Consider the following 122,244-nt stretch of genomic DNA (forward strand, 5'->3'; position numbering starts at 1 on the left):
CCTAGGCTATTTTTTTGGTCCAACAATTTTTTTTTTAGGTTTTTTTGCAAGGCAAACAGGGTTAAGTGGCTAGCCCAAGGCCACACAGCTAGGTAATTATTAAGTGTCTCTCAGACATTTGAACTGGATTTGAACTCAGGTCCTCCTGACTCCAGGGCCGGTGCTCTATCCACTACACCCAACAATTCTTAAATTAAATTTCCTTGTTCTATTTAACTATACAATTTTTGGGGGGAGGGAGGGGAGGTTCTCAGGACACTACTCCTTTGTTGAATTCTTCTCCAGATGACTTCCTTGACTCCCTCTTATCACAAGTATCCCTTTGGACCTGGATCCTCTTTTCTCTCTTCATTTGGTGACCCTATCAGCTCCCATAGATTTAATTACTACTTTTGTCAATTCTTAAATACAAGTTTTGTCCCCAACACTTTGCTAGCTTCCAGTCTTGAATCTCCAGCTGCTTTTCAGACATTTCAAACTGGCTGTCCGATAGACATCTTAAACTCAATATGTCCAAAATAGAATTCTTCCCCCCCCCCCCTTAAACATTTCCCTATCCCTACTTTCCCTATTCCCTCTGGGACAAAACCATCCTCTCAGTCCCTTAGATTTACAACCTAGAAGTCATCTTGGATTCTTCACAATCTCTCATTCCCCAGTTCCAATTTGGGCCCAAGGACCATTGATTTCATCTTTGCAACATCTCTTGAATATATATGCCTCCTTCTGTCCTCTGACACCAACACCTTCCTGGAGATGACCCTCATCACTTCACATTTTAATTATTGCAACATCTTCTGGGGTTTCCATTTGCTCAAGCATCTCCCCACTCCAATCTATCCTCCATTCAGTCACTAAAATGATTTTCCTAAAACATAGATCTGGATCGTGCAATTTCTTCTCCTCCCCCTTCCCACTTCCCATATTCACTTCCAGTGGTTTCTTATTACCTCCAGAACAAATACGAAAATGCTGTGTTAGATACTCAAAACATTTCATAACCTTCCAAATTTCCAGTCACCCTACACTTTATTCTCCAATACATTATGATCCAGTGACACTAGCCTCCTGGCTGTCCTTCATGCCTGAAACGTTCTCTCTCCTCTGCTCCAATTGACCTCCTTAGTTTCCTTTTGATCCAAATTAAAATCACATCTCCCAAGGACCCCAACCACTTTTGTTTCTAGAGACTTCCCTCTGTTAATTATCCTGCTTGCCCTGTATTTAGCTATTTTGTACTTATTCTTTGCCATTTGTTCTGGGGGGGGGGGGCAAGGTGGTGGCATGAAGATAGACTTTCCCAGGAGCTCTCTTCCAAAATATTCCAAAAACCTTAAAATTATGCAATTTGTTCTCTGATTGTAGGCTCCTTAATGACAGGGTCTATCTATCTTTGGCTTTTTGTTTGTTTTTTTTGTGTGTGTGTGTGTTCTAAACACTTAGCATGGGCATGACCCAGAGCAAGAACCTAGCAAATGTTTAATTATTAAATGATTTTGCATTTGTTCTCTTTTCCTATGAGATACCTTAAATTTTCTCTTCTCAGCATTTTGTCTTTATTTTAGCATTTTTGTCTCATGAAATAATTAAATTCTCTTTTGGTTTGTTTTAATTTGGGAGGGAAGGGGTCAAGTTTTATATATTTTGTGCTAGATTGTGAATTCTCCTTCCAATTCTTTTTTCTTTAACTCTTTTTTTTTCCAATTTTTCCCTCTAATATCATTTCATTTATAAAAACATTTTAAACTTAAAACTCTCTTGCTTTATCTCTTTCAAGGAATCTAGTTGAACCTGTGCCTAATCGGCACTTGCCTTTGAGTTTTTGCTGGTATATGTTTTTGGAGTCATTCTTTTAATGTGAATTTGTGTCTTGATCATCTCTGTCACCATAATATCTCTTTTTTTTGGTAGGATTTTTTGAAACTTGCTCATTCTTACTACTTTCTGACTTCAGATTTCATCTGATCAGGGCTCTGCCTATTTCAGGAGAGAAAATTTTGCCTGAGCTTTTGTCTTCTTGGTTTCTGCTATTGTTTTCTTGGGGTCTTGACTATTGTATTATTCCAGGATGCTGAGGACCTGCAGGCTTTCAGGGTTTCCCCAAATGGTCTGGGGCAAAGTCTGCTCATTGCCCTCCAATCTGAGCTCTGAACATTATTGATCTAAGCTAGGATGTGAGCTGCTTGCCTCTAGAGTTCCAATAACTACAGGTGGACTCAGTCACTGTCAGCTGGGAAGTTCAGTTGGTTCAAAATAGCAAAACTGAAGAACCTCCTTTGGTCTTTTGCCCTGGTTATTCTATATCACAAGCTTCAGGGTGAACTGAAGGTGGGAACTGAGACCCCACCCCACTTTGCTCCCAAGTGTACAGTTCCTTATCTGTAGCTTGTTTCTTGATCCTGTGTTTTTCAACAATTTTTTTTTTGCAATGACAATGCCATTGACTGGTATGCTTATTACATCTTCAAATGGCATAAATCAGAGAAGGGTAGTGTTGAATTATAGACCCCCAAAAGGTCTCTGTGGATTGGAATGTAGGATTCAATATAATAAAATGAAATTTAATAGGAATAAGTAAGAATTCTTATGTTTGAATTAACAAAATCAACTCCAAAAGTACTGGTTTGGAGACGTCATAGACAATTTGGGGAAAGAGGTAAGCGTTTTAGTGGACTAGATAATGTTTGTCCTTTGTTTTTGAAGAAGCCCATGATATCAGGGCAGTGACACCATGACAAGTACATGAATGGGATTTGAGTGAGGCAGGCTGTGCTAAGTCACCAGACTCACTTTCTCCTCCTGAGCCATCTGGGTCCGGTGGCCAGATAGGAAACAGAATGACTGGAGATGGCCCTGGATGTGAGGCAGTCAGGGTTAAGTGGCTTGACCAAGGTCACACAGCTAGTAAATGTCTGAGGCTGGATTCAAAAGTCCTGTCCTCCTGACTCCAAGGTCAGTGCTCTATCTACTGTGCCATCTAGCTGCCCAGTGGACTGGATATACAATTTGTGAAGTATGTTTTCAAAGTTTTTTTTTTAAAAGTCAATCCACATTTAGGCTGTATTAAATGAAACATAATGGAAAGTTCTCCATGTTGGAGGATTGTGGGTGGACTGGGATGACGATCTAAGAAATGGAAGAATCCAGATCCTCTGCCAACATTCCACTAAAGTTAAAAATGCAGTGGTCTGAAAGGAATCCCCTATAGACTTTTCTATGGAGCTTAGGGATTCACTAAACAATCCTTGAATTCCTGTGATAAGCTAGAGTGGGTGGGTAAGACAGTCTTGGGGAACTCTTGGTGGGATCTACCATTGTGTTCTGGTCAAATGGCAAGATAAAGGTCTTAGGCAAAAACCATCCAAGGGCATCCCCAGAGTTGCTTTTGTCTGTCTTTGTATCTCCAGCACTTGGCACTGAACTTAGTAGATACTTTATAATGTTTGCTGACAGACAGCCTGTGGAGGTATCCAGCCCTTGTTCACATCTTGCAAACAATCCAGATGGGTTCTCCCTTGGACAAATGTAACAAGGCCAAGTCGGGTGGGTGATTTCGATCTGGAAGAATCTTGGAATTGAAGATCTGAGGGTCCAAGGTGACCTCAACAGCCTTCTAGTGCAGTCTGAACTATACACAAGAGGAATCTCCCGGCTCGTTTCCCTTTAGGTCATATGGAGAAACTCCTCTGTTTGGCATCTGAAGCTTGTCCCACCTCCATGGGCTCTTCTGTTTTCCTTACCTATACAATCCTTTCATGAGTGGAAACTCCATCTTGGCGCCTGCTGTGGAAATTGTGGGCAGCGCTCTGTAGAAGCGTCAACCTCGGAGGCCGGGCATCACCCCATGGCTCTGCCACTCCTGGCAGCCTCTACTCCAGGCTTTGGCAACCAAGAAGTAGAACTAGGAAACCGCCACACGCTTCTTTTTAAATTCTCTCCCTGGGTTCGCCGCTAACCGGTGCTTCCCCGGGGAAAGGGGCACTGGTCTTGCCCAGTGCCTGGCCTAAGTCCTGGGCACTAAATTCGAGGCTGGTCCATGGGGGGGGGGGGGGCCTGAAGGTGAACGTAGTGACACGTCTGCAGCCGCCGGCCACGCTCGTCCATGCGGACTCTGCACACAGTCATGAGGACTGGGGGGGCTGGGGGGCCGGTCACCCCCAGGTGCACTGTTACACCTGGGCCACCCCCGGCCCTGCCCCACTACCACTACAGGGCATAGCCATGGCATATTCCATGGACCCCCGGGGAGGGCAGCGGGCCTGGGGGGCGCGGGGAGACGTGGCCGTGACGAGGGAGAGGGCGGGGAGGGATGGGGCCACGTCCTGGGGCGCCGGAAGGTGTCAGAGGGGTCCCCCCTCCCGTCCCCGCAGGCCCCCGCCGGCGTCTCCTGCTCACGCCTCGGATGGCGGGTCCTCGGGGAAGAAGCATGGAGTTTGGGCCCCGCAGGCCCCGGTCCGCGCGGCGGCACATGGCGGGGCCCGGAGAAGGCCCCGGGGAGCCCCCCGGCTCGGACCCCGCCTCGCGCCCCCCGGCCCGGGGAGGGCTTGGACAGGAGCGGCCCCGCCCCTCCTGCCGCGGGCACCCGCCCGTGCGCCGTGCGCATGCGCCAGGCCCTCCTGGACTACAATTCCCAGAGGCGCCCCGGAGCGCCGCGTGGAGCCGCGCAGGCGCAGTGGCCCGCTCCCTGGGCCGGGTGTCCGAGCCGGAGCCCGGGCCTGGGCGGCCTCGGGAGGTGAGCCCCGTGACGTCACGGGCGGGGGGGGCGACGTGTCCCGGACCTGGGGGTGGCAGAGGGGCCGTGGCCCACCCTCCCCCGCCCAACCTGGGGTCCCTGCCCCCTGCCCCCAACCCCCTTGTCCCGCTACTTGTCATCCCCCCCGTGGTGGTCGGGGGGACAAGGGCCGGCCTCCCCCCCGGGGTCCCCACAGGCTGTCACCCCCCCCCCCGGGCCTGGGAACCAGAGGGGGGCCCTTGTGGCCCCCCGGGCCCCCGGCCCTTTGCTTCGGGGCTCGTCGTGCCCCTTCCCCTCCCGGGCCTGGTGCTCCCCCAAGCCAGATCCCAGGAAGTTGGGGTCACCCGAAGCCTGAACCCCATTTCTGCCTCCTCCATTTCCCAGCCCTTCGCCTCAGCTCAGCCCTCCTTGCTTCCCTGGCCCCTGGGGGGGCGGGGTCCTGGGGGGACCGGGCCCTGGGGGGGCGGGGTCCTGGGGGGGCCGGGGCCCTGGGGGGCGGGGTCCTGGGGGGACCGGGGCCCTGGGGGGCGGGGTCCTGGGGGGACCGGGCCCTGGGGGGACCGGGCCCTGGGGGGGCGGGGTCCTAGGGGGACCGGGGCCCTGGGGGGGCCGGGGCCCTGGGGGGGCCGGGGCCCTGGGGGCGGGGCCCTGGGGGGACCGGGCCCTGGGGGGGCGGGGTCCTAGGGGGACCGGGGTCCTGGGGGGGCCGGGGCCCTGGGGGGCGGGGTCCTGGGGGGCAGGGTCCTGGGGGGCGGGGTCCTGGGAGCCCCTGCACCCTGCTGGGCTCTGACTCCGTAGAGGCTAAGCTCCTGGGGCCCGGGCAGAAGGAGCTGCTGGGGGTCGCCCCTCGTGCGCCCCCCGCGCTGCTGGCTCCACTTCCCACCCGTTGGCCCCCCGCTCTCCATTCTCCCTCCTCCTGGCTCCCAGGGCCCAGGACTTGCCTGTGACTTTCATCCGGCCTCCCCTGGGGCCTTGCCTCTGGGGCCCTGACCCTCCTTGAACCCCCCTGGAGCAGCCGGAGCCTGCTTCTGGCCCGGCACCCCCAGCTCGGCCCGGCACCCCCTGGCTCTGGGATCGAGAACCAGCGCTTTGGAAACCCCTCGGTTCTGCGTGGGGCCTTCAGGCCAGTCCGGCTCCTCCTGTGGGTGACGGATCAGGAATCCTGGGCTCGACTCTTCCAGCTCTTGCCAGGCCCCGGCATCTCCTGCCATCGCCATGGCCCGGCCCTTGGACTGGGGACCCTCTGTCTGATAGCTCGGGGCAGCTCCCGCAGACCTGGGGGGGCTCCCCCCCTTCTTGCTAACATGGAGCCCAGTGGGCTCTGAGCGAAGGCTCCTTCAGTCAGGCCTGCGAGGCCCTTGGCCTCCTCCAAACACGGGCCCAGGGTGTCCTCCTCCCAGCCCGACAAATGGACCCAGCTCTGCTGTCCCTGGGCAGGCAGGACCCTGGGAGCCCTGGGCTTAATCATGGGTGCCGCTCTCTCCCATCAGTCTTAGGAGCCTGGCAATGGGTGGTGCCAGGGCTGCCTGTAGGACGTGTATGTGTAGAGTTAACATGTGTTCACACATGTGTTTACATGTGTGTGGGTATGTAGAGGACTTGGGGGTCGGGGTCCCCAGCCCAATAGAGAGTGCTTCAGACCCTGCCTCCACTTTCCTTGACTGATGATCCTCTCTCGTCCTCAGGTCTCATGTCTCTCAATCTCCTTCCTCCCCATATGGGAAACCTGGAGGATGATGATGGGTCCCCCAGGGTCCCCTTGGTCCCAAACCAGGTGAGTCAGGGTCTTCTCCTCCTCCAAGACTGGCCTCTGGGCTCCCAGTCCACTCCTCGTTTCCAGAATCCCTCCAGATCTACTTCCTCCCACACACCCCCCCCCCGGGGCCCTCGCCATGGACCCCAGGTCTGTGTCAGGGCTGAGAGGGAACCAGAAGGCATCTGGATGAGGAAACCGAGGCAGCAGCCTGGCCCCAGAGGGGGTTGGAGCGGGCCCTCCCGACACCCCATCCCACTGCCCTCCCCCTGGGTTCCCCCAGTCCAGCCTGTGTGTTCTCACTACCATTGCAGGAACTCCTGTCGTTCAGGGACGTGGCCGTGGACTTCAGCGAGGAGGAATGGGGGTGCCTGAGCCCTGCCCAATGGCAGCTCTACAAGGAGGTGATGCTGGAGAACTACAGGAACCTGGCGTCCCTGGGTAAGGCGGGGGCTCACACCCGGGGGGAGCATCCTCCCTAGGAAGGAGCAGAATCCCAGGTGTTATGCTGAGGGGGCCTCTGGGGAGACCCTGCCTCCCAGTGGACCATCAGTCAGGATGCATTTATGGGGCACTTTCTGTATATCAGGCCCTGCACCAAGACCTAGAGCTGCCAAATAGCCTGGAGCCTGTCCTTTGAGGGACTCCCAGTCAAGCTGGTTCCTTGGCAGTGGGCATTCTCAGGGGGGCCCCTCCAGGTCCTGGATCTTTCAGAGTGTGGCTCAATGACTGCACAATCCAGTTGGAGCACCAAGGATGGATTCATGGAGTCCTGAAGACTTGCCTCCTTCCTGCCAGTCATTTTGGCTCTTCCCCTTCCTGGTGGACCACTCTCCTTGGCCCCCCACCCCCACCCCAGGACTGACTGGGGTGGGGAAATAATTTCCCTATTAAATATCTTTGATAATGGCTCCTTTTGAAGCTCTACTTCAGGTCTATAGGGGTTGTCCCCCTTCCTACCTGGTCCCTGGGTCCTTCCACCTCTGCCTCATTTCTACTTCTTTAGAAGGCCCACTCCCCCAAGTACTGTGTGTGTGTGTGTGTGTGTGTGTGTGATATAGGGGACATATTTATGAAGCTTATAATCCAATGTCCACTTTTGCAAGCAGGAATGTTGTCTGTGGCTCTGGACCTGACCACACCAGGGTGACTGCAGGGGGGGGGGTAAAGTTTTTTGCCCCAGACCTCCCGTGATTGGACGGCTATCCCTGCACCAACAGCACCTGTTCTGCTGGTAGTCTTGGGGAGTGGTCTGGGTCATACACCTTGGAAGGGTCAGAGGTGGCCACTGACTCCAAAAGTGGAGAAGGACGAGTCCCCCCAGGTCCCCTTGATCCCAGACCAAGTGATTCTGGGTCTTTCACCCCAACTTTTCACTCGGCAGCACACCCTCTCACCTGGCAAGGAGGCGCTTCTAACTTGTGGATTAATCCACTCTCTCCTACGTGCAATAGAGCAGCTAGGCGGTGTGGTGGCACACCCAGATCTGGAATCAGGAAGGCCCAAGTACAAATTTGACCTCAGACACTTAGTTGCGTGACCCTGGGCAAGTCACTCCACTCTGCCGCCATTTCCTCATCTGAAAAATGGCTTGAGAAGCAAATGACAAACCAGCCCAGTGTCTGCCCAGAAAACTCCAAATGGGTCACTCACCAATAACAACGAGGCCAAACCCGTCTCTCCCCCCGATGTGCATTGGCATCTCTTACCTCTCCCGTGGGCAGGGCTCATGGAGGACAGACCAGACCTGATCTCCTGGCTGGAACAAGGGGAACCACCACCAGCCTTTGCTCTGCAGGGAGAGATCCCAAGGAGCCCCCATCCCTGGGAAGGAGACACTTCCACAAGGTGCCTGGAAGCCCATGGATGCTGCAGCCCAACTGAGCCTTCAGGTAGGGCCTGCTCTGAAGGGTGGGATGGTGGTGCTGAGGGGGGGATGGGGGTCTGGCGGGTCCCCAGGGGCATGAACTGCTGGTGATTTATGAGAGCAGAAGCAGAGAAATCCAAAGCCTGACACTCACATAGACATCCATGTGTCTTCTCAATGCACACCCAGCATAACTTGGGGCATGCCCTTGAGCAGAACACATATCGCTTGTCCTCAGTTTTCTTACTGTTACAGTGATCTCCAGATGCTGTCCAACCTTCTAGCAGTCCCTCACATCATCGCCCAATCGATATTCCTAAAACCCAGATCTGACTCCTGTTCAGCAAGCTGCTGTGGCTTTCTGGGGTCTGGAGGATGCTATGACCTTTTCTGTGTGACATGAAAGCCCTCTACAGCCTAGCTGCAACCTTTCCCCAAGTTTTACACATCCCTCCTTGTCATGCCTTCTGCAGTCTAGCCAGTACTTCCCCCACCTCCCCAGTGACTAGGTATATTTGTCCTTGCTTGAGTGTTGTCTTCCCAATGAGACATAAGCTTTCTGAGGGCTGAGACTGCTTTTCTTGTGGTTTTGTGACCCTGATCCTAGCTTATTGTGTGCCCTTCAAATTTGTTAATTCATTGTTTGAGTAAGGGGGTGATCAGTAGTAGCTGAGGATCACGATGGGTTGGCCTAGTTTTCCTTTCTCGCTTAGGTGGGTGTTCTTCTGCCCACTGAGTCAGCCTCCCTCTGACCAGCCTTCATGCCACCTCACTCCATCACCTTCTATATGAAAAGGACCCTGTAGGGCTCTCAGTACTTGCAAGCATTTTCTATTCCTTCATCCCCATTCCTTTGGCAAATCCCTCCTTCTCCTTGTAGTAAGGCATGTGATCCAGTGGGAAAAGTTCAGAGGTAGGAATCAGCAGACCCGAGGTCTGGTCACAGCCCTTCCTAGTCACACTGGTCACCTCTTTTAGCCTCAGATTCTTCATCCTTAGGAAAGAGAGGCTGACCCTTTGTCAGGGAGGACAGAAAAAGATAGCCTCAAAGACTCTCAGGGGATCTCAGAGATCCTCAAGTCCAACCTGGTGGGATACCAGACAGTGAGGTACACAGTGGGTGGAAGGCCTAGACCTGGAGGCAGGAGAGAGCAAATCTGGCCTCACCTCATTGTGACCCTGGACAAGTCACTGAACCTTGTTTGCCTCAGTTTCCTTAGTGCAAAATAAGCTGGAGAAGGAAATGGCAAACTATTCTAGGATCTTTGCCAAAAAAATTCCAAAGGGGGTCATGAAGAGTCAGATATGATTGAAACAACTGAACAGCAAAATGGGAATACTCCCACCTACCAATGGTTTTTTGAGAATAAATTGAAATTTTATATAGTCATATATATATATATATATATATTTATATATGTTTCTCTTTATATATTTACATCCATATACTGTGTGTTTATGTGTAATCTATCTAACTTTGTAAACCTCAGAGAGCTCTATGAATTCTAGCTACTCGTTATTGTTTACAGCAGCAAACATTTACATTTACGATGTGTCAGACATGTTATAATTACTGTCTCATTTGTTCGTAGCCCCCCCCACATATTATTTCTGCCATTGTTCTCTGCTCCCTAGATACTCTTCCTCTGATAGTGTAGCCTGTATTACTTCCCGAGGCTGCCAGTTTTCCATGGGCTGGCTTAGATTCATAATACTGGTAATAATGGCACTGGTTCTCTGTGGTCAGCTACAGCTTAGATTCAAATGGTTTCCATTCTGAATTTCTTTCAGCCCAGGATTCTAGACTGGAGCATCAGAAGGAGTCTCTTGGAAGACAAGGAGGATCATTAGCAACATTTGTGGGAAGCCGCAGAAAGCATGTCACTGCCCAGGTCCCCACACTTTGGGAAAGTCCTATCCAGGAGGTCATGTTATGGAAACCAATGGGAACCCCTGCAAGGGAGACTCCAAGGAAAGTCCTTTCCCAGGAAAAAGATCTCAACCAAACAGCTGGGCTCATTCCCACTGAGCAGGGAGACCTTGAAGGCACCAACCTGGGGAGAAGCTTTAGTCTGAGCGTACCCAAGCACCCAAGATTGAGGGATCATATAAAACATGGGAATCTCCTCCAGATTCAACATAACAGAAATGAACTCTATAATTTGAAAGAAGGTAAACAGAATTTCGGCAAGAGCCCATCTTTTATTCAAAATCAGAGATCTCATAGTGAAGAGAAACCTTATAAATGCAAGAATGACAGAAAGACTTTTGGCAACCAGTCAGACAATCATGAGAGAACTCAAAAGGAAGAAAAGCATTATAAGTGTAGTCATTGTGGAAAGACCTTTAAATGGAACTCAGGACTTCTGAAACACCAGAAAATTCACACTTGTGAGAAAACCTGTGACTATGCAGTGTTTGGGGAGGCTATTGACCAGAGCTCAGATGTTACTAAAAATGACCAAATTCATAGTGGAAAGAAGCCCTATAAGTGTAAGGAATGTGGGACATCCTTCACTTGGCGCTCATACCTTATGGAACATCAAAGAACTCACACTGGGGAGAAACCCTATGAATGTAAGGAATGTGGGAAGGCTTTTAGTCAGAGCTCCAGTCTTACTAAACACCAGAGAATTCACACTGGAGAGAAACCATATAAATGTAAGGAATGTGGAAATGCTTTCCGACAGAATTCACATCTTATTCGACACCAGAGAATTCACACTGGAGAGAAACCTTATGAATGTAAGGAATGTGGAAAGGCTTTCAGCCAGAGATCAGATATTATTAAACATGAAAGAATTCATAGTGGAAATAAACCATATGAGTGTAAAGAATGTGGGGCAGCCTTTAGTTGGCGCTCATACCTCATTGAGCATCAAAGAACTCACACTATTGAGAAACCTTATGAATGTAAGGACTGTGGGAAGGCATTTAGCCAGAATTCATCCCTTATTCAACATCAGAGAATTCATACTGGAGAAAAACCTTATGAATGTAATGAATGTGGGAAAGCCTTCAAACAGAGATCATCCCTTATTCAACATTATAGAGTTCATACTGGAGAGAAACCTTTTGAATGTAAAGAATGTGGAGCAGTCTTCAGTGGGCACTCAGGTCTTATTCACCACCAGAGAATTCACACTGGTGAGAAACCTTATGAATGTAAGGAATGTGGTAAAGCCTTTAGGCAGAGCTCAGCCCTTATTCATCATCAGATAACTCACACTGGAGAGAAACCTTTCAAATGTAAAGACTGTGGGAAGGCATTCCGAAGAAATACTGTTCTTACTGAACATCAGAGAATTCATACTGGAGAGATCCCTTATGAATGCAAGGAATGTGGCAAAGCCTTCATCCAGAGAGCAGCTCTTAATCAACATCAGAGAATTCATACTGGAAACAAGCCTTATCTTTGTAAGCAATGGGAAGGCCTTTGTCCAGAGATCAGCTGTTAGAAATACTATATAAATTATACAGTAGAAGAGCTTCTAGGAAGAACTCAATCCTTACTCATCATCATCATCAGATAACTCATATTGGAGAGAAACCCTATGAATGTAAGTAATGTGAGGAAGCATTCAGTCAGACATCAACCCTTATCAACATGAAAGAGAAAATCTGAGTGTTTAGTAATTAGTGAAAGCCTGATTCATTAGATCTGAATTCAGTTACTGAATATGAATTCATTGATGTGCATAGAAACCATGAATGTGAAAATTGTAGACAGTCCTTCATTTGGAGGTCAAATCTTACTCAGAATCAGAGAACTTACCTTGGAGAGAAACTATGAATGACATGGAGTGGTAAAACCCTTCAGTCTTTGTATCAGAGAATTCCATCTGATAGGAAACCTATCAATGAATATGGAAAGCTTTCATTAGTAACATTACAAATATCCTGGATGGAATCCCTGTGAAGGTGGTGAATATGGAAAAGCTCCCAGTCAGAGGGCTAGCCTGCTTCACCAACAGTGGTGGTTTCCTTCCTGTCGAAGTGACACAGGACAGAAGGAAAGGGTTCTGCTAAAGCCCAACTTCTCTTCACTTCAGAATTTCAGAAAAATATCAAGTAAAGAAAAAGAATGGCAAAAGAGAAAGAAAAGTTCTTACAAGGAAAACTACAGAAAAATCACAGAGACTGTTACTAATGTCTAAAAATGACCAAGGGAGCAAAGAGAGAACAATAGCTAATCCCATGAGGTGTAAGCAGGCAGAGTTATTTTCAAGAAAGGAAGTGCCAGTTATTTGTTGGAAGTAGGGTACTGCAGATTAGGGACATCCAAACAAAGAAATTAGGGGTTGAAGGAGCAGGGGAGCCAGAGCTCAGGAACCATCCTGTCATCTGGGCTGGGCAAGGGGAAGCATCCCAGTAAAAGTGGTCTGTCAGACCAGACAAGTTTGGGAGGAGGATGTATCTATCTGAGGGCTAGCATGAGTGGGTTCATCAATGGAAAGAAATGATAGATGCCTAGAACTTCATTTAAGAAGACAAAAGCTTGTATCTGGGTGTGGGCTGGGAAGAGAGGTGGAGGATTATGCAGTTGAATTGCTTCAAGCATGAGCTGTAGGCACTTTCTACTTATTCTCCCCAGCCCTCTCCAAAAGACAGAATTTAATGGCCGGAGAAGACAATTTACCAATAACTGGAATGGTAATGGATTTCAACATCCAAATTCTCTAAGGAATTGACAGCCAATCTCTTGAGATTGAGCCATGCTCTCAGTAAAGCAGTAGTCAAAGAATGTGAACATATAGAGTGTGTGTGTGTATATATATATATATATATATATATATATATATATATACACCAGCCACTTGAAAAATCCAAACTCCTTAAAAATCAGAACTGTAAATTAGCATAGTCCTAAGGTATCACCTCACAACCCTCAGGTTAGATAGGAGGTCAAAGACTGATAAAATACAAGCAGGTGGTGAGAAGACATGTATTAGTCCATTTCTAGGGGTGCTGAAAATTGATCCATCTGCCAGAAAGTATGTGAGAACAATTCTAAAACTGCTTATACCTTTGATCCAGAGATGGTTTATATCCTTAGGAGGTCAGTAACAGTAAGAAAAGACCCATATTTAATTCAACAGCAAATATGCACATAGAAAACAGCTATGTACAGAAATGCCCATCACAGCATTATGGGTAATAAAAAACTGGGAACCCGATATATGCCGAGGAGTGTTCTGGATGACTATAAACTGGCATATGACTACAATGGGAATAATAGGTGATAAAAACAGCACTTACCTCCCAGGGTTGTTTTTGAAGATCCAAAGAAGGGAGACAGAGCTTTGCACAATGACAAACCACTCTAGAAATACCAGCTTCTGTGTATATATGAAAACATAGGCAGCTAGTGGCATGGTGGGTCAGAGTACCATACCTTAAGTCAAATACAGCCCCAGATACTTCCTAGCTGTGTGACCCTAGCAAGTCACTTTACCTCTGCCTGCATCTGTTTTCTCCTCTGTAACAGGATAATCACCCCCACCACCATGATTGTGAATGTTTACATTCAAACAATGCAATTGCTAGTCATCATTCCATAGGAAGTGACATATGAAGATATCAGAATACCATAGAAAGAAGTATTAATTATAAACTATGATGTGGAATGAAGATATCCATACACATACCCTAGAAGAGAAGGAAAAAAAACAATCTGGTTAACCAAATTTGTCTTGAATGGGACAAATTATACTGTAGATTTTAAAACCCTTCTTCAGTATCTGGATAATCACCAAGTTGTATATTAAGGAATATCTAACATTCCTTCATGATTGAATGACAGTCAGCCTTGTCCTTGAAGCTTAGGGATTCTCAGTTATGGCACAAGACATACCTGGGATGCCCTTTCTTTACTCTCACTGTCATGAGCAACCCACCCACAGAATGGAGATACTATGTTCCAAGGTTTTGTGAAGTCGTGTGGCCAGGTGAGCGGTCCCACTGAGCTTCCTCAAGTGTACACACCCTTTATCCTTTGCAGACACTGTGTGACTCCTATTTCCCCACAGTCTTAATAACTGGTGCCAGTTACTAGCAACGTAGTATATAAAACAAAAACCATATAAATCGTTGGCTTTTGGCATAGCACCCACAAAAACCCAGAAGGCAGAGATAGAGGAAATGCATTCAAAATAATTACAGAATGTATAAAATATTTGAGAGCACACCTACCAAGATACATGCAGGACCTATATATGTCCAAGACAGACCTAAATATTTAGAGGGCTATGACTTGTTCATGGTTGGGATGTGCTAATATAACAAAAATGGCAATTCTACCTAAATTGTTTTACTTATTTGGAGTTGTGCCACCTAACTACCAAAATCTTACTTTATGGAATTAGGAAAAAATAACCAACCATCTGGAAAAATAAGAGCTCAAGAATCTCAAGTGAAGGGCGGCTAGGTGGCATAGTGGATAAAGTACCGGCCCGGGAGTTAGGAGTACTTGGGTTCAAATCCGGTCTCAGACACTTAATAACTACCTAGCTGTGTGGCCTTGGGCAAACCACTTAACCCCATTTGCCTTGCAAAAAAAAAAAAAACCCTAAAAAAAAGAATCTCAAGTGAAATAATTTAACGAAGTGGAAAGAAAGGGGATCTCAATATTCTACTTTTCTCATATTGTCCTGCAAAGCAGTAATCTAAACTAGAGTTGACTAGTTGAACAGATTATGTACACGTGATCCAGAAACAAATGCGGTAGCTTAGTATTGGATAAATCCATAGACCCCAACTACTACAAGTTACACTTTTATACCACATACCATAATAACTTACAGATACATGACCTAGATCCTAAAGGCAATCTCAAAGCAATTTAAGAAACTGGGGAAGGAAATAGCTTTCAGAGTTACAGAGGACGAGTTCTTGATCAAACTAGGGAATAGAGAAGATCACAGGAAATAAAATGGACAATTTGGATTAAATAACATGGAAAATATTTACACAAATCAGTGCAATTATAATTAGGAGAACCATCTATGCATATAATAGAATACTGTCACAATTTAGGAAATGAGATAATCTGTTAAATATTCTCTCAGGGCTTTCTTGCTACACTCATGCCATCACTAGCCTACTGGGTCCCCAACGAGGTGGATGCTACTATTCCAGAGGTTCTTGGGGTAGACCTGGAAGTGACCATCTTCCCATATCCTAGCTCATGAGCTCTGACGGGTGTGCTTCCTCTTAAGTATAAACCATGACTATAATATTTGCAAAAATGTCTTTGCTTAAGATTTGTATGCATAAATTGTGCAATTTGCACAAATCTTTAGCCAATCTTTTTAAAAAATTTTAATAAAAGATTTTATTTTGAATTTTACAATTTTCCCCTAATCTTGCTTCCCTCTCCCCACCCCCCACAGAAGGCAGTTTGTTAGTCTTTACATCTTCTCCATGGTATACACTGATTTCAGTTGAATGAGATGAGAGAGATAATATCCTTAAGGAAGAAAAATAAAGTATAAGAGACAGAAAAATTACACAATAAGATAAGTGTTTTTTCTTTTTTAAAGGTAATCATCTTTGGTTCTTGTTCAAATGCCACAATTCTTTCTCTGGATACAGATGGGATTCTCCATCTCAGACAGCCCCAAATTGTCCCTGATGGTTGTACTGATGGAATGAGCAGGTCCATCAAGGTTGAACATCACTCCCATGTTGCTGTTAGAGTGTACAGTGTTTTTCTGGTTCTGCTTCTCTCACTCAGCATCACTTCATGCAAATCCCTCCAGGCTTCCCTGAATTCCCATTCCTCCTGGTTTCTAATTGAACATCAATGTTCCATGACATACATAGACCACAGTTTGTTCATCCATTCCCTAATTGAAGGACATTCACTTGGTTTCCAATTCTTTGCCACCACAAACAGGGCTGTTATGAATATTTTTGTATGTGATGTTTTTACCCTTTTTCATCATCTCTTCAGGGTACAGACTGAGGAGTGGTATTGCTGGATCAAAGGGTATGCACATTCTTGTTGCCCTTTGGGCATAATCCCAAATTTCTCTCCAGAAAGGTTGGATGAGTTCACAGCTCCACCAACAATGTATCAGTGTCGCAGATTTCCCACATCCCTTCCAAACTGATCATTGTCCTTTATGGTTATATTGGCCAGTTAAGCCAATCTTAAGCAAAGACATTTTTGCAAATATTATAGCCTTGACTAATTTCAAATTTTTCCCAATGCTAGGGACATACTTTGCCATGAATATATCCAGAGTTAAACAGGGATTCAGAAGTCCAAAGTACAATGGTAATAAGTCATGCAAATGGAGGCACACTTAGCTTAGCAATTAGCACCTTCAAAACTGTAGGGCTTGATGGTCTTTCTCTTTCCTTAAGTTCCTCATGAGGTTTTCTATGAATGGCTTTATCAGGTCTTCACAGGACACAGCGGCCCAGCTGGAAGGGCTGGACCAAGGTGGTCCCTTAAGTAGACTGACTCCTCGTTGGGCTGTGACCTTGGGGGACTGAGCGGTCAATTGCTGTGTCTGGGCCCCAGCTGCCAGGGTGGGCTCTCTCTGTTGCCGGATAACTAGTTCCAGACAGTTTTGAGGATTGCTGCTTTGTGACATAGAACGAGTTCCGATAATGGTGCCAGACCCCTTCATTCCTTGAGATTCTTTTATTTATCCCGCAAAGGGCCCTGGATGCTAGGTAATCAGGTTCAATGACTTGCCCAAGGTCACACAGCCCCTAAGTGGCGAGTGTGTGAGGCCGGATTGGACTTCCCATCCCCCTGACTCAGCTCAGCACCCCCCACTCAAACCCAATTCGTGGGCTTGTCATGGCATCACCTCCCCGATGTCGTGGTCCTGGAAGATGAAGGCCAAGGGGCGGCTAGGTGGCCGGAGCCGGCCCTGGAGGCAGGAGGACCCGGGTTCGAATCCGGCCTTGGCCTTGGCCAAGCCGCCCACTGGGGACAGGGCGGCTCGGGCAGCCTGAGGAAAGCCCTCCTGATGGCGCCCAGCCCCCGGCTCCCTCCTCTCCAGTCCGTCTCCCCAGTACCCGGAGCCCCCTGGGGTGCCCGGCGTCAGGCCTGCCCTCCTTCCTTCCCTCCTCTCCTGGCCCACGCGCGCACCCGCCGCCTCCCGCCCGTGGGCACCTCGCCGGGTCTGCCACGGGGCCGTGGGGGCGCCGGGCAGGGGCGGAGGGGGTCCCCGGGGAGCCCCCCACCGCTTCATTTTAGGGGTCTGACCAGGTAGAGAACAGGGGGTGGGGGCCTCCCACCGCCACGCCCGTGCTCCCCACTTCGCTCTCCTGGGGCGGCCGGATTCACACCCAGGGCTTCCGGCGCGGGCCGCGGCCCAGATCCGGGTAATCCGAGAGGAAGCGGGGCGGGCGGGGCCGGGAGGGAGGCGAGGAGGCCGCCCCGCCCCCCCCGCCCCGGCCGCAGCCCACGGGGATTGGACCACTCACTCACGCGGCCCCTCTCGGCGCCGCCCCGCCCCCCCGCGCCTGCGTCCGCCTCCGGAGGCTCAGGACTCCGTTTCCCAGAAGTCTCCACGCGGCGCTTCCGCGGCTGGGCGGGGTTAAGGACGAGCTTCCGCGCAGGCGCGATGTTCAGCCGGCGCCGGGAGCGAGCCTCGGGCTGCCGGGGGAGCGGAGGGAGAGGCGCGCGCCGAGGTGAGCCCCCTCCGGGGTGACGTCACGGGGCGGGGAGGGGCGGGGAGGCTCCGGAGGGGGGGATCTGCGAGTGTCCGCGTGCGGAGGGGGGGAGGCGTTCACGTCAGCGCGCCTGCGCGCCCCGGGGTGCTGGGGGGGCCCCTCGCGACGGTCCGCGTGTGGCGGGCACACGCGTGTGGCAGTGGGTGTGGGGGGGGCCCTCCTGCCCAGGTTCTGCCCCTGCCCCCGGGCGCGGACTGCCCGACTATAAATCGTGCTGTTTTGTTTCATTAATCGTGTTCTCTTCATCTTCCCGCGAGGCCCCTTTAGCTGCGCCCCCAAACTGGGAACGTTTTTCCGGCCGTTGTTTCTGGGCCCTTGGGCCCTTTCTTTCTCTTGCAGGTTAGTCTGGAAAAGGTGGCTTTAAATACCTCCATGTCTCTAATTTACTTACAATCTCTCCCTATTTTTTATAAAGCTGTCGCATGATGTCGAGAAATTTGTATTATCGCCTTTTGCTTCCCATTTAGAGAGACAAAAAGGTTTTCCCCCCCAATTTCTCCAGCCACTTCAATTTTCTATTATTTTGTGTGTGTGTTTTTTGGGGGTAGATTGATTGTTCCCTGGAAGAGAAACACGCGTGTGTCTGACTGTGGCCCCGTGCAGCGTGAAGCCGGAGGCTGGGTGCTGTTCCACTGGGGTCTGCCTCCTTACCAACGGTGTTTCACATGACCTTGGCCTCTTGGCTCCCCGGGCCTTGTGAGTTTTATATTTTCGTCCCTTGTGCTATTAAGATGATATCGGCGAGTCTTTGGAATCTCTCCATGCAGAGTTGAATTCTGCCTCATTTCCATTCTGTGTTACGGGTCTTTAAAGCTGTTTCTTCTAGGTGACAAAATTTCTGCCCGTTTTCTTCTCTTTTCCTGGATAGGAAGACACACACGAAAGCGCCCCACCTCCGGGAGGTTCCATTCTATCTGGGGTTGGCCCAGTCCACCTCCAGAGCTTCATCTTGTTAAGCACAGCCCCTCTGCTTGGGGTCACGCGTGCACGGGGACAAGGTTAGAAACCTTTCCCAAGGGGCATTTGGAGAAACATATTTTTAGAATGAGACAAAGGGCTGTGATCTTAGCAGGATCCATCAGAATTGAGGCCCTGACACCTGTCGCAGCTCCATCAGGCACCCCTCCATTCTGGGTGTCTGCCTCAGTCACAGCGTCGTTGGGGAGGACAGACGCTGTCAAGAGTGACATTGGAGGAGGAGGAGAAAGCCCCCAGAGCCCCCCGAGAAGAAGTGTGCCCTAGCAGCAATGTGTCAGACTTGCATAAAGCCTGGGAAACTTTCTCCCCTTCCAGGATGTCTGTGCCATCCTGTGACTGTTGATGCAAGGGGGAGATACATACTTGTTTCTTTAGAAAAATTATGATGATTTTAGGTTAGGATTTTGATCAGGAGAGACCTGGCATAGGGGTGGAATTCTGCAGGAGGAAAATGGAGGTGACAAGGAGTGCACCAGGTTGTGGGGGGGCAGGGAAAAACTGATTCTCCTGGGTGAGGAAGAGCTGGCAGATCTGGGGTATCTCCTAAACCTGGAAGGGCAGTCAGGCTCAGGAAAGACCCTAACAGCCCTTGTGTTTAACCAGAGGAAGCTCTGGGTGAACACGTGTTGCCTTCATTAGGGCCAGGCTCTGGAGGTGGACAGTGCTGACCCCAGATGGAATGGAACCTGCAGGAGAGGGGGACACTTTCATGTTTGTCACAAGAGCAGAAAGAAAAGGCCCTGGAGGCCTTGGGGGGGGGGCGGGGCAGAGAATGTGCTCAGGCCTTGGCTCTGGATTTGAACCCTGGGCCTCCTACTCCTAGGCCAATGATCTCTCTTTTTTTTTAAGTAGCTTTTGAGTATGTTCATCTTTAAAGTTTCTTTTAAATTGATATCTTTTTGCTTTTATATCCTTAGTTTCTGGAAATATCCTTCTTCTTTTCCACACCCACCCAGCTGTTCCTTGTGAAAAAGAATAAAAAAAGAAAACACAAGAGCAGCTGAGCAAGGGGCCATTCACAGTCAACCACATTTATGTCGACGTAGGCCACTCTCCTAACCCTGCCAATAAGCACAGGAGAGGCGTGTTCTCAGCTCTTCTCCAGCCAGTCACTCAATATAGTTATAAACTTCAGTATGGCCACTGTGGCCTTTGGATGGGAGGAGGAGGGAGCCCTGGCTCCTACTGGCCTCTAGGCAGAGCCAGGGTGCTTGGGTGGGGAGGGGGGGATTGGGTTTTTAATCTTGATCACTTGGAAGCCTAGAAGAGTAGAAGAGTTTAGTATTTGGGGGGAAAAGAGAGGGAATTCTGCCTTGAGTGAGCTGAGGGGAGAGCACTCAACTGTGTGAGATGATGCAGCAAGGTCAGGGAAGATGAGGACTGAGAAAGGGCCGTTGGACTTGCACAGAGATGTGTCAGTGAACATCCGGATGAAGGATTGTTCCAAATGAATCAGAAAAAGCAAATCAAAATCAAGTGTCATGGGATGCTCAGCAAATAACAAAAGGTAGGAATGGCTAAAGTTGGGGGGGCACCTGGGGGGTGGGAAGGGCTGCAGTCAGTGACCCCTGAGTCACAGCTGCCTTCAGACCCTTCCTGGGTGTGTGGCCCAAGCCAAGTCACTCAATCTGTTTGCCTCCATTTGCTAATGACTCCAACCTGCTCAGGGTGCTCTGTGGAGCAACAGAGAAAATATTTATAAAGCGCATAGCACTGAACAAATGTGAGGTGTGATCTTCAATTCAGATGTTGGTGGTGGAGCAGTGAGTTGGTCCAGCCAGTCAGGAAAAGCAGTTTGCAGTGAGTGTCCCAGAGTGACTCAGCATCTGTCTCATTGCTTGATACACCATAGGGAGGCCCAAGAAAGAAAGACCCAGTAAGCACCAAGACATTCCTAGTAGCCTCTATGTGTAGGGGCAAAGAAGCAGAAACAAAGTGAATGTTCATCAAGTTGAAAATGGCCAATAAAATGGATATATGAATGTTATGGAAGATTACTGTGGAAATGAGGAATGGGAAGAATTCAGAGAAGCACAGAAAGATTTCTATGAACTGATGTGAGATGAGGTAAGTAGGACTAGGGGTAATACACACAGTGACTATAATGTATTTGGAAAGTGGAAAAAAACCAGAAAGAAACCATAATTAAAATGACCAAGAAGCTTTTCTCTAGAGCAGAGAGAGCATGCAACTAGACTTCTGACTGAGATGGCTCCTGAATGGGAAGTGGAGTGCAGAGCTCCAGGTGCTTCCTCCCAGCAGGTGGACTTCAGATCAAGACAACCCTTGAAAACTTCAAGTGACTTCTTTCAATCCAGTGCTCAACAGATCTCTGTGAGAGTTGCTTCTGAGGCAAGGCCATCTCCCAGGGTGATCAGAGACTGACCAAAGATACAGGAAGCCTGCAGGGGTCTGTCTGGGGGCAGCAAGAGCAGAAGGCTCCCATGGGAAAGCCCTTGTGTGGGAGTGCCAGGGAACAGGAGTGGGCAGCAATCCTTCTAAGGGTCCCTAATATTCTGTCTCAAGATTCCAGAAAGGACCCTGAAGATCCATGCAGTCAGAGGCCTGCTCAGGAGCCAGGGGACCCAGCAAGACCAGGCAGCTTAAACCTTCCCCAAAGTGCTGCAGTGGGGGAGAGCTGGACTGGAACAGAGAACAGTTGGACTGCCTGAAGATCATGACATTAAAAAAAAAAGCTTAGCACTATTTCAAGAAATCATAAATGGAGGATAATTTATAGGAAAGTAAAGCTGCAAGCAAAGCAAACACTTGGATCCTGAAGGGGGAGTCAGAGGGAAAGGCAAAGAGTTGGGTTCAAAGGGGATGCCTGAGATTGTCTCAGGATCTCAGAGACTGGTTGAGCATTGAAGAGTGAGACTGTGCATAAAAATGACGAGAGAATTTGGAGCAGCCTGAGGTGGCAGGAGGCAAAATGAGCAGAACCAGAAGAAGGACAGTGGTGTTGGAAAGAAGAGTGGGTTTTGATTTTTTGGCAAGGCAATAAGGTTTAGTGACTTGCCCAAGGTCACACAGCTAGGTAATGTTCTTCTCACTTCTTTCTCTCGCTCTCTCTCTCTTTCTCTCTCTCTTTTCTTTCTTTTCTTTCTTTCATTTTAGGTTTTTTTGTTTTGTTTTGTTTTGTTTTTGCAAAGCAAATGGGGTTAAGTGGCTTGCCCAAGACCACACAGCTAGGTAATTAATTATTAAGTATCTGAGGCCACTTTTGAACTCAGGAATTTCTGACTCCAGGGCCAGTGCTCTATCCACTGTGCCATGTAGCCACCCCCTTCTCACTTCTTCAACATCTCACTACGTTTTTTCCTGAAAGCCTCCTGTAGTCATTTCTTCTAACACAATAGTATTCCATCACAATCATATTCCAGGACTTGTTTAGCCATTCCCCAATTGATAGGGATGTCAACTTTTTCCTCCTATATCATCCCCTTGATTTCCAATTCTTTATGACCACAAAAAGAACTTATATATATATCTGTATCTATAGGTCCTTTACCTATTTCTTTGGAATGTAGACTTCACAGTTATATTTCTGGGTCCAAAAGTATGCACATTTTTATAGTCTTTTGGGAATAGTTCCAGATTGCTCTCCAGAATGGTTGCATCAGTTCACTATTCCTTCTACAATTCATTAATATACTTATTTCCTCACAATCTCTCTAGCATTTGTTATTTCAAGTAGGACATTTTGGAAAATAATGTGCATGGTCTTATCTACATATACAGACATGTATGTATATGCACACAGGGGCATGCATGCATTTATACACATGCATATTTGTATTTTTTAAAACAATGTTATGAAATGAAGATTTTTGGTTTTATGTTTGGAAGTGTCTTTTAGTGGTAAAGTTCAGAAAAATAATTTAGAAAAATGTAATAACCTGGCTGCCTTCTTCCTTTGGGGCAGACTTGGCTCATAGGATTAGAATTAGAAGGCACCTCAGAAGTCATCTTCTCTGACTGCCTCATTTTACAGATGAGAAAACTGATGCCTGGAGAGGTGTGGTGACATTCTCAGGGTGACACACATATATAACGGTGATGTGTTGGTTGGTTTTCCTAGGTGACTTTTCTTTCTCCTTTCTTTATTTTTTTCAATTACCTGCAAAGACAGTTTTCAAGAATCATGCGTTGGTAGTTTTGAGGTTCACATTTCTCCCCCTCCCTCACCTCTCCTCTTCCTCTGACAGAAAGCATTCTGATACAGGTTATATGTGTATAACTATGTTAAACATATGTCTTCTCCCTTCTAGGAATGGGGAAGGATCTATTTGTATAAATAAAGATTTGTGTTTTTAAAATTTGGCATTTGAGACATCCATAAAGAGATCATTGGTCACTTTGGAGAGAGCAGTTTTAGTGGAAGAATGTAGTTAAAAAACAAACCCACATTTCTGAGGATTGAGAAATGAGAAGTCCTGCCCTCCCTGCAGGCAGGGTATATGTCACCTGCCAGGTGGCAGACCCATGTGCTGGTACCTAGGACTTCATTACAATGTGCTGGCTGAGTGTCACTGGCTTCTTGGAGGGGAGGAGGGATAGGAGGGATGTGTGGTCAAGAGAGGTTTGGTAGGGATTGAGGAGAAGCTATCAAAGAAGGGCAAGATCTAGGGCCTCTTGGTGGAGGAGATGGGAAGAAATGGGATCAAAGATGGAGTAGAGAGATTGCCTTTGATGCACAAAGTAAAGATGCAACTAGGGATAGTAAAAGGATTTCTGTTTTGAGAGTAACCAGCACTGATCTGTATAGAGCTAGAGAGCAGGGGTTATGTGACTTCCTTTATTAAAATACGCCCTTAAACAGTCTGAACAGAAGCAAATGGTGGGAGCCATTCAGGGGTAGGGCTTAGAAAAAGGAAGACAAGGAGTCAGAGAATTCAAGGGGAAAGACCCTTGAGTGAAACTGCCCCAACTATTCCATCCAATTGGATGGAAACTGAACCACAACAGGGAAGGCAGCCTGGTGGGAGGTGCTGAGGCTGCACCAGGACTGAGGCTGTGTCAGAGTAGAGGAAGGGGTGCACTGGAGACCCTAAACAAGGGAAGAAATGATAGGACTTGGAACCTGATTGGTGGGGGGGCATAAGAAAGGGGAAGACACTGGTCGGGAGCCCCAAGGATTGGGAGCATGGTGGTGCCCTCAACAGTTGGAGGGATGCTCAGAAGAGGGCCAGAGTTTTGGGGTAAAGATGATGATTTCAGTTTGGGATGTGTTGCCTCTAAGCTGCCCATGGGATTCCCAGTTCAGGGTGTCTTAAGAGGCAGTTAAAGGTGTGACATCTGCATCATGGAAGCCATGGGAATCAACCTGATCAGAAGTGAATGGAAAGGAAGAAGAGAAATGACTTAGGGTTCCCTGTCCTGGCCCAGAGCCTTGGGCAGCCCTCAATGGTTATGGGAAGCTCCACCCAGGAGCCTGTGCAGAGTCAGGCAGGTAGGAGCAGGACCAGGAGCTCAGCCATAAGAGGCAAGAAGTCCCTAGTGTCAGAGCTGTAGAGGCTGGGGAAGAGGGAAGGCCTTGAGCCTGGGAGCTTGGGTGAGCAAGGAGGCCAGAGGCCAGATGCAAAGATTGAAGAGAGTCAAGGGGGAGAAGAGGAGGCGCCTGAGGGGGAAGGATCCTCCAGGATGGGTGAGAGCAGGAAGAGAGGCGGGGGAGCCAGAAGATGGGGAGATCATGCCACAAAAACAACCATCCGTGAAAGCCTGAAGAACATGTTCACTGTGATCAGGGGTCATTCCAGAGGACCCAGATGAAGTCTCACCTCCAAGCCCACCCTGGTCATCTTCACCTTATTCCTGTCACCCCAGGCTGCCAGCTCCATACCATCCTGGACTGCTCCACTCACAGCTGGGGGTCGCCTGCCTCTGGTCTCCCCATTCCAGCCCAGTACTGGGGCCTTCTCCCTGGCTGTCTTCCCCTTCCAGCTACTTTCCTTCAAGTCTGCCCAACCCCTAGCCCCTTCCCCAGTTGTCTACACCTCAGTCCCTTCCTGTGTATCCAGTCTCTCTTGTTTGTGCATAGCTGGTGTTTTGTTGTCTCTGTGGCAGTGAAGGCTTGATCTTTTCTTTCTAATATAAATTTAGGGTGCAGGGAGGATTGGAAAAGGCCTCTTAGTTGGTCAGGCAGGTGTTTGGGGGTCCAGGCCTTCCTGGATCACATAAATGTGGTGGTGTTCAGAGCCAGGTAGCTAGCAAGGGAAGGGGAGGGCCTTGAGCACTGACAAGTGAGGCTTCTGTTGGAGGAGAGGTGGCTGGGGGCTGGGGGGGGGGGCAGATAGCAGAGTGGGGCTCCCCAGGAAGAAGCCAGACATTCACTTAGGCTGGACATCAGGGAAGTGACCACAGCTTCTCTCCTTGCCCCCTGGGCTGGGCAGCCTGAGGAGTCGTGGGCTTGGTCTCCTTGGAGGTCCCTGAGCCACAGCCGACCAGCTGGCTCCGTGTGGATGAGCACACCTCCTGTGGCTCATTGTGCCAGATGTCGGCTGGTAGCGCCTGGACCCCGATACCTCCCCTCCCAAATTGTGGGACCAGGGATGAATCCACACCTTTGGGGCTGCATCCTGTGATGTGAATGATGTGTGAGCCTCTGCAGAGCTTAGTCCGCCTAGTATCCTGCCTCTGAGCACAGTGAGGGGACACATGGTGAGCTCTTGGTGACCCCCTGTACCCTCAAACACTCACAACCCATGCAGGTGGAGCCTAAAGACCAGGTTTTGGTGAAGAGCCCAGATGCAGTGCTTAGGCAGCTGTGTTAGCTGGACCTCTCTCTGCTTGAGGAGCATCCTTTGGGGGAGGCTGGAGGTGAGAGGTCAAGAGGAGGCCGCAGCATACAGTATACTGGAGGATGTCATGGTCCTGGACAGGGAGCCTGCCTGCCTCCCCCCTTCCCTTCCCCCTCCCTTCTTCCTTCCTTCCTCCTCCTTCCCTCCCTCCTTCCTTCCTTCCTTCCTTCCTTCCTTCCTTCCTTCCTTCCTTCCTCCTTCCCTCCCCTCTTCCTCCCTTCTTCTCTCCCTCCCTCCATTCCTTCCTTCTTGACTCCCTTCCTCCACCAAGCTTCCAAAGGGGTCCTGACATGCCAAAGTTTATGAAGCCCTGCCCTTGACCTCTGTTATTTAGGATACATGACCTACCTGTGTTTGATGAAGTCACATCCCACTCCTAGGCCCCCGCTTCCTTCTCTAGGATTTTCATGAACTATTCCTTCCCTAATACATTGTGGAGTCTTGCAGGATTAACTAGTTGTCTATTGAATTCATTCCCTTCCCTGATTCCAGAAATGTGGCAGCACTTCCCTTTTCCAGCCCCAGGTCACTAGGAGGGACTGAGCAGGACCCCAGCCTCAGCTCATCTGGACCTGGCCTGGTGGCTTGAGCTACTGCAGGACCACCTCTTCTTGGTTGCTAATGCCCAATGAGCCTCTTGGATTGCATCCCTTCCAGACTAAGCGTCCTCCTCTATGGACCTAGAAAAGGAAGGGAGGAGGGGCTGAATGGTTCTGTCATTGTTCTATCCATCTGAGCCAGGACCTTGGCCATCTCTTAATGTCCTCAGCGTAATGACAAAATCCCCTTCTGAGCTTCCAGGCTCCAAAGCTGGGCTGGGGCCAGGCCGTGTGTGCTCTGACTTCACTTGCCTTTCTTGTCTTTGTCTCCATCAGACCAAAGTTGGGTGGTGAGCTCCCTCTCATTACTCTTTGGATGAGACACCTCCACTCCCCCTATCCCCCACCCGGGCTCCTCTGTGATTCTGCCTGGGTCACTGCCAACTTCTTGGCTTTCTCCCAGCACATTCTCCTGACTCTTTTTTCCTGGCAGGGATCTCATCCTCTCCCAAAGCTTCAGTTAACACATTTCTGTTTACAAGTCTGAAATTCTGTGATTTCCTGATCCTAGGAGACAACAGGGTTGTCTCTGGGAAGAGAGAGAGAGAGAAAGAGAGAAAGGGAGAGGGAGAGGGAGGGGATGGGGGGGGGGGAGAGCATGCGCGCACCACACCAGCCTGGGCTCCCTTGCAGTGATTTTTCTTTGTCCCACAGATTTGCTGTCTTTCAGTTTTGCCCTTTCTCAAGAGGACAATCTAGAGGAAGAGGGAATGGCTTCTGGAGTTCTCCTGGCCAGAGTTCAGGTGAGTTGGGAGGCTCTTTCCTCTGTAGGATTGATTCCCCAGGTTCCAGACCCTAGATAGACAGTCATTCTGAGCTATGTGCTAGGGGCTGGCAAAGGAAAAATGGTTTATTCCAGCCCCAGGACCAGCCCAAACCCCCAAACCTCTTGTCCATCTTCTCCATATAATCTGCTTATCCTCATTCCTGAGGATGTATCAGGGGTCACCACCAGGCCAGCATGCATATATTTGGTGTTGCAGGAGGCAGTGACATTCAAGGACGTGGCTGTGGACTTTACCCAGGAGGAGTGGGGGTTCCTGAGCCCTGTTCAGAGGGAGCTCTACAGGGAGGTGATGCTGGAGAACTACAGGAACCTGGTCTCCCTGGGTAAGGCTGCCTCCCAATGAGGCTTTACCTCTAGGACGCTGGGGCCCCTGCATGCTCAACTCACTTGGTCCCAAGAGAGACTGTTCCTCTCCTGGACCCTCACACAGGTGGAGGGCCACCCCTTCCAGATAGGAATGGAATGTTTAGTTTTGCCCTAACAAATGATGACTCTAGAATGTCAGTGTTGGGAGAACAGTTGGAGGTTGTCCATCTGAACTTTATTGCAGTTGAAAATGAGGTTCAGGAAGGGCAAGCAATTCCTCTGAGGGACCATTGCCAAGAGGGGCAGAAACGTGCCTTGAAACAGTTTCTAGGGTCCTACCCCAGTCCTTATCTGGCTTCACCTACCACCTCTCTTCATTCTTCTTTTGAACAAAATCCTGAACCCCCTGCTACCTTCAGGGAATCAGTAAGCATTTATTTAGCTCCTACTGCATACTAGGATACTACTGCATACAAAAATTGGGGGTAGCTAGATGATGGTTAGAGTGCTTACCCTGAAGTCAGAAGGACCTGAATTCAAATATGGCTTCAGACACTTGACACTTACTAGTGGTGTGACTCTGGATAAGTCACTTAACCCTGATTGCCTCCAGATCCATCTCCAGTCATCCTGATCTATATCTGGCCACTGGACCCAGATGGTTCCGGAGGAGAAACTGAGGTTGGTGACTTAACATAACCCCCTTCCCCCAAACGCAAATTGAATTCACTTGCTTGTCATGGCATCACTTCCCCAATGTCATGGTCTTTGAGAAAAAAAAGATGAACATCATCACCACTGGTATTCAAAGACCAAATCAAAGTTATCTTCACTGTCAAAGATCTTGGAGTCTCTTGTACACAGATAAGCACAGATCAGTTAGCACAGGGTAATTGGAGTAGACCCTGGCGGGGCGGGGGGAACCCAGAAAGACTTCATGGGAGAGACAGCTTTGACAACACCTAGGGATTCCTAGAGGGAGGCATGAAGAGGGAGGATGTTCCAGGCATAGAAGATAGAGGAACGACAAGGAGACCAGTCTGGATGAGCAGTAACATGGAATCATTCCAGAACATTAGATTGGAGCCTTGTCCTAGCAGCCAGGGTAGCTCCCAGAGCCTAGGAAAGACCTGGTCAGACATGGGTTGGGGAGACTCTATGGGCAGCTATCTGGAACAGGCCCTGAAGATGAGAGAGTCAGGAAGCCAGAAGACCAGTGATATGGCTATGGCAGTCATTGAGGCAAGCAATGATAAGGGCCTGACCTGAAGTGGTGATGATGAAAGTGGATACTGGGTGGGTGAGAGATACAGAGAATCAACTGTCCACTGAGGGAGGAGTCACAGGTGACCCTGAAGTTGTGAGCCTAGGGGAATAGAAGGAAAATGTCACCACAGCTTCCAGAGAGCCTTCTCATTTTCTCCCCCACATTCAGGCCTTCTGGATTCCCAAACAGACTTGACCTCCTGGTTGGAACGAGGGGAAGAGCCTTTGGCATGGGGTCTGCTGGCAGGGATCCCAAGAAGTACCCATCCCCCTGAAGGAAGCCGTTTCCACAGGCAGCTAGGAGCCAGTGCATGGAGCAGCAGCCCATCTGGTCAGTTAGGTATGACCATGATAAAGTGATGGCTGGTGCAGCAGGGTAAGATGAGACTTGGAACTGGGGCCCTGTAGGGTGGTCTTTGCTGTGACCCCTGAGTGTTTGATCTGTGCTCCCAGAGACCCTGAAGCAGTGACAGTAACAGCAGTAACTTCCATGGAGTGCTTGGAGAAAAGGGTCCTTCAAGCTCTGACATTCAAGAGCCTTGATCAAAGGGGATTTTGACCAAGTCATTCTGTTGCCTCCTCTGTGAAGTATAGATGTGGGGTTAGTCAACCTCTTTTAACATTTTATGTGTCTTCCAGTTATATACAATAGTAATATCTACCTATCATTTTTTGTAAGGTTTTGAATTTTACAATTTTTTCCTCATTCTCCCCCCCCCAGGTTGTCTGATAGTATCTACATTGTTTCCATGATATACACTGATGTAAATTGAATGTGTTATAAGTGTAAACATAAGAGTAAACATAGCCCCCTCCCAAAGAAGATGAGAAACCTCAAGAATAGAGAGAGGGAAAAAAAAATTGTACTTGTCTGTGTTCAGACTCCAATGGCTCTGTCTCTGGGTGAGTTGCTTTCTCTATCATAAGTCCACCAGAGAAGTTGCTTCAATATTTTTCCCACAGTTGCTATTACTAGCTGTATTTTCCTCCACTCTATTCCTCCTCATTCTCATTTATTCTATTCTCTTCTCTCTCTCTCTCTCTCTCTCTCTCTCTCTCTCTCTCTCTCTCTCTCTCTCTCTCTCTCTCTCTCTCTCTCCTTTCATCCTGGCCCTGTCCAAAAGTGTGTTGTATCTGAGTACCCTCTTCCTTGATCTTCCTTCTCTTCTATCACCTACTCCCCCCCTTCCCTCTCCCAATCCCCCCTTATCCTATCCCTTTCTTCTCATTTTTCTCTGGGGTAAGATAGATTTCCTCACCCTATTAAGTGTGCATGTTATTTCCTCTCTGAGCCATGTCTGATGAGAATGGAGGCTCACTCATTTCCCCTCGCCTTCCCCCATTCCACTCCATTGAAAAAGCTTTTTCTTGACTCTTATGTGAAATTTTCTTAGCTTCTTCTTCATCTACTTTCCCATCCTCCCAGTACTTTCCTTTATCACCCATTAACTCCACCTTTTTACTATATTATACCATTGCATTCTGCTCCTTCCTGTGCCCTGTCTATGTATGCTCCTTCTAACAGCTCTTATCAATGAGAAAGTTCATATGAGTTATCAGTATCTTCTTCCCATGCAGGAATACAAACAGTTCAATATAATTAGGTTCCTCATAGTTAGTCCTTCTTGTCTACCCTCTGTGGTTCACCAGAGTCCTGTACTTGAAGATCAAACTTTCTCTTTAGCTCTAGTTGTTTCAATAGGAAAGTTTGAAAGTCCCCTGTTTCATTAAAAGTCCATCTTTTCCCCTGAAAGAGGATGTTCAGTTTTGCTGGGTAGTTGATTCTCAGTTGTAAACCAAGGTCTTTTGCCTTCCAGAATATCATATATATTCCAATCCCTACAAGCCCTTAATGTAGATGCTGCCAGATCCTATGTGATCCTGACTATGGAGCCTCAGTAGTTGAATTGTTTGTTTCTGGCAGCTTTTAGAATTTTCTCTTTGATTTGGGAGTTTTGGAATGTGGCTATAATATTCCTGGAAGTTTTTCTTTTGGGATCTCTTTCAGGAAGTGACCAGTGAATTCTCTTGATTTCTATTTTACCCTCTGCTTCCAGGATCTCAGGGCAATTTTGCTGTTTTATTTCTTGAAAAATGAAGTCTAGGCTTTTCTCCTGGTCGTGGCTTTCAGATAGCCCAATAATTTTAAAAGTATTTCTTCTGGATCTGTTTTCAAGGTTGGTTGTTTTTCCAATGAGATATTTCACATTTTCTTCTAATTTTTGGCTTTTTTGGCAGAGTTTTATTTCTTCCTGCTTTCTTGCAAAGTCATCAGTTTCCTTTAGTTCCATTTTGCATTTGAAGGAGTTATTTTCTTCAGAGATCTTTTTTATCTCCTTTTCCAGCTGGCCAATTCTGCTTTTTAAGGCATTCTTCTCCTCATTTGCCTTTTGTTTTGCTTTTTCCATTAGGCCTAAACTGGCTTTTTTACATAATACTTTCTTAAGTATTTTTTGGTATATCTTTCACCAAGCTTTTGATTTGGTTTTCATGACTTTTTCTGCATCGCTCTCATTTCTCCTCCCAACTTTTCCTCCACCTCCCTGAATTGCTTTGCAGAGTATTTTTTGAGCTCATCCATAGTCTGAGTCCATTTTCCATTTCTCTTGGAGGTTTTGGATATGGAAGTTTTGATTTTATTGTATCTGAGTACATGTTTTGATCTTCCATGGGACGAAAGTAATTCTCTGTGGTCAGATTCTTCTTTTTCTATTGTTTACTCATTTCCTCAGTCTAAGAGTAATTTACAGCACTTCCAAGGTTTGGGTTGGTTTTTTTGGGGGGGACACCCCACTGGGACCTTTATTCCTCCAAGGCCTTATGCTCTCTTGCCTGTGCTTTGATATGTAGATGCCCCCCCCCCACTTCCCTCTGTCCTGGGGCTATAAGGAGGGATCCAGCTATCTTAGTATGGAAGCCCAAACTGCAACCTGCATCTGAGTGTAGGTTTGCAGCAGAATCCTACCACAAGGGAGAGCAGAGAAATCTCTGCAGATTTCCCTTACCATCTCTGGGGATTCAGGCTGCTTTCTCCTGATTCTCGCTGCAGATTCTGTGGCCAGTGCTTCCTCACTCCACACTCATTCTGGTATAGCAGAATTCTCTCACCACCCCTTCAAACTATTGCTGGTGATCTTGGGGTTAATCAGTCTCCAAAGCCCCTTATAGTTGTCCAGCTCTAGAAATTAAGGATGAACATGTCATTCTATGGCAGGATCCCCTGCTTTGGATGAACTCTCCTCTGCCTTATAAGTAGGTTCTTTTCTTCCACATGCTTCCCTTTCCTGTGCTTCCCCCACCTCACTACTCCCATTTTTAGGATCTGTCAAGGTCATAGTCTCCTTATCAACCCTTCGTAGAGCTCATCATGGAGCAATTTCTTTCTTCTCCTTCCCAATACCAGGAGAACTTTAGGTGTGTGGTAAATTAGGAAGAGCATGGAGCATGAGTCGAGAGAATTAAGATTTTGTCTTAGACTGTTCCTCAGTTCCTGCCATCTCTGGCAGTTCATGAAGTGAACTTTGGAGCATCAGAATCTGCCACTTTTAGGAGAGCACTCTGGGTGGATCAACTGAAGAAGTGGGGGGCGGGGAGAAAGTTTGGAAGCTCTCATGTGAAAGAGGGAGGAGGCGTGTTTTTCTTAGCCCCTGAGAGTAGAATTGGGAGCCACAAAGAAACTTTAGGCCAATGTTAAGAATGATTTCCTAATCAGCCAAGGGAGCCCCCCTTGGCATGTGCTGCCTGGGCAAGCAGCAGCTTCTCCTTCATTGGAAGATTCTGAGGGCATCTGTATCACCACATCATGGCATAGATGTTCTAGCTCAGGCAGTCTTTTGCTCTGGTGTGGGCTGGACTTGATCATCCCTAAAGTCCCTTCCAGCTCTAAAATTATCTTATTCTGTCGTCATTCTTCTATATGCCCTCAAGTAGTAAAAGAGAACTCTCTTATCCCTGTTGGTCTTTCCTTCTTTAGGCTCAAATCTTCAGGTTCTTCAGCTGGTTCTCATATAGCCTTGGGCCTTTGGCCATCCTCCTTTTTCTCTCATTCATAGAACGTAACAATGTACCACCTAATTTATGACTTAAATAGAGTCTTACCAGGATAGAGTGCTTCACTTTGTAGCCTAAGATTACATGACCTTTTGTAGGCTAAGAAGACTCATAACTGTGGTGAAGTTTGGATTAGCTCTCTGAAGTCCATTAACATGAAATTAAAATTTTTTTCATTCTTAATTTCTTTCAGCCTGGCACACCAGATTTGAAAACTGGGAATCACCCCTAAATCAAGAAGAAAGAGAATCATCTGGGATGTTAGTAGAAAGTTTCAATAGGGATTTTTCTCAAAGCTACACCTTTGAGGAGGGTCCTATCAAGGAGATCAGGTTATGGGAAAAGTTCCCACATCACCACACATATCTTAACCAACGTAAGAGTCTGTACAAAAAAGGTAAACTCTATGATTGTGAGGACTGTGGAAAGGTCTTTACAAGACATACGAACCTTATTCTACACCAGAGACTTCATACTGGAGAGAAACTTTATAAATGTAAAGAATGTGGAAAGGCTTTCAGCTGCAATTCTTCCCTTACTCAACACCAGAGAGTTCACACTAAAGAGAAACCTTATCAATGTAAGGAATGTGGAAAGGCCTTCAACTGGAGCTCATCCCTTACTCAGCATAATAGAATTCACACTGGAGAAAAACCTTATCAATGTCAAGAATGTGGGAAGGCCTTCACCAACAGGGCCTCCCTTATTAAACATGAAAGAACTCATAGTGGAGAGAAACCCTATGAATGTGAGGAATGTGGAACAGCCTTCATTCAGAGATCAAATCTTACTAAACACCAGAGAATTCACACTGGGGAAAAACCTTATCAATGTAAAGAATGTGGGAAGGCTTTCACTAACCAGTCCTCCCTTGTTAAACATGAAAGAATTCATAGTGGAGAGAAACCTTATCAATGTAAGGAATGTGGAAAGGCCTTCAATTGGAGCTCATCTCTTACTGAACACATTAGAATTCACACTGGAGAGGAACCTTATAAATGTCTAGAATGTGGCAAAGCCTTCAGAAAAAGTTCATTATTTACTCAACATCATAGAATTCACACTGGAGAAAAGCCTTACACTTGTAAAGACTGTGGCAAAGCCTTCAGACAGATGTCTTCCCTGACTCGACATCAGAGAATTCACACCGAAGAGAAGCCTTATGAATGTAAAGAATGTGGGAAGGCCTTCAGCAACAGCTCAAATCTTACCAAACATCAGAGAATGCACAGTGGAGAGAAGCCTTATAAATGCAAAGAATGTGGAAAGGCATTCACCAACTGTTCTTCCCTTAATAATCACAAAAGAATTCATAGTGGAGAAAGAACCCATGAATTTAAGGAATGTGAATCAACTTTCAGTTGGAATTAAGCCCTTACTCAACATAAAAAATGTAACCTGGAGGAGTATTCATTAATGTAATGAATATGGGAAAGCCCTATGTTTGAAGGATGACATCTTATTGAATTTCAATAAATCCATCCCAGATAGAAACCCTAATAATGGGATGAGTGTTGAAAACCATTCTGGCTTTGTCACAACTGAAATCACTCTGTAAGGAATCCCTACAGATGTAAGGAGTATAGGAAAGAAATGAATGGTTTTAAGTCATTCTTATTCCCTTTCATCACTTCAGAAGAGTAATGTATTTGCCAAAAATGAAAGAAAACCCTGAAATATAGAGACCAAAGAAATCCTTACAAGGAAAACCTTACAGGAAAAAAATAGCAGTCAGCATGTGGTACTGAGCAGACTAAAAAGAGCCTCCAAATATAATGAAGTAACATTATTAGGTAAAAAAAAATTATGAGATCTCCAAAAGAGAATAATACTGTAATTCCAACCAGACTCCCAAGCATGAAAATGAAACTACAAAAAGATTCCCAAAGTGACAGAAAAGCTTTTGAAAAGAATTGAAAATTTTAGAACTGATACTGGAACTCATCAAATAGAATTAGAAAGAGATGAACAAGAAAGAATTCTGAATAGAAAGTAGAAATTCTTAATTTCAGTGGATACAACAAAAAAGAATAGCAGAGATTTAATACAAACATTTCAGTGAGCAAAAAGGAATATTAGAACATGATTGAAAATTGGCAAATTGGAAGAACAACTGACGTTTCTATAGACGAAAGCATAGTGGTTGCCCTTGAGGATGATGGTTGATGAGACAATCTGAGAGCTATTAGCATCTTAGAAAAAAAAAAAAGTGGTGAAATATAGGACTTGAATTCCATATTTTAATAAATCCTGCACAAAAAGAACAGAAAGATCTGAATGAATTAGCTTAAAATTCATTAAATCCAAGAACACAGATTTCTATGGTAAGAATTCCTTATTTGATAAGAATGGAGAAAATTGGAAATATTTGGCAGAAATGAACTTTAGATCTGCCACTTATTCCAAAATAGATTACAAATGGATATGTGTGAAGATAAATGGTCACATTTTTAAAAATAATGGAGGAAAAAAGAAATTATCTTTTTTTATAGCTATAAGTGAAGAATTCTTGACCAAACAACAGATTGCAGTGATCACTTAAGACAAGAGACTATTAAGTTACATAAAATTAAAAAGGTTTTGCATAAAAGTGATGTCCCCCCCACCCCCATTAAGGGGAAAAAAATAACACTGATAAACATGATATCTAGGGAATTAACAGAACTGCATAACACTAAAACAAAGTAGTCAGAGGGTTAGAGTTAGTTTTCAAAAAAAGGAGTTGAAACCATAATGGCTAGATGAAAACATATTCCTAATTTGTTTCATCACAAGACAAATTCAAATTCAAAAAACATTTACAAAATTGATAATTGTGACCAAAAAACAAAAATAGTCACTGTTTTTGGAGCTGAGGGAACATAGACATATGAATGAGTTGCGATCACTGCATCAATTATATTTGCTTCACTCCTTTTCTTTGATACAAGAAAAGGTTGAGTTTAGAGGCAGAGTGGAGATGGTAGAATTGGAAACATCTTTGTTGCAAAAAGCAAATGCATAAATGAAACTATAAAAGATGAGAATGATTTGAACAAATTTTATATAGCAGTTATCTCTTATAAAGGCCCAATGACCAGGGAATGTAGGAAATTGACAAAACTATAAAATACCAAGAACTATTCCCTAATCATGAAGATTTGTGGTCAAATGATATAAACAGGCTGATTTTTTAAATCAAACTATTAATCATGTTCTAAATCACTAAGAATTAGAAACATGCAAAAATGACTGGGATTTTACCTGAAATCAAGATGAAAATAACCAATGTTAGAAGGCACACTAAAGCATAGTTGGTAGCCCTGTGAACCGACCCAACCATTTTGAAAAGGAATTTCAAATTATACTAAAAAAATTACTAGACTATACATAGCCTTTGGGAACAGCTAATGGGCACTGTGGACAGACACTGGGTCTGGAGTCAGAAAGGCTCTTCCTGAGTTGAAATTTGACCTCTTCCACTTAATTAGCTATGTGACACTGGATAAGTCACTTCACCCAGTTTGCTTTAGTTGCTTATCTGTAAAATGATCTGGAGAGGGAGGAGGCAAACCACTCCAGGCTATCTTTGCCAAGAAAACTGCAAAAAGGGTCTTGTAGAGTTGGATGTAATTAAAATGACAGAACAACAAATAAAATAATCCCTTGATGATTTAATTGGCATAACACTAAATCTGTAAATAAATTTATAATAGGTATTGTATTGGCATAACAATCATGAACAATGAATATCGGATTGTCTTCCTTTATTTCTGTACAGTGTTTTGTATTTATATGTCTTGGCTGTGTCTTAGCTAGAATCCTAGATATTTTGTAGTTGTTTTTAGGGAAGATATACCTTTCATTTCTTCTGGTTTTTGTTTATGCTATATAGAATAGTTACCCATTTTTGTAGCTCTTTACATTCATCTACTTTAATGAAGTTTTACTCCTAGTCCTTTAATGATTCTCTAGGGTTTTCTAAGAAAATCATCATCATCATAATTCTCTCTCTCCCTCCCCCCACCTTTCTTTCCCCCTCTCCCTCTCCTCTAACCCTCTCTTTGTTTTGGCTCTGTCTTTCCCATTTGTGCCCTTAATTTATTTCTCTGGTCTAATTTCTTTATCTATGGGTATCCCTTTCATATCATGTGAGTGTGGGTGGGGTTAAGGGTATGGCACTCTGAGATCTGGAAAATCATAATTTTTTTTGCCTTCCCTGAATTATTATGGTATTAAAAGATAAGATATGTTGATATCATATAATCTTATACAGATATTTTATGCATTTCTGAGTTTCTAAACTTTTTCTCTTGTCATCTGCTAGCCTTTGCTTGGGAGAAAATTGTAATGTAGAAGAGATAACTAGTATTTTCAGGATAATGTTAAATAGTGGGGAGCAGGGTGTACATGATAATCATAATAGCAGTGAACAGTTACAAAATATGCCAACCTCCTGGGCTAAGTACTTTACAATCATTATATTCTTTGATCCTAGTGACAACTTGTAAATAGATGGTGTACGACCTTCATTTTACAGATGAGGAAACTGAGGCAAACAGGCATTAGGCAAGTCTTCCAGGTCACACAGCCAAGAAAGTCTGAGGCCAGATTTGAACTAAAGCTTCCTGACTCTAGATCCAATATTTTATCCACAGTGCCTCCTAGCTGCCACAGCACCATCTTTTTTAAGTCATTTTCACTCATGTCTACTCTAAATGACTCCATCTGGGGTTTTTTTGGCAGAGATATTGGAGTAGTTTGCCACTTCCTTCTCCAACTCAATGTACAGATGAGGACATGGAGGCAAACAGAGTCAAGTGACATGCCGAGAGCCACCCAGCTAGTAAGTATCTCTGGGGCCAGATTCGAACTGAAGTTTTCCTGACTCCAGGACCACTACTCTAACCACTGTGCCACCTAACTTTCAGTATTTCACCATATATGTTAATAGCTTTGGTTTGGGGATTTATGTTGATCATTTTAAGAAATGGGCTATCAATGATTCTGATATTTTTTATCGTGTTAAACAAATGACCACTATAGTTTGATGACTTTTTCTATCTTTTGATAGAATCCTGTGGTTTTGGTTGTTTTTTGCTAATGTAATTGACGGCACTAATTGTTTTTCTAATATTGAAGCCTCCTTGCATTCCATGGTATAAACCCAAACTTATAGGGAATATTTTTTTGAGTCTATTATTATCTCTTTGTTTTGTTTAAATTTTTGTAAGTTTAAAAATTTGTTAAAAAGTTTAGTGACAATTATGTTTAATCCTCTGCTTCATCTCTCCTCAATTTTTGAAATTAAGACCATATTCATCTCATAAAAGCAGTCTGGAAGAATGCTTTTTTCTCCTCAGATATTTAGAATAAATAATATGGCATTTGTATTAATTACTCTTTAAACTTGATTATAAAAAATTGAAATTGTAATTATCTTGTCAGATAAAGCAAGAAAAAAATTTACAATATAAAGGAGTTAAATAGGGAAACTAGCCTTAAAGGTACCATAGACAATAAAATTATCATTAGTAAACATACATGCACCAAGTCATTAACATATCTAAATTATAAAGAGTTAGCTGAATTACAAAATAATGCACTAACTGTAGGAGACATTAATATTTCTCTCCCAAAGCTGTATCCATCCTCATAGAAACATAAAAAAGAAAATATAGAACTGAACAGAATGTTTGGAGAAATTTGATTTGAAAGACTGATGATATTTTCTGAAAAGGAACCTTAGCTAATGTGGAGATGTATGGTATTGTCCCTTCCTCATTATTCCTTCATCTTTACATGATTTAGCAAAGTAGACCATCACTTAGGAGAGCAAAATTATAAATCAATGTGAAAAAACAAATATCGCAGAGATCCTTTACAGTACATTACATAAAAATTGTAAATAATATGGGGAATATAAACAGAAGAGGAAGATCTTCCTCAGCGGTTGGTCAGTTCTTGTCCTTTGTTAAAGAAGACCAAAAACGATGTTACTATGTTTGAGACGAATTACAACATGACTGTGACTGATCAGACCAATAAGCATTCTACCACACAGGCACAAATTGGCCATGTGAACACCTGGGGTATTTAAACTTAGGTATCTCACGTTTCCTTTGAGCTGCTTCTATTCTACCTTGCTCACAGACTGAAGCACCCTGGCTGATGAGGGCATGCCATGCTGAGTGGTCCTGAGCCAGTGTCTCATGCTGCACAATCAATTCTAAGTTCTTGAGACCTTCAGGGTGTCCTAGATCACTTCTGACCCCTTTGTGAGCAATTTCCCTGTGTGAGTTCTCCATAAAATGGTCTTTTTTGGCAAGCATATGTTTGGCATTCTAACAATGTGCTCAAACTGTCATAAGTTGCATTCCCTGTAGTAATGTTGGAATGCTCAGCAATTTAGCTCAAAAAGGACCTCAGTATCTGGTATCTTCTCCTTCCAGGTGACCTTCAGAATCTTCCTAAGACAATTTAAATGGAAGTGATTCAAGTTTTCTGGCATGGTGCTGCTACACTGTCCAGGTTTCACAGGGATAGCAGTGAGGTCAGCACAATGGCTCTTGTAGACGACCAGTTTAGTAGTCTCATACCTCTTCTCTCCCTACTTTCTTTTGGAGCTCCCAGATACTAACCAGGTCTGGCAGTGTGTGTGTGTGTGTCAACCTCATTATCAATTATCAAGTGTCTGGAAAGGACACTATCAAGGTAAGTGAACTTATCTACAATATTCAAAAATCTCCATTTGCTATAACTAATGGTTCCACATATAAATGGTGTGGTGCTGGCTGATGGAGCACCTGGTGTTACCTGTTAGACCAAAATGAGCACAAACAGAGAATTGGTCCATAACTTACTGCATCTCAGCTTCAGAAGCTGCAGTGAGTGCACAGTCATCGGCAAACAAAAGATCATGCACCAACATGCTCTCCACTTTGGTCTTGGCTTGTAGCCTTCTCAAGTTGAAGAAATTACTGTCAGTGCCGTGTTCATCTTCAGTGATGGTGTCTGATAATATGACTGAAAACATGCTAAAAAGCATGGGAAAAAGAACACATCCTTGTTTTACTCCATTGATGACCATGGAATCTCGAGAGCAATGTCCATTATCCAGAACCCAGGCAAGCATGCCGTCGTGAAATTGATGTACAATGCTGAAGAACTTCTTTCAGCAGCATCATTTTTCACAAACTTTCACAACTGATGGTACAAAAGGCTTTGGTCAGTTCTACCTCTGTTCTGTTCCTGGCATTTCTCCTGGAGTTGTCAGGCAGCGAATACCATATCAACTGTTTTTTGACCAGTTCTGAAGCCACACTGGCTCTCAGGGAGGTGACCATCTTCCAGGTGAAGGATCAGCTTATCGAGATGCATCCTGGTAAGAATCTTACCAGTAATGAATAAAAGAGAAACACCCCTGTGATTGTCACAGGACAATCTATTCCCTTTACCTTTATAGATATGGACAGAAGCATCCTTGAATTCTTGGGGAATAACTTCTTCATGCCATATATAGCCTGGAAAATTTCATTCAACTTTTGGATGAGCAATGGCCCCCCCACCTTGTTGATCTCAGTTGGAATAGAATCAACACCAGATGCTTTGCCACATGAAAGAAGTCTAATGACATTCAAAACCTCTTCTTCAGCTGGAACTTCAACTTGGGACAGATTGAATTCAACTTGAGTTAAAGAGATAATGGCTTCTGCATTGATTGATGTTGGTTGGTTAAGAATATTGTGGGGACCTGAGTTCAAATCCAGCTTCAGTCACTTAATTGCCTAGCTGTGTGACCTTGGGCAAGTCAACTAACCCATTGCCTTAAATAAATGAAATTTGAAAAAAAAGAATATTATGGAAGTGTTCAGCCCATCTCTCTGGGATCATGTCCCTGGACACATTTTAATCAATGTTCCATCAGAATTGAGTAGTTGAGATGCACCATAGGCATAAATAGCCATAAATATCCTTCCATAAATAGCCTTCAAGGCATAATTAAAGCACTTTGGATTGTTACTAGCTGCATAAAACTGATTTCCATCTGTCTTCTTATTGAGCCAAGAGTCTCTAAGTTTCACTTGTACTTTACTTTTCATATGATTACATGTTGCCTTCTCAGAAAAAGAGGAACTATACTGCTGGTAAAACCTATGGAGTTCTCATTTTTAATTTAGTAGCTTCTGTATTTCCCCCATCATTTTCATTAAAACATCTTGGTGTTTGCAAGTGTTCTGACCCAGATGAGTCAATGCAGTGTTGTAACCAATCATCTGCAAACTGCCCACTCTTTTTTTGTTTCACTATTGCAACTGTTGGCTCAGCTTTCCTTCCAAGTTAGGAACAAATTGTTCCCACTCAGAGAGGCACTCTAATCTCTTGGTATTAATTCTTCCGCTAGTCACTTTGCCTTGGGACTGTTGCTTCAGTTGAATGTGAATACTTAGCTTGGAAAGAACCAGTCTGGCACTCTGTGCCATACATTGCCTTTGTCACTCTCACATCCTATTTGTCTCTTATTTGTACAATCAAATAGTCTATTAGATGCCAATGTTTGCTACATCCAGGAAGTTTTATTGCACTTAGGTTAATGGAAGACAATGTTTATGATCAGGTCATGAGATGCACAAGTCTTTAGTAGTAGGTAACCATTGTTGTTGCTGTTCCAACTCCATTCCTCCCAAGGATTCCCTGCCATGTCTGGTAATCTGAGCCTACTCTAGCATTAAAGTCACCCAGAATTATAAATTTGTCTTCTTTTAGTACGTTGATGATAAGGGTCTCCAGTTCTTCATAAAATTTTTCCTTGATTTCATCAGGGTTTATCATGGTGAAAGCCTGGGCACTAATGAGGTTAGCATGTAAACTGGTCTTCATTTGCCAGCCTTGTTTCAGGGCTTCTATTTGGATATGATACCTGCCGAGTTCTCTTGCAAGAAGATCTGCTGAATCCCAATACTTCCAGTGATAAGACCCTATGACCTGGGCTGCCTGAATGTAGATTGTGACTATAGTTCCTTGTATATTCACACCTGCTGCTTCATTACTTGCCTTTGACACAGGATTTTGAGATAAGAATAGTAAAATGGTGCGGGTCTTTTGATTCATATAAATTGGGTAAATGAGGCAGATAATATGGCACAAAATCATCGGCCTCACTCTCCCTTCCAAAGTTATCATGATCCAGTAGCAAGACAGAGTCAAGACAACTGGTGATGGCTCTATATGTAGTGGATATCTTTGATGTCCTTAATGTCTAACCAAGCTCCAAGAACTCCACAGCATCCACTTCAGCTGCCTTCACTGACACTAGAATGAAGTGTTCTCATCTTATTCCACCAGTAGAAGACTTCACATGCTGAGGTGGACACCCCCCCACCAAATCACCCATGAGTTTGAGACTCCCTGTTATCCTCCACCTGATTCAGCCAGCCTACCAAAGCAATTGATTGGGGTGTGGCTGTTGTGCATGTTACAGCTTCTTGGACCACAGGTGAGAATTAAGTGGCTCAGGTGATTATCAAAGGTGGAAAGTAACCCGAGAAGAGCTCAGGAACCCTTACACCCCTGGGGAAGGCAGGGAGATCCCAGCTGCAGCTCAGTTCCAGGGAAGTTAGAGAGATGGCAGCTCAAGAGAAGGCAGAATAAAATGCTCTCAGCTCCAAAAGCTCCCCTTTCCAAGGCAGCCCACTTGGGGAGGTGCCTCCTTCCCCCCAGAAGACTCTCCCTGCTCAGCCCCTAAGGTGTGACTGGAGATTTAGCCTTCAGGATGAGCTGTTTCTTCCAGTCACACCCAGGGCCAAGATCTATCTTTTCTCCCCAAGTTCCACCCTTTATCACCTGGACACCTTCTCCCCTTCTGGCCTAGACCCAGAAGACCTCTAAAATCTAGGACATTTATTCCACCAGGACCACCACCCATCAGGTGAATCACATCTAAGAACTTCCCCCACCTTGTCCCTCCTTCCTATTGCTCTGGAACTCATTCCCTCTAACCACTGAGCAGAAAGACTTACCAGGAAAAACTTCGGCAGCACCTCAGTAGAAAGAAGGAGTTCTGAGGTGCTTGCAACAAAAAACTTTTGGGAAAATTGGTACTCTATGTATCATCTGCAATTGTAAATATAGCCTTGAATTTCTCCTAGTCTAATAACACTGTAATGTGGTTCAAAGAATTTCAGCTTCATTCTGCCAGAATGGTGATTGGGATGTTTGACACTGAATAGTGAGCCCTTTAATGTAGAATACACTTCAAATTTGGCATCAAGGAGACAGGTTTTGGAGCTATAAGAATTAGAACTAAATATAACTGGGTCAGGATTACGCATTACTACTCTCTGAGTTTGATCAGTGTCAAATGGATAGAAAGATGAAGTGATATTTCTATTGAAGTTAATTCAGAAAAGCATTCAATTGAATTGGTGTCATTTCAATGGCAACTTTTATCTCAAGGTGATAGGCAGTTGGATACAGCACTGACCTAGGAGTCAGGAGGACCTGAGTTCAAATCTAGCTTCACATTTGACACTAGCCCTGGGCAAATTATTTAACCCTAATTGCCTCACATCCAGGACCATCTCTAGTCATCCTGATTCATACCTGGTTGATGGAGCCAGATGACTCTGGAGAAGAAGGTGTGACTGGAGATTTAGCACAGCCCCTCACTTAAATCTGATTCATGGGCCTGTCATGGCATCACCTCCCTGATGTCAAAGTCTTCTTTGAAAATGAAGGACCAACATCATCATCGAGGTACTCAAAAATTTAACATACTTTCAAATCTGTCCTGGCCTTCATATTGACCTATTGCACAATTATTAAAAATATCTAGCAACTTCTGACTTGCTCACGCAAGTGTGTGTGTGTGTGTGTGTGTGCATGCGTGTGGGTGGGGGGGTGTAAGTAGGAGGCCAGGGAGCATCACAGCTAGATGAAGAAGCAGAGGCCCAGGGAGAAAGCCCAGTGATGTCCAGTGCAGTTGGCAGTGGTGGGTACTGGGGAATGCCTATTTCTTTCAGAATTTCATATGTAAACTCCAGTTTGCTCAGTGCGAAGTTACATAAAGCAAGAACTAGCTAATTCTCATTTTCCTTTGTATATCACACTGGTAATCTGTCTTGAATCTATTTTTAAGCAGAACCAGATAGTTCCATGACTACTATTTCTGCTAAAGTTTCAGATTTGATCCTGCCATGCTGTCTTCTTGGAATACTGGGTGAGGCTTTAAAAAGTGACAAAGGAACAATTTTAAAAATTATTTTTATTTGTTTCATTAAATACATCCCAAGTACATTAAAACAATTTAATGAGCATTTTCAAAACTTTTGAATTCCAGTAAATTTTCAAAGAACTCTGTCCCCTATAGTCCTATGAAAAAATGCTCAAAATCATCTTTGATTAGAAAAATGCAAATCAAAACAAAGTCCTACCACACCCCTATTTTTTATGGACATTTTCCAGAGTGAGAGTTTGCTGTTAGGAAATCTCTGCTTGTGGACTGACTCTCCCTGTGGATGCTCACGAGAGTCAGATCTTCGGTGCAAGAAGGTAAATGCCCCAAAGGGAGTGAGCTTGTGGTTTTGTGTTTGTTGTATATTTATTTGTACTGAAAAGTTTCAACTTGTATATTTGGTAGTTATTAATAAGACATAAAGACATAAAGGTGGGCACATTTCATGGCTCATCTGGGTAGGAAATTCATCCCCCAAAGATCTCCCCAAATAGAATTAGCAGATGACCCCCTAAAAGATATTTTCATCATTGGATTCAGCCTCTGAGGAAGACCCACAAAAGTCAGGAATAATTGGAGAAGGCACTATTTTGGCATTCCTCTAACTTGAAAATTTTACTTTTACTTCCAAACAAAAAAGCGAACACAAAAGTAAACACTTTCACTGGCTCTCTTGAATCTTTTTTTTTTTTTGAGTTAAGGAATTATTATTTATAGCAGGGAAGTCTCAGTGTTTTTACTATCAATGTTTTTCTTCCTTGGTAGAATTAAGGGGCCTAGTGAAATAACATTACACGGTTCTTTAGTCACAGTACTAGGGAGCATATGGTACAAGTTTTCTGAATGAATATTTTTTCATTCAAGGTTTGATCATCCTGAATAAAGTTGTACAGTTATCTCTAGAGATGACTTGTGACCAAACTGAGAACAGCAACACCCCTGTGGGGTTTTATTTTTTAATTTGTTTTTATTTTACTTTTTGTTTATTTAAGATCAATTACTCTCTATTGATTTATAAACTGAGCTTCCAGAATCCACAGATTCAGATCAGAATCCACTGACGGCCTCACCTATCTTATATGAGGACAGCACTGTGAATCCAGTCACAAAAAACATGGGTTGGTGGGGGAATTGCATCCTCCCAAGTTTACTTGTAGCCCAAACATCATTTTAAGCAACTCATAGGCTTCTCTTCAGCCACTAACTGGCCACCAGGTCTGGAGATGTGAGTTGGAACAGAAGGAAAAGACTCCTGACTTCTTAGTTGAATTCATCTCATGGTCTCTCAAGGGGTCTCCTGAAACAACTAAAAACCTGAGGGATTCCTGTTGGTCATCTCCCACTCTCAACAACCTAAAGGTGAACCAGGAAATATTTCTTAGCTTCTCTAGACAGTGGAGGTATTTCATAAAATTTAGAGGCTTGGCGAGATCTTGTATTGATGCCATTCACTATCTCACAGTTGTGTTTGCTTCATCTTTTTGGGAGTCTTAAGAATCTCATTTTTTTTAATGCTAGGAAGAACAGTACATCAAAGGAAGTTTCCTTGTGGAAACACTATGAAGCTTTGGATAAGCTGGGAGAGCTCCCAACTCTGCCAGGAGTGATCATAAAGCTGGTGATCAGGTTCTGTGACATTTAGATTAAGACAATTCAGGGGGCCGCTAGGTGGTCCAGTGGATAAAGTACCAGCCCTGGAGTCAGGAGTACCTAGGTTCAAATCTGGTCTCAGACACTTGATAATTACCTAATTACCTAGCTGTGTGGCCTTGGGCAAGCCACTTAACCCCATTTGCCTTGCAAAATCCTAAAGAAAAAAAAAGACAATTCAGTTGGGGAATCATTTCAACCTCAATATAGCACTTTTTATCTGCTTAGATAAATACCCTCAAACATCTGAATTACTGGTACTTGTGGAGAAAACTAAGCATGCACCTAAAATTAAATCATCTGATGGCCTCTGGTCAACACTCCCTTTTGTCCACTGCACATGAAATTAAAGAGCTTTTGCACAATAAAACTGATGCAGTCCAAATTGGAAGGAAAATAGGAAACTATGGGAAAATAAGTACTGCAACAGGTTGCTCTCATTAAAAAACTAATTTCTTAAAACAAATTATAAAAATATGATTGGACTTTTGATTAATAACTCAGATTTAGGGCTGGAAGGAACCAAAGAGACTGAGTCCTACCTCCTAATTTTGCATATAAACTGAGACAGAGATCCACCCAGACTTATACAGCAAAGGAGTATCTGAGTTTATGCCTGAATCCAAAACTCCTAACTTTAAATGGATGAAACTATCCATGCGTGTTAATGCTCTGACTTAAGTTTATGATCCTAGGAAAAATAATACTACCTAGTAGTTACATAGGATTTTTTAGGTGGTTTTTTTTGCAAGGCAATGGGGTTAAGTGACTTGCCCAAGGCCACATAGCTAGGTAATTATTAAGTGTCTGAGGCCAGATTTGAACTCAGATGGTACTGACTCTAGGACCAGTGCTCTATCCACTTTGCCACCTAGCTGCACCTAAATAGTGTTTTAATATTTTGAAAGCACTTAAAATATTGTCTCACCTGAACCTCTCATGTACTCTTGAAAGTAAGGCTATAGGGGTGGCTAGGTGGCGTAGTGGATAAAGCACTGGCCTTGGAGTCAGGAGTACCTGGGTTCCAATCCAGTCTCAAGACACTTAATAATTACCTAGCCGTGTGGCCTTGGGCAAGCCACTTAACCCCATTTGCCTTGCAAAAACCTAAAAAAAAAAAAAAAAAGTAAGGCTATTATTAACCCCATTCTACAGATAGAAACTGAGGCACAAATAGGTTAAATGATTTGCCTAGAGTGACTCACCTATTAAGTAACAGAAGGAATTTGAACTCAGGTCTTCTCAATTCAGGGATAGCCCTCTATCCACTGCCACCAGGCAGCCTAAAGAAATTCCTACAAAAAGACATGTTCAAAAGACAAAAAAATATTTCTACCAGGGCTTTGTGTCAGTTAACAACAAGAGACAAAGTAACTAAACAACTACTGAGGAATGGCTGAAGATGTTTTGACCTAAGAATGCCATGGAATATTTTATGGGAGTGATGAGAAACCTTAGGATTTTGGAGAATAATCTAGTCCATTTTCAGGGCTTTATACAGAGGATGAAGTTTGCAATATCTAATGAAACCCATCCTGCATGGACTTCCCTCTACAAGTAAATCCAGAAGTTTTATCTACAGCAAGATATTTCAATCTAGGGGCGTGTGGAGCCAAGATGGCGACAAGAAGAGATTGAGTCTTAGGCGCTCTCTGATAAAACTTGAAACTAAGGACTCTAACTAAACTTTTGAGAGACAGAACCCACAAAGGGACCCAGTGAGGCAGTTCTCCTACTCAAGGTAACCTGGAAAAGAGCAGAAAGGCTCTGCTCCCCAGGGTCGCAGGGGCGGCCCAACGGAGGGGTGGCCCGCCAGAGCCAAAGAACATCAGCCTCCCGGAGGCAGCCCCAGGGTGCTGGGAGCCACAGCTCACAGCAGCGGGGGAGTCTCCTGAGCTGCACCCCGGGGGGCACCAGGCACAAAGTGGGGGGAACTCTGCCAGAGTGAGCACGTGGAGCCCAGCCCTCAGGACACACAGCCAGCAGCTTGGTCTTTCAGCATCCTAGACCCAGAAACAGAAGCAGGCAGAGCTGGTAAGCAGGAGCCCCCAGGGCATGAACCCATTGAGCTGAGGGAGGGGAGTGAAGAGAGACTGCAGAGCTCTGTCCTCTGCCCCTGGAACAGGACTCTGGGGCTCTGACCACATTCAGATCCTGATCGCAGTCTAGGCCCCCCCATAGAACAGCAGGCCCCCCCCACCTCAGCCCTGTGGCAGAGGGCTGTGCTTATGGTCATTCACAGACCAGGAGGGAGGACAGAGCCTCACACACTGAGAACCTTGTGGGAGTGTCCCAAAAGCTCAGGAAGCACCCCAAACCAGGCCTAGGCTGGGAAAATGAGCAAGCAGAGAAACAAGGTGAACACCATTGAGAAATATTTTGCATATGAGCCCAAGAAGGATCAAAATACTCAGTCTGAAGATGAGGAAGCACAAGCTCCTGCATCTAAAGACTCCAAGGAAAACAGAAATTGGGCTCAGGCTATGATAGAGCTCAAAAAAGACTTTGAAAATCAAATGAGGGAGTTGGAAGAAAAACTGGGAAAAGACAGGAAAGACATGCAGGAAAAACATGAAAATGAAGTCAGCAGCTTAGTCAAGGAAATCCAAAAAAATGCTGAAGAAAATAGCATGCTAAAAAACAGCTTAGGTCAAATGGATAAAACAGTTCAAAAAGTTATTGAGAGAAGAATACTTTAAAAAGCAAAATTGGCCAGATAGAAAAAGAGATAAGAAAACTCCCTGAGGAGAACAAATCCTTCAGACAAAGAAAAAAATTCAGGGAGATTGATGAATTTACCAGAAATCAGGAATAAATACTTCAAAACCAAAAAAATGAAAAATTAGAAGAAAATGTGAAATATCTCATTGAAAAAACAACTGATATGGAAAACAGACTTAGGAAAGATAATTTAGAAATTATTGGAATACCTGAAAGTCATGACCAGGAAAAGAGCCTTGACATCATTTTCAAAGAATTACTACAGGAAAATTGCCCTGATATTCTAGAAGCAGAGGGCAAAATAGAAATGAAGAGAATCCACCGATCCCCCCAAGAAAGAGATCCCAAAAAACCAACCCCTAGGAATATTATATCCAAGTTCCAGAACTCCCAAGTCAAAGAGAAAATATTACAAGCAGCCAGAAGGACACAGTTCAAATATCGTGGAGCTGCAGTCAGGATCATACAGGATTTAGCAGCAACTATATTGGAAGCTCGTAGGGCTTGGAATATAATATACCGGAAGGCAAAAGAGCTTAGAATGCAGCCAAGAATGAACTACCCAGCAAGGCTGAATGTCCTCTTCCAGGGAAAAAGATGGACTTTCAATGAACCAGGGGAATTTCAAATGTTCCTTTTGGAATGGCCAGAGCTGAACAGAAGGTTTGATCTTCAGATACAGGACTCAGATGAAGCATGGAGATTGGAGGAGAGGGGGAAATATGGGGGACTTAATGAGGATGAACTGCATGTATAGAAAAATGATACTGATAATACTCATATGAACCTTCTCAGTTAATAGAGCAGGTAGAGAGAGCTTTTATAGTTGAAGCACAGGAGAAAGCTGAATTCGAATATAAAATATGGTGTAAAAATGGAGTCAATAGAAAAAAAGGGAAATGGAATGGGAGAAAGAAAAAGGAGAGGAGGAATAGGTCAAGATATTTCATATAATAAGTTTTTTTCTTTATTACAATGAGCTATTGCAATGATATGGAAGGGGGGAGGCAAGGGGCAATGAGGGAACCTTTGCTCTCATCAGAGATGGCTAGGAGAGGAAACAGCAAATATACTCAATGGGGTATAGACATCTGGAGTAAGAAGGAGGGGGGAGCAGGGGGAAGGGGTGGGGATGTGAATAAAGGAGGAGAGGATGGACCATGGTGGGAGAGTGGTCAGATATAACAGATTTTCTTTTTTACTTCTTGCAAGGGGCTGGGATTAGAAGGCCTGTTGGGGACCATAGGGCCAGGTGGATGCTGGACCTAAGGGGTGGTATGGGGGCTCAGGGCTTCTTGGCCCCAGGACCAGGGATCTGTCTGCTGTGCCACTCAGCGACCCTACAGCAGAGTCAGTGTGAAAGGAGAGAGAAAATAGAGTACATGGTAGTGGAGAAATAAGAAAGGAGGGAGTTGCGATCAGCAATGGCAACGGTGGAAAAATATGGAAGTAACTTTTGTGATGGACTTAATCATAAAGAATGCGATCCACCCATGACAGAGTTGTTGGTGTTGGAACAAAGACTCAAGCACATTTTTTGTTATTATTATTTTGGGGAGGGTTCAGGGCAAGGGGGGGCTGGATGGCCTGCCTGGGGCCACATAGCAGGGTGATCTTTGGGTGTCTGGGGCCAGATTTGGACCCAGGTGCTCCTGGCTCAAGGGCCAATGCTCTGTCTGCCACCCAGCCACCCCTACTATTATTACTATTTTATTTTATTTTGGGTCTTTTTTCCCCTTTTTTTGGTTTTTGCAGGGCAGTGGGGATCAGGTGGCTTGCATGTCACACGGCTGGGTGATTGTTGGGTCTGTGGGGCTAGATGTGGGCTTGGGTGCTCGTGGCTCCAGGGCTGGTGATTCGTCCATTGCGCCACCTAGCCATACCTACAATTATTACTATTATTTTTTTTAAATTTTTTCCCCCTTTATTGCCCAAGCAAGTCTATATTCATGGGGGGGAGGGGTATTTTGTTTACTCTTAAACAAGAATATTTTATTAATGTAAAAAAAATTTGTACAAAATGAGAATTAAAAAAATAAAATTAAAAAAAGATATTTCAATCTATACACATGTATGAGATCCATGTAAAGGTTTTTCCACAATTATTGCTTTTATAAAACTTCTCCCCAATGTAAATATAATAGTCAAGTGGTCTCCATCCTCCAGGGAAATACAAGCTCCTTGTGGACATTCATACAGCTTCTCTCCACTATGTATCTTCTGATGTACTGGAAGAGATGATCTTGGGCTGAGGATCCCACCACATTAAATCTGCATAGGGCTTGTTCCCAAGATGAATTTTCTCATGCCAAACAAGAGCTATACTCCATTTGAATGCCTGTGCACACTCATTACAGGGATGGGATTTCTATTTCCTGTGAATTCTCCAATGAGAAATAAGGGATGTCTTTAAGTCTGAAGGATTTTCCACACTGAGGAGATTGAATGAGGCTTTTCCACAGTATGGATTTTCTGGTGTTTCATAAGAGAATATACACTAGAAGCTTTACTACATTCATGATAACAATAAGTCTTTTATCCAGTGTGGATATTCTGATATTGAGAAAGACTTGCTTGGTTTCCATATAAGTCTTTCCACAATGATCACATTCAGAAATTTTCTTCCCACTGTGGATCCTCTGCTGATTAATCAGAGAAGAATTTGCCACATTCGTGACATTTGCAAGGTTGTGCTCTAGTGTGGCTTCTCTGATGCTTATCTAGATTGTACTCCTCTGAAAAAACCTTTCCACATTGATCACATACACAGGGTTTCTCTCCACTGTGCATTCTCTGATGATGAACAAGACTGGGAGTTGAATGTGAAAGTCTTTTCACATTGCTTACATTCATAAGGTTTCTCTCTAATATGGATTCTCTGATGTTTATCAAGACTAGAGTTCTGTGTGAAAGCCTTTCCACACTGATCACAAACATAAGGTTTTTCTCCACGGTGGATTCTCTGATGTACAAGAAGACTGGAGCTGAATCTGAAAGTCTTTCCACAATGATGACATTCATAAGGTTTCTCTCCACTGTGAATTCTCTGATGTTTATTCAGATAAGACTGTACACTAAAAGCTTTTCCACATTCATGACATTCAAAAGGTTTCTCTCCAGTGTGAATTCTCTGATGTTTAATCAAAGTGGAGTTCTCTGTGAAAGCCTTTCCACATTGATTACATTCATAAGGTTTCTCCCCAGTGTGGATTCTCTGATGTCTAATAAGGGAAGAGTATACACGAAAAGCCTTACCACATTCATTACATTCAAAAGGTTTCTCTCCAGTGTGGATTCTCTGATGCACACTGAGGGAAGAATTGTCCCAAAAAGCTTTACCACATTCCTCACACTCGTAAGATTTCTCTCCAGTGCGGATTCTCTTATGTTTAGTAACACTAGGCCAATTTCTGTAAGTTTCTCCATGTTGAGTGCATTCATATCCTTTCTGAACAATGTGGGTTCTCTGATGTTCCACTAAATGGGAGCTCTGTCTGAAACCCTTTCCACACTGATTACATTCATAAGGTTTCTCCCCAGTGTGGATTTTCTGATGTTGTGCTAGACTGGAGCTCCATGAAAAAGCCTTTCCACATTGCCTACATTCATAAGGCTTCTTTCCAGTGTGGATTCTTTGATGTTTAGCTAGACTGGATCTTTCTTTGAAAGTCTTTCCACACTTATTACATTCATAAGGTTTCTCCCCAGTGTGGATTTTCTGATGTGTAATAAGGTAAGAATTTGCCCTAAAAGCTTTACCACATTCATGACACATGTAAGGCATCTCTCCAGTGTGGATTCTCTGATGTACAACAAGGTTAGCATTTGCCCTAAAAGTTTTACCACATTCCTCACACCTGTAAGGTTTATTTTCGGTGTGGCTTCTTTTATGCTGAGTAACACCAGAACACTTTCTGAAAGTTTTTCCATGTCGAGTGCATTCATATTCTTTCTCAACAATGTGGGTTCTCTGATGTTTACCAAGATGAGTCCTCTCTTCCCCATAATGAGAAAAGTCATTCCAAGAGGTTATTTTCAGATTTGTACTCATATCCTCATCGAATTTGGTCTCTGCACCTGATGAAAATAAACAAATATACACATTACATATAAATATATCCTCTTTCTGTTGGCAGAAAATAAAGTAGCTGACTGACATTCATTTTCCCCAGTCAAAAAAGAAAGTCTTCAAACTTAGAATCATCATTTAAAAATACTATTGGCTTACACCTATGGAACAAATGAATGTATAAAATGTTCTATACATGCACAGGATCCTTATAACAAACCTGAGACAAATAAAGAGCAAGCATTGTCATTATACTTCACAACTCTGGCCATGAGCTCTGACTGGTTGAGTGACCTGACCCAAATCCCAACAGAAGAGATTTGAACTCAAAGCTGGTAATTGAGGGTGCTCTGTCCACTGCACTGGACAGATGATTTCCGTTGTACTTTTAATCCTTTCTTCAAATGCATTTTGGCCAGGACAATTTTATTCTGTTCTAATCAAGTGATCATCCTACTCTTCTGAGTGGACCAATTTTGATGCTCTATCATGGTCATTCTATATAAATTTCAAACCAATCTGAGATAAAGATTTATTTTAAAAAAATAAAATAAAAAACAAAAAGATTTACTTTTTTCATTATCCTACAGTAATAATATACACAGTCATATCCATCTTATAATCTATTCAGATCTCTAGGCATTATTATGTATGTCATTTGTGGCAGATATACTCAATATTCCCCTTATTTCACTATCTATTATATTTTTTTATTTTTCCTATCTTTAAGCATATTGTAATTTCCTTGATGATCCCATTTAACATGATTGTTTTGGTTGCTGAAGAGGAGACGTGATCATGAGTACCAATGCTAGGTTTCTTTTGGCCTCATTTCAAGCATGTTAGATTCTTTCCTAGCCCATCTCATGCTCATGGTCTCAGACATGCCCAGACCCTCATGTGCTTTCCCTCACTGTACCAGAGTATTTTCCCGTTTCACAGTTACCTCATCACCAGTCACAACTTATCAGCAATATAATCACTAGTTCAAGATTTTACAAATGAATGCAGGACAGCTAACAGGCTCCCTAATCAGGATGCATGATCACTAGTCAAATACATTCTAAGTATCTGCAACAGTCATGGATTATTGCAGACATATATAGATAATAGGAATCCTCTTTTTCTCATTACTTATCTTCTAGTTAGAAGACCTGGTTGACTGCCCAAGTCAATCCTTAAATAGTTTCTGGGAGAGTGTTCCAGCACCAATCAATACATGATTTGGAAGTAGTCAATTATTAAAAAACACATTAAACCACTACACATATTTTATCATTCTAGAGATTCATTTTGTGGACAAGTAAGGAAACAATTAATGTAAAATATATTTCAACCCTCCTCAGGACAGCCTGTAAAATTCTCCTTCCCTTTGCCCCTCATACTTAGGTAAGAGACCATATTATTGTAGTCTGGTTAGAAAGTCAAATATATCTCAGATTTGCACAGACCTAAAAATAGAGGAATGTCATTCTCTAAGAGTTACTTCACCAGTGGGCATCCCAACACACTTTTCATGGTGGTTGTGTAAAGGAATTCTAAGAACAAGAGATTTTGGAAGAGCATGCTCTGATGTCATGGTTGTTCTCTGCATTGATCGGGTTTCTTCAGAACTGAGCTAGCTGCTCATCATTTCTTCTGAAACAATAAGGTCCTGATATCTTCTCGGGTCATCATTTCCTTAGTCATTTGCCAATATAAGAACATCATTCTTATTTCTATTTTTCCTTTCCTAACAACACAAACAACATCCCTAACCATTTCTTATACTGAGATGCCTATTTTTTGTTTGTTTTTTTGCAAGGCAATGGGGTTAAATGACTTGCCTAAGGTCACACAGCCAGATAAATTATTAAGTATTTGAAGTTGAATTTAAACTCAGGTCTCCTGACTGCAGGGCCAGTGTTCTGTCTACTGAGGCAGGTAGCCACACCACCCAACCCGCCCCATGCCACTTTGCTCTTTCTTTGATGTCTGTAGATTAGAAATCTCCTTGTAGTTATCACATAAACAAAGGACAAAGAATGGAATGACTTGGGGGTATAATTGCAACATGTATTTCAGACTACGATATCCTTTTTTTTTCAATGCTGGGGAAGCCTTGTTCTAAAGATGTTTCTTATACACAAGGAGTTGTTGGTTCTCCATTCTAACACTTTGTGCCATCATCCTTATTTCTATGGGGGAATTTGTCCCATTCCCCCTTGTTGATGACATTCATTTCCATTTTTCCACCGTATTTTACTATCTTTTCTCTCTGTCCCTGTCTTCATCTTTAGAAGGAAAAAGCAGGTAGGTGGGGAGAAAGCAATGGGATCAACACTAATCATCTAAAAATGAAATATGATGATATGATGCCCACCACTCATCAGACCTTATCTTCCTTAAATCCCAGTCAACCTGTTGTAAAACACTACTTGATGAGTCTCTTATCTTTCTAATCTCTCCTTGAAGAATTCTCTAGGATAGAAATTTATTTTTCACTGTGAGATATCTGGGTGGCCCAGTGAATAGAGCAATAGTCCAGGAAATCAGGTAACTTGAGTTCAAATTCAATCTCAAACACTTAACTAACTCTGACACTAAGACAGTCACACAACTTCTTGGTCTCAGTTCATCTGTAAAATAAGGGTAATAACAGCTTCTGCTTCCCTGGATTGTCTTGAACTTCAGATGACATCACATTTGTCAAGCTCTGGGTCCACAGTCAGTACATATAAGTATTAGATAAGTCTCAGTCTCATGTTCTGCTCATCCTCACACCATCCCCATGATATATAGTTATCTTCCAACCTTTTCCTGTCTAAATAGCCAGAGATGGCCATCCACCATTGGTCTTGCCACTTCCATCCTTCTTCATGTCTTCAAAACTCCCTACAGTATGGTTCCCAGCTTCATTATTCAACGGATTATCACTCTTTCCAGACAATAATATCCTCATCATCAGAACCAAAGACCTTCTTTCAATTTTCATTCTCCCATTCTCCTTCACTTTTTTGCAGGTTCTGAGACTAACAATCATCCATATTTCATTAACCTTCTCTTCTCTTGCTTCTGTGTTTTGGAGACTTTACATTCTTTTGGTACTTCACTGAATGTATCCAAAATTAAACTTGTTTTCTTTCATCAGATGTTCCCATCTTTTTTTTTTTTTTTAGATTTTTCAAGGCAATGGGGTTAAGTGGCTTGCCCAAGGCCACACGGCTAGGCAATTATTAAGTGTCTGAGACTGGATTTGAACCCAGCTACTCATGATTCCAGGACCAGTGCTTTATCCACTATGCCACCTAGCTGCCCCCCATCTTCTTTCTTTTCTCCCTCCCAGGCTCATAACTTAGGGGTCATCCCCTCCTCATCATCTCTCATCTACTTTCCCCCTCCTCCATTCCATCTGATACAAGGTTCTGTTGATTCTACCTTTGTAAGACCTCTCAAACACATCCCTTTCTCTCCTAACATTGTCTCTTTCTTGATTCAGGTCTCAACCCCATACCTGAGATATTACAAGCACTGACTGGTTGACTTCACTCCCTCAAGTCTCTCAATCCTCCCACCAGCTGCCAAGATCATCTTCCTAAAGGTCTTACCTGACCATGTCACTCTCCTCAAACATCTCCAGTGACTCCCTAGCATCAAGATCAAAGATAAAATCTTCTGATGGGCTCTTCAAGCCCTTCATTTTCTGCTCCTCTTCTCCATTTCTATCTCCCCCTTCACATAGACAAGACTCCAGTGGGCCAGACGCCTCCTTTTTGTTCCATGAATGGAACTATGGGATTTCCTTGGTGACTCTCCTGCCTAGAATGCTCACCCTGGCTTCTCTGAATAACAAGCTCAAACCCACCTCTTTCCTTGAGTCTCTTTCAGGCCCCCTTAACGTTCCTTCTCTTGCTTGACTATGGTTATCCTGGATAAAGCAGGTTTTACATAATTGTGTCCCTGTTATCTTTTCCACGAGTCTCCTTGAGAGCAGAGAATGTCTCCTGCATCTCCTTATTTCCTTATATGGGTGCTTAGTAAAGGTTTTGGTATATAGTAGGCACTTAATAAATGCTTGTTGGTTTAAGGAAGTTCTAAATCTTCATATTAGATGCATCAGCCCTCTCTAGGTAGTTGTAGAAGAGTTCCATGCCCCAAAATGCCCAACAAAGACTTCTGAAGGGATCACTGAAGTATCACTAGAAGGGCAATGAAAGTCCAAGGAATCCAATGCCCTCATTTGACAAATGAGGAAGCTGAAGCTTAGAAGTTCAGTGACTTGCCCAGGATCTCACTGCCAAAAACTGTCTGAAAAGGATTAACAAGTCAGGTCTTCCTGCTCCCAAGTCCACAACTTCTTTACTATCATATCCAGAAGCCTCCTGGGATCCAGCTCACACCCTCCAGCTGTGTCCTCACTCACCTTGACAGGAGGTCCTCAGGCCTTCTTGCTCCAAATGGGGGAACAAATCTTCTCTGGGAACTGAAAGTCCTGGACATGGGAAATGAATTAGGCATGAGGATGAAGAGAAACTTGTAATTTAGTCCTCTTTATAGAAGGGGGAATGCAAGCAAGGACCACAAAATGGTGCCAAGGAAGACTCAAAGAGAGTGCTCAGGGTGGTTATTGTTGACTCCGAGAAGTTGGAGGGCTACAGAAAATGTGGCATCAATCTGTAATCAGAAAATTCCAACTTTGTCTGTCCTTCATAGAGAGAAGGCCACCTTCCATAGCTCCTATTTCCTAAAAAACTAAAGGAAGCTGAGAATGCAGAGGAGGGAGCACTGGATCTGGAACTGGGAAGACCTGAGTTCAAATATGGCCTCAGAAGCTGACTAGTTGTGAGCCCATGAGCAAATCACTTCATCCCTGCTTCCCTCCCTGTTCCCAATTATCCACTGGAGACAATAATGGAACCAAAATCCAAAATATTGTTGTGGGGATCAATGAGATGACCTTCATCGTGAGTCTTGAGAATAGACCTGACTGATAGTAGATGTATATAAATACTTATTCCCTGCCCCACTACCTGAATTTAAGGGATGTATGAAGATGGAACAAAGACAAACTTGGTATCCATTTTCAATTGCTTTTTGTGGAATGATTTAGGATCTTAGCCTATCCATATCCCAGAGTAACCCTAGCAGCAGTGAGCTACTAATTTGTCCTTGTTAACAAAAGAAATAAAAAGAATGTTCTACTGATAAACACTTCCAAAAGAGGAAGGGTGCTCTTAGGAGAAAGGTGGTTCCCTTCAATGCCCATCTTCAAGGAGAAGTTGCAGGATCAATGTTTTGAGACTGCAGACAAAATTCACATCCAGGCTAAGGTGAAACTTGCCCTGCCTAAGATTCACCCCAAGTCTGAGATTCAGGGCCATTGGCCTGGAGTTGCCTGAAATCAGGAGAACGCTTCAGGAGTCACAAAGTAAACTCTCGGCTCCCTAGTCCACAGCACAAAAATCTTTCCTAGGAAAACCAGGCAGCAGGAGAACCCTGTCTCTAAGACACAAGAGGCCAACACTTTGGCCTTTCTAAGAGGTGGTAAAGCCTATTCACTAGGGATATCCTATTGATAGCAGATTCTGAGTTACTGGGGGCAGTGGTTCTTACCCAGGGAGAGCAAGTTCTGAGCAGTCTCCTCCATGACGTCCTTGTGCAGCAGTTTCTGAGCATCATCCAACAGGCCCCACTCCTCTGGGGTGAAGTCCACAGCCACATCCTTGAATGTCACCAACTCCTAAAACATCAAATCTCATAAAATTGAATAGTTTAAACAGACTTCAGAATTGATCCATGTCAATGCAATTTAAAATCAATTTATAGTAGGAAACAGAAGCAGAGAGAATGGATCTATCCAAAGTTCGCACGCTTTATGACAGTCACAACCAACGTAGTCTTGAAAAACTCAACTGAATAATGAAAGAAATCATTTGCTATTTTTCAATTGGAACAAAATTGAGAAATGTCTTACTGTGAAAAGTTACTTAGCATTGAATCAGACAAGTTATAGGTACTGTAGTGATAAGAAGATCTTAAAGGAGAAAGATAGAAGGTGATATGAATCAGCTCCCTCATTAGAACTGGCATAAATGATATGGTAAGAAAATTGTGATGAATTTGTTGGAAGCAATCAACAAAAGTGTATACTGGGGACAAAAATCTATCCCATGATCACTGAATAAAGAATATAGAAAAGGAATATATTAGTTCATATCCTAAATGACTGAAAAATTATTATCTTGATAGAATGTTAATCAGAATCAGGACTAAACCGAGACCGTTTCTACCCAACTAAGGGAGATAACTTGCTATACTGAGGACTTGAGAAAACTCTTGAATGTTATGCGCCATAGTTAAAACATTTTATGTCATCTATAAAGATGTATCTTTTTATTTGTTGGTGGCACATAGTCATTCATTTTGATAGTCATATAGAAAGAAGAGGAAAGATGCTGGATTATTTAAAATACAATATTTAATTAATTGGTATTAGGGTTGGAGCTAATTCATAAGAACACTGTCAACTCTGTTGAGATCAGTGATCTAAATATATACCTATATAACTGGATCTTGAGAGCAGGAGAGTCAAGAGAACAGTTTTGAGGCCTGAAAGATGACACATAAAAGAGCTTGGTCAGATGTGAAGTTACTCTGATATTCAAGAGGGATCACCTTTTTCGAAGGTAGAACCTGTAGAATTCATGTTTGGCCAATGTGCCTAGTACCTGATGCTCTTCCATCACCATCATAGTGATATTACTCACTTTAACTGAGATTCTACTGTTTTTGAGCAATTCTCTATCATGTGTTTAAAAAAATGGTAATTTCACTTTTCTTTTAATTATTTTGCTATCTTTAAAACTTTAGATTTATGTTCTATTTGGAAACTATATTTCATTTTTGACTTCCTTTATTTCTCTTCTTCTGAAGGAATTCAATCAAACCTCAAGTGTTGACTTGTAATTTCTAGCAAAGCTGAGCCAACTCAAGTACAATCAATACGTGACCTATTATTGTCCTCTATTGTGTACAGTATGCATCACTGGGTAAGCCATCCGGTCATTCTTTCATTTCAAGTTGCCTCAAATACACTTCAATTATCACAAGGACAAACAACTTGCCCTTCTCTTTTTAAGGTTTTGAATCATACATTCCCCCCCCACAGAAGACAATCTGATCATCTTTACATTGTTTCCTCGCTATATACTTCAAAACTGAATGTGTTATTCACCACCTTCTGGGGGGGTGGGGGGAGGGAAGAAAGATTATGGGGAAAATTGTAAAATTGTAAAACTCAAAGTAAATCAATATTATATAAAAGAAATTGAATGTGTTGTGAGAAAAATCATCTCCTTGAGGAAAAAATAAAATATTAGAGATAGCAAAATTATGTAGTACATCAGACAACTTTTTTTTTAATTGAGGGTAATAAATAGCATTTGGTCTTTGTTTAGACTCCACAGTTTTATCTCTGGATAGAGGTGGTGTTCTCTGTCCCAGACAACCTAAAATTGCCCCTGATTGTTGCACCGATGGAATGAGCAAGTCCTTCTGTTAAGGTTGATCACCACCCCCATACAACTTGGCCTTCTTTTAGAATCTCCCAAACGACTGAGAAAACCACCACATAGTGACTCTCCCTTTCCTGGCGACCTTCCTTCCACCACATTCCTATTCAACCCAGAATGGATAGCCCAGCCCCTTGAAACCATCCAGAGCAGGTGAGCCTAGGTGTTTGCTCACCTTAAGGTAAACTGAAGGAACAAGTGCTCAATGACCTCAGAGCTCGGCTCCAGGCCCCTCCAGACAAGACTCAGGGGAAAGGCTGCCCCTGACCTCAAGCTACCTTCAGTTGCTACAAGGCAGAACTTGGCCAGAAGAAATCAGTGGGGGGAAGGCCTAAAGAAAGCAAAGACTGACATGGACAGAATAGAAAAAAAAGGAATGAAATGGGGTTTTTGTCAGTCTCTTATATTGGGGGACCACTCAGAAAACCCATGGTGGGGAGGGCGGCAGTTAGGCTGGAGATGCCAAATGTCAGTCAGTCCAAAACACAGCAGAGGGGAGCCTTGTTACTGCTCTACTCGACCTCATAGGTCCATAGGTGAGAGACGCCGCCAGCTCCGTAGACCACCCTCCATGTCTGTGGAATGGCGCCCTGGCTGAGGCTGATCTGTGGACAGGCCTCACTCACCTGGGCAGGGGGTCTGCAGCTCCCAGGGGCCATCCCCTCGACTGCAGCCCAGCTCGGGCCGGGCCTGGGTCCTCTGCAGACTGAACTGGGGAAGGAGAAGGGTCCCAGAGGGTGGAGGTCTTCCTTCTTACTGGGCAGGAGGTTGACCTAGAGGGATTGAGAGAGGGTGAGGGTCCACCAGAGTTACACAGGCCCTGGGCCTGGCCTCGGGACAGACCCCCAGCCACAAACTGAGGAGGGGGCCCCGATTGTCATTCTCCATCTGGGCCTTTTCTCTATGTCTCCTTCTCCAAGGGCAGCGCCCCCCCCGTGGGTCAAGGTGCCCGCCATCGTGCCCTCTTCCCGGTCGGGCCCTGTCTGCGGCAGCCCCAGCGCCGGTGGCTGCTTCAAGCTGGACCCCCCCCACTCTTCCGGCTAGTTATCAGCCCCAGCTCCGGAGTGCTGGAAGGACCCCGGGGTCTCCAGGGGAGGGGTCCAAGCTCCCTGGCTGCAGGCCGGCCCCCTCGGCCCCAGGCCCCCCAGAGGAGGGGTCCAAGCTCGCCTCTGGATCCCCCCACTCAAGGGACCCCGACTCTCCGAGTCCTGGAGTCAATCCCACCCCCCCAGGGCCTGGGTCCCTGTGCACCCCAGTTCTCTGCCAGGGCCAGCCCTTTTGGGGTCACTGGCTGCGCACACAGTCAGTCCCTCCCCCAACCCCCAGGGCCCCCGTGGGGTTCCCTGCCCCCCAACCCCCGCGGCCGGGCCAGGGAGAAGCAGTTGGGGGCTGTCCTGGGGTCGCCCGTGTATCCGGGCGCCCTCCAGGTGCTGGCGAAGAACTACCCTTCCCGACATGCACCACGGCTCTCCTCCAGGGAACTTCCGCCCACCGAGGGGAAGTGCGCCGGTGCGGCATCCGACTCTGAACTACACTTCCCAGAACGCTCCGGGGCGGCCAGCCTCCCCGGAGCCTAGCTGGCGGGCCCGGCCTGCAGCCGGAAGTGGCCGGGCCGGCCGCCCCTCTGCCCTCCAAGGCGTGGCCCAGCGTCTCGGGAAGGAGGGCGCCGGGGACTCACTCGTGCCTGTGTCTCCTCCTGGGACTCACCTGAGGAGCTGGCTGTCCGCACCCCGCGGCCCGGAGGCGAGAGGCCGGGGAGGGTTCTGCGCTTGCGTGATGCGCCCGGCTTTCCCGCCCAGGAGGCAGCGGGGCTCCGCAAGGCCTTTCGGGAGATGAAGTCTGTCCCACGTGGCCAGGCCTCGGGCTCCCGCCCCCACGGCGCCCCGGGGCGAGGCGGGGCGGCCCGGCCGGGCCCTAGGGGAATGCCGCCCGGTGCGTGAGCCTGGCCCGGCCCGACCCTTCTCCCCCACCAGCTTCCGTTTTCAGAAAGGTGTTCCTGACTCTGAGTGTCACTGTTCCCCGCAGGGAGGTGGGCCGCGGCCCTCACAGCTGATGTCTCCGGAGGATCCGTCCTGAAATAGGCGGAGAACTGAGGCAGACTTACGAAAACAACGGGCCAAAGGCAATTTACGGGTGAGCAGATCGGAGCGGGCCAGAGTCACAGGAAAAACTGCTCTGAAGCATCGCTTACTAGAGAAATGCAGATCAAAGCATCTCCGAGGTGCCACCTCACCCTCCCAGACCGGCCAATGTGACCAGAAAGGACAATGACCAGTGCTGGCAGGGCTGTGGGAAATCTGGGACGCTACTCATCCGACCTTTCTGGAGAGAGATGTGGAGCTACACCCAAAGGGCAACAAAAATGAGCGTACCCTTTGATCCAGCAATGCCAATACCTGGTCTGTACCCTGAAGAGATGATGAAAAAGGGTAAAAAAATCACTTGTGCAAAAATATTCATAGCAGCCCACATAGCAGAACACTATTGTTCTATTAGAAACCAGGAGGGACGGGATTTCAGGGAAGCCTGGAGGGATTTGCATGAACTGATGGCAAGGGAGATGAGCAGAACCAGAAGAACACTGTTCACCCTAACAGCAACATGGGGCCAATGATCCACCTTGAAGGACTCGCTCATTCCATCAGTGCAACAATTAGGGACGATTTGGGGCTGTCTGCAAAGGAGAATCCCATCTGTATCCAGAGAAAGAACTCTGGAGTTTGAACAAAGACCAAGGACTATTACTTTTTATTTAGGAAAAAAAACTGTTATCTCTTATACTTTATGTTTCTTCCTTAAGGATATGATTTCTCTCTCATCACACTCAATTACATGGAAATAAAGTAAAGACTGACAGTTTGCTTTCTGGGGGGGAAGCAAGGTTGGGGGGGAAATTGTAAAACTCAAAATAAACAAAATCTTTAATGGAAAAAAAAAATCCCCCCAAGGCAGTCTGTTAGTCTTGACATTTAAACGCGTCACTTCCAAAAGCCTGGGGTGGAGGGGGACAGGCCCAAGCCTGTCCCAGCCACTTTTCACAATTTTTGATGCTTTTTCTTTCTCGTGCTTTCTCTTTACTTTTGACTTTTTTTTTTCACAAAAAAGACTGAGATGGGAATATGTTGTGTGCCAGCGAAGGCAAGGAGGGAGCTCGAAAAATAGAGAACTCAAAAAACCTTACAGAAAGAGGAATCTTCTAAAGCATGCGAGCACATGATTGAAAAATAAAATGAAACAACATTCTAAGACTCACACATGATAAAAGGCCACAGAGAGACTGAAAATTAACTGGAAACCAGACCACTTCATTTTAAAGCATGTGTGGCCCAAAAAACCAAATCACTGAAATCCATGACAATGATGATTGTGAAACAACACACCAAACTAGCAGGATTCAGCCAAAGCAGTTATTAGAGGAAATTTTCTATCTCCAAAAGCTTACATGACTAGGATAGAGAAAGAGATCCATGAATGACACATGCAACTAAAAAAGTTAGGAAAAAACATTTAAAATTACCACTTAAAGACCTTGAAAATCAAAGAAAAGATGAATAAAATTGAAAATAGGAAAAAAGCTACTGAACTAATATAAAACCAAGAGTTGGTTTCATGAAAAAAAATCAAATATGTAAACCTTTGATTAATTTGATTTTAAAAAAGAAAGAAGAAAACCAAATTACCAATATCAAAAGTGAAAAAGATTAGTTGTAATTCCTCTTTCCCAACATGACTAAGGAAGGAAGGGTGATAGAAAAATGTAGAACTGATAAACTTGTAAATGGATGGATGTTGAAAACTGCCTTTGCATGTAATTAAAAAAAATGAAAAGGATGACCACCACTGATGAAGAAATTAAAACAGTAGGATCTATTTTGTCCAATTATATGCAGATTAATATGACAACCTAAGTGAAATGCATGAATATTTACAAAAAATATAAATTGCCCAGATTGATAGAAGAAACAAAATACTCAACCTCATTTCAGAAAAAGAAATAGAGCAAGATAGCAATGAACTTCCTAAGAAAAAATTTCCAGGGTTAGATAAATGAATTTATCAGTAAATTCTAATAAACATTTAAAGAACAATTAATTTCAATTCCATATAAACTATTCAAAAAGTAGGCAAAGGAGTTCTGCCAAATTCCTCATATGACACAATATAGTGCCAATACTGAAACCAGGAAGAGCCAAAACAGAAAGAAAACTAAACCAATTTCCTAATGAATATCCATGCAAAAGTTTTAAATAAAATATTAGAAAAGAGATTACAGCAATTTATCACCACAATAATATAAGATAGTCTGAGAAGATTTATTCCAAGAATTCAGGCTTGGTTCAATATTAGGAAAACTATCAGCTTAATTGATCATATCAATAACAAAATTAATATGAGTATCTTGATTGATGCTAAAAAATCTTTTGACAAAATATAGCACCTGTTCCTCTTAAAAACACTAGAGAGGGGCGGCTAGGTGGCACAGTGGATAAAGCACTGGCCCTGGAGTCAGGAGTACCTGGGTTCAAATCCTGTCTCAGACACCTAATAATTACCTAGCCATGTGGCCTTGGGTAAGCCACTTAACCCCATTACCTTGAAAAAATCTATAAAAAAAAAAACTAGAGAAGAGGGCAGCTAGGTGGCTTAGTGAATGAGTACTGACCCTGGAGTCAGGAGGACCCAAGTTCAAATCCAACCTCAGATATTTACTAATTACCTAGCTGTGTGATCTTGGGCAAGTCACTTAACCCCATTGCCTTACAAAAATAAATAAAAATTTATAAAGCACTAGAGGACATAGGAATAAATCAGGTTTTTCTTAAAATAATCAGTATCTATCTAAAACCATTAACAAGCACTATCTATAAAGAAGATAAGCTAGAAGCATTCCCAATAAGAACAGAGGTCATTCAAGGCTGCCCACTATCACCACTGTTATTCAGTATTATACTAGAAATATGAATTTTAGCAATAAGAGAAGAAAAAGAAATTGAAGGAATTAGAATGGGATATGGGGAAATAAAATTCTCACACTTTGAAAATGATATGATAATATACTCAAACAACCCTAGAAAATCAACCACTAAACTACTTGAAATAATTAACTTTAGCAAGGTTGCCGGATACAAAATAAATCCACATATATCATCAGCATTTCTGTATATTGCCAACACGACTCAATAGCAAGAGATAGAAAGAGAAATTCCATTTAAAGTAGCTGTAGATACCATAAAGTATTTGGGAATCTGTCAAGACGAACCAGAAACTATATGATCATAGTTACGAGACATATTTATTTTTCAAATAAAGTCAGATATAAACAAGTGGGAAAATGTCAATTGCTAATGAGTAGGTTAAGCTAATATAGTAAAAATGCTACCTAAATTGGATTTCTTATTTAGTGCCATATCTATCAAACTACCAAAACATTATTTTACAGATCCAGGAAAAAATAGTAACCAAATTCATCTGGAGCAGCAAAAGGATAAGAATATTAAGCTGTAATGAATTGCACCTTATCTAAACTCTATTGTAAAGCAATATATACATCAAAACTGTTTGCCACTGGCCAAGAAATAGAGTGGTGCATCAGTGGAATAGATTAGGTACAAAAGAAACAGTAGTAAATGATTATAGCAACTGACTGTTTTATAAACCCAAAGATTCTACTTTCTGGGCTAAGAACTCATAATAAAAACTACTGGGAAAACGGGAAAACAGTATGACAGAAACTAGGTATAGACCAACATCTTACACCCTATACCAAGATCCAGTTAAAATGGTACATGATTTAGACATAAAAAGTTGATGTCACAAGTCAATTGGGAGGGGTGGCTAGGTGGCATAGTGGATACAGCACTGGCCTTGGAGTCAGGAGTACTTGGGTTCAAATCTGATCTCAGACATTTAATAAATGCCTAGCTGTGTGGGCTTGGGCAAGCCACTTAACCCCATTTGCCTTGCAAAAACAAAAAACAAAAAAAACCCAAGTCAATTGGGAGAATAAGGAATAGTTTTTCTGTCTGTTCTATGGAGAGGGGAGAAGTTTATGACCAAACAAGAGTCAGAGAACATTATACAGTGCAAAATAGACGATTTTGATTGTTAAATTTAAGTTGTTTGTTTGGTTTTTTTTTTTACAATAAAATCAATGCAACCAAAGTAGAAGGGACACAGAAAGCTGGGAAATAATTTTTATAACTAGTGTTTCTGATAAAAGAGTCATTTCTAAAATATATGGAAAACTGACCCAAATTTATAAGAATACAAGTTATTCCCTGTGTGGGACAATTACCACTTAAATTTTGGAGATCTCTCAAGGTATGAAGGGAAAACTTTTTTCATTTCTTGAGGAACTGACACCAATCAATTACAGAGATTGAGGCAAAAGCAAAAGACCCAAGAATCACATTTATCCTAACTTGATCCCCCCACCACTGACCTACTTCTTTAATGAGGAATGTGGTTTTCACAATCTAGACAGTAAATTTATCTAAGGAAAACAGCATTGTCAAGTCCGGAGGAGGGAAGCCAGGCCGACATCAATATGATGCATAAGCTGGTTCCTTCATTGATCACAGGATACATACTTTTATACTCTACATTTAGGTAACCAATTACATAAGCGTTTTAGCAAGCATTTTTTTCACATGCATACCTTGTGTATGTCTTAGGTGATTGTTTTGAGAACCAAACAGTGTTCTGATAAACAGAGAGAGGATTGTTTTGAGAACCAAACAGTGATTGGATAAACAAAGTGCAGAAGGTAATTATCTCAGAATGTGATATCTATCTGAGCCTGGGAGTGTACCTCCTTAGCTCAGGCATGCAGCTACTCCCTTGTCTAAGCTCTGAAGCACATCTTGCTGGTTAAAGCACATAACTATTTCTGTGTTAACCCTTCATAGCTCTTAGCCTGGACACAACACAGCATATAATTCAAACCTCCACCAACAATGTATTAGTGTCCCAGATTTCCCACATCCCTTCCAACACTGATCATTGTCCTTTCTGGTCATATTGGCCAGTCTGAGAGGTATGAGGTGGTATCTCAGAGATGTTTTAATTTGCATTTCTCTAATAATTAGTGATTTAGAGCAGTTTTTCATATGACTATGGATCATTATGATTTCCTCATCTGTAAATTGCCTATGCGTATCCTTTGACCATTTGTCAATTGGGGAATGGCTTGTTTTTTTGAAAATTTGACTCGGTTCTCTGTATATTTTAGAAATGAATTCTGATAAACGCTAGTCACAAAAATTGTTTCCCAATTTACATTTCTTTTGATCTTGGTTACAATGGTTTTGTTTGTGCAAAAATCTTTAATTTAATGTAATCAAAATTATCTAGTTTATTTTTAATGACGTTCTCCATTTCTTCCTTGGTCATAAATTGCTGCCCTTTCCATAGATCTGACAGGTAAACCATTCCTTGTTCTCCGAATTTGCTTATAATATTGTTTTTTATGTCTAGATCCTGTATCTATTTTGATCTTATCTTGGTATAGGGTGTGAGGTGGTGGTCTAATCTAAGTTTCTACCACACTAACTTCTAATTTTCCCTACAGTCTTTATCAAAGAGAGAGTTGTTATCCCAATAGCTGGACTCTTTGGGTTTATCAAACAGCAGATTACTATGATCATTTCTAGCTATTGCACATACTCTATTCCACTGGTCCACCACTCTATTCCTTAGCCAATACCAGACAGTTTTGATTACTGATGCTTTAAAATATAATTCAAGATCTGATAAGGCTAAGCCCCCTTCTTTTGCACTTTTTTCATTGAATGCCTAGAAATCCTTGACTTTTTATTTCCCCATATAAATTTATTTATAACTTTTTCTAACTCGTTAAAGAATTTTTTTGGAATTTTGGTTGGTAGGGCACTAAACAAGTAGTTTAATTTTGGTAGAATTGTCATTTTTATTATATTAGCACTACCTATCCATGAGCAACTGCCCAGTTATTTAAGTCTGATTTTATTTGTGTGAGATGTGTTTTGTAATTGTTTTCAAAAAGTTTCTGAGTCTGCCTTGCCAGGTAGACTCCCAGGTATTTTATATTGTCTGAAGTTACTCTGAATGGGATTTCTCTTTCTAGCTCTTTCTGCTGCACCTTGTTAATCATATATAGAAATGTTGAGGATTTATGAGAGTTTATTTTATATCCTGCGACTTTGCTAAAGTTACTAATTATTTCTGGTAGTTTTTTAGATGAATTTTTGGGGATTCTCTAGGTACACTATATGTCATCTGCAAAGAGTGAAAGTTTTGTCTCTTCCTTCCCAATTCTAATTCCTTCAATTTCTTTTTCTTCTCTTATTGCTGAAGCTAACATTTTTAATACAATATTGAACAGTAGTGGTGATAGTGGGCACCCTTGTTTCATCCCTGATCTTTTTGGGAATGCCTCAAGCCTCTCCCCATTGCATATACTGCTTGCTGATGGTTTCATATAGATAATGTTTATTATTCTAAGGAACAATCCATTTATTCCTACACTATTGTTTTTTAGTAGGAATGGGTGCTGTATTTTGTCAAAAGTTTTTCAGCATATATTGATATAAATCATATGATTTCTGATAGGTTTGTTGTTGATGTAATTAATTATACTGACAGCTTTCCTAATATTGAACCAACTCTGCATTCCTGAGATAAATCCTACTTGGTAATAATGTATTATCCTAGTGACAACTTGTTGTAGGCATTTTACTAAGATTTTATTTAAGATTGTTGCATCTATATTCATCAGGGAGATAGGTTTATAAGTTTCTTTCTCTGTTTTAACTCTTTCTGCTTTAGGTATCAGCACTATATTGGTGTCATAAAAAGAGTCAGACAGAGTTCCATCTTCACTTTTTTTTTTTTTTAGGTTTTTGCAAGGCAAATGGGGTTGAGTGGCTTGCCCAAGGCCACACAGCTGGGTAATCATTAAGTGTCTGAGGCCAGATTTGAACTCAGGTACTCCTGACTCCAGGGCCGTGCTCTATCCACTGTGCCACCTAGCCACCCCTTCACTTATTTTTCTAAAGAGATTATACAGAACTGGAACCAATTGTTTCTTAAATATTTGTGAATCCATCTGGCCCTGGAGATTTTTTCTTAGGGAGTTCAATAATAGCTTGTTGGATTTTTTTTTTCTGAGATAGAGTTATTTAGCTATTTCATTTCCTCTTTGTTTAATCTGGGCAATTTATATTTTTGTAAATATTCATCTATTTCACTTAGATTGTCAAATTTATTGTCATAGAGTTGAGCAAAATAATTCCAAATTATTACTTTAATTTCCTCCTCATTGGTGGTGAGTTCACCTTTTTCATTTATGATACTAGCAATTTCATTTTCTTCTTTTTTTTTAATCAAATTGACCAGAGTTTTATCAATTTTATTGGTTTTTTCATAAAATCAGCTCTTGGTTTTATTTATTAGTTCAATAGTTTTCTTACTTTCGATTTTATTAATTTCTCCTTTAATTTTTAGAATTCCTAATTTAGTATTTAACTGGGGGGTTTTAATTTGTTCTTTCTCTAATTTTTTTTAGTTGCATATTTAGTTCAATGATTTCCTCTTTCTCTTATTTATTCATATAAGCATTAAGGATATAATATATCCCCTGATAGCTGCCTTGAGTGTATCCCATAGGTTTTGGTATGTTGTTTCATTATTGTCATTATCTAGGAGAAAATAATTAATTCTTTATATAATTTGTTGTTTGATCCACTCATTCTTTAAAATGAGGTTATTTAGTTTCCAATTAGTTTTGGTTTTATATCTCCCTAGGCAAATATTGCATATGAGCTTTATTGCATTGTGATCTGAGAAAGATGTATTCACTATTTCTGTCTTTCTGAAATTGATTATTAGGATTTTATGCCTTAGAACATGGTCAATTTTTGCGTCAGTGCCATGTACTGCAGAAAAGAAAGTATATTCCTTTCTATACCCATTCATTTTCCTCCATAGGTCTATCATGTCTAGGTTTTCTAACAATGTATTTTCTTCCTTGCCTTTCTTCTTGTTTATTTTACGGTTAGATTGATCTAAATCTGAGATCGGGAGATTGAGGTTTTCCACTAGTAGAGTTTTGCTGTCTATGTCTTCCTGTAACTCTTTCAACTTCTCCTCTTAAGAATTTGGATGCTGTCCCACTGGGTACATATATATTAAGTATTGAAATCACTTTATTGTCTATGGTACCTTTTAGGAGGATATAGTTTCCTTTCTTATCTCTTTTAATATTTATTTTTGCAGCTGCTTTGTCTGATATAAGGATTGCTACCCCTGCTTTTTTCACTTCAGCTGAAACAAAATATATTTTACTCCAACCTTTTACCTTTACTCTATATGTATTTCTCTTCTTCAGATGAGTTTCTTGTAAGCAGCATATTGTAGGATTATGGTTTTTTAATCCACTCTGCTATTTGCTTACATTTTAAGGGAGAGTTCATCCCATTCACATTCAATGGTATAATTACTAACTCTTTATTGACCTCTATATTATTGTCCCTCTGTTTGTATTTTCCCCTTTTTTTCCTTTATCCATATTCACCAGTATTTTGTTTCTGAATACCACCACCTTCAGTGTGTTTGCTCTCCTATATCCAACCCCCTCCCCTCCCCCCTTTCCCTTTGCCCTTTCTTCCTTCCCTTCCTTTTGTTGGTTCCCCCTTTCCCCTTTTAACACTTTAAAGGTAAGATAAGTTTCTTAACTGAGTTTTGTGTATGTTAACTTTAAGCCAATCTGATGAGAGTAAGATTCAGGTGGTTCTCACCTCCTCCCTTCTTCCCCTCTATTACAATAGATCTTTTGTACCTCTTAAAGTAATGAGATTTACCACATTCATTCTCCTCCATCCTCCTATCTCTTTACTGTCCTTTTTAAGGAGGTATTTATTTTAAATCATTCTATCTGAGTCGCAGAAAGGTCATAAGTATCCTCTACTTCTGACTGTTCTCTCTACTAAAATTACAGTTATTGAGAGTTATTAGAGTGTTTCTCCCAGGTAAGGATATATCCAGTTTCAATTTATTGTATAACAGTTTCTTGAATAAGTCATGTGTGTTCATCTCTTTTGGCTAATTAAATTCTCTCTGATAGAGTTACAATTCTCAATAGTTGTTATAGTCTTTCTTCCAGGTAGGGATATTGCCAGTTTCATCTTATTTGATAACAGTTTTTTCCCCTTCCCACCCTTTTAAAAAATTTTACCTTTTCATGTGCCTCATGAGCCTCCTGTTCGAAGTCCAAATTTTCTATTAAGCTCTGGTCTTTTCATCAGGAAAAATTGGAAGTCTCCTATTTCATTAAATGTCCATCTTTTGCCCTGGAAGAGAAGGCTCAGTTTTGCCAGATAGTAGATTCTTGGCTGCATTCCAAGCTCCCTTGCTTTTTAAAATATTGCATTCCAGACCCTCTGGTCCCTTAATGTTGATACTGCCAGGTCCTGGATAATCCTTACTGTGACTCCTTGGTATTTAAATTGTTTCTTTCTGGCTGCTTGCAGGATTTTCTCTTTTATCTGATAGTTCTGGAATTTGACTACAATATTCCTTGGTGTTTTCATTTTGGGATCCCTTTCTGGAGGGGGTCGATGTATTCTTTTTTTTTTAGGTTTTTTTTTTTTGCAAGGCAAATGGGGTTAAGTGGCTTGCCCAAGGCCACACGGCTAGGTAATTATTAAGTGTCTGAGACCGAATTTGAACTCAGGTCCTCCTGACTCCAGGCCGGTGCTCTATCCACTGTGCCACCTAGCCACCCCAAAAGAAAATCCTAAAAGACTTGTGATGGAAATGACCATCCACATCTAGAGAAAGAGCTCTGAAGTCTAAATACAGACCAAAGTCTACTATTTTCACTTTTTCAAATTTTTTTCCTTCTCATGAGTTTTTATCCTTTTGTTCTGATTCTTCTTTCATAACATGATTAATATGGAAATATGTCTGGCATAACTGTGCATGTTTATGCTACATCAGATTAGTCACTGTAAAGGGGAGGTAGAAAAATATAGAATGTTGAAAACTATCTGTATATATAATTGGAAAAAACAAAATTTAAAAAGTGCAAGGGGGCACTAGGTGGCGCAGTGGATAGAGCACTGGCCTTGGAGTCAGGAGTACCTGGATTCAAATCTGACCTCAGGCACTTAATGATTACCTAGCCGTGTGGCCTTGGGCAAGCCACTTAACCCCATTGCCTTGAAAAAAATCTAAAAAAAAAAAAAGTACAAGACTTATTTCTATTAAAAACACTGAAAAAGGGGCGGCTAGGTGGCATAGTAGATAAAGCACCGGCCTTGGAGTCAGGAGTACCTGGGTTCAAATCCGATCTCAGACACTTAATGATTACCTAGCTGTGTGGCCTTGGGCAAGCCACTTAACCCCATTTGCCTTGCAAAAACAAACAAACAAACAAAAAACCAACAAAGTTCATAAATGAAGTTTTATTCTCTATGATCTTACCAAAAACCCATGGGTGGCATCCTTATAAAGAATTAAATGAACAATCAACATTTACAGAATTTAAAAAAAGAACCATAAAATTTTGGTGAACAACCAATCAGATGATACATAGTAATGTATCATAATACCTTATGATTCTCTGACCCATCCATAAGGTCTGTTCTGTGTTAGAACTCTCAAAGATTCAATTAGCCCAGGATGACTGACTGGCTCCTCTTCTGACTTGGTATTTTAATGTTGTTATTCGATATGATCCAGACAAATGAAACATCGGTGCTTCTCCCTTTCCAAATTGTCCCAAGTACAAGACTTGGTTCAGCTTCTCTCGATAAGCAGAGCAGTTTCCTACCTTCTCAGGAGGGTCTTTACTCTGATTGTTGGTTCAACTAGAAAGTAAAACTTGCAGATGCAATTAGAGAGGGGGACAGGGCTGTTTCCTCCAAACAGAGCTGCCCTCAGATTTACAACTGCAGAGAGACCTTGTGGAGGGCCAAGGCCAACCTTCCAAACTTACAATCCTTAACTAGAGACTGAGAGGAGAATTTTTGGTCAGAAATATTAATTTCACTCTAAAGATCCTCATATTTAGCTTTAATGCTATTTTCTATTTCTATTTTTCTATTTTCTATTTTCTGGCAAATCTTGGAGAATAAAACTGCATGTAACTTTTTGTCATTTCATTTTTTAGCCTAAAATAATTAAGGTTGACATCACACATACACACACATACAGACCCAGAGACAGAGACACACACAAACGCACACACATTGATATTATCTAGACAACAGACTGATTCAGGAGTTAGGAAGGCTGAGGGAGACAAAACCCAGTCTGGATTGGGGCCTGAGTTTTCTGAAAGAAGAGGGAAGCAGGGCAACAGGAGCAGAGGGAGGGTCTGGGAGGGCCCAGACAGGGAAGTCAGGGACACTGGGGGCCCAGACAAGTTCCAGATGAACACTGAGCCTGGGAAAGCAGGATAACTATGTCCTGAAGACTAGAAGCTGGGGAGCATTCCTGGTAGAGCATAGGCTTGGAACCCTTACAGGGAGATGGGAGACCAAGATCTAGGGCCTGGGACTGATGGGAACCAGCCCAAGAGCAGTGGGGCCTGACAAGGGGGGTGGGTGGGACAGGCTGGAGCTTTGGTGCCTAGGGGCAAGAAGGCAGAATTTGTTGGTCCTTCCAGGGGGGCAAGTCTGAAGGCAGACCAATGGAATCACTAAGAAGGAACTGGGAGCAGGAAGACAGGATACCTGGGTCCCTGATGGGAGGATGGAAAGTAGGACTCCTAGGTCCCTTTGGGTAAGGTCTGAATATTGGGAAGAGGGAACTAAAAGATAAATCTGAAGGGCGAGGCATGACTCTGGGCATTTGAGAAAGTGACTGGAGTCTGGAAAAGAGTTGGGGGAGCTTACCAACGAGGCCTGGAAGGGAGGATCAGTGCAGGTTGTCTTGAAGCCCTGGCTCAGACCTACCTGGCACCTGCACCCCCAAAGCTGGCTTCCAGAGGACAGAGAGATCCTAGCTCCAGGGAAGTCAGAATGAAATGATTTCACTGCCTAAAATTACCCCTTCTGGGAGCCCACACAGAGAGGGGCATCCTTCTCCCCAGAATGGCCCCCCGGCCCAACCGGAGGCCTACTGCCACCAATCACACTCAGGGCCAAGAGCTCAGGATCAACCTGCCTTTCCTCTCCAAGCCCTGCTCTCCATCTCCTGGAATACCTCCCTCTTCCCTTCTGCCCTAGACCTTTCCCAGTCCTACAAACTCCACCCCAGGACACTTATTTCACCACACTGGACATCTCGGAAAGCTCCTCCTCCTCCCCCATCCCTTCACCCTGCTCTAGGGAGTCACCCCATCTAAACCCTGAGCAGAAAGACTGCCAGGAAAAACTTGGGCAGCACCCCCAATAGAAAGAAGGGGCCAAGGTCCTTGCAACAAAGTTTTTGGGGAAATTGGGATTCTATTCACCATATGTAACTGTAACTCTACCCTTGGGTTTCTCCTAATCTGAATATACTCTTTTCAGAGCAGCCTATTCAGAGATAAAAATCATCCTGAGAAGGTGGGGATGTTATCACAGAACAGAAGCCAGCAGTGGTTTCCCCTCAGTTCTGATCTTATAGATGTGTTAGAGAATCATAAAATAATCAATGACCCCCTTATGAACCAATGTGTAATCTGGTTGGCCAGGTTAGATTTGACCACCAAACGTGGATGACTGTTTGATTTCTAGAAATACTTTCTCTCATTAAGCTCTTGACTGACTTCTTTTTTTATTTGTTTGTTTTGTTTTTGCAAGGAAGTGGGGTTAAATGACTTGCCCAAGGTCACACAGCTATGTAATTACTAAGTGTCTGAGGCTGGATTTGAACTCAAGTCCTCTAGACTCCAGGGCTGGTGCTCTATCCACTGCGCCACCTAGCTGCCCCTTTGGCTGACATCTTTAATGATATCTTCCACTTCAAGGTTTTGGGGAATATCTTGGAAAATTCAACTTCATATGATTTTCTTTTGCTTTATTTTTAATCTAAGAATTAAATTAATAATAGAACTATAGTGAACTTTGATTTCTTTATCTGAAAACCACCTGAAACTCAAAAGTTTTTAAAAGATCATTGTGAGGGGCGGTGGAGAGCACTGGAACTGAGTTCAAATCCTGTCTCAGACAATAATTGCCTTGGGCAAGTCACTTAACCCCATTGCCTTAAATAAGAAAAAAAGATATACCATAAAACCTATAGGTGGAAGAATCATTAAAGAGGCCTACCAAGAGATTCATGATTGGAGTATTTATAGAAATGACAGAAAAAGTCATAAACTTCTGGTAGCCAACCAATCAGGTTACACATGAGTACAGAGAGGTGCCATTGATGACTCAATGATCCTCTTCCCCATCCAAGAGGTCCATTCTATGCCAGAACTGACAAAGAAGCAGTTAGCAGCAGGACTATTGGCTTCTTTCTGACTGGATATTTTAATGTTGTATTCATTAAAATTTTCTTTTGGCTAAAAAAGGAAATAACAAAAAATTAGTTTTCTCTATGAAGTTTTAGTCTCTAGGATCTTACCAAAGCCATGGGTGATTGGTACTAAAGATACCAACTCAGAGCTTTGGGAGGAAACAAAATTTATAGAAATCTCACAAACGATCATCAAATTTTGGTGGCCAACCAATCAGATTAAACATCAGTTCAAAAAGAGGGTGTCATTGATTACTTTGATTTTCTAATCCATCCATAAAATCTATTCTAGGTCAAAACTGACAAAGGTCCACTTAGCAATGGCTCTGTCTGGCTCTTCTGATGACCTTTCCTTTGCTGTCAGGTAGGATGCCAAGTATTAGGATTTCTTCAGCCTCTTAGAGACAAGCAGACCAGCTTTCTGCCTTCCCAGGATGAGCTCTACTCTGATTACTGACACACCTGGGAAAGGCCAGACTTTTGCAGATGCAATTAGAGGGGGACCAGGCCAATTTTCACAGAGAGAGCCAGTCTTTGGATTAATACTGGGGAGACACAGATCTTGAGGAGGACAGAGGTTTACATTCAGATTTATAAGCCTTAATGAGAGGTGGAGATACCAGTTTTGGATCAGAAACATAAGGTTTTAGAAACTTATTAAACTTAGTCACCCATCAGACCTCAGACCCTGGTTCCTCTTCTGCAGTCTCCCTTTAAGGATTCCAAGTCTCACTTCTACCAGAGGGTCCCAGGAGCCTACCCCAGCTGCTAGGTAGATTCAGGACACAGTTACCCTACTTTCCTAGGTTCAGGATCTGAGCCGCCAAGGCTCCAACCCTGCCAAGGACTCCCAGAACCTCCCTCTGCTCCCCTACCCCAGGTTACTACTGCCCTGCCCCCTCTGTCTTCAGAACCCTTAGGTCCCCTGCCTGGGGGCTGAATCTCAGATTGGATTTTGTCTCCCAGTCTCCCCATCCCCAGCCTTCCCTCCTTCTGGATCAAGCTGGCAGTCTGCCGTCTAGATGGTGTGTGTGTGTGTGTGTGTGTGTGTGTGTGTGTGTGTGTGTGTGTCTAAGGGGGAGGGACGGAGGGCAGAAAACATGGGAGGGAGAGGCCTGTTATCCTCATTATAAGAGATATGGCCAAAAAACCCCAGCCCACTTCATTCCTTCATCTCTATTCTGTAGTGACAAACTGCAATGTCTTTAATCCTAATATTTCTGATCCAACTTGGTTCCTGAGCCTCCAACTTAAAGTTATAAAGCTGAATGTTGTCTCTGTGTGAAAAAAATGTCAATCTGCCATGTCGAGGCCTGCGTCTTCCACCTGAATGGCGACTTGATCTGTGTCCATTCAACCTGGTCCCCGTTGTAACAGCACCAATAAATTCCTTTGCCTGGAGCAACAAATCACAAGACAGGAGACATCTCGGATGAGGAAGAGCAAACCTATGGTTATTGGAAAACATTTCTCCCCAGCCCAAATGGAATTCTTATCAATAAGTATTTGAAGGTGGCGGCTAGGGGATGCAGTGGATAGAGCCCCAGCTCTGGAATCAGGAGTACCTGAGTTCAAATCTGCCCTCAGACACTTAATAATTACCTAGCTGTGTGGCCTTGGGCAAATCACTTAACCCCATTGCCTAGCAAAAACTAAAAAAAACTAAGTATTTGAAGCAAATATAATGGTTTCTGAGATCAAACTGTACAACGATGTCATCTATATGAAATCTCATTGGTTGCCTAACTCATTTTATGATTCTTTGTCATTTTTTGTATAAAATACCCCCCCCCCAAGTTTTACATCAGTGTTGGGATTTGGAATGACACCACCCACCCATAAGTTTTGGTAAGAACCTAGAGCATAAAGTATCATTATGAAATGAACTTTTGTTATTTCATTTTTAGCCTAAGAAAATTATGCTTAACAGTAGATGCCCCATCTTTGTTCTGTTTAGGACCCCAACACACAACCAGCTTCTCCCCCCCCCCCCCCAGCCATGGCCAAGCTCTCCTCCATTCCTATGAGTCTTGTCTGGATGGGGGGGGGGGCGAGATGAGACATTGAGCAGAGCCCTGCAGGCCTCCCCAGTTCTTGTCCTTGGCAGTGTTATCAGCAGAATGGATTTGGCCTCCTGGGGCTGTTCATGTCCTTTTACCTCAGAGCTCTATGGGAAGATACTGGAGATGTCAAGACAGGAAAAAGCAGTCCCTGCACTCAACGAGCTTCCAGTCTGATCAGGAAGACAATCTATCAGCTGCTCTTGAGGAGGGGTCCTCTGGGTTTTAGCCTAAAAAATAAAATAGATTAAATCTGTCTTAACCCCGTCTAAGGCGTCTCTTCTTTAATTGTATATTTCCGATCAAAAATTGGTTTCTCAGCTTCTACCTGGGATGTCTAAGTCTGAATGTTAACCTCAGACCTCCTCGAGGACTTTATTTCTCCAGTTAGAAATCTGAAGGCAAGTTCTGTGTGTGAGAAGCAGCCTGGCCACCCAATAATTGCATCTGCAACTTTGGGCTTTCACAGTTGGGCCAACAATCAGAGTAAAGACCATCCCGAGAAGGCGGGAAACTGCACAGATTATTTCTATAAAAGACTGAATAAATTCTTATACTTTTGACATTTTGGAAAGTGAGAAATCCCAATGTTTTATATATCTGTATCATATCTATCACAATATAAACTATCAAGTCAAAGGAGGAGACATTGGTCCTGCCGCTATTTGGATCCTTGTTGATTCTGACATAGCGCAGATCCTAGGGATGGGTTAGAGAATCCTAAAGTAATCAATGAAACCTTTATGTACTAATTTGTAATGTGCTTAGTTGGCCACCAGAATTTTACAATTCTTTGTAAGATTTCTATCAATGCTTTTCCCTCATTAAGCTCTTGGTTGATATCTTTAATGATGATATTCATCTATAGGCTTTTGATAAGATCTCAGAGAATAAAACCTCATAGATGAACTAAGGATGAATGTTATTTTGTTTTTGTCTGTGAAAATTAATTATGGTTAACAGAGTTTGTCCTAATAAGGGACAAATGTTAACCTCAAAAGAGAAAAACAGGACTAGGTTAACATGCAGATTTATTAATATTTCTTTAATCTTGCTGATTAATGAGATATGCTTGGTGGGTGAGGGGGAGAAGCAAATAGCTAGCAAACCAACCCTTAAATGGAATCCTGCAGGATCTGAAAAGCCACCTGACTTGTCCAATCAAAGAAAAGAGAAAGGCTTCCAAATTAGGATGGGGCTGGGGAAGCCGATTATCAGACATTCCACTCAGTTGTGCCAAAACCTCCACAAATGTGAGTCTTTGTTCCAATGGGATGAGTTATTAGAGGTCAATTGGAAAGTCACTGAGTCAGGAGATGGAGGGTCTTCATGAAGGGTCAACCAGGAGGTCAGTGTCTCTGGATCAGAGAGGAAGAAGAGGGGAGGAAGGTGAAAGGAGTCCAGAATGATAGTCTGCAAGTCGCCCACTGTGGGGCCAGAGACCTTCTCGATAGCAGCTTACTTGATCCCTTTGCCAGAATTATCAGGGTTCACCAAGTAGATCTCAAATTGTATTTATAAAATTTCAAGACATGTCAACCTTCAGGAGATAGTAATAAACCCGAATAAATTTGCTTTTCCCATTTTGATAACATGAAATATTCTAATGTTTTTTAAACCAGAATTGAAGATACTTCTGTTCTAGGCGTACAATTATGATTCCAATTTTGAAAATTGAGTCACATCTCTTTTTTTTTTAGGTTTTGTTTTGCTTGCAAGGCAAACGGGGTTAAGTGGCTTGCCCAAGGCCACACGGCTAGGTAATTATTAAGTGTCTGAGGCCACATTTGAACTCAGGTACTCCTGACTCCAGGGCCGGTGCTCTATCCACTGCACCACCTAGTCACCCCCCTGGGTACGATTTTAAAGACTGATTTAGACACCATAATAATGTTTTCCTGAAAGTGTTGAAATATGGGTGAAACCTAGCAGCTTGTCATCAGTGGATGTGACTTGAACGGCAAACTGATTAAAAATTGCACAAGCTGGATAAGTGGATGTCCTAGCTGCTGAGATGATGTCTGGAGTAACCTGTTCTTGCGTAATTAAATCTCTTATCCCCCATGTGCCACACCAATTCTCCTTTTGATCTACAAATGGATAATTACTGATAGTAGTTCTGGGAAGGAATGACTTCCCTTTTTTAGTCACCCAGCCCCAAGAGACCTGTTTAAGTTTTTATTGCTGTTTCCACTTCTTCACCACAATTTCATAAATGGTGAATAGCTGGTTCAAAATAACGGCATTAAAAGATGCCAGTTTACAAATGATGTCAAATGACATCCTCTTTACTGTTCAAAAATTGGTGACACCCTTTATTGGGTGTACATACATTTTATTCATTCCTTTATCCCTTTTTTAAAAATACATTCATATTTAATTCTCTTCAATGACTCTTTCCCTTACTATAGCCTTATTTAAATAATTTGAATTTATTTTCACTAACCAATTGATTTCACCATGTTTTATTGTATTTTTAATTAACCTAAAGAATTGCTTGTAGGAGGCCGCCCCACAGCATACCTACTGGCCTTGCAGGACATGAGATGAAGTCCCATAGAGCAAACTCCGGGATATAGGCCAAGGCAAACCTTGGTCACCTCAAATCCTCGGCCACAAGGAAACTGGGAGGCGCCCCCATATCTACCCATCTACTTCCCTATTTCACTCATCCCTCGCTTGACAAATTTCCGCATAAAGACAGTCGACAATGGCAATGCAAGAGGCTCAGGCCAATCTGATATAGGCTTCAGGAGATCCTCCCATACCCTGCTTTCACATATAGAATATAGTATATAAGCTTAAATATGCAGAAATAAATTGGACTTGCCCCCTGATTGCCTGTGAGTTGTCTTTCTTCGGCAGTCCCCGAGGGTCTGTAGAGGGAAGAGCCCCGCCCGACAATGTACCCACCACAGAGTTGGTGGTGCTGGAACACAGACTGAAGCACATTTTATTATTATTATTATTTTGGGGGGTACAGGGCAAATGGGGCTGGGTGGCCTGCCTGGGGCCACATAGCAGGGTCAAACAATGACATTGTTCCAGGTTTCAGATTATCCTTATAAAAGTAGGACCCTGGAAGGACAGGGGATTTCAAATTGTGAGGAAGATCTGAGATCCACTTCATCAAATGTCACTGGCTCAGAACTCTGCCTCAGTGTATTTTATTCGAAGTGGGACAATTTTAGTTGAAACAGTTTTGGAAAGAGCTGTTCCAGTCAAATAATGAGAGTCAGACTTCAGAGTTGCAATATGTATTTTTCATAATAATTGGCAAGACCTGAAACTGGACCTATTTCTTGGATCATCCATGGTAGGAAATTCATCCCTCAAAGATCCCACCAAAGGGGATTGGCCGATGACCTCTTGAAGGAATCTTCACATTTGGACTCTTAGTCATTGAGGAAGACCCCTAAAACAGAGGCATAAGTGGAGAGGGCACTATTTTTGGCATTGTCCAAAGCTCAAAAGTTGGGCCAGTCCTTTACATTCAATCAGAAAGATGGCTATTGCAGTGACTCTCTCAATCTGCTTTTTCTGAAAGTGGAGGAATTAATAGCCTGGGAGTCTCAGTGTTTTTCATCTCAAAGATTTTCTTTCATGGTAGAATTGAGAGCCTAGTAAAATACCTTTGAAGAGTTCTCTAGTCAGGTTACTAGAGAAATACAGACAAGCAAGGGTTGGTGGGGGAATCGCATCCTCCCAGGAGGTTCACTATCCCCAGCATCGACATTTTCAAGGAACCCATGGGCTTCTCTTCAGTCATTCAGTGACTTTCAGGTCTGATGATAGGAGCTGGCAACAAGAACAGTGAGAAGAGACTCCTGCCAGGCATCCCTCCACCTTTGCTTTGATTCTGAAAATGAAGCCCAGAACAGGAGCACAGGCTTTTTATTTGAGTCCCATGGTCCCCCAGGGGGTTCCTGAAACAGGCAAAAAACCTGAGAGGTTCTTGATGGTCACCTCTCTCTCTCAACCATTTAAAGGAAAGGTGAATCAGGAAAGATTTCCTAAGTTCTCCAAACAGTGGAGCTACATTATAAAATTCAGAGGCTGGTACCTGAGACTTCACACAGCTGCTAACAACTATCTCACAACTGTATATTTATTTTGACTTTTTATAAGTCTTCAAACTTCATTTTATTTTTTTTATAGTGGGACCTAGAGCAAGAAGAACAGTGTACCAAAGGAGATTCCCTTGGGCAATCTCTTTGAAGTCTGGGATAAGGAAAACTTCCAAATGAATCAGGATGATCAAAAAGCAGATAATCAGATTCAGTGATATTTGGATTTAGACCATTCAGTTGCTGATTCATTTGGGCCTCAATCTGGATCACTGGTATCTCCAAATCCATAAAAATATGACTATTTTTTTTTTAGGTTTTTGCAAGGCAAATAGGATTAAGTGACTTGCCCAAGGCCACACAGCTAGGTAATTATTAAATGTGTGAGGCTGGATTTGAACTCAGGGGCTCCTGACTCCAGGGCTGGTGCTCTATCCACTGTGCCACCTAGCTACCCCATGACTAGACTTTGGATTAGAGTGGGAAGGAACCATAGAGGAGATTGAGTCCAACCTCCTCATTTCAGAGTTAAGTAAATAGAGACAGAGACCCCACCCATACAGCAAAAGAGGATCTGGCTGGATTGGAAATCAGATTTCCAATATTAAACCTTGTACCCAATCCATTTTATCTACACTTTCAGAATCAGTTTGAATAAATGCAAAGTGATGGCACTATCCCGGCATCTTATTGTATTAACTTGCCATGAGAGTTATTGTATCCAGTTATCTCCACCTTTCAGGGAATGTATATTCCTAAGTCTCCTACTATGCATTTTTCTGATGTAAAGGAAGAGATAATGTTGGGCTGAAGACCTTCCCAATTGTGTCTGCATAGCATTTATTCCCAAGATGAATTTTGCCTAAAAAGCTCTGTACTCCATTTGAATGACTGTTCACATTCATTATGGGGATGTGAGCTCTAGCTTATGTGTATTCTGCTTTGGGAAATAAGGGATGTCTTAAGCCTGGAGGATATTTCATATTGAGGATATTAATGAGATTTTTCCTCTACTTTAGTTTTCCTGATGTTTAGTAATGGAAGAATAGACACTAAAAGTTTAATTACTCTCATGATACTAATAATGTTGTTATCCAGTGTGGATTCTCTGATGTCAAGCAAGACTTGCTTTGTTTCTATAAGGCTTTCCACAGTGATCACATTCAGAAATTCTCTCCCCTGAGATGTTTCCTCTGAAAAGCTCTACCACATTGATGTCTTTCATAAGATTTCTCCCTAGTGTGGCTTCTCAGATGTTTATCAAGGCTGGAGCTCTGTGTGAATCCTTGCCACAATGATCACACACAGGGTTTCTTTCCACTGTGCATTCTCTGATGTTGAGCAAGACCAGAGTTGAATGTGAAAGTCTTTCCACACTGATTACATTCATAAGGTTTCTCTCCAGTGTGGATTCTCTGATGTTTATTCAGATAAGACTGTTCACTGAAAGCTTTTCCACATTGATTACATTCATAAGGTTTCTCTCCAGTGTGGATTCTCTGATGTTTAATCAAAGTGGAGTTGTCTCTGAAAGCCTTTCCACATTGATTACACTCATATGGTTTTTCTCCAGTGTGAATTCTCTGGTGTGTGATAAGGGAAGAATACACATTAAAAGTTTTACCACATTCATTGCATTCAAAAGGTTTCTCTCCAGTGTGGATTCTCTGATGTACATTAAGGGACATGGTGTCCCAGAAAGCTTTGCCACATTGCTCACACACATAATGTTTCTCTCTAGTGTGAATTCTTTTAGGTCTAGAAATGCTAGAACATTTTCTGAATGTTTTCCCATGTTGAGTGTATTCATATTCTTTTTCACCAGTGTGGATTCTCTGATGTTCAGATAGCTGGCTACTTTGTCTGAAAGTCTTTTCACACTGATTGCATTTATAAGGTTTCTCTCCAGTGTGGATTCTCTGATGTACAGCAAGTTGAGAACTTGTCTTAAAAGTTTTACCACATTCCTCACACTCGTAAGGTCTCTCTCCAGTGTGGATTCTCTGATGCACAGTAAGTTGGGAATTTGCCTTAAAAGCTTTACCACATTGCTCACATTCATAAGGTCTCTCTCCAGTGTGAATTCTCTTATGTTCAACAAGATACTGCCTGAGAATGAAAGCCTCTCCACACTGTTTGCATTCATAAGGTTTCTCTCCAGTGTGAATTCTCTTATGCACAATAAGGTAAGATTTTGTCTTAAAAGATTTACTGCATTGCTCACACTCATAAGATTTCGTGCCAGTGTCCATTCTTTTAGGTTTAGCAACATTAGATTGGTTTCTAAACGTTTTTCTATGTTGAGCATTTTCATATCCTTTCTCAACCATGTAGGTTCTCTGGTCTTTGCCAAGATGAATCCTCTCTTCATTATGAGAAGAGTCATTCGAAGAGGTCATATTCATATTTGCACTCATCTCTTCATCAAACCTGATCTCTGCATCTGATGAAACAAATACACACACATTAGTATAAATATATCCTCCTCCTTCTGTTGGTAGAAAGTAAACTAACTGACATTCAATTTCCCCAGTCAAAAAGAACAGTCTTCAAACTTAAATGGGCAGAATCAATCATTTAAAAATGTCATTAGTTTATAATACATGGTTGGAACCTTTCTGGAAAGCAGTTTGGAATTGTGCCCAAAGGGCAACAAAAATGTGTATACCCTTTGATCTAGCAATTCCACTACTGGATCTATAACCTGAAGAGATGATGAAAAAGGGTAAAAACATCACTTGTACAAAAATATTCCTAGCAGCCCTGTTTGTGGTGGCAAAGAATTGGAAATCAAGTCAATGTCCTTCAATTGGGGAATGGCTTAGCAAACTGTGATATAAATATGTCATGGAATACTATTGTTCTACTAGAAACCAGGAGGGACAGGAATTCATGGAAGCCTGAGGGATTTGCATGAACTGATGCTGAGTGAGATGAGCGGAACCAGAAGAACACTGTACACCCTAACAGCAACATGGAGGCGATGATCCACCCTCGATTCCATCAGTGCAACAATCAGGGACAATTTGGGGCTGTCTACAATGGAGAATACCATCTGTATCCAGAGAAAGAATTGTGGAGTTCAAAGTCCAAAGACTCTTACCTTTAATTAAAAAAAAAAAAACACATTGTCTTATTATGTAATTTTGCTCTCTCTTATACTTTGTTTCTTCCTTAAGGATATGATTTCTCTCTCCTCACATTCAACTTAGATCAATGTATACCATGGAAGCAATGAGATCAGGGGGAAAATTGTACAACTCAAAGTAAATAAAATCTTTCTTTAAAAAAATGTTATTAGTTTATAACTAAAGGACAATTTAATGAACAAGTCCCACACATAATTGCAATGGATCCTCACGACAAACCTGAGAAAATGCAGAGCCAGCCTTGTCATTGCACGTTACAACTCTGGCCATGAGCTCTAAATGACTGAGGGATTAGATCCAAATGGTAGCACCAAAGATTAGAATTCAAACCTGGTGATTGAGTGCGCTTTGCCTACCATACTGGACAGATGTTCTCCATTGTACTTTCAATCCTTTCTTCAAATGCATTTTTTGCTGATGACAATTTTATTTTGTTCTGTTTGGGTGATCATCCTAGTCCTCTGTATGGACCAGTTTTGATGCACTATTGCATAGTCATTCGATATAAATTTCAAGCCAAATGGAACAAAGATTTACTCATTTCCATTGTCCTGAAAGAATTTTTAATGTGATATCCATCTTGAAATCTATTTGGATTAGACTACTGTTTCCCTTTCTTTATCAGAGTTCACCACCCCCCATTTTTTTTCTTTTCTTTTCTTTTCTTTTTTTTTTAGGTTTTTGCAAGGCAATGGGGTTAAAAGTGACTCACCCAAGGTCACACAGCTAGGTAATTATTAAGTGTCTGAGGCCGGATTTGAACTCAGGGATTCCTAACTCCAGGGCCAGAACTCTATCTACTACTGTGCCATCTGGCTGCCCCTCCCCCCATTTCTAATTCCTCTTTCACAACATAACTAATAGGGAGCTGTACATGTACAACTTTTACCATCTTGATGCGGTGATGAGATTGCTGATGACATGTGATTGCAAAGTAATTGGTAAAGGAGCAAAGTGTTCTGTTGCAAAGACAGAAAGAAAATGAGGGTCTGGGCATGACTGAGACCATGGGCATGAGATGGGTTATGACCATGGGGAAGGAGTAAGGAAGGGAGGGTGGCAGAAAAATGTGGTACTCAAACTTGCAAATGGATGATTGTTGAAAACCACCCTTGCATGCAATTGGAAAAAAACAAAATTTTAATGAAAAATAAAATTAAGAAGTAACTTATTCAGATCTCTAGGTATTGTGTCAATTGTTATAGATTGCAAATATTTTATCTTTTTTATCTTTCATTTTATCTATCATATTTTTATCTATCATATTATCTATCTATTCAACATGTTTTTTGCTTTCTGTAGGAGACCCCATCATGAGTGAAAATGCTAGATTTCTTTTGCCTTCACCTGAAGCGTGTTAGATTCTTTTCCTAGCCCATCTCATGCCCATGGTCTCAGTCATGCCCAGACCCTCATTTTCTTTCTGTCTATGCAACAGAGCACTTTGCTCCTTTACCAGTTACTTTGTAATCACATATCATCAGTAATATCTTCACCACATCAAGATGGTACAAATGGATTTGTTCCTCCAGGACAGTTGACAGGCTCCCTGACCCAGATCCATGATCCTTAGCAGGGCACATTATAAGCTATCTTGAAAAAAATCAAGAATTATCATAGACATACATAGGCAACAGCAATTATATTTTTCTCATTACTCATCTTCAACTCATTTTGCTCTTCTATTTTGAGGTTAATTTTTAAAAGAACTGGATGGTTCCCTAGGCCAGTCCTTCAATTGTTTCTGTCAGAATGTAGGCATTGCTGAAGGGCAAAATTAATTAAATAATTAAAAATTAAAAGGATTTTCTCTTTAAAAGATTATTTTCTATATCAAAAGTTTAAAAAAACTCAAAGCAAAACACGCAGTTGACCCTCAAGTTCATTTATCAATAATTATACTACTTGTGGCCAATTAAAAATAATTACCCTACTATTAGTCAATTATAAACAGTACTTTAAGTCATTGTTAATCTTTTGTCATTCTAATTAGTGATTCTTGTTTTGGACAGGGAAGGGAACTAAGAAGGTGAAATCCCTCCCCTGGACTTGCAGAATTCTCCTTTGCTTTCCCCTTCATACCTAGGTAGGGGATCATGTCCTTGTATTCTGGTTAGAAAGCCGAGTACAGCTGGTGGCTGGTAGAGCGCATGCATAGGTCAGATTCACAGTCTCGAAAATGGAGGAATGGCATTGTCTAATTGCTAATGTGGATCCCAAGAGTTGTGAAAAGCAATTCTAAGAACAAGAGATTTTGGGAAGACCCTGCTCTGCTCTGCTGTCATGGCTGTTCATTGCATTAATCAGGTTTTTCTAAAACTGAGCCTTTCATCATTTCTACTGAAATAGTAAGTTCCCATTATCTTCTTGGATCATCACTTCCTCAGTCATTTGCCAATATATGGGCATCACCTTTATTTCTATTTTCTTACTTGTAACAACAATAAACAGTATCCATAATAATTTTTTGGACCAAGGTGACTTTTTGTTCTTTCTTTGATCTCTTTAGATGTCTCCTTATTCATAACTGAATCAAAGGACAGGGGGATATCACGTAAGAGCATAATTGCAACATGTGTTATAGAACATGATGCATCCCTTCCTTTTCAATCCTGTGTGTTTCTTATTAACAAGAAACTGCGGTATTCTCCTTTCTTTTTTCTTTTAGATTTTTCTAAGGCAATAGGGTTAAGTGGCTTGCCCAAGGCCACACGGCTAGGCAATTATTAAGTGTCTGAGACCGGATTTGAACTCAGGTACTCCTGACTCCAAGGCCAATACTCTATCCATTGCACCACCTAGCCGCCCCTGGGATTCTCCTTTCTAAAAGTTTGTGTTCTCATCCTCATTTCTATTGGGGAATATAACCCATTCCTGCTTATTTATGGCAATTCATTTCTTTTTTTCCCCATCATCATCATCACATCTTATTATATCTCCTCTCTGACCCATCTTCATCCTTAGAAGTAAAAAGTAGGTAGGTGGGAGAAAGAGATGGGATCAAAACTAGTCATCTATAAGTAAAACAGCATAATGCCCCCCACTCTTCAAACCTTGTCTTCTTTCAATTCCAGTCCCACATGATTTATTGTAACACTATCTTTAGAGTCGCTTTATCTTTCTAATCTCTCCTCCTTAAAGAATCATCTAGGAAAGAAAGGTATTTTCCAATATGAGACAGCTGGATGGTCCAGTGGATAGAGGAACAAGCCAGGAGTCAGGTCAACTTGAGTTTAAATCCAGCTTCAGACACTTGCTAGCTCTTTGACCCTGGGACCAGAACAGAACTTCCTGGCTTCAGGTGATCCATCAAATGAGGGCATTGACAGCTCCAATTCCCCTGGGTTGATGCAAGCTTCAGATGACATATGGGTCAGGCTCTTGGTCAAACCCACAGCTGGCATCATAAAGGTCTGAAGTCTTATCACTGTCATCATGGCACCTGGAGATTCTCTCCTTCAAAGACTATCAACCTCCTCTCTCCTTGAATCTGTGTTCCTGGTGATCCATGATCTTCTGGGCTTTCCACTAACCCCAATACTATCGATTCTCCTAGTTGTCCAGTGGCCAAGCTTGCCTTAGTCGCGTTTCTTTCTCTTCTAGCTTGTAAATAATTACTTGGAACACTTCTCATCCTGATGACATTTGATCAGACCAAACACTGGAGATGACAATCATCTCTAGGCTTGTGGTCCTACTATGGGATTCCCTGGAAGTCTCTCTCTGTCATCTCCCAACCTTAGTGGGGCTGTCACTTCCATGAATCTGGCCAAAGAGGCTCAACAAAGGGGTAATGATCAGGCCAGAGAATCAGGAAAAGGATGTAGGCTGATGATGCATGATAGATTATTGCCAAGGAAGGTAATGCCCTGCATTCCCATTTATGTATTAATGAATGGAAACAGGGAATATTTCAACTTTAGACTGCCTGGTTGTTCCACTTTTAGGTCACATACTCTTAGCTAGATCATCACTGTGGCAAGGCAATCTTAGGACAACTCCCCCAGTGACTCTCTATCTCACTCTGAGCTTTTCCAATTCTTTTCATGCCTCCTCCATCTATCAATATTGCTTGCTCCCCCTAGATGCCCTGATCAGAACACAACGTCATATTACATGGAAATGTGGGACAAATATCTAGAGCAATTTTTTTATTCTCAGATTACATATATCAGAACACTCCTTTTCTTCCTTTGATCTGGTCTCACATGAGTAGAGACCCTTCTACTAGCCAATGTAAACCCATGTACATACATAAATGATCCCATTTCATCCTACCTTCTCTTCCCCAGAATCTGCCCTCCCCAGTCATCCTCAGTTTGCCCACTCATTTTGAATCTCTCTGTCTACTGGTGCCATCCCTAGTTCCACGAATAACATCCCATCAACTAATTTATAATTTACTGGTTCACACTAGGTGATCTTGGATTAGGATGGACTTGCTTGCCTCAGGATTACAATAATCAAGTACAATTCTAAATGATTTGTGATGGAAATCATCTTCCACAAATTCAAAACAAAGCTTACTATTTTCAATTTTTAAAATTTATTTCATGGATTTTTCCCTCTCATTTTTCCCCCTTTTAATTCTGATTCTTCTTTCACAACATTAAATACTTTTAACATAATTATGCATTTATGACCTAAAATGGACTACTCCGGTAGGGGGAGTAAGGCCAGAAGGGTGGGAGGGAGAAAAATGGTAAACTCAAAACTTTACCAAAATATGATGGTATGTAAATGGAAAAAATAAACTGGCTCCCTTCATCCCCATGTTCTCCTTCATCTTCCAACCTTTTCTTGACTTAAAAGCTAGCAATGGCTATTCACAATTAGTGATACCATTTCTGTTCCTCTTAATGTCTTCAAAGGTCTCTGCAGTTTGGTTCCAGGTAATATTATTCAGCTGACATCGCTATTTCCACAGTTACCAATGAACAACTTAGTCACTAAAACCATTGGCCTTCCTCAATTCTCAATTCTCCTTGACTTTTTTGCAGCCACTGATCCAACAATTATCCACATTTCATTGACAACCTCTTCCCTTGTCTCTAGGTTTTGAAGACACTCTTTTCACATGGTACTCCTCATTGTGTGTCCAAAACTAAACATGTTATCTTTGCTCCTATGTTCCCGACTTATTCCTTTACTATTACTGTCAAGGACATAACCTCTCAATCATCCAGGCTCAAATTTAGGTGTCGTCCTCTCCTCCTCATCTCTCATCCTCTTTCCCCCTCCTCCATTCCATCTGTTACAAGATCCTTTTGATTCCACCTGTGTAACACCACCTTTCAAACACATCCCGTTCATTCCCAACATTATTCCTTTCTTGGTCCCGGGATCAATCCCACACCTGAGATATTTCAAGCACTGGCTGGTTGGCTTCACTTCCTCAAGTCTCTCAATCTTCCCACCAGCTATCAAATTCATCTTCCTAAAGCTCTTGTCTGACCACGTCACTCTCCTCAAACATCTCCAATGGCTCCCTAGCCAAAGCAAAAATCCTCTACTGGGCTCTTCAAGTCCTTCATCTTCTGTTCTTCTTCTCCCTATCTTGTCTTCTTTCACCTGGCTTTCCCTCCACATAAACTGGAATCCACTAGAAAAGGGGCCTCTTTTCTGTGACTCTTCTGAAATAGAAGTTCAAATTCCACTTCCTTCCATTAGACTCTTGCAAGGCCTTAACCTTCCTTCTCTTGCCTGCCTCTGGCTTGTCCTGGATAAAGCAGATTTTACAGAATTATCTTTACCGACACCCGTAAGCTCCTTGAGAGCAGGGAATGTCTCCTGTGTCTCCTTATTTCCCTGGTGCTTAGCAAAGGCCTTGTACATGGTAGGCACTTAATAAATGCTTGTTGGGTTAAGGAGGTCCTTAGAAAGAGCTCATATTAGACACCTCAGTCCTCCATGCCCAAAGGGCCAATAAAGTCTAATGGCATCCCTGAAATTACAAGGGAGCTGTCCCAGGAATCCAATGCTTGTTGTGTTTGCCAAATGAGGAAGCTGAAGCTCAGAGGTTCAGTGACTTGCCCAAGATCTCACTGCTAAAAAGCATCTGCAAAGGAATAAAAAGTCAGGTCTTCCTGCCCAAATCTACAACTTCTTTGTTGCCACATCCAGAAGCCTCCTGGGATCCAGCCCACACCCTCCAGGTGTGTCCTCACTCACCTGGACAGGTCCTCAAGGCCTCTTGCTCCAAGTAGGGGAACAAATCTCTGGGAACTGGAAGTCCTGGCATAGGGAATAAATTAGGCATGAGGATGGAGAGAAAGTTGTCATTTAATCCTCATTAGGGAAGGGGGAAAATAAGCAAGGACCACAAGGTGGTGCCAAGGAAGACTCAAAGAGAGTGTCCAGGGAGGTTTTTGCTAGGATCTTTGGGGGTTATGAGAAGTGGGGTGAGGGGTAACAGAATATGTGTCATCAATTTCGAGTCAGAAATATCCAATTTTGTCTCCATTGTACAGGAGCAGCCACAATTGATAGTTTTCATTTGCTAGAAATTAGAGGAGACTGAGAGTGCAGAGGAGGGAGCACTGGACCTGGAACCTGGAAGACTTGAGTTCAAATCTGGCTTCAGAAACTTACTAGGTGTGAGCCCCTGGACAAATCACTTCATTTCTGTTTGCCTCTGAGCTCTAAATTATCCAATGGAGAAATGTGAGGATCTTATGAGATGACTCCATCAAGAAAGCCATTAGTCACTGGACCAGGCCAATAGTAGGTGAATATAAATACTTATTCCCTCCCCTTTCATACCCTGAAACTCTATTTGGAGGATTTTGGTAAGGGCCCCAAATTCTACACACTAGGGAGATAATGAAGACATTCCTTGTGATGGCACATTCAGCTCCCAGGGGAAGTGGTGTTTACCCAGGAAGAGGAAGTTCTGAGTGTTCTCCTCCATGACATCCTTGTGCAGCTGTTTCTGGGCATCATTCAACAGGCCCCACTCCCCTGGAGTGAAGTCCACAGCCACATCCTTGAAGGTTACCAACTCCTAAAGCATTAAAAATCATAAAACATACAAGATTCATAATTGATCCAATACAAAGCTCATCAATTATAGAAAAAACCTGAATCAGAGAGAAGAGGTTTACCCAAAGGGCACACCGTTTATCAGAGTCAGAGGCCACACTTGGTACCAGTCTTGAAAAGCCCAGTGGAATACTGAAAAATACATTTGCTATTTTCAATTGGAATAATATTGAGCAATGTCTTAAGGTGAATTTCTACTCACTATGGAACCAGATAGCTTATATATCAGAGAAATGTGAATATCTTGGGAGGAGAAAGAGAAAGTATCTGCTCCCTCCTCAGAATTGGCATAAATGTTATGGTAAGGAAATTGTTTGAAGAACTTTTGAAAAACAATCAAGAAATATGCACTCTGGGGATAAAATATATCTAATGATCTCTGAATAAAGATTATAGAAAAGGATACACTAGTATCTTTCCTAAACGACTGAAATATACTATTAACTTTATAGAAACATGGCATATTAATCAGAATTGGGACTAAGCTGAATGATATAAAACTGTTTTTGCCAACTGAGGGAGATAACTATTGTTATATTGAGAGCTGAGTATTATCTGACATTGATGTGGGGGCTGGAGTTAATTCATAAGAAGGACGTTGCCAGCTCCTCTGTAAGGTCAGTGCATCTTGGGAGAACAAGAGGCAAGAGACGGCTTGAGGCAGAAGGATGGATGACACAGAGAAGAGATTGGCCAGATGTGAAATTACTCTGATATTTGAGAGGGATCATGTATTTTTCAAAGGTGTAAGCACCAAAACTTGTGTTTGGCCAACGTGCTAAGCATGAGTTTTCCATATGCCTCGAAGTGCTATTTAGCAGAGATTCTACCATGTATATAAAATTGTATTTTCCTTTTTTTTTAGGTCTTTGCAAGGCAATGGGGTTAAGTGGCTTGCCCAAGGCCACACAGCTAGGTAATTATTAAGTATCTGAGACTGGATTTGAACCCAGGTACTCCTGACTCCAGGGCCGGTGTTTTATCCACTGTGCCACCCACTCACCCCTGTATTTTCCTTTTTTAAAATAAATTTTATGTTTTTAAAGCATTAGGTTTATGTTCTATTTGAAAACTATGTTTCATGTTTAATTTCCTTTATTTCTCTTATCTTCTGAAGGAATTAAATTTATTTTCAAGAGTGATGGGGTAGGGATGAGGAAGTAGAGACCAAAGAGGAGCGACAACAACTCAACCCAGACACCAGAGACATATTTTCACCCAGATAGTCAGGGGAAGGAAAATGACACCTCCCAAGCTATCCCTCTCCAACCCTCTGTCCCCTCCCTGGCTAAGGCCTGGTTTGACCTGAGGAAGACTGTTAATGAGTCATGGGTTACCATTAGTTCTCTCTCCAGACATCTATCACCTCTAGCTAATCTACAATTTTATTCTCTTCCTTGATTTCTTTCTTGTTTATTTTTAGGTTAGACTTATCTAGCTCTGAGAGGGAAAGTTTAAAGCCCCCCCACTATTAGAATACAGCTATCCATATCCACATGTAATTCATTTGAGTTTTCATTTAAAAATGTAGTATTTGGTGCATATAGGATCATTATTGATATAGTTTTATGTATGATGGGTCAGCTAGGTGGCCCAGTGGATAGAGCACTGGTCTTGAAGTCAGGAAGGTAGAAGTCTGAATCCAGTTCCTCTGTAAGGAGGACACTAGACATGTACTACATATGACTGTGGGCCAGTTGCTTATTCCTGGTTGCCTGAGAGTCAGGCCATCTCCACTGTCCTGATTCATGTATGGCCACTAGACCCAGATGGCTCTGGAGGAGAAACTGAGGCTGGTGACTTGGCACACTCAAATTCACTTAAATTCGATTCATGTGCTCGTCATGGCATCATCTCTTCTGCTGTCATGGTCTTCTTTCTATGATACCATGTATCACAATGTATTTAATCTATGTATCTCCTTTCATTAAATCTATATTATCCATAACCTTGCCTGAGGTCAGGAGTGCTCCCCCTGCCATTTTTGTATTACCTGAAGCATAATAAATTCTACTCCAGGCTCAGTGGATAGAGCACCGGCCCTGGAGTCAGGAGGACCTGAGTTCAAATTCAGCCTCAGACACTTAATAATTACCTAGCTGTGTGACCTTGGGCAAGTCACTTAACCCCATGGCCTTAAGTAAATAAAATTATAAAAAAAATTCTACACCAGTCCTTCATTTTAACTCTCTGTATCTCCTCATTCTTCAATGTGTTCTTGGTGTTCGATTCTGATCTTATTTCATTTTCCCCTGTGTTTATCCTATTCACATTCCAAGGTATAATTATGTGAATGTATAATTTTGTCAACACTATACTCCTGGTTGAAAGACCATTACTCTGGGGCGGCTAGGTGGTGCAGTGGATAGAGTACTGGCTCAGGTGTCAGGAGTCCCTGAGTTCAAATCTGGCCTCAGACACTTAATAATTACCTAGCTGTGTGGCCTTGGGCAAGTCACTTAACCCCATTGCCTTGCAAAAAAAAAAAAGAAAGACCATTACTCTGACCATTGGGGTCAGTTCGGTTGGCCTGCCAGGACCCGCTCTATTCTCCTGACGTTTCTGTTCACCATGGCCAAGTCCGGAGCTTCCCATCTTCTCCTCCGTCCCTGGCCTGCACCTCGGCCTTCTCCTCGTCCCCAGGGCTCCCAACAGTCTTGACCAGGAGAATCGGGAACCAGAGTCGGGGTCAGAGCCCAGTGGTAGAGCTGGACTGTGGGCCCACTGGAAGTCAGGATGCAGATAGGTGATGCAACCTTTTCATTAATTAAACTTCTGCTGTTTCAGCCCAGGTTGAAGAATTGGCATTCAAATGGACTGAAAATGTATGAATCCTTAAACATGGAGGGGTCTGCTAAAAGAAGGCTATGATTCAATCCACTTTGATTGACTTGCTCATTCCATCAGTGCAACAATCAGGGACAATTTGGGCGATGGAGAAGACCATCCATATCCAGAGAAAGAACTGGGGAGTTTGAACACAAAGACCAAAGACTACTACCCTTTAATTAAGGAAAAAAAAACAAACCCAAAACCATTCTTTTGTAATTCTGCTGTTTCTTACATTTTATTTTTCATCCTTAAGGATCTGATTTTTCTGTCATCACATTCAACTTAAGATCAATGTATACCATGGAAACAATGTAAAGACTAATAGATTGCCTTGGGTAGGGAGTGAGGAGAGGGAAGCAAGAATAGGGGGAAATTCCTAAATTCAAAATAAAGAAAATCTTTCTTTAAAAAATAAAAAAATAGGGGTGGCTAGGTGGCGCAGTGGATAGAGCACTGGCCCTGGAATCAGGAGTCCCTGAGTTCAAATCCAGCCTCAGACACTTAATAATTACCTAGCTGTGTGGCCTTGAGTAAGCCACTTAACCCCAATGCCTTGCAAAAAACCTAAATAAATAAATAAACAATATAGCTATGAATTATGGATCACCACAGTATCTAAAACTTTAGGTGATCTAAAGGAGCACAAATGAAACATATGGGGAACCCAAACTAGTAGTGTAACACACCACCAACAATGATGGGCACACAAAATGGCAGCCCAGAAGGTGTCATTCTAAAGTTGCATTATCAAAAAGGAAGACAGACCAACCAAATAGTAAAAGCAAGGAACAACAGTCTGGAATTCTGTTCCAGGACTAGCATAATTATAAAACCCCCTACAAGTTGAGGGGATCTCTTATGGAAGGTCACTGGGAAGACATAGATAAAAGCCGCAAAAGAGGAGAAGACATGAATGGGCTGTGATCTATACTGTTGGAGATCACAGGTCTGTTGAAGTACTAAAATGAACACTTTGTAGTACCTAGTTCCAGGACCGTTATAAGGAAAACAACTTGTAAACTGAAAAGAATTCTAAAACTGAGTGATTCTATTTCTGAGTTTCCTAATCACAGATAAAATTAACTTTTAAAAGTAAAATAAACTTGTGAATGCTTAGTAAATATAAACTGACTCAGGAAGAAGATCACATACAATAGAGTCAAAATTAGGTAAATGTTTTCCTTTTAAAACAGGAAAGAAATACAAGGAAGTAAAGTCTTAATATTAAGTTACAAAGCTAAGGGTCTTATACATCCCTAGGTACAAAGATCATGTGGGAAAAAGTTATACAGGTAGCAATTCTGCCCTCAGTTTCCTAAAGCAGTCATTATTTCAGCATCTAATTGGTTGTCCAGTTTCAAGGAATCATAGCCTTTTATTTTTTATATTTTTATTTTTAGGTTTTTGCAAAGCAAATGGGGTTAAGTGGTTTGCCCAAGGCCACACAGCTAGGCAATTATTATTAAGTGTCTGAGGCTGGATTTGAACTCAGGGACTCCTGATTCCAGGGCCAGTGCTCTATCCACTGCGCCACCTAGCCACCCCTATTTTTTAAAGAAAGATTTTCTTTATTTTGAATTTAGGAATTTCCCCCCATTCTTGCTTCCCTCTCCTCACTCCCTACCCAAGGCAATCTGTTAGTCTTTACACTGTTTCCATGGTATACATTGATCTTAAGTTGAATGTGATGACAGAAAAATCAGATCCTTAAGGATGAAAAATAAAAGTATAAGAAATAGCAAAATTACATAAGAATGGTTTTGGGTTTTTTTTTTCTTAATTAAAGGGTCTTTGTTCAAACTCCCCAGTTCTTTCTCTGAATCCGGATGATCTTCTCCATCACCCAAATTGTCCCTGCTTGTTGCACTGATGGAATGAGCTGGTGCTCTATCCACTGCACCACCCCTAGCTGCCCCTATATTGTTTAAATGGAAGAATATTGCTGATAAAAATGAACTTTTAGCTCATGAAGCAATTTGGAATTGCTGAAACTATACTGGCATATTTCTGCAAAGCATTCCAGTCTGCTTCTTGTTTTTCAATTTCAGGCTGAATTCATCGCCAACGCAGCACCTAGTCACTTGTGCAGCATGGATTTAGGCAATGGTCATTCCCCAAACACTCGATTTTTCCTGTCTTTGTTGTGGGGTTAAGCTCTGCATACTACATAAGTATTCTCATTTTCCTGTTGAAGAAACTGAGATTCCAAAAAAGTGGGAGAGCTAGAACTTGGATTCCAGGACTTCTGGTTCTATGTATTTTCTCTACCAAAATCCCACTCTCTAGTATTGTCTTCCCTAGTTCAGTGCTGAATTGCCAAGAGCAATGTTTTGTCCTTTCCTGTTTCTAGAGTGGAACTAGGGCTAGTGAAAATGTTGGCCATTTCCCCCTCCTCTCAATGGATAATGTAAAGCTTCTTTAAGCTGGAGAAAATCTTTTTCTCTTCAACACAGGCATAGATATATTTTTTATTTGAACCACTGCCTTAACTTCATATAAAGATGGGTAAACATAAAAGTTGAGACTTTTAAAGGTATGAATATGAAAGTTTTTTAAACTTTTTATGAAACCTGGTATTTCATTTCAAAACATTTTGAAAAGTTGCATGGGACACATTTCTCTACTTAGCTGCATTTTTACCTACAACTAAAATTTCTTATATCTAATCCTTTTTTGTACATTTGTTTATTATTTTTAAAGTGCCTTGTGCTTGTATGGTACCGTGATTTCTGGACTTGGATGTAAGTTAGTGTTTCTATGGCAACTTGTATGTAATTTAGTGTTTCTAAAACTTCTTTGAAAGCAGTGAATTTACAGGTTTTCTGTAAATCTTAGAGAATAAATTTCAGGTCTAACCTAAATAGCTTTTGCTTTATTTTAAACCTAAAAAGAAAAGTAAAGTAAAGTAAAGTAAGTTTTTAAAAGATCCTCTTCAACACAGATGAGAATAAAGCTCTCAAATAAACCACCCTGCATTTTCATTTTTTCTCTCTATGTTGGTTCTTCCTTTCATGCCTCATGAGATAATTGCTCCTTTCCCCTTTTTACTACTCGATTTTTTTCTTTTTCTTTTTTAGGATTTTGCAAGGCAGTTGGGGTTAAGTGGCTTGCCCAAGGCCACACAGCTAGGTAATTATTAAGTGTCTGAGGTCACATTTGAACTCAGGTCCTCCTGACTCCAGGGCCGGTGCTCTATCCACTGCGCCACCTAGTTGCCCAGCAGCTAGGCAGAGATTACCAAAGCTATCTGATACTGGTTAAGAAATAGATAGGTAGATCAATGGAACAGAGTAGACACAATTTACAACAGCAAATAACTATTTTAACTTAACAATAAATAGTTAAGAAGAGTAAAAACTTGAGATGATGAGATAAGAAGTCATTACATGCTAAAAAATTGATAAAAAAAACTGGAAAGGATATGATAAAAACTAAGCATAAATTAATATCTTATACCATTTACCAAGATCAGATCAAAATGGACACACTAGGGCAGCTAGGTTGTACAGTGGTTAGAGCACCGGCCCTGGAGTGAGGAGGACCTGAGTTCAAATCTGACCTCAGACACTTGCTAATTACCTAGCTGTGTGACCTTGGGCAAGTCATTCAACCTTATTACCTTGCAAAAACCAAAAAAATAAAATAAAATAAAAAGAATACATTAGGGGCAGCTAGGTGGCGTAGTGGATAAAGCACCGGCCCTGGAGTCAGGAGTACGTGGGTTCAAATACGGGCTCAGACACTTAATAATTACCTAGCTGGTAACTGGGCAAGCCACTTAACCTTATTACCTCATGAAAAAAGAAAAAGAAATGATGAATTTAGTGATTTTGGAAAGAGATGGAAAGACCTGCCTGAAATAATGACAAGTAAAATAAGCAAAACAAAGAGAACACAGTATTTTAGATTCATTTACAGAGTAAATTTGGTGCTTCATGTACAACCAACTTTTTTTTGTTGTATTTTGTTATGGAAATAAATTAGATAGTATTCTTTAGATATTTAAGAAATGATGTCTTTATCACAGACACTTGTAAAAAATTTTCCCCAGATTTTTTTTGCTTCTACTCTTGGTTGCATTAGTTTTGTTTAGTGGACACTTTTTTTTAAAGGCTTTTGCAAGGCAATGGGGGTTAAGTGGCTTGCCCAAAGGCCACACAGCTAGGTAATTATTAAGTGTCTGAGGTCAGATTTGAATTCAGGTACTCCTGACTCCAGGGCCAGCGCTCTATCCACTGCGCCACCAAGCCACCCCTGGTGAACACTTTTAAGATAATCAAAACGAGCCATTTTACTTATTGGAATGCTATTTCCATTTTGGTCTGAAATTCTTCCATTATTTGTGAATCTGACAGATGAACTATTACCTAATATGTTTATGGGATTACGCCCTATGGTGAAATGCTGCAGACATTATCATCTTAGTGGACAGTAGATGTTGGTCTGTGGTTGGTTTCTGCCACTGTTTTCCTAGCAGATTTTGTCAATAAAAGCTTGGAACTGGAGGTTTAGTCAATACTACATAATTATGCTCATTTAGTACTGTGATCTGTGCACCTGGTCCGGTCTACAGAGCCCTAACTCTACTGCTTAGCAGGTACAGGTGGATTTGATGATTGCCACTTTATAGTACAGTTTGGGAATCTACCTGGTGAATTCTGGCAAGAGGACCATGGAAGCTACTATTTGTAAGGTCTCTTGGACACAGTGGGTAACATGAAAACAGTCCAGACCATCTTTTCAGTCTCCTTTCACCATCCTCGGTGACCTAGAAACACTTGGCCTCCTGAATGATCCTTCATGAACACCCTGCATCCCCTGATCTGATGATTTTCCAATGGTGTTTCTCCAGGTAGGAATGTTCGTCTTCTTCCTCCTCTTAGACCCCTGCCTTCCTTGAAAGCATCAGCTAAAATATTTCCTTCTAAGCAAAGGATTTTCCTGGTCTCCCAAAATATGAGGGTCTTCCCCCTAAGAAGGTTTCTCCTCTATACTGTAGAGTTGACCCTTGATAATGCATCCCATTGAATCATAGGTCACTGGGTGTGCCAACATCTAGAAAGGAAGATTCACATTTGGGCAGTTCTGGGAATAACTGATAGGGACTTCCTTTCAGCTCCCCCCACCCACCCAATCCTGAGTTGGAGACCTCTCCCTTTTTGATTGGACAAGCAGGGGCTGACTTTTCAAATCCTGTCTCCTGTTAGTCAAAAGGTATAAAAACCCCAGTTCAGGACTCCATTTGGAGGTTTGTTCTCCCTAGTCCGACCCCTCTGACCCAAGGTTGATCTGTGGACATACTGCACTTACCTGGGTCAGAGGGCTGTGCCTCTTGAGGGCCATTCCCTCTGGCTCCAGTCTCCCTGTTTGGGCCAGGCCTTGGTCCTCTGCAGATGACCTGGGGAGGGAGAAGAATCCCAGAAGGGATGGTTTCTCCTCTTCTTGGGCAGGAGGCTGGCCTACAGGAATATACAGAAGTTAGGACCCACAGTAGTTACTTTCCTTAGGAAAGAAACCCCAAGGGAAAGAGGAAGAGGAAGAGGAAATGTAGGGTCAGTATAGAAAGGAGACAATTCCACCCTTTCTTTTTCTTTCACTTCTATCCCCCTCCTCTCCCCAAGACCCAGTAGAAAGTCAGGAGGCAGAAGAGGCTTTGGGTTCCCAGATGGGATCAGATCAGTCAGAGCCTTAATGGTCCTGGGTCACAACTCTTCTAACTGGTCCTCTACTCTCCCCATACCTCTCTGCCCAACTAATTGTAAAAGTGTAAAAATCTTATATTTCTTATCAAAAATTGATTTCTCAGCCTCTAATTGAGACTTATAAATCTAAATGTTAGTCTCTGTCTTTCTAAGGTTTGGGATATAAATCCGAAGACTGACTCTTGTCTGTGTGAATTAGCCTGGGGCCCCTTTAATTGCAGCCACAATTGGGCCTTTCCCAGCTGTATCCACAATTAGACCAAGACAGTCCAGAGAAGGCAGAAACTGGTCTGGTTATCTCTTCTCTAGTTCTATTCTCTTATCAATATCCCATGGGCGGATGGTGTCCTTACAAATGCCAACCCAGAATAAAATGGATAATCAATATTTGCAGAATTTTAACAAAGGATCATGAAATGTTGGCGGCTAACCAACCAGGGGACACGTTGGTACATAAAAGTATCACTGGCTACTTTATGATTCTCTAACCACAAGGTCTGTCCGACCTCAGAACTGAGAAAGATCCAATTAGCCTAGGGCTCATCTTCCGCCTTGATATTTTATGTTATCAGATATGACATAGACATGCAAAACCTTGTGGGTTTTCCCTTTTTAAAATGTCATATGTTCAAGAATTTATTCAGTCTCTTATCTAATCAAAGCAGGATCTGGCCTTCAAAGGCTGGTCTTTTACAAGGCCAGAGATTGCCTGCAGATTGATAGCTAGAGACGCAGAACCTGGGGAGGGCTGGGGCTCCCATTCCAAACTTACAAACCTCAGTCAGAGGCTGAAAGAACCATTTTTGATCAGGAAATATTAATTCCATATGAAAGATTATCAAAATCAGAAAAGGAGGCACTGGTCCTGCCACAAACTGGATTTTTGTCAGTTCTGACATGGAACAGATGTCACGGTTGGGGAAGAGGATCATCAGGAAATCAATGACACCTTTATGTACTAATGTGGAGCCTGACTGGTTGGTTGACAAAGTTTATGACTGTCATTTTTATAAAAACTTTCCTTTCATTAAGCTCTTGGTAAATATTGTTTAAGTCTTAGTCTATATTTTTAGTCAAAAAATGGGTTTCTCAGCCTCCAACTAAGAGTTATAAATCTGAATTTTGTCTCTGTGTGAAAATGTCATGTCAAGGCCTGCTCTGTTCCATCTGTATTGTTTACCTAGCCAACCTTGTACTAGCACTCATAAATTCCAACCCATCACAAGATAAGAGTCATCTTGGCTGAGGAGACAGAAATCCTATGGTTATTTGTAAAGGTTCCCTCTCCAGCCTCAATGAGATTCTTACCAACAGGAATTTGAAACAACCATCCTAACTTAGGAGAGGCTCATATTGCAGAACTATGTCATCTATGAAGTCTCATTGGTTGCCTAACTCCGTTTTATGATTCTTTGTCCCTTCGATATAAAATCCCCCCCCCATTTTGTATCATATTGGTATCTTTAATAAAACTGTCAAAATGGAATGTCTTTAATCCTACATTGCTGATCAAAAAGTGGTTTCTCATCTTAGGGTTTGTAAGTTTGAATGTAACCTCTGCCCTCCTGGAGCTCTGGGTCCCCACAGTGGTAAATCTGAAGGCCGGCTCTACGTGTTTCACACAACCTGTGCTTGCATATGCAAGGTGGCAAGGTGAGCCTTCCCATCCAGAGGAAGCAGGAACTGGGCTGGTCACCAGGAGACAATAGTCTTCCTTCTGATGCAATTCTTATCAGTTTTTGTTACAACAGAGCAGACCCATGGACCAAGTCAAACTGGTAATACCTTTATGCACCACACACACAAATACACAAATGGGGCTGGAGAGGGCTCTTGAATGGAGCCACAGCAATGATCAGGGAAGCCTGAGGCTGAGATTCAGCCACCAGTCAAAGCCTCTAGCAGAGGGGCTGGACAGCACGAGCAGAGAGTGTACAAGTCGGGGACTCAGGAAGCCCAGGAGGGCTCCCGGCAGACACTGAGATGGGAAAGCAGGAGGTCTGTTTCCTGAGTCTAAGGAGGAGCTGGGGGAGGACTCCTGGAACCCTGTGGTAGAGCTGAGACTTGGACTCCTTAGAGGCAACCAGGAGATAGAGAGCCAGGGTCTGGGATCCCATGGGAAGAACTGTGGGTCCCATGAATCCTTCCAGAGGGGCAGGCCTGAGTCACTAAGGAGGAACTGGGGGCAGGAAGGCAGGACACCTGGCTCCTGATGGGAAGGCTCCAAGCAGAACTCTTGGGTCCCTGTGGGCGAGATCAGACACTTGGAAAAGGTGAACCCAAAATGAAGTCCCAGGAGGGAAAGCACAAACTTTGGGGAAAGGACTGGAATCTGGCAAAGACTTAGGGGTGGGGGAGATTGATCCAGGTGGAATGGAGGGCTAGCTGTAATCCGGCAGATGAGTCCCAATGGCAAGAGTAGCCAGAAAGCTGGATATGTTGGGAGCCCTGGCTCCGACTTACCTGGGACCCGCACCCACAGAAGAAGTTTCCAGAAGGCAGAGAGATCACAGGTCCGGGCAAGGCAGAATGAAATGCTCTCACCTCCCAAAGTTCCCCCAGCCACACAGCTCATGCAGGGAGGGGCCTCTTACTCCCCAGAAGCCCCCTCCCCCCAGACTTTCCCTCCAATCACACACAGGACAAAGCCGGCCTCTTCCTCTTCTCCCCAAGCACAGAGCTTCTTCATCTGGAATACCTTCCTCTTCTCTTCCGCCTCAGACCCTCCCAGTCCGGCAAACTCCAGCCCAGGACACCGGGCCACCACCCACCAGGCACCCTGCCCCCATCCCTCTCTCCTCCCTCCTTCCCCCTGCTCAGGGACTCAGCCCTTCTCAGCCCTGAGCAGAAAGATAGCCAGGAGACTCCCCGGGCAGCACCCCAATAAAAAGAAGAGGGGACGAGGTGCTTGCAAGCAAGTCTTTGGAGAAGCTGGGGTTCTCTCCACCCCTGGTAACTGTAAATCCAGCCTTGGTTTCTCCTAGACTAAACTGGAATGTGCATTCAATGAAAGTGAGCTGCGTTCTGCCCTGAGGGTAACTGGGATGTTGGACCCTCTGGGTAGATCAACCCTTTTGATGGGGAACCCACTTCAAAGTGGACACCCAGGAGATTGCTTTAGCAGCTCCAAGAATCAGGCACTGAAAGTGGATCGGAATGACTCTCCCGGACTGTGGATGTCCCAGTAAAGGGAGAAGTGAGTTTGCTCCATAACAATTCAGACGTGCATTCAGCGGAGGCATCCTCGAACTGACCAAGCAGCTCCAGGTTCGAATCCGAAATGCTGATTCTCTTACTCTGCTACTTTGCCTACTGTTGGGATGTTGGGGAAACAAAGAGACTGTTTGGATTTGAAAGAATGATTTCTGGAGGGTTGTGCAACTGTAACCCATCTAATCTGATATTCTCGAAGCCGTAATTAATAGGGGCGGCTAGGTGGCACAGTGGATAGAGCCCGAGCCCTGGAGTCAAGAGGACCTGAGTTCAAATGTGCCCTCAGACACTTAATAACTGCCTGGCTGTATGACCTTGGGCAAGTCACTTAACCCCATTGCCTAGCCAAGAAAACACAACAAGATAGGACTAATACTTCTTGTTCGATTTATATTTCTGATCCGAAGTGAGCCTCTTATCCTCTAACTAAGGGCTATAAACTAGCAGCCTGCTATGTGACACCTGTCCCCTCCAAAGGTCACTTCACCTGTGTCGGTACCTTCTGCCTTCTTCCCTGATCAACAAACTTCAAGATAAGAGACCTCCAGGATGAGCAGAGAGAGAATCCTATTGCAATTTGTAAACACTGACTTCCAGTTTAAAGTGCTATTACCTATAAATGAGAGAGATCTGCTGGAGCCAGAGAAGAATTGAAGCCTTTATTCAAGAATCTTACAGGATAAGGGCACCTTATCTAGCCTGAGGCATGAGGTGCTGTGATTACATGTGGTATTATATAGTGGTTGGAATCCATTTCCCCTCCCACCTGGCTTTTCATAGACTCTCAGAATTTGACTTCTGCCCATCCCGTGACAGGTCCCTGATATGATCCCCATCATAGGAGGCATGATGCTGGTGAGCCTCAGTAGTCACAGAGGCTGTGTGGGTTAGTATTCAAGGGCCTCCCTTGCCTTAGGTCAAGATCTCTAGGAGCAGTTTCTTCTGATCTTAAACTTGTCATTTTGGGAATGGGATTAGAACTCTCCCAGTTTCGTGATTGGCTGGGGCTGCTCCTTCTTTGTAATGGAATTCAAAGGGAACCTCCACCCCGTGGAGACCCACAATGCCCTAAATTCCTCACTAAGGAATTCTGGTCAATAGGAATTTTAAGTAAATAGTATAAGTTTTAAGAGAATCTCTGTAAAATCATGTCATCTATGTGAAATCTCATTGGTTGGCCACCAGAAGTTTAATATTCTTTCTTCATTTTGTTAAAAATTGCCCCCAAATGTTGTGTCAATGTTGACATTTCTAAGGATGCCATCTACCCGTGGGTCCTGGAGAATTAAGCTTCATTTATAAAACTAACTTTGTTGTTTCCTTTATAACCTAAGGAAATCAAGATGAACAAACCTTAGAATATTAACTTCTGTGTAATGATGAACGAAACTAGAAGAGGGTCTATTGTACAGTACTATTAATATTTCAACCTTAATTTCCTTAAACTAAAAGTGAAATAACAAAATTAGTTTAATAAATGAAGTTTAGGGGGGCGGCTAGGTGGCGCAGTGGATAGAGCACAGGCCCTGGAGTCCAGAGGACCTGAGTTCAAATTCAGCCTCAGACACTTAATAATGACCTAGCTGTGTGACCTTGGGCAAATCACTTAGTCCCTCATTGCCTTGCAAAAATAGAAAACAAAAACAAATAAATGAAGTTTAATTCTCTAGGATGTTACCAAGCGCCTGGGTGGATGGCATTCTAGCAAACAACAAAAATAGAAAGTTTGGGGGACAATTCATACAGAATGAATGCAGAATCATAAAACTTTTGCTTGTCAACCAGCCAGGTGACACATTTGTCTCTCATAAGATCTCTTCCTGGCTCAAAACTAACAAGATCCAATTTGCCCCCGGACTACTGGCTCCTCTTTACCAAAATGTCAAAAAAGAGAAGAATTCCTCTTTCCTCTAGCTAACCAGAGCAGTTTGCCTCTCTTCCCAGAAGGACCCTTCTCTAATTGCTTTACACAATCTGATAGCCAACCTTTGAGATGAGGAAAGGCCTCACTTTCTTGAACAGACCTTTTCCCTCAGTCTATGTCAATGAACAGACCCTGTGGGGACAGGCCTCAAGTAGAGAAGCTTTTAATCAGCACTACAGACATCAAGAAATGTTGATCAACTTTGAAAGAATATTACCTTAGACATAATCATAACTGACTCCTTGAGAAAAGTGGAAAAGGGGCCGCTAGGTGGCGCAGTGAATAGAGCACCAGCCCTGGAGTCAGGAGGACCTGAGTTCAAATCTCACCTCAGACACTCCATTACCCAGCTGTGTAGCCTTAGGCAAGCCACTTAACCCCATTGCCTTGCAAGAAAAAAAAAAAAGAAAAGTGGAAAAGACTTTGAAAATTCTCATTTTCTAGCAAGTTGCTTAGAAATTTCCAAGTAGGGGCCTGGGACCTTGTCTATGGTTGGGGGCTGTTAGCCTGGGGATTCTTCCACAGTTTTGGAAGCTGACTGGCCAATTCTAAGGGGATGAAGTAGTTCACTGAGCTTCCAAGACCACTCCCAGATGAAAGGATGGGCCACTGAGCTAAGCAGAAGCCCTAGCTCAGCCCCCCCACCCCCCCCCACCTCCCACCCCCCTGCAGAGCCAGCTTCCAGAAAGCACAGACATCTCAGCTCCCAGGAAAGACAAGGGCTGTCAAGGCAGGGAGACCCCCAAGCATTGCTCTGTCCTCAGGGAGCTCACAGTCTAATGTGGAAGGCCACAGGTTGAGAATGATAGAGGAACAAGTTCTACACCAGAGGGACTAAGCTAGGGGTCATCTCAGAGGCAAAGCCTTCAAAGAAGACCTGACAAAGGCAGAAGGGAGTCTGGGAGCTGAGATTTCAAAGACAATAGGGGAGACCCAGATAAGGCTGGGAGTTGTCCAGGAAGAGCAAGGAGGCCAGAGTCCAGGGTGGGAGAAACTGAGGGGTCTGAGGGAGAAAAGACTGGCAGGGAGCAAGGGCTTCAGAAGCTAAGCAGAGGAGGCTGCTGAACTAGAGGGCGGGGCCTCGACCTTGGCAGTGACAGAGAGAAGGGGGAGTCTTCAGTGGATGCTACATCAATTGAGTCTATAATACATGGCCACAGATTGGAGATGAGGGGTGAAGGGGATCCCAGGCTGCCACCTCTGGGGACTTGGAGGATCCAAAAGGGAAGTTTGGGAGTGGGAGGAGGCACTGGGGGGGGTGATAAATTCCCTTTGGGAAATGTGGAGTTGAACATGTCTATGGATTGTTAACCATAATTCACTTAGGCTAAAAGTGAAACAACAAAGTTAATTTTATCAATGAAGTTTAATTCTCTAGAATCTTACCCATGGGGGTATGGCATCCTTGCAAATGCCAGCACTGAGGGGGCGGCTAGGTGGTACAGTGGATAGAGCACTGGCCCTGGATTCAGGAGAACCTGAGTTCAAATGTGACCTCAGACACTTAATTATCTAGTTGTGTGACCTTGGGCAAGCCACTTAATCCCATTTGCCTGGGAAAAAAAAAGCAAATGCCAACATTGCTACTAAATTTGGGGGGCATGTTATACAAAATGAACCAAAAACCCTCCAACTTTTGGTGGCCAACCAATGAGATTTCACCTAGATGACATGGTTTTACAATACTATTCTCTCAAATCACATAATAGCTGCTTCAGGTCCCTACTGACAAAAATCCTACTTTAGGTGGAGTCCATGTTTACAAATTACAATGGGATTTTCTCTCTGCTCATCCTGGATGTCTCTTACCCTGATCAGGTCCTACCATTGAGCTAACCAGGCAGTACTGCCACGGGGGAGTCAGCAGTGTAGGGGACAGGCCTTGCATATAGCAGGCTGACATTTTATAACCATTAATTAGAAGTTAAAAGCCGAACTTGTGATCCGAAATAAATAGATGGAGAAATATGAATTCCATCTTAATATCAGACTAGACAGGATCGAAGGCAGAGATAGGATGGAGGAGCAGCAAATGCCCCCACTCCCCCCCCCAAAAAAACTCCTCCAGATCTAGAACATGGCCCAGATTGCAGGCTGGAGGGCTGGAGTCATAAAGGGCCCAAAGGGGAGAGGAAGACAGAGGGAGATGTGTGGTCACTGGGAACTGAGTCAGGAGGAGCTTGAAGGGACAGAACCCACAGGTAGCCAGGCTGTCCCAGCCCAGGGAACCTGATCCAGGGTGGGACACAGGAGGGACCCACAGTCACTGGAGGCATTCCTGGCAAAGAATCAGTAGCAAGCCCAAGGCTGAAGGAAGCCCAAGTTCAGAAGCCAAGTCATGATATTTCACTAAGCTCCCATTTCTTTCAAGGAAGAAAAGCACTGAGAGTAAAAGTACTGAGACTTCCTGCTACAAATATCAATTCTTCAACTCTCAGAAAAAAAGACTGAAGAGAGGAACTGAAATTACAGGACTGACTCAATTGTTCAAATTTGGAGAACACCCTCTCCAAGACCTCTACCTTGAGGCTCTTTCTCAAAGGCTAAGAAAGAACTCAATGATGAAAACTACTTCAAAGGATTGACTGCCAATCCTCCAAGGAGAGACCTTTGAGGAATGAATTCCCTTCCAAGGATGATCCAGGGAATTTGCCTGGCATTATCTTGCCAATTATTCCCAAATATAAAAGTTGCCACTTTTTAGTACAAATAAGACCTGCAACAAACAAGAAACACAGACTTATTCCCCTTGTTGCCCAAGAAGAAGACTCTTGTGAGCATCCACTGGGAGAGTCTGTCCACAAGCACAGATTCCCTACCAGCAAAGTCTCCTTCAATGGAAAATGTCCACCCAGAAATAGGTGTGAGTGAGGACCTCAGATTTATTTTAATTGGCAATTTTCTTTTTTCTTTTTGGTTTTTACAAGACAGTGGAGTTAAGGGACTTGCCCAAGGTCACACAGCTAGGTAACTATTAAGCGTCTGAGGCTGGATTTGAACTCGGGTCCTCCTGACCCCAGGGCCAATGCTCTATCCATTGGACCACCTCGCTGCCCCTAATTGGCATTTTTCTAATCAATGGTGATTTTGAAGATTTTTTCATAGGACTATTGGGAACTTTGATTTTTTTTGTCTGAAAACTGCCTAGAACTGATAAACTTTGAAAATGATCATTAAAAACCACTTTTTACATGTATTTGAGATGTATTTAATGGAACAAATAAAAATAACCTTAACAAAAAGGCCTCTTGGGGCATTTAAGTGGCGCAGTGGATAGAGCACCAGTCTTGGAGTCAGGAGGACCTGGGTTCAAATCCAGCCTCAGACACTTACTTACCTAGCTGTGTGGCTTTGGGCAAGCCACTTAACCCCATTTGTCTTGCAAAAAAAAAAAGCCTCTCTAACATTATACACCCTAACAGCAACATGGGGATGATGATCAACCTTGATTGATGGACTTGCTCATTCCTTCAGTGCAACAACCAGGGACAATTTTGGGCTGTCTGTGATGGAGAATGTCATCTGTATCCAGAGAAAGAATTGTGGAGTTTGAACAATGACTATTACCTTTAATTTTTAAAAAAAAAAAAACCTGTTATCTTATTATGTGATCTTGCTATCTCTTATATTTTATTTTTTTTTCTTTAGGATATGATTTCTCTCTCAACACATTCAATTTAGATCAATGAATAGCATGGAAACAATGTAAACTAACAGACTGCCTTGGGAGGGAAGCAAGATTAGGGGAAAAATTGTAAAACTCAAAATAAATAAAATCCTTTTTTTTATTCAAATTCACTTTTTATTCTCTCATAGATGAACAATTATACACAATTTGTGACACAAATGTAGTGAAATCTCAAAGAGAAAATGGGCAATATCTCTGCCTCATTCCTGAGGTGGGGAGGAAATTTTTTAATGGGCACAATGTCAGATTTAATACTGGAAAAATACAAATTAAACTGGTTCAACTGTTTTCATCTAGACCAGGTACAGCAACAATAAATATAGAATAGGATCATCTTTTTTTTTAAAAAAAGGCTGTTTTACGTTTACCACACCCCTATTAAAGAAATAAGATCAATCCCCTAATCTGAAATTCTACAACACATGATAGGGGCATGGTTTGCATAACAATTTCTCATACGCATCCATTAATATTCTCAAAAGGAAATGCATACACTGGAAGTCCAGGTGACAGTAAAATTTTGGTCACTCCTCACTTCATCAGACCATTGATTACCGGCACAATCTCAGTTTGCCTGTTGGTTTATAGTAGAATAAGGAAGAATTTTTGATGTGTGGGAAATTTTTTCAAATTTCTATTAGGGTCAATGGGTAGGAGTCACATTGGAAGCAAACTGATTAAGCAGTACCATGAGGTCTATAGGCTAACAATCCGATGTATAATTTCTCTTATCTGGCGGTATGTTGAAAAGGTTTCTTGGGAAAACACCTTTCTTGAGCAGCAGGCCACCACAAGAATATGCAATCTGCAACGGATAAACAAAACTAAAAGTATAACTTCAAATGATTGCACCTACCCTTAATAGGCCAACAAAAAGATACTGTCTGAAAAAAAATCAAACAATCTAATATGGCATAAAATAAATAAATTACTTTATCTGGGCTCTTACAACTATTTGAGATATCTACAAGTGCCCTTCAAAGAACTCTTCCCCCTTTCATTCTCAAATCCAGTAATTCTGAAGCATTGGTGCCAGAATTTTTGGCAAGTGATAGTTAATGGGAAACTGTTGCTCTCAGGGTTGCTCTGTAGTTTTCTTTCCTTTTGTACACCACAATGAGCACATTTTAAAATGTAAAATAAGAGATAGGAGATGAAACTACCTCCTTTTTCAAATGACTTAGTTTCTCTGTAGAGTGGAATGTAAAAGATCATTGTCACCAACACTTTCAGGGATTAGTTATAAATACAAGAATCTACTACTGCCATCAGCCCCACAAAATGGAGGGGAAACTTTGAAGTCATGTTGCTATGGCTACAGACAGACAATCTGGGGAATTTCTTGTGCCAGTAATGATAAAAACCCAGAGCCAGCATCACCAACCACAAGAAAGAAAATACTTTGGAACAGGTTATTTTTCACAACCTGGCAAATAGGATACCTTTTCTTTCTTTTTAAAATATGCACACAGTGTGGTGGACAGGTAATCATTCCAAAGAAAATGTGATTTTCAGGGCCAGGGTAGCATTTTTACAATTAAACTTTTCCTTAATGGTCCCAAATAGCGACTAGAACACCATTCTTCCTGCATCTTTACTACTCATACATACCCTACAAAACACGGAAGAGCTTAGGTCTCTAAAATGCTTGTCAAGTAAAGAAAGGGAGCAAGGGTGGCACATGTTCCTCATGATCATTTGAAGCAGTCTTTTAAAATAAATTCAACATCAGTGCACTACAACATTTCTTGATACAATATATTTACCTACAGAAACATAGCATGCTTTCAAAGTATGACATTAAGCTGGCAACCTGGCTCCCACATCCTCTACCTTTTTGGTATTGATTCATATATTTTGTTGAGTCCCATAACTACCTTTCAGTTCATTCACCCTACTTCAGCCACATTTGGAGAAACTGCAATTCTCCACAATTTTCTACAAATATTCCTGATTTTTATTAGTAAAGGCAACCCATAATTGGAACACTATTAGTCAATCGCATTACTAAAAATGAAACCACTGATTTTCTGCATGATAGGCATCTAGCAAAATGCTAATCTGCTAACACCCTCACCACAAAGAATAAGGAGTCAATTCACATACTGATCCCCTATCAAAGGATAAAGGGGCAAGGCCTTTCATGCCAAAACATCTTCTTAAAAAAAAGTACCTGTATTAGTTACTCCTGTCTGTAACTTAGGGAAAAGGAAAAATTAGAAGAAAGGGAGAAAGTCATCCTCTATCAAAGTTAGCCATGTCAATGTAGCCATTCCCACTTTGTACCAGAGATAGTCACAGTCATTATCAAAATAAATAAAATCTTTTCAAAAATGGAAAAAAAAAGCTTCTCCAAGATGACCACCTGGCACAATCAAATCTGAAACTTTCCCAGAAATGGTAGTTCCCAAAGCTATCTGGTTCTATTTCAAAATAAAGACTTGGGACAGATTACATGTGATCTAGCAAAGAAAATCAGGATGGACAGTTCTTGCTTGATGTAACTTTGCATTGAACAAACTCAAGTTTACATCGGACTCTCTTCTATTTCTTTAAACTTCTATTTCTGATAATAATTGGTTTTTCAACCTCTAATTAGAGACTAACCTCTGCTGTCCTAAAGGTCTTTGATTCTCCATCTATAAATCTGGAGGCAGGCTGTCTCCCTTGATGGCCTACAGAAGCCTGCAAGTTCAGTTTTCCTAGCTGTATGGACAGACCATAGGGTCTCAAGACCATCCCGAGGAAGCAGGAACTAGTCTGGTTATCCCAGGCTAGGAGACAGCAGTCCTTTTTCTTACCACAGTCTTAGCAGTTTTCTGACAATAAAATACACCTTGTCCAAGGTTAGAAAACCATAAGTCAAATGAGTAACACTTTGATGTACTGATGTGTAATCTGACTGGTTGGTCACCAACAGTTTTATTTCTCTTTGTCTTTTCTGCATTGTCAAAGTAGAAGATTTTTATAATTATAATCCTAGTAAAAGGATTGATTTCTTCAAAGAGTACTCAGTCTTCATCTCAGTCACCTTACCAACTTAAGAAAAAAATGAAGACTCCTGGGCATCTCCCTCACTGTTATTTAGAAACTCAGGAGGACGGTGATCAGGATACTGGGAGACAGATCCTGCTGGGGAGACAAGAGACCAGAGAGTATTCTTTGGAAGTATTTGGGCAATGTATTATTGGGGGGTTTTATTTTTGTAAATAAAGATTTTATTTATTTTGAGTTTTACAGTTTTTCCCCTGATCTTACTTCCCTCCCTCCCTCCCACCCCTCCACAGAAGGCAATTTGTCAGTCTTTACTTTGTTTCCATGGTATACACTGATCCAAACTGAATGTGATGAGAGAAAAATCATATCCTTAAGGAAGAAACATAAAGTATAAGAGATAGCAAGATCAGACAATAAGATATCAGGTTTTTTTTCCTAAATTAAAGGTACTAGTCCTTGAACTTTGTTCAAACTCCACAGCTCCTTATCTGGATACAGATGGCGTTCTCCTTTGCAGACAGCCCCAAATTGTTCCCGATTGTTGCACTGATGGAATGAGCAAGTCCTTCAAGGTTGATCATCACTCCCATGTTGCTGTTAGAGTGTACAGTGTTTTTCTGGTTCTGCTCATCTCACTTAGCATCAGTTCATGCACATACATACCTCCAGGCTTCCCTGAATTGCCATCCCTCCTAGTTTCTAATAGAACAATAGTGTTCCATCACATACATATACCAGTTTGCTAAATCATTCCTCAATTGAAGGACATTTACTTGATTTCCAATTCTTTACCACCACAAACCAGGCTGCTATGAATATTTTTGTACAAGTTATGTTTTTACCATTTTTCATCATCTCTTCAGGGTATAGACCCAGTAGTGGTATTTCTGGGTCAAAGGGTATGCATATTTTTGTTGCCTTTTAGGCATAATTCCAAACTGCTCTCCAGAAAGGTTGGATGAGTTCACAACTCCACCAACAATGTAATAGTGTCCCAGATTTCCCATAACCTTTCCAACAATGATCATTATCCTTTTCTGGTCATATTGGCCAGTCTGAGAGGTGTGAGGTGGTACCTCAAGAGAAGCTTTAATTTGCATTTCTCTAATAAGTAATGATTTAGAACAATTTTTCATATGACTAGGGATTGCTTTGATCCCCTCATCTGTAAATTGCCTTTGCATATCCTTTGACCATTTGGGGAGGGCAATGTATTATTGTGCAACCTTCATGGTCATACCCCAAAGGACTTTAATTATTTTCCCTATTCTCTGTTTTTGCATAAAAGATTCCCTCTTAGCCAGTTTGGGTATCATTACCTAAATGACCTCCACCTTAAGGATCAGATGGTAACTCCCAAAGAATAAAACTTCATGTTGTCTAATCTGATGTACTTTAATTTAGAATTAAATATTTCTGATCAAAAGTTGTTCTTCAGACTTTAATTGGGGTTTGTAAGTCTGGAATGTTCACCTCTTACAAGGTCTGTGTCTCTGGTTATAAATCTGAAGGCAGGCTCTGTCTGTGTGGGTCAGCCAAGTCCTCCTCTAATTGCATCTGCAAGGTTGACTGCAAAAGTCTTTTCCAGATTCCAAAAACTGAAACTGCTCTGGTTATCTAAATAAGAACCTGAATAAATTCTTGTATTTAGGACATTTTGGAAAGGGAGAAATTCCCATTTTTATATGTCCATATCATATCTAATCACAACATCAAATATCAGGTCAGAAGAGGAGACAGTCATCCTCGGGCTAATTGATCTTTGTCAGTACTAACATGGAACAGACCTTATGGATGAGTTAGAGAATCATAAAGTAATCAATGACACCCTTAGGTATAACCTGATTGGTTGGTTGCCAAAATTTTATGATCCTATGTTAAAATTCTATAAATATTGATTATTCATTTAGTTATGTTGTTAGTATTTGCAAGGATACCATCCACCCTTGAGTTTTGGTAAAATCCTAGAGAATAAAACTTCATTTATAAAACTCTGTTGTTTTTTTTTTAGTTAACAATGATTACCAATGTTTAATCTATACTTTCTGCCAATTTTGTTTTAACCTGGGGCTGACAATTAAAAGATGATCCCCAGACTTGGTATCTTTGAAACAAATATCTTTGATGATGTCATCCATCTTTAGGTAGATCCCAGAGAATAAAATGTCAAATGTCAAAGACTCTATTTTCTGTCAATTTGGTTTTATTGCTATACTTGTAAAGTTTTTACTTTAGGGATTTAGGGTTCACACATTCAAAATTCTGAAAGAAATAGATCTTCCTTAACCCATGTCTGCCAACTGTATTGGACCTCTCTGGGCTTTCTCTGTTCTTTTATCCTTTCTCCTGGTAACCTCTGCCCTGCCACTCACCACTACCACCATTCCCCCCTCCCCCCCAACACACAATTTTTTAATACACACACAATGAATGGGTCAGCAGAAAGGCCAGGCCAGATTTGAAAGTGTTCAATTAAATTTTTCAGTACCTCAAGATAAAAATTAAAAATGAAATGACATCAATTCAGTTTCTGAACTATCTTCCATTGAAAAATCACATCTGAATTCAGCCAAGATGGCGGAGAGAAGACAGACACTGTGATAGTGCTCTCTCTTTCCACTCAGAAATAACATAAGAGAAACCTCTTAATAGAAATTCAATCAACAAAACCCAGAAAGAGAAGTTAGAAGAAGATCACCTACCAAGAAGGTTTGTCTCAAGGGACCGTGAACCAGGAGATGAGAGCAGAGGATCAGCGCTGGGGACAGAGCTGGAGGAGGTCAGAGGGTCAGCCTCAGCAGTGGAGACTTCAGTGAGTGGTGGGTTTGAGATCCAGTTTTAGCTGCTGAGTCTTTGGCCAGGAGGAGAAGAGTTACTGGAGGGTGAGTTCCAGCACAGAGTCTCAGAGCAGGCTTGGAGAACAACCAGCTGGGCCAGGCACCTGAGCTCCATACTTTCAGCAGAACCCTTTGCCCAGAACAAACAATGAACAACCCCACCCCTATCCCCTCAGGGCGGCAGAGCTCACTCAACACAAAGAGATGAACTCCCTCCTCCAGGGGAGCTAATGGAAGGAAGGGAAGAAGGGGAAAAAGGAAAGGGAAAAAAAGGGGAGGGGGGTCGATTTAAGAGGGCAAACACACTGAAGGTGGCAGCATTCAGAAACAAAACACTGGAGAATATGAATAAAGGGAAAAAAGGGGAAAAATACAAACAGAAGGAGGATAGCATGGAGGGCAATAAGGAGTTAGTAATTATAACGTTGAATGTGAATGGGATGAATTCTCCTTTAGGTGTCACAGTGGATAGAGCACTGGCCTTGGAGTCAGGAGTACCTGAGTTCAAATCCAGCCTCAGACACTTAATAATTACCTAGCTGTGTGGCCTTGGACAAGTCACTTAACCTCATTGCCTTGAAAAATCTAAAAATCAAAAACAAACAAAAAAACTTAAGCAGATAGCAGAGTGCATTAAAAAACAGAGTCCTACAATATGCTGCTTACAGGAAAACTCATTTGAAGCAGAGATACATATAGAGTAAAGGTAAAAGGCTGGAGTGAAATATATTTTGCTTCAGCTGAAGTGAAAAAAGCAGGGGTAGCATTCCTTATCTCAGACAAAGCAGCTTCAAAAATAGATATTAAAAGAGATAAGGAAAGAAACTATATCTTCCTAAAAGGTATGATAGACAATAAAGTAATTTCAGTACTAAATATTTATGCACCCAATGCGGCAGCATCCAGATTCTTAGAGAAGTTGAAAGACATAGACAGAAAAACTCTTCTAGTGGGAGACCTCAACCTCATGCTCTCAGATCTAGTTAAATCGAATCATAAAATAAACAAGAAGGAAGTTAAGGAGGTAAATAGATTGTTAGAAAACCTAGGTATGATAGATTTATGAAGAAAATGAATGTGGATGGAAAGGAATATACTATTTTTTCTGTACTACATGGCACTTATGCAAAAATTGACCAAGTACTAGGGCATAAAAACCTAAGGATCAACTGTAGAAAGGCAGAAATGGTGAATACATCTTTCTCAGATCACAATGCAATAAAAGTCATATGCAATATTGGGCCAGGGAGATACAGACCCAGAACTAATTGGAAACTAAATAACCTCACTTTAAGGAATGAGTGGATCAAGCAACAAATTATAGAAAGAATTATGTCATCTTAGATAACGACAATAATGATACAACATACCAAAACCTATGGGATACACTCAAGGCTGCTGTCAGGGGATATAATATATCTTGAAATGCTTACGTGAATAAATTAGAGAAAGAAAAAAATCAAGAAACTAAATATGCAACTAAAACAATTACAGAAAGAACAAATTAAAAACCCCCAATTAAATATCAAATTAGAAATTCAAAAAATTAAAGGAGAAATTAATAAAATCAAAAGCAAGAAAACTATTGAACTAATAAATAAAACCAAGAGCTGGTTTTATGAAAAAGCCAATAAAATTGATATTTGATTTTAAAAAAAGAAAGAAGAAAACCAAATTGCTAGTATCATAAATGAAAAAGGTGAACTCACCACCAATGCGGAAGAAATTAAAGTAATAATTCAGAATTATTTTGCCCAACTCTATGCCAATAAATTTGGCAATCCAAATGAAATGGAGGAATATTTTTAAAAAAATATAAGTTGCCCAGATTAAATAAAAAGGAATAACCCCTATCTCAGAAAATGAAATTCAACAAGCCATCATTGAACTCCCTAAGAAAAATCCCCAGGGCCAGATGGATTCACAAGTGAATTCTATCAACCATTTAGAGAATAACTGGATCCAATTCTATATAAACTCTTTGGAAAAATAGGTGAAGACAGAATTCTGCCTAACTCTTTCTATGACACCAATATGATGCTGATACCTAAACCAGGAAGAGTTAAAACAGAGAAAGAAAATTCTAGACCTATCTCTTTGATGGATATAGATGCAAAAATCTTAAATAAAATCTCAGCAAAACGATTACAACAACTTATCACTAGGATAATACATTATTCCCAAGTAGGATTTATCCCAGGAATGCAGGGTTGGTTCAATATTAGGAAAACTGTTAGCATAATCAATTATATTAACAACAAACCTAATCAGAAATCATATGATTATATCAATAGATGCAGAAAAGGCTTTTGATAAAATACAGCACCCATTCCCACTAAAAACACTAGAGAGTGTAGGAATAAATGTATTCTTCCTTAGAATAATAAGCAGTATCTATCTGAACCCATCAACAAGCATTATATGCAATGGGGATGGCCTCCAGGCATTCCCAATAAAATTGGGGTGAAACAAGGACATCCACTGTCACCACTACTATTCAATATCATATTAGAAATGTTAGCTTCAAGAAAAATAGAAGAAAAAGAAATTGAAGGAATGAGAATAGGGAAGGAGGAGGCAAAATTCTCACTCTTTGCAGATGATATGATAGTATACCTAGAGAATCCCCAAAAGTCATCTAAAAAACTACTAGAAATAATTAGCAACTTTAGCAAAGTAGCAGGATATAAAATAAACCTTCATAAATCCTCAACATTTCTATATATGACTAGCAAGATACAGTAGAAAGAGCTAGAAAGAAAAATACCAGTCAAAGTAACCTCAGACAAAATAAAATACTTGGGAGTCTACCTGCCAAGGCAGACTCAAAAACTTTTTGAAAACTATTACAAAACACTTCTCACACAAATAAAATCAGATTTAAATACTTGGGCAAACAGCAACTGTTCATGGATAGGTCGAGCTAATATAATAAAAATGACAATTCTACCAAAATTAAACTTCTTATTTAGTGTACTACCAACCAAAATTCCAAAAAAAAAATTACTTTAATGAGTTAGAAAAAGTTGAAAGAAAATTTATTTGGAGAAATAAAAGGTCATGAATATCCAGGGATTCAATGAAAGAAAGTGCAAACAAAGGTGGCTTAGCCTTACCAGATCGATCTAAAATTATATTATAAAGCGTAGGTCCTCAAAACTGTCTGGTATTGGCTAAGAAATAAAGTTGTGGATCAGTAGAATAGACTAGGTGCAAAAGCAGGAAATGATTATAGTAATCTGCTGTTTAACCAAAAGAGTCCAGCCATTGGGATAAAAACTCTGATAAAAACTGTTGGGAAAATTGGAAGTTAGTATGGAAGAAACTTAGATTAGACCAACAGCTCACACCCTATACCAAGATAGGATCCAAATGGACACAGGATTTAGACATAAAAAACAATGGTATAAACAAACTAGAAGATCAAGGAGTACTTTACCTGTCAGATTATGGAAAGGGAAACAATTTATGACCAAGGAAAAGATAGAGAACATCATTCAAAACAAACTAGATTACTTTGACTACATTAAATTAAAAAGCTTTTGCAAGACAAAAGCCACAGTAACCAAGATCAAAAGAAATGTAGTAAACTGGGAAACAATTTTTGCAACTAGTATTTCTGACAAAGGATCATTTCTTTTTCTTTTTTTTTTCAGTTTTTGCAAGGCAGTGGGGTTAAGTGGCTTGCCCAAGGCCACATGGCTAGGTAATTATTAAGTGTCTGAGACCGGATTTGAACTCAGGTACTCCTCACTCCAAAGTCAGTGCTCTATCCACTGTGCCACCTAGCCGCCCCCAAAGGATCATTTCAAAAATTGTATACAGAGAACTGAGTCAAATTTTCAAAACAACAAGCCATTCCCCAATGACAAATGGTCAAAGGATATATGCAAAGGCAGTTTACAGCTGAGAAAATCAAAGAGATCCATAGTCATAGGAAAAATTGCTCCAAATCATTACTTATTAGAGAAATGCAAATTAAAGCATCTCTGAGATACCACCTCACACCTCTCAGACTGGCCAATATGACCAGAAAGGACAATGTTCAATGTTGGAAGGGATGCATGAAATCTGGGACACTAATATATTTCTGGTGGAACTGTGAACTCATCCAACTTTTCTGGAGAGTAATTTAGAACTATGCCCAAAGGGCAACAAAAATATGCATACTCTTTGATCCAGCAACACCACTACTGGGTCTATACCTTGAAGAGATGATGAAAAAGAGATGATGAAAAAACAAATTCATAGCAGCCCTGTTTGTGGTGGCAAATAATTGGAAATCAAGTAAATGTCCTTCAACTGGGGAATGGCTTTGCAAACTGTGGTATATGTATGTCATGGAACACTATTGTTCTATTAGAAACCAGGAGGGATGGGAATTCAGGGAAGCCTGGAAAGATTTGCATGAACTGATAGCAAGCGAGATGAGCAGAACCAGAAAAACATTGTATACCCTAACAGCAACATGGGGGTGATGATCCACCCTGATGGGCTTGCTCATCTTTTCAGTGCAATTATCAGGGACAATTTTGGGCTGTCTGTAATGGAGAATACCATCTGTATCTAGAGAAAGAATTATGGACTTTGAATAAAGACTGAAGACTATTACCGTCAAATTAGAAAAAAAAGCATTATGTTATTATGTAATTTTACTATCTCATACTTTATTTTTCTTCCTTAAGGATATGACTTCTCTTTCATCACATTCAACTGAGATCAATGTATAACATGGAACCAATGTAAATATTAACCAAATGCCTTCTGTAGGGGGTGGGGGGAGGGAAGCAAGAATGGGGAAAAGTTGTAAAACTCAAAATAAATAAAATCTTTCTTTAAAAAAATAAACAAAAAAGAAAAATCACATCATCCTTCTGTCCATTTGACAGTCTGGAGCAATCACATTCAGAAAGTAAAATGGAGTAATTCTAAACGTATCTCCTTGGTGCCATATTTGAAGTATATTCTGCATTAAAGGTCTGATCTACCACAGAGGGTCAGACATCCCAATAATCTTTTTTTTAAATTTAATTTTTATTTTATTTTTTTGGTAATTTAATATTTATTCTCATTTTGTACAATGTTTTTTATACATTAATATTCTTGTTTAAGAGTAAACAAAGTACCCCCTCCCCTCCAAAAAATATAGACTCACTTGAGCGATAAAGGGGAGAGAAAAAAATTAAAATTAAAAAAATATATAGGAATAATTGTAGGTATGGCCAGGTGGCGCAGTGGACAGAGCACCAGCCCTGGAGCCAGGAGTACCCAAGCCCATATCCAGCCCTGTACACCCAACAACCACCCAGCTGTGTGACATGCAAGCCACCCCAACCCCACTGCCCTGCATAAACCAAAAACAGAAAGACCTAAAATAAAATAGTAATAATAGTAGGGGTGGCTGGGGGGCAGACAGAGCATTGGCCCTTGAGCCAGGAGCACCTGGGTCCAAATCCGGCCTCAGACACCCAACGATCACCCTGCTATGTGGCCCCAGGAAGGCCACCCAGCCCCATTTGCCCTGAACCCCCCCAAAAATAATAATAATAATAATAAAATGTGTTTCAGTCAGTGTTCCAGTACCACCAACTCCATCGCGGGTAGATCACATTCTTGTTAAGTCCATCACAAAATTTACTTCCATATTTTCCCACTGTTGCCATTGCTGATCGCAACTCCCTCCTTTCGTATTTCTCCACTACCATGTACTATATTTTTTTCTCCCTTCACTGACTCTGCTGTAGGGTAGCTGAGTGGCCCAGCAGACAGATCCCCAGCCCTAGGGCCAAGAGGCCCGGAGTCCCCATACCACCCCTTAGGCCCAGCATCCACCTGGGCCTATGGTCCCAGACAGGCCATCCAATCCCAGCCCCTTGCAAGAAGTAAAAAAGAAAATGTGTTATATCTGACCACTCTCCCCCCATGGTCCATCCTCTCCTCCATCACTCATATAGCCCCCCTTCCCCCTGTCCCCCCCTCCTTCTTACTCCAGATGCCTATACCCCATTTGAGTATATATGCTGTTTCCTCGAAGATTCCCTCATTCTCCCTTGCCTTCCCCCCCATCCATATCATTGCAATAGCTCATTGTAATAAAGAAACATCTTATTATATGAAATATCTTGGCCTATTCCCCTTCTCCTTTTTTCTTTCTCCCATTACATTTCCCTTTTTTTCTATTGACTCCATTTTTACACCATATTTTATCTTCAAATTCAGCTTTCTCTTGTGCTTCATCTATAAACGCTCCTTCTACCTGCTCTGATAATTGAGAAGGTTCATATGAGTATTATCAGTGTCATTTTTCTATACAGGAATACATGTAGTTCATCATCATCAAGTCCCTCAAATTCTCCCCCTCTCCTCCAATCTCCATGCTTCACCTGAGTCTTGTATTTGAAGATCAAACCTTCTGGCCAGCTCTGGCCATTCCAAGAGGAACATTTGAAATTCCTCTGGTTCATTGAAAGTCAATCTTTTTCCCTGGAAGAGGACATTCATTTTTTCTGGGTAGTTGATTCTCAATTGCATTCTAAGCTCTTTTGCCTTCCGGTATATTATATTCCAAGCCCTACGAGCTTTTAATGTAGTTGCTGATAAGTCCTGTGAGATCCTGATTGCAGCTCCAAGTTATTTGAATTGTGTCCTTCTGGCTGGTTGTAATATTTTCTCTTTGACTTGGGAGTTCTGGAACTTGGCTATAACATTCCTGGGGGTTGCTTTTTGGGGATCTCTTTCTCAGGGGTATCTGTGGATTCTGTCCATTTCTATTTTGCCCTCTGCTTCTAGGACATCAAGGCAATTTTCCTGTAGTAATTCTCTGAAAATGATGTCAAGGCTCTTTTCCTGATCATGACTTTCAGGTATTCCAATAATTTTTAAATTATCTTTCCTGAGTCTGTTTTCCATAGCAGTTGTTTTTTCAATGAGATGTTTCACATTTTCTTCTAATTTTTCATTCTTTTGGTTTTGAAGTATTGATTTCTGTTAAATTCATCAATATCCCTGAGTTCTATTCTTTGTCTGAAGGATTTGTTTTCCTCAGAGAGCTTTCTTATCTCCTTTTCCATCTGGCCAATTCTGCTTTTTAAAGCATTTTTCTCCTCCATAACTTTTTGAACTGTTTTATCCATTTGACCTAAGCTGGTTTTTAGCATGCTATTTTCTTCAGCATTTTTTTGGATTTCCTTGACTAGGCTGCTGACTTCATTTTCATGTTTTTCCTGCATCTCTCTCATTTCTTTTCCCAATTTTTCCTCTATCTCCCTC

General features: G+C 42.4%; 4 protein-coding genes across 5 annotated transcripts; 2 read left to right on the forward strand and 2 right to left on the reverse strand.

Moving 5' to 3' along the window:
* Positions 1-4,678: 4,678 nt before the first annotated feature.
* On the forward strand, positions 4,679-43,816 carry LOC141512457 (uncharacterized). The gene is made up of 6 exons (XM_074221422.1): positions 4,679-4,732; positions 6,418-6,506; positions 6,800-6,926; positions 8,210-8,377; positions 10,144-11,702; positions 33,348-43,816. The coding sequence occupies exons 2-6, from the start codon at positions 6,423-6,425 to the stop codon at positions 34,203-34,205; spliced, it is 2,796 nt and encodes a 931-aa protein (XP_074077523.1). The 5' UTR covers positions 4,679-4,732; positions 6,418-6,422; the 3' UTR covers positions 34,206-43,816.
* LOC141512432 (zinc finger protein 454-like) lies at positions 17,960-33,116 on the forward strand. Of its 2 annotated transcripts, none has more exons than XM_074221359.1 (5): positions 17,960-18,006; positions 27,080-27,168; positions 27,409-27,535; positions 28,954-29,160; positions 33,028-33,116. In XM_074221359.1, exons 2-4 carry the CDS (start codon positions 27,136-27,138, stop codon positions 29,142-29,144), a joined length of 351 nt encoding a protein of 116 aa, XP_074077460.1. In that variant the 5' UTR covers positions 17,960-18,006; positions 27,080-27,135; the 3' UTR covers positions 29,145-29,160; positions 33,028-33,116. The 2 variants fall into 2 exon arrangements, with proteins under 2 accessions (XP_074077460.1, XP_074077468.1); XM_074221367.1 differs by lacking the exon at positions 33,028-33,116 and adding an exon at positions 28,132-28,199 and having other exon boundaries at positions 28,954-29,079.
* Positions 43,817-50,465: 6,649 nt separating the features above from the next.
* Positions 50,466-61,324, reverse strand: LOC141512082 (uncharacterized). Its single transcript, XM_074220972.1, is given in 7 exon segments — positions 50,466-51,084; positions 51,086-51,225; positions 51,227-52,494; positions 56,889-56,957; positions 58,079-58,205; positions 60,663-60,771; positions 60,773-61,324. Coding segments are annotated over 7 exon segments (2,052 nt in total). The 5' UTR covers positions 60,925-61,324; the 3' UTR covers positions 50,466-50,897.
* An 18,975-nt stretch (positions 61,325-80,299) lies between these two features.
* On the reverse strand, positions 80,300-91,606 carry LOC141512355 (uncharacterized). The gene is made up of 2 exons (XM_074221226.1): positions 90,913-91,606; positions 80,300-84,035 (listed from the first exon to the last, which is right to left on the reverse strand). The coding sequence occupies exons 1-2, from the start codon at positions 90,998-91,000 to the stop codon at positions 82,891-82,893; spliced, it is 1,233 nt and encodes a 410-aa protein (XP_074077327.1). The 5' UTR covers positions 91,001-91,606; the 3' UTR covers positions 80,300-82,890.
* Between the last annotated feature and the right edge of the window lie 30,638 nt (positions 91,607-122,244).

This window comes from Macrotis lagotis, chromosome 1 (assembly GCF_037893015.1).
Source record: "Macrotis lagotis isolate mMagLag1 chromosome 1, bilby.v1.9.chrom.fasta, whole genome shotgun sequence".
Lineage (NCBI taxonomy): Eukaryota > Metazoa > Chordata > Mammalia > Peramelemorphia > Peramelidae > Macrotis > Macrotis lagotis.

Coding starts and splice junctions, on each gene's coding strand:
- LOC141512457 (XM_074221422.1), top strand. CDS start 6,423: ATGTCTCTCAATCTCCTTCCTCCCCATATGGGAAACCTGGAGGATGAT. Junction 6,927..8,209: donor CAGGAACCTGGCGTCCCTGG/GTAAGGCGGGGG, acceptor TCCCGTGGGCAG/GGCTCATGGAGGACAGACCA. Junction 8,378..10,143: donor CAGCCCAACTGAGCCTTCAG/GTAGGGCCTGCT, acceptor AATTTCTTTCAG/CCCAGGATTCTAGACTGGAG.
- LOC141512432 (XM_074221359.1), top strand. CDS start 27,136: ATGGCTTCTGGAGTTCTCCTGGCCAGAGTTCAG. Junction 27,169..27,408: donor TTCTCCTGGCCAGAGTTCAG/GTGAGTTGGGAG, acceptor TTGGTGTTGCAG/GAGGCAGTGACATTCAAGGA. Junction 27,536..28,953: donor CAGGAACCTGGTCTCCCTGG/GTAAGGCTGCCT, acceptor CCCCACATTCAG/GCCTTCTGGATTCCCAAACA.
- LOC141512355 (XM_074221226.1), bottom strand. CDS start 91,000: ATGCCTAATTTATTCCCTATGCCAGGACTTCCAGTTCCCAGAGATTTG. Junction 84,036..90,912: donor GGCCTTGAGGACCTGTCCAG/GTGAGTGAGGAC, acceptor TTGTTTCATCAG/ATGCAGAGATCAGGTTTGAT.